Genomic DNA, 121,896 nt, shown 5'->3' on the forward strand with positions numbered 1-121,896 from the left:
TCTGTGACTTATGTGTGTTTCGTGGATTGCTCCTTTGGCATGAACACTGATCTATATTTATCTGCATTTTGATATTGATCATATTTTCCATTGGGACTGCTCTTTTATTGTTGGCTCCATGTTTCCATTACATAACTATCTTGATGATAGTTAATAGGATTTTGCCTTTCAGCTGCACCAAACATGACCTTCTCTTGTGATCTTATTATCATTGATGTATTCTAGGTTCCTTTTGAAAAATTCCTCATGCAATGAGGATTTCTATTAGCTCTTTAAGGGGCCTGGTTTATGCTTTGTAAAGATTCAATCCTTATTCCTTCTTTTGCATCTACATGAAACCCTTACTCGCTAACTTGTATAATTGCTCATGGTATTTTTGGAGGCTCCTTTGTGACTAGGGCTGACAAAATCTCTCTTTGTTGTTATGAATAATTGCTCTATATCAGTCCTGATAATTGTTTGAAAGGTTGTCTTTGCTCTTAAGGATCTGTGTATGGACTCTGGACTTTCTTATGACTTATGATGGAATGGCATATCTCTATCCTTATATGCCCTACACCAAGCTTTAAAACTTGATTTTTTGACAGAGCTCCTTGGCATTGTTATCTTTACTGTGGATCTTATCTTAATAATTGTAACTTACCCTTGTAGAGTGTATTATCAGTCTAGCAGTTGTCATGTCTATACACTTCATGACTATTCTTTGATTTTAACAATGATTTTCTGCACTTTGAAGTTCTCAACACTTAACTATTTGATATGGCTTTCAAACTCATTCATTGTGCCAACAATACCCTTAATATATTGTCGAGTCATTTCATTGCATGGATTGTGAGCCTTATGAATATCTTCACGAGGTTGTCTTCTAATTGTTTTGGCTCTATATTTTAGATCTTTTAGTGCTTTTACTATGGATTGGTTGTGATAGGACTGATATTGCTCTGAGATGCAAACATGATGGATAGATTTTCTCCATGATGTGTACTTTGACTATTATGGCAACAGGATCATGAATGTGTTTTTACAATAGGCTCTAGCCTTCAATGCATCACTCATTGTGTGCTACAAACTTCCCCTGGTTGCACTCCTTGTAGGATCATTGTCACGGTAACTTAGCATTGCACTTTAACACTCTTTATTTAGTGCTCCATAGATACTCCATTACTCTTCCAACACTTTGATTGTAGTTATTGGCATTATGTGTTGCTAATAAAAGATTGTATTTTTCCATTGAATCACTATTATCTGACTCATCTTGAAACCCTTATTCTTGATGCATGTCTCAACATTGTCTTTAGATTCTATATTAAGACTAAGATAAATATTGAATTCTTTGAGAATTTGACTGCATCCTTCAATTAATATGACTAGTCTTCTATATGTTGAAGTTCTGATGCTAGGGATCATTGATACTCTTTTGCTATCAAAACAAGGCTACTTGTTGTCTCTAAATATGCTTATGAAGGTCACTATAGGGCACCTTGACTCTGTGACAAATTATGCACTTTGAATGATTTGATTGATCCTTCTACATGACAAACATCAATACCCTATATGATCTTAGACTTAGATGCTTCCATGAATGGTCACTATTTCTTTTCTCATATCATTTTGATCTTGTATGTGCTTTGAACTTTATATCATTGTTTTCACAGTGAATAAATCATTGTGAAGTTGAGGGAAGCTATAAGAATTTGACTTTACTATTGATTCTCCTTTGATAATGGAGGATCATCTTTCTTTGAATTTCTTAAGCATTAGAGTCATTGTCTTCAATACTATGAATAAATTGTGTGATATCTTGGACTGCATTCTTGAAATACTTAATGATATGGCAGTATTGTTATAAGTTGCATTATGACCTTTGACAGTCCTATGATCTACTATTGATGACTGTGATTGTTTCTATTGTAGCTATTAATGATAGTAATAAAGGCTTTGATGCTTGACTGCAACTGCTCTTTATGTGTATAAGTTGGGTATACCTTTCCAGTGCTTTTGATTGTGGACAAAGACTGCTCTCACTGATTTCTCGAAGGCACTGCTTATTATGTTGGGTTTTGAGGATGATATAATGCTACTATAGGTTTGTTTTGTTGTCTTTTTGATTGATTGTCAATATAAACAATCATATAACTGTCTTTCACTGATATTTGACTGCTTTTGTGCATCATCATTGGTTTGTACTTCATGATTTGTATGACTATCATATTCTTTCTTGATCATGACTGAATTCTTGCATATGTAGACACATGATTGATAAGAGATGTCATATGTCCATTTGTTGATACTAAAAACTGTGAATTGTATGCTGCCATGAGGTCAAGATTGTCATCTCATTCTTGGTACTGTTATATGCTCAACCATTCTTTATCACTATCTTAACTCAGTTAGGTCATTGTATTTTTTGTCTTGATGTTGATTTCACTATGCTTGCTAAGTGTGATGAGTGTATAAGCTTTATTTTCCTGCAAAACTTTGTCACAACCATGACTGCATTGTGATCTCTTGAATGACTCTATGAAGATTATTTGACTATCCTAGATTATTGTACCATGCCTGGAGTTTTTCTATTTAAGTGTTGAGGTTTCTATTTTGCACAGGTACACGTAAGGTCTATTATGAAACATTTTTACATGAGCTGGGGTCAACCCCTGTGGGATCCACATTCAACACCACTCATGAAATTGATGAACAACAAACTATATTTTTCTTGCATCTGCACATGAAGCAAACAAATTAGACAAAACGTGCATTTGATGATGATCTGATCTGACACTTGTTTTCCTATATTTATATGGCATGTTGACTGCTAGTATGCATATGAGGGATGTATAATGTGTTTGTATATGCATGTGTATAAAATAGATGATGACTCTCATTACTCTAACACAATTTTCCCTCAAATGCAGGTACTCAGGAGCAGGGAAGGAGAAGATGTATGCAAGCTAGGCAGAGAACCAAGGATAACCCAATGGAACTCAACTAGGACTTGTCATTCAGGCAATGATGAGTCACCCTCTCTTATGTACAATTATATTTTATGCATTTATAAATGCATAATATTTTCTTTATATGCATACATATTAGTTAGTCTCGCAGCTTGTATGAGACAATGTACATTCATATCAATAAAGATCACTCTTTTTCAAAACAATGTGTACTCTCCTACTATTCTAAATTCGAAATCATGGAAATTTAATCTCCTTTTCTCTTTTCATGCACATGAATGCAATAATAGCATAATAGAAACTGAACCTTTTATAATTTTAAAACACTAAAGCTCTACCTGATTGAGCTTGTTAGCGAAAATAGGTAACACCTGTATCTGCACAAAACATCAATAGAATTGCTCTGAGTATGCACAAATTCCTATCCTAGTTTAGCCACATATGTGCGAGTGAAGGTTAGAATCTTATGAAATGAAGAGAGGAACTGAGTTCAGTTCATAGTCGACTTCCACAAAGGGATCAACATAGACACTTACAACTAAGGAAAACAAAGAAGAATACATTCATACAAAGAGGTAAAATATTACACAGGTTGTAAAAACCGAAGGAGGCAAAGTAAGCATAATCAATTAATGTAAAGGCCAAGGAAATTTTATAAATCATGAAAACAAGTATTCATTTGAAAATGAACAAGAAGAAGATCCATCTGAAAGATACAAAAATTGCCTTTATAGCTTAGGTAGAACTCGGAGTTGAACAATTGATGGAAACCCTAACCTCACCTAGGCTAGGTTACAAAAATTTGAAAGGGGAGAAGAAGATCAGATCGAGGATGATTTAATGGCGTGTTGAATCTGGCCTCTGAAGGCGTCCTCTACCTCTGAAGGTGTGCTCTATCTCTGGAAGAGCGAAAATCCCGCAAATAAAGGAAAACCTTGCATCTGAATACGTCTAGGGTACCTGTAGAGCCAACAAGTATCTGGATTGCATTGAAGAGGGCATGGGGGGCATCTGAAATCGGCCTGCAGGGTCCAATCTAGAGTAAAGGCAAGCAAATCTAATGGTTGGAGTGAGATCAGGTCCAAAATCGGGCGCCGACTAAGCAAAGAACATCCTCGACCATCAGGTCGACAACCACCCTCCTATAGAGCATTCAAAACTCAACGGAAAAGAGAAAATCAAATGTCCACCATTGATTTGAGAGATTCGCGCGAAGATGGACGATTGAGATCTCTCCACATAAGCATCCAACAGGCCCAATAAAAGATTAAAACATGGTCGTCAAATCGGGCCTTTATGAAGATCCAATGACTGCAATTGGTTGACGTGGCACCCCGGGTCCACACTCCACTCACTTTGTTTGACCACTGAGTTGCTCTGAGTTCTTATCCTGCATGGTTTCTATGGGTCCATTTTTACCCCGCAGGATAAGTTTTTGCTTGTTTTTCCTTTTGTTTTTTTATCTCGGGGGCCATGTAGTGTTCTCCTTCCTTGATACCGGATAAGGGTCCCTTTGATTCTTCTTATTGTCTACGCGGGATAAGCCTTCCTTGATCTTTCCTTGTTTACTTATCCTGCGCACTATGGGGACACTCTCATTATCCTCGCAGGATAAGCCTTTCCTTTATCGTCTTTGACTTTCTTTGTCCCGCGACCCTTGGAGATATTATTTTTATCCCCGCGGGATAAGCCTCCACTACATTTTTCTCTATCAGCCTTACCTTTTCCTATCTCGTGACCTACTCTTCAACCATACTTGACCTTGTAGGATAATCTTTCTTCATTCTTTGCTTTGTTGTTTTCTTATCCCGTGTTGCTTGTTTCTTTGCTCCCTTGATGTCGAAAGACCATGCAAGATAAGCCCTTTTGTCTTCCACCTTAATTGTTTTCTTATCCTGCATTCATTTCCTTATGCCCGTGGGGATGCATGGGATAAGGAAATCCACCTTTGTTCCCCTTCACTTTCTTACCCTGCAGCCTTCAGCTACACCTTGCTTGCTCTCACGAGATAAGCCTTTCGTTGGTATCCTTCGACCGTCCTTATCTAGCATCGTTCTTTCTTCTCCATTCTTGTTCCTTTTGTTAGGATTCCCAAAGATACTGAGAGGGGTATCTAACTGGTTTGTGAATATACTTGATTTAAAACATGTAAAGCATATCAATATTGTGTACCCGTAAAAATAATACAGTAAGCAAGAATAACAACAACCACATGAAAAGAACACCATAACACAGTAGTTTAACGAGGAAACCTGATGTGGGAAAAACCTTGGTGGGATTTGTGACCCACAACATTCACTTACTGGCCAATAAGGGAATATTATTGTTTTACAAGAGGGGCCTACACATGCAGGAAGGCCAAGTGCCTAGAGCTCATTGCTCAATTACAAAGGAAGTCACACTGACTTACAAAAATGGATTATAAAAATCCAATGTCTTGTACTGCTTCAAATTAGCATCTGTTATGCCAGAGCCAGTACCGGTTTTAGCTCTGCTTCATACACAAACCCTTAACCTATAATTCTCATATTAGGTCTGCATAATTCCACCTATTAAATTCTTCTTAGATGTTCTATAATGATCTCATACATATATGAGTCATATTACAACTCGCCATGTCGGCTTATAATGATTTTACAATTAATTACAAAATATATTATCAACAAAATTCATGTCGGCCAAAGTGCCGGTATCCATCCTTTCACTATCGGTGTTCTGTGTTTCGGTGTAGAGTTTGTTGTTGTCGGTGTCGATATATTTGTTTTGCCAGTAGCATATGATTGCAAGGTTGCCATCAATGACAAAACCTTCAATCACCTACAATTTCTCATTGGAGTGTGCATTTGCCAACACCTTTATGTGTTGAAAACCTTGGGTCCTCATCGCCATGCAGGATAAGCACCTTCTTCTTGTTACCTCCTTGTCTTCTTATCCCTTGACCTTTTCTTTATCCTTGTGGGAATGCGCGGGATAAGGAAAACCTTTTTCCTTTGTTGTGTTGCCTTGTGGGCCTTATCCCACGTGACCTTTTTTCATTGCCTTTTTGCTTCGTGGGATAAGGGAAACCTCCGCTTTGATGCCTTACATGCCTTATCCTGTGATCCTTGGTGATGCTTCTCTTTTGTAACGCGGGGCAACATTTCTTCTATAAATAGGCCTTAGCCTTATCCCGCACTGTCAGGAGAACTACATGATGATGCTCGCAGGATAACACCTCTCTCTGCATGATGCTTTCATCTTATCCCACGCAAGCAGGACCCACTGTAAATATACTAGTGGGGTAGCACTCGCTCACACATCCATATGATTTGCCTATCCCGCACAATTGGAATATTGGGGTTGACACTTAAGTGAAGAATTCAAGCACATGGGACTCATAATGGATAAAGTGATCATGTGATGGGGCCTTTATCTTCCTTATCTCACGACATCATTTTTGCCCTTGTTCTACTCCATGGGATAAGGGTTTTCTTCTTTGCTTTGAACAATTCCTTATCCTGGGCACCATCGTTGTTGCCTTTGTTCTACTCCGCAGGATAAGGGTTTTCTTCTTTGTTTTGGACAATTCCTTATCCCGCGTGTCGCTATTGTTGCCTTTTAAATTCTGCTAAGGTTAGCACAAAAATTTCTAACAAATGCCACGCATACCTCGACCCCTAGCATAATTCCCAGAATGGAGGGTTCATTCCTTGTCTGCTACGTGTTTGTTTCTTGCAGTGAGATATCTATACATCATGGTTCCTTATACCTTCATGTAGTAAGCTTCATTGTTACATAATAAGGCTCAATGATGATAATGTATTGCACTACGAATAAAGGCAAACAAGAGTACTCATTACTATCGTATCATATCGATTTTTCTATCAAGTTAACATAGTCGATTCTTCATTTTTAACCTATCTCTTCATCATCTTTTCCAAATCTATCTTCTTACTAACACATCTTCTAATTCAAGAGGCACAAACAACAATATTACTAGCATTACAAAAACATTCATATTAGTTGCATTCATTTTAAGTGCATTTGTTAATAGTTAGATTTTATTATCACTTAAAGACGTCTTACTTAGATTAACTTCTAATATTACTTAGCTTAAGTGCATCTTCATATAGATTTAATTGCATTAGATTCATATCATATCATGTAAAATTCATTATCACATTTATCTATGTCAAAAGCATTAGTTACACAATCATATAATCCCATTCCATTAAATATAATGCACATAGAATCATAAAATGCATCACACACATAACATATCATATAGAACCATACATCATAAAAATGACACAAGTTCATTCTCACTACCACGGTATCGAAATAATGGTCTCAATTTCACAACTTTTCAACCACTTTCTCTGAGGGGGCATATTTACTCTATAAAGCATCACCGGGGCATACTGGGGTAGAAATTTTTGTTTTCTTTGAAACAACATCGTCTTGACATTGTGTCAAGGAGGGGCAAATGTAGACACTAAAAAATGTCTTTTTCATCATCACTAATTATTCATATTAATTATTTAATTAAGCTAATTATTCTTCTAAACTGATTCAATCATCACCCTTCAACATTACTAATCAGTCTATTTCTATTCCTTAATTAATTAATCAGTTAACCCTTTCTCAAATATTAATTATTTAATTAATTATGATTATTTCCCTAATTAAATAATCTTTATTATTTAATTAAAATATATTTCTAATGTTTAAATAATTTCATTTAAATTATTTGAATTAATTAAATTATTCCTCCAAATCCCCAAATTTGGATTTCAAATAATTCCATCTAATTTCATTTCTCTCAAATTTACAATTCCCCAAATCTGAATTTCAGTTAATTTCATGTGCATTTCAACATTCGAAAATCAAAATTCAAATCCAAATTGAAAATGAAAATGAAATTCAACTTCAAAATCCTACAACACATGTTGAAAATCATAACTGATTGATCAAATCAATTAACTAATCAGTTAACTCCTCAATCTCCCCTTTTCACTTCAAATCACCTTTTCTAACTGACCAATCAATCCACTTATCTCTCCAATCCATTCAGTCATATAATCAATAAATTTAATCAAATGATCAATCTATTCAGTCCACTATTCAATCTATCTAGTTGACAAGTCAATTAATCTGAGTTAACAAATCAATCAACTCTTTTAACTGATCAATCTAAATCAGTTATCTCCCAATTAGGACTTGAGTTCAAAATCCTTCCCCATCTCTCATGAAAATATATATAAACAACATCATTTTCTCAAATCAATATAGATCACACTCTTCAAAATAATTGTCATCTTATGCAGGAATCCCAGTGCAATACCTGAGAGCCACCTACACCAGCAATTTGGAGAAGAACAATGGAAGCACAAATATAGAATAGGGAGTTTGAATTTGTTTAAAGCGTTCAATTCTAGCATTTATTCTATTGCTTTGTGTTTTAAATCATGCTAGATTAGTTAAGGATATGTGATTGTCCTTAATTCCTAATTAAGCATATTATATTGATGATTTAAAGCATGGAAACAAGACCCATGAGTTAAAAGGATAGTTGGGTTAGAGAGATAGTCTCTACCCAAGGGTCAAAAGGTAAGTTAACCATTAATGGTAATGTAAGAGCCTTACAAGTTTCGAAGACTTTGGAGGTTATCTTGTGGAAGAAATAAAGTCTTTAATGCTTTATGAAGACTTTGCATGTTTTATGAGAAGAGACCCCTTCTTAAGGAATGTGCAAATGTTTAGGAGGGAATTATGCTAATTAGAATAGATTAGAAGAATCTAGAAGTGGGTTTAGAAATGCAAGTGGATTTGGCAAGTGGGTGAGGATAAATAGGCTTTTTAATTAAATAATTTATTTAATTAAAATAGGGAATACAACTTGCATTTGTAGGAGATTGCAAGTGGATAGGGAGTTTTAAATAAATATTGTTTTATTTAAATAAGGATTTGATTTGTGATTTTTAAATAAATATTAATTTATTTAAATGAGAAGAAAGGGGGAATTAAATAAATTTATTAATTTATTTAATATTTTGGACTATAGTTAGCAATTAAATAAATTTATGAAATTTATTTAACTAGAATAGAAGAATAGGTTGATAGATTTATGTGTCTACACCTTATATCGGAAAAGTCTAAGTGGTACTCTTCTACAATGTCTCGATATTGAAGAGGCACAATTGTCTTTTAGGGAAGTACATGAGGGAATCTGTGGTGCCCCTCTTTGAGACGGTGCAGTTTATCGTGTCATTTCAAAGAAAAATCGATAGGCATAAGAAAAATGCCCGAGGGATGTTAATTTATGGGTTGGTATGTCCCCTCGAGAGATGGGGCCGGAAAATTCAAAAAATGGGGCAATATCTCAAAAAATAGAAAGAATTGGGGGGATGACAGAGTAGAAGAATCTGGATTAAATGGTGAAAGAACAGAGAAAAACGAGGTTAAAATGGAGAAACGACGAGCCTCAGATTTTCCCAAGGTCCACGACGGTGAGTGGGGTGAAGCAGGGGTAGGGTATATTAGGGTGAGAAGGGGTAAAATGGGCCTCATTTGCACACTCCTTCATAGTGATCTAGAGCTCTGATAGTGACCTTTGCAAGCAGCTAGGGGCATAAAAGATGGTGTTTTCGGTTGCAAATCATCAATTTGAGTGCATCTGGAGGTACCAGCAGCCAGCTGACTGTGGACCCTCGGTAAGTCCAGTTCTAACTTTTGTCATTTGAGCTCATTTAATGTGTTTTTTAGCTAGTCAAACTTTTGTCAAGACAAAGGCACTAAAATTGTGTTTTAGCGCTTTTGTCGCCCAATGTAGCACTATTGTGCTGAAACGACACTTTCGCTAGGTAGTTTTGGCACTATTGTTAATGTAGCGCTTATGCATACATGTTGTAGCACTTTTGATTTTTTGAGTTTTGGCACCTTTGATTTGTGCATGTGTTGGAAAATGTTGTAGCGCTTTCATTGCCCATGGTAGCAGTATTATGTTATTGCAGTGCTTTTGTATAGTTCTTTGAGCACTTTTGGCTTGGTATAGCACCTTTGTGTGGTAATATAGTGCTTTTGTGTTTTTTTCCTTTTGGTGTAGCATTGTTGATAGTTGATTTAGCGCTATTATCACTGTGTGAAATGCGGTTTGTTGTCGATTGACCTAGTTGGGTTTGAGATGACAACAGTTGATGTTAGTTTTCTATTTAGGCTTGGTTGTTGTGTTTTTTGAGACTCAGTGTACCTGTTAATACTAGGCAAGTAATGTAAATGTTTGTTGTAGTCGAGGTGTGTGTGAGTCGAGTTACTTGTTGAGACAAGATACTTGATAAAAAGTATCTGATGAAGTCTATGTGTTAGCTGATTATGTATAGAAAATAGGTTGACATTGTCATTGATTGTGTTGTAGGAGGACTTTCGTGTGTTGTAGATGCAAGAGACATCTTGCCACGCATCACTTGCATGACTAGCTGATTGACCTTGAGATCGATTGTGTTTGCTTGATAGAGTTGTTTGACATGATGCATCTATTTGTGATTCGAACGAATCATGGACTACTGGTTGTGTTGGCCGAGAGATGGCACAACGAGATTTGCTCCTTCCATCTGTCGATGGGAGAGATGATAGTGACTCTAGAGGACGTGTGGAGGATCCTACATATTCTGATTACCAACGAGTTGGTGACATATGATATAGCAGTTGGGGAGGCGACGTTGCGATGGATCTTCTCTTACCTTGAGCTAGAGGTTTATGACAGCTTAGTACCTTGGGAGGATATTGCAAATTTATATGAGCCACTGCTTGCGGTGCTATTTGGGATTGTTGGAGAGTTGTTATTCCCTGATCAGAGATCTCATCGATTGGTGGTCGGCTAGGGACATGTGATTGAGTAGATGGTTAGTGAGGGCACCCAATTTTCCTAGGGTCCATGTAACTTGGCACATTTGTACAACGACCTACACAGCGTTGTTTACCATGGTATTACTTCACTAGGGGTTGGTATCACTTTGTTGCATATCTTGGCATGGGATAACTTGCTCATTACTCGACCGGTATGTATGAGCTTCAGGGCCATTGATCAACCCTACGTATATATGTATGGCAGTATGGTGACACATCCCTACCTAGGGAAGCTGGAGTATTGGTGTTATGCAGTAGATGATTTGGATAGAGTGGTCTAGCACCCCTACTTAGATTGTGAGCCATGGGAGGACGATGTAGAGGTGATGCCATATGTATATTCTTCACGACTTTTGATTGGGCGTATGTCCTATATTATTGAGAGACATATGTCAGGCTGTGTCATGAAACAGTTTGGGCAATTCCAGGGTATGCTATGAGGATCGGGGGAATATGCTCGAGTGGTGCAAGAGAGGTATCATTGGGGTCCTATATTGCCATATGATCAGGGTTTGGCAGAGTTTTGGAGCTTACAACTAAGGCCATGAGCTTATAGAGAAGAGATTACAAATGTAGGGGTCATAGAGGAGTATGCATAGTACTTGGCAGTGCATCCCTTTCTGCACATTTTAGGTGCAGCGGATCTAGTACCACCTTTTGAGGATGACTAGGTGTTGAGATAGGGGAGGAGGAGAAGGAGGATATTAGATGGGGGTGGGGGAGGTGGGGGAGGAGGTGGAGATGGGGGTGGGGGTGGGGGAGGTGGTAGGGGCTTCATGAGGGGTATGGGTGGTCGCCCAGTTCGATGCTTACATGCTCCACTTGTACAAGCACTAGGAGCGGCAAGGGGAGAGTGGAGGTTGAGGGAGAAGTAGGTGTAGAGATGGGTGGGAATGCAGGAGAAACATGTGTAGAGATGGGTAGAGGAGGATAGGTAGACCTATGTGAGGTGATGATAGTGCATTTACAGGCTCAACTCACCATTGGAGAGGATCAGATTTGTGCCCTAGAGGCAGAGTTAGATGAGAGAGGTGCAAAGATAGTTGTGAGGGATGTTCAGTTGTTTTCTCAAGGAGCTGATTTGACTGCAGTTTTGAGGGAGGGGGTATGACGCCTAGCCCTATGATTCAAATTAGATTGTGAGGATTCTCTCTGAGAACAATATCTCCTACCTCAAATGTGTGAGGTATGACCCTATGATTGTAGCTTCTGCTCATGCACTGCTTATATGCTTTAAGGTGATTGTAGGTAGCTTGCCACTTCTCATCAAGCAATTCCAAGTCCTGAATATGGGAAACTCGATACTCTTCATCATTAATCAGATTGTGCAAGGAAACCCATAGGGATGGTAATTCAAATTCAATAGGCAAGATGGTCTCTGGTCCACATACAAGTGAGTATGGGGTTGCACCTGTATGGGTTTGAATTATTGCTCAATATGCCCTTAGTACAGGATTTAGATGAATGTGCCAATCACGACCAACATCATTGAATGTCTTCTTTAAGATTCTCAATGTGTTCTTGTTTGAGGCTTCTGCTTGACCATTTTCGTGTGGGTAATATGGGGTGGAGAAACAGTGTTGGATATAAAAATTCTCACAGATTTCATGGACATCCTAATTTTTGAAAGGAAGCATGTTATCTATGATGACAGACATAGGTACACCATATCGGCAGATGATGCAATTTAAGATGAATGAGGCAATCTGCTAGTCGATGACTTGGGTGAGTGGAACGGCTTCGATCCACTTTGTGAAGTATTTCATGAAGGTAATGATGAATTTGTGACCATTGGATGAAGATGGATGGATTTACCCATGAGGTCAAGTCCCCACTGACAAAAGGTCATGGTGTTGTGATGGGTTGCAGTTCTTGTGTTGGTGCATGTATCAAAACTCTATGTACTTGGCACTTGTTGCATTTTCTGACAAAGTAATAGGAGTATTTTTCCATGGAGGGTCAATAGTATCTCTCCCTCATGATCAACACAGTACTTGTCGAAATATGCACTACAAAATTCACCACCATTGTTTGTTCTTAAACATTTAATCTTTCTCCCAGTCTAATTTTCAACAAGGTTTTTAAACTCCTTAAACTGACTAAACACTTCTGATTTAGTTTTAAGAAAGTACACAAATGCCCTTCTTGAATAATATTCTACAAAAGATACATAGTATTTAGACTAAGATAGAGAAGGTACATCGACTGGACCAAACACATTTGACTCAACATAATCCAGAATATCAGAGGACTTATGAGAACTGGAATAAAACTGAACACGGTTATGTCTTCCATATATGCAGTGTTCGCAGAAATCGAACTCAAAAATACAATCATCCAGACCTTCAACCAGATTCTTATTCTTCAAGCCTTTTAAACCTTTTTCACCTATGTGGCCTAACCTATTATGCCAGAGCATTGTTTTCTCAGCATGAAGTTTAGCTTCCAATGAATTAACATTATGCATCATTACAGCTGTCCTAACAGACTTTTTAGAAGTTACATTACAACATATATGTTCAACATTTAACTTATACAGTGTACCAATGTGATCACCTTTTACCAATACAATGGAACCCCTAGTCATCTTGCAACCACCAGATACAAATGTAACTTGTACTCCAGCATCATTAAGTTTACTTACAGAGAGAAGGTTTCTTGCCAGACCTGGTATATGAAGAACTCCATTGATCTCCTTCACTCTACCATCTGGGAATTGAATTTTAATTTTGTCTCTCCCTACAATCTCCAACGTAGAATCACTAGCCAAATATACATTTCCACCAGCATACGGTTCATACTTTGAGAACCACTCCTTGTGGGAGATCATGTGAAAAGATGCGCCAGAATCTACTAACCAGGTGTCATATGAGGTAGGTACTGCTAGGGCTAATACAAATGCATCTACATCACTCTGAGAAGATTCAGTGTCAGAATAATTCTTCTTCTTCTCCTCTTCCTTTCAATCCTTTCGGATATGCCCTTTCTGCCCATAGTTCCAGCACTTCACCTTTGACTTCTTCCCTGGAGATTTAAATATCTCTTGAGACTTGGACTTCTTTCCTTTCTTCTTGTCTTTGTCCTTCGGTCTGCCTCGAACAGAGAGTGCATCTTTTGTCGTCTTAGAAGACTTCTTTCTCATTTCTTTTGACAAAAGAGTATTAACCACAGTATCCATCTTGAACTAGGTCGTAGTACTACCGATAGCCATCACTAAGTGATCCCAAGAGTCAGGCAATGAACACAACAGTAGCATGCAACGTTCTTCTTCCTGAATGGCCACACCAACATAAGTTAATTGTGCAAGAACCATGTTGAATGTAATCAAGTGGTCCACCAATGGTGTTCCTGCATCCATCTTCAAAGAGTATAGCTTCTTCCTCAAGAAAAGTTTATTCACCAAGGATTTGCCTTGATAAATATCTCCCAACTTATTCTAGAGAAGATGTGCAGTTTTCTCCTCATGGACGTTTAACAAAACAGAATTAGCAAGAAATAGCCTGATTAGACCCCTTGCCTTTCGGTCGGCTAAATCCCAATCTTCTTGCTTCATGCCTGTAGGTTTCTGCACAGACATCGCAATCCAAAGATCTTGGTCGACCAGCAAGTCTTCCATCTTGAGTTTCCACAGTTCAAAACTGGAACCATTAAATTTCTCCATGTTTATGCATCCTGAGGTGCTCGCTATCTTAACCTATAAAACCAACAAGTAGACACTCTGCAAAACTCCCACTGAAACAAAATTGACACAAAAAACCAAACCTACCCAACAAGGATAACAAAATGGGCCAAGCTCTCATACCACTTGTAAGGAAAGCAAGTGCGAAAATTTGCTTCCCTAATGTCAATTTGCAAGGGAAAACAAATAGTGCTTACAAAATTTTGCAACTTTTACAAAATACGGCACAAGCATGAGCATACACAAATAAACAACACAGAGTGAGAACACACAGAATTAACGTGGGAAAACCCTTTCGGGAGAAAAACCCACCACCAACAAATAATGACTTTATTAATAGTATGTCAAAAATAAAATAAAGTCTAGTCTGCAGACTTCCTTCACTCTGTCATACAATCGTTCCAGATTGAAACATACAACACTTGGGTCAAAACTACTTCACAGATCACTCAGTAGCTATTCTGGTTCGTAACTTTGAATTCGGTTCACATTCAGCTTCAAATACCAGACTGGTCGACCGTTACATCTACCCGAGACAATTGGGAAGTCGAACTGTTTTTGTCGGTCTACAATCATGGAAAACCAATTATCCCACATGCAACAAAAATTCAAGTCAGTTTGTATTCATATGCATCGACAGTCTCATCCTTAGTGTTCAAGTATTCACCTTTTTGGATCTCGGTTCGATCTCACATCTAGAGTCGGTCTTCGCTCCATCGGCCATCAGTATAGCTTTCAACTGGTAGAGTCGATTGCCCGATGATACCCGATCACTGAAGGCGACTTTATCAGGTCATTGGCAAAACGCATGAAATGTTACCTCGATCTCTGATAACCAAGAGCAGACTTCATCGGGACATCAGCTCCAACCTTGAGATGTTATCTTGATCTCTGATAGACAAGAGTAGACCTCATCGGGACATCGGCACCAACCCTGCGAAGTTACCCCGACATGCAATATTATCCCGATAACCTGAGGTGGTCTCGTCGGGTCATCGGAACACGCTCAGAACTGCTTTGCCAATATGCAAAGTTATCTAAGATAGAACAAAGCAGGCTCATCGAGACTTCAGCATAACTATCTTATCATCAACCCAATAGCCGATATCGACCTGATCGTTGAGAGCGACTTCATCGGGTATCGGCGTAGCTCCCAAATTGAACCTCTGATAACTGATGATGACCCAGACCGCTTAAGGTAGATCCATTAGGTATCAGCACAACTTCAAATAGGAACATCCGACAACCGATGACAACCCCGACTGCCTAAGGTAGCCTCATCGGGTCATCAACATAACTCTCATGCAGTCACCCCGAAAGTCAAAGTTATCCCGATAGAGAGGAAGACATCGGTGTAAGTCATACCGATTAGAAGGTGCTCTAATACCAAGAAGACAACACTTTGTTGTTCCATCGATGTAGGCTAGCCTGATCAACCCGAACATGTCAAGTGAATTAGAGACACATTTCCAACAATCTTGGCAATGAGTTGTATCTTGTGTGTCAGCATGTAGTACCTCAATCTGGTTGCTACTAAAATTACTGCAAGAAAAGCTCATTCAATAGGGGTATAATTAAGTTCATACCCTACTAGTGTTCTAGAGAAGTAGTATACGACACATTCTTTTCCTTCTTCATTATGTTGTGCTAGTAATACTCCTAAGGTCATAGTTGTAGCTAATATATATAATAATAAGGGCCTGTCTAGAGATGGTGGTGTTGTCAGGTAGTCCTTGAGTTGTTGGAATGCTTGTTGGCAATTCTCTTCCCATTTGAAATGGACATTATTATGGAGCAAATTTGTGAAGGGATGACATTTATCAGCCAATTGTGTAATGAAGCGACGGATTGACTATAGCCTCCCTTTTAATGTCCTCAACTAGCTGATGTTCTTAGGAGGTGGCATCTCTATTATAGCCTTTACCTTTGTAGGATCAACCTCAATGCCCTTATTCAAGACAGTGTATCCTAGGAGTTTCTCAGAGGTTACTCCAAAGACACACTTCTTTGGATTTAGGCATATATTATATATTTTTTGTTGGATAAGTACTACCAAAGAGGGGGGTAGTGCTCCATACATTATAGGTAGTCAGTCATTGACCCAGATGCAAAAAATGGCTACACCCGCTATTACAAGTTTCTATAGTAGATCCACTACAGCTCAGCACCTCGTCTAAGCCATCGGGATACAAGAACAACGATGTACAAACTATGAGGAAATCTTCAAATCCTATCTATTCAAACACCTAGCCTATTGCCACAGATAGTTGTATATTACATTCAAATTCCTGCCCAGCTTAGAGAGCTTTGCGCTTTTGGGGGCAATGAGCCAAAATTGCAAGTTCTTTAGGTTAACCCTATGCCCATATATTATTGGCTTCTCAACATTCTAGAAGCCTCCTCACATTTCCCATATGGTCATTACATAAACCAAAGAGTTTTTCCATACGCTACCGCTAGACAAGTTCAATCAAGAAAGGACTTTGTTGTTTCATTCCTGAGAAAAAGCTCGGGCAGCGATTATGTCAATGCGGGATAGTTGACTCCACAAAATTTAGCCTCCCTGGTGTCAGTACACTTTGAGATAGGCAATTCTATTTGGATTGCCCAATTTGTCATTTCTCGCAGCAACCGTACCTATCTTAGTCGATAATTTATTGGAGGCCCAAATAAGTAGAAGGTGATGCATTATCTATAATCTCCTAATCCTGATGGACGTCACAATTAGCAAGATAGTTCTCCACACAATTGCTCTCGTGATATGTGTGTTGAATGGAAAAGTCATTCAACTTTATAAGCAAATTCTTAATGTATTTTGTCCTTTTGTCCAAGCACCAGTTAAGTTTTCCATAATTTGATATAGCTCTTATGCACAATAGAGAATCACTTTCAATTTCCACTTGCTCGACCCCCAACTTAAGGCATAGTTTAATACCTAACATGAGGACCTCACATTATGTGATGTTGTTTGTGCAATCTAGCATTTTTTTTTATGCTCCCCAAATGAATTTTCCTTCAAAGTCTCTAATGACACAACCAACCCCACCCATTTTGTGGTTTCCTTTGGCTGCGCCATCGAATTTTAGCTTCCATATGAAGGCCTTTGGATTCCGCCATCTAACTTGGGATCAGTTAACTATACATTTCTCTAGGGCTAAGGAGGAGCACTTCAATTTCGGCCATCTCCATTGGATCTCTTCATTCCACCGTGTGAAGATTGAATTTCTTTTGATTTGTGTTATGTTGTTAGTTGTTTCTAAAATGGCATCCTTAATCCCTAAATGAGTTGTTCATTACTTCGAAATGTTCCTTTAATACGCTTGTTCCTCTCCTTCCATATGTGCCAAACTACCATCGATGGTGCCATAATCCATAAACTGGCCCAAAGGTTATTCTTCTTGAATGACCAACATGACAAAAAGTCCTCTATGCCTTCTTGCCTTGGGCTAATCCATTGAAGTTTGTTCTGAAGCTAGTCCCATCATTCCACAACCATGCGACATGTCAGAAAAAGGTGATCCACCGTTTCTTCCTCACATCCTCACATGCAACATCTGGAGGGGCCCTGGATGTTGATCTTTCTAAGTCTATCTGCGGTTAGGCATTTGTAATGTAGCACCACCCAAAGGAAGGCACATGCCTTAGGGAGAAAAAATTTATGCTAGCAAGGAGTGTTGAGCTAGTCTTTATTCTCTACATGTGCCACTTGCACAAAGTAATCAATCTGTGTCAAGTATTCATTGCTTTTGGTTGTCCACCAAATGATTGTATTGCTAAGATTGTTGATGTGACAAGGCTGCTTTGCAAGTTCATCCTTCAGTTCTATGGATAGGTCCTCAAGGAGATGGAGTGAAACGTCTATCCATTCCCATTCATTTCCTAATTCGATATGCTTTGGGATGACGTAGTTCCTTACTTTACTTCTATGTGACTCGATGATCTGTGGATGTAATTCTCAATTTTGAGGATGTCCACTAAAATTTTATGTCTGTTCCATGAGTCCCGCTAGAAGTTTGTAGTTTCCCCATTACCCACATTCCAAGACAAGTGATCACAAATGATTTGCTTACAACCATTCATAAATTTCCATGTGGTCAAGCCACTGTATTGTCTAGGACAAGTTAGAATTATTGTAGGTTCATCATAGTCCAAGTATTTTGTTTGGAGGATTTTGCACCATAACTTTTGAGGCTAGCAGTACATCTTCCATATTAGCTTAGCACCCATCGCAAGATTTTTTTGTTTGAGGCATCTAACACCTACACCTCTGACAACCATGTCCTTGCATATCTTATTCCAATTGATTAGGGGGATTTTCTTGATGCCATTGGAGGCTTCCCACAAGAATTTCCTCAACATTCCCTCCATTTCTTTCTCAACCTTGAAAGTGAGTTCTTGGCATGACATATAATACATGGGGATGGTCTATAGGACCGCTAAATAGTCATAGTTAATCTCCTAGATAAGTTAAGCCATTTTGTTAACCAGACCATTGCTTTAGACTTCAGCCTCTCGATGACCTTCGCCCTGGGTTTAGTTGTATTGGAGCCATTGAAGACTTGGACCTCGAGAAATTTGGCCAGAATCATATCGAACAAAAAATTGGAGTGTGGTAACAATTTTGTGTTGGTATGTTTTCTCTGTGTTAAAGAAAAATATGTGCAATTTTTCTTTATTCGTCACCTACCCCGATTGATTTTCGTATTCCGTTAGGGTGTTCCGAATGCACTTGGCGTCAAGGAGATTTGGATCCACAAACAAAGTCATGTCATCAGCAAATTGCGAATGAGTAACTAAGTCACAATTAGGCCTTACTCTAAACCCTTTCCAATTCAAGTTTTGCACCCGATTTTTAATGGCATAACCCAACTCTTCCGCCATGATGAGGAACAGAGAGGGAGAAATGGGGTCCCCTTAATGGATACCATTAGTCGTTGAAATAATCCATGTAGACTGCCATTAACCAACACTGAGAACCACACCGATGAAATGTAGAAGGAAATAAGGTCCCTCCAGTGGTCGCAGAATCTCACCCTTTGCATAACGTTGTCAAGTAACTGCCATGATACTTTATCATATGCTTTAGACACATCCAATTTTATGATCATGCCTGATTTATGTTCTGACTTCAAAGAATATACGATTTCACTGGTGAGTATGATGTCATCCATTATGTCTTGCCCGGGCAAAAATCCATTCTGCTCTTTTGAAATGATCTTCCCAAAAAAAAATCTTCAGTCTATTAGTGAGTACTTTTGCGATTATCTTATACAAGGTGTTGCAAAAGAATATCAACCTAAAGTCGTTAAAGGATCTACATTTTTGTTTTTTCGGGATTAATGCAATGATAGAATTATTGAGATCTTTTACAAACCTTTTAGACTTTCAAAAATCTTCAACTAACTGCCAAATTTTGTTTCCCAAAAAATGCCACCAAATTTAGAAGAACTGAGCTTTGAACCCGTTCGATCTAGGGGCTTTGTCTGGATGAATCTGGAAAAGTGTCATTTTAACTTCCTCTTGAGAAATTCTTAAGCACAACATCTGGTTGTCATCCTAACTAAATAGCTTCAGTATGAGGTTCAAAATTCCCCCTTGTTGAGGTGGATTTCAATCTCCGCCAAGCAAATTTTAAAAATATGTGATGACGTCTCTTCCCACATCATCATGTCCCGATACCGTGGAACCGTTGGAATCCTTAATCTTTTCGATCTTGTTTGCAGCTCACCTTGCTAGAATAGATGAATGAAAAAACTTAGTATTGGCATCACCATCCTTGAGCCACAATTCTCTAGCATTGTCATGCCATAAAATTTCTTCCCTTTTCAGGATCTCAGAAAGCTCATCTTTCAACTGTTTTTCCATTACGAATTCTTCATTCTGCATTCCATTTTGTATTACGAATTCATTTATTGATTTTAGATCCTCTTCAATGTAGGCCTTCTCCTGAAAAATATTCAAGAACTTGGTTTTGTTCCATTCCTTGATATTTTGCTTGATATATTGTAGCTTTTTTACCAGCTTATAGCTAATTGACCCGCCAAACCCAGTCTCCTTCCACCATTCTTCCAAAAGACCAATCAATTCGCCATCCCTCCACCACATGTTTTGAAATCTGAAGGGATCCTTGTGAAAGTTTGCAGTCATTGAAATTTCCAATTGAACTGAGAAATGATCAAAAATGTTGATCGGCAAGATGCGGGCCACCATGTTTTTTTGGTTGTTAAACCAATCGGGAGAAATTAGAAATCGGTCCAATCTTTTGGCAATCACCATAAAGTCCTTCTACCTATTGTTCCACATGAATGTGTCATTGCAAGTCAGGCAATCTATCAAACTGGTTGAAGCCACAATGTTCCTGAAATCACCAATGATTTGATTAACAGTCCTTAAACCTCCACTCTTTTCTGATAGGTCCAATATCGCATTGAAGTCACCCCACAATATGAGTCGTTCACTTCTGTATCTAATGAATTTTAGAATTGATGACCACACCACTTGTTTATCATCTATGATCATAGGACCATAGATGTTGATGATAGTGAAATCTTGATTACAAGAAGTGTCAAATACCTTCGTAGCGCACCAGTTATGAGTTGTGTGAATCGGGGTAACAGAGATCACACCATATTTCCACAACAAACCAATCCCCTTGGACGCACCTATGGAGTCTAGAAAGAAACACCATCAGGGCCAACAATATTTTCAAAAGTCATCCCTTCATTCGCAGAAAAATTTGTTTCCTAGAGAAGAATCAAATTTCATATTTATAGTTGCAATTGCCTCCACACAAGGAATCTCTTTTCAGGGGCCTTTAGACCCCTGACATTCCAAGTGTAAATATTCATTTCTTCCCAAGTGAGGGGATTCCTCCCTTGGTACTCAAAAATTTCCTGATGCTCACAAACCCTTTCGAAGCAGCCTCCTCTTCCCTAAGCTGTCGATCAATTTTTTGCCCCTGGATTTCTTATCCTTGTGAGATTTGCCCTGATCCAATAGAGGTAAAGATGATTGGGAGATGCTTCTCACATCGATCAAGTCCATTGCATCCCCACCATCCTCAAAATAATCTTCATCTGCATCTAAACCATCCATAGATTCGGTCGGGTCCCCATCATCATGCACGCCTTGGTTTATAATAGTTTGAGTGTCTAGAATGGGGACAATCATAGTATTAGAGATATTGTGATCGATTGTAGGACCGCCATCATTGAAGTCTTGTCTGACCTCTTTAGAAGAATCAGGGATCCTGGTGTCTTACTTTCATTTCCAAATCTGATTTGTCTTTATTTTGGCTGTGCATTTGTCCTCAAAGTGTGATCTTGATCAACATCTAAGGAAAAATCTTTTGTCTTCCTCGATTTCGACCTCTTGAAGCCATTCTGTGCCCTTAACAATTAGACAAATCAAGGAGGGGATAGGTTGGATCATGGTAATCTTTAATCTGGCATATTTGCCCAAGTCATTGTCAATTGCTTGTAAATCAAGATCGATGAGCGTACCCATGGTTCATCCTATCTTTTCAAGACATTCCTCCGCCCAATATTCCAGGGGTAAATTATACAAATGGATCCACAATGGAGCATCATAGGGTTGACACTTTTTTGGATCAAATTTTCATCTCCATGGCATCATAAATAATGGATATTGATCGAAGTACCAGATGTCTAATTTTAAGATTTGAAGTTTGGCTTCCTCATTCGTGAAGGCAACAATGAAAAACTGATTAGGCTTGAATTTAATAACTACTTCGGAATTCCAGTTTTCTGCAATATATTATTTAATGGCGTTGTGATTGGGTTTGATTTCAGTAAATCTGCAAATGAAGGCAAGCCGCTGAAGCATTTCAATATTATCTTTGACTTCATCAGAGACATCAATTTCCATCGGTGAATCCTCAGTTGCGCAAGGAACCCTAGCTTCATTAACTTGCAAACCTGACTCGAGGAATCGCTCCCTGCATTTTTTTGACTGTGCCATCCTCCTTCAACAATAAAGAATATTTTACTTAGGCGTACATTATATTGTTCCAATCTGGTGAAAATTGTGTTCAACACTGCAAGGTTACCCTCTCTTGTTAATGATTTAGCCAATTAATCATCCACATAGTCTTCCATTAGTGTATGCATCATGTCATGGAAAATGGTAGTCATTGCCCTTTGATATGTGGTGCCTACATTTTTGAGACTGAATGACATCACATTCCAACAGTATGTTCCCCATGGGCATGTGAAAGCATTTTTATGTTGATCTTCTAAAGAAATCTTTATCTGGTTGTATCCTGAGAATCCATCCATGAGAGAGAGCATTGCATGCCCTATTGTTAGGTCTACGATCATTTCAATGTTGGGTAATGGGAAGTCATCCTTAGGACATGCTTTGTTTAGCTCTGTGAAATATGTACAGCTATGAATACCCCCAGATGGTTTTTGTATGAGTACGATGTTGGATATCCATTTCACATAATCAATTGGCCTTATGAAACCCACATCTAACAACTTCTTGAGTTTTGCCTTTACTAATAGTGCAATCTGAGGATGCATTTTCCTGAGCTTTTGTTTTATTGGTTTTTCTCCTTTTTCTACTATCAAATGATGCATTACTAGCTCTGGATCTAGTCCTATCGTTTCTGCATAGGACCATGCAAAATTGATTTTCGTTTTTGAAAGAGTTATGCAAAATCAGGATCTTTGGCTGGAGTTAATGATTCTGTTAGTTGTATTATGTGTGGATTTTTTGGTGTTCCCAAATTGACTTCCTTTGTTTCCTCTATAATAATGCATGATCTCTCAACTAGTGTTGAAGGGGAGAATGTAAAACCTTCCATCTTTAGGTGCCTCGGAGAGGTTTTCACCCTTGGATGTGTCCTTTGTTTTTACTTTTTTGGGATCCAAAAGTGCCATAGTGTGGTTTTCACTTGAGGATTATGTTTTGATCATAATATTTTTATGGCTGAAAGGTTTGGCATTCTCTCCAAATTAAGTCATGTTGTTAAGTTCAATAGTGAATCCAAACTTGTGATCCTCGTAATTTGAGAAAGTGTATTATCACGACATCGTTTTGGAAGGTTTCAAGGTACGGTGAATTTCGTTGGTCCCAATCAATATTAAGGCCGAGTGGATTATTGGCATTACCTCATCAATAAGGTTGAGTTCATAAGATGTGTCGATTATGGTTAGGATGGAGGTATCAAGGTCATCGTCAGTACTATCCTCTTCGTAATCGGGCTCGGGAGGTGACCTATCTATCCTTGAAGTATCTTCAATATCTAAATCCCAAAAGGTTTTGATCCATGCCTCTCCTTCAATGCCTTTGTCTTCAAGAGTATCAAGAGAATCCTCTTTAGATTCATGTGAAGCCAAAGAACCCTATTTGTATTCATGTGAATCTGTCTCAAAATCACTTGGTAGAACTTTGTTACTATATATTATAGGGATGTCTGCATGTGTGAAAGGTTTTTCAACAACTGCTTCAGGGGTTATATCTGACGGGGTTGTTGATGTTGCTTGGGTGTCAGAAGTGGACAAAAGTTTTATCCTTGGAGTGACGGGTTTTCATTCAACATAACTCTTGTGCTTATTTGTTGTATATGTGAAATTTAATTAAGAAGTGCTTTTGTGACTTATATTTTCTGATCTTGTAGGTTGATCTGCAATAGATATTATCCTGCTTCTAGCAAGGATGAGTTTAGAAATTGTCCTCTTTTAGTTGCTTGTAATCTTGAGCTTAAAAGAGCCTCCTGAACCAGGGTTGAATCTGAGTCTTGTTTTATCCCATGGTTGTAACAAGGGTTGCAATGGCTCTTGTACACCTTGTTTGTGGGTTCCTAATGTATTGTGGCCATCATAGCACATATTTTGCATCATGGTAAATCCTTTACTATACCTCTTTGTAGGGATATTGATTTGTTGTTTACCTTTATCAGAAAGGTATGTGTAGGTCCATCCTGCCAAGTCTTCATCAATCATTTCATGTTCTTGTGATCCTCCTGTGATGAATCCATCAAGTATATCATTATTGGCTGCAACGGGTGGCTTGAGCAACATTTGTGGTTTGCCATGATTCCTAGGTGAGAGGGGTAGTTGGCCAACACAAAAAAGTTGACTAATATTATACTCTCTTGGGCCTTCATCCTTTACTCTCATTTTCATCTTCTCCTATGTTGGTGTAGGGATCGGTGTACTGGTGAGAGAAGTTGGGTGGATGTAGGATGATAATGTGGTGGCTTCTCTATTGTTGGGTATTGTGATATCTGGTTGATGCCTTATATTGTTGCAAAAGGCGAATGGGTTGGCATCACCAAGGATAGTAATCTCTACTCCATTATATGGAAACTTGATACACTGATGGTAGGTGGATGGTGTTTCTTGCATGGCATGAATCCATGGTCTACCCAATAGTAGATTATATGGAAGAGGGAGGTCTAGGACTTGACAAAGTGCATTCTTTACCATAGGTCCTACCCTTACTGGTAGAGTAACACACCCTTTAGAGGAGTGTTTTGCGGCATCAGAGGCCTTGATGGTGATCCACTTTCTGGCATCAACTGCTTCTTCTACATATCCCAATGTTGTGATTAACTGCAATGTCCAAATGTTAAGGCCAACTCCATTGTCAATCAAGACTCGCTTGATTTTGTGTTTATGTATGAGTTCCTCAATGCGGAGAGGGGTGTTATGTGGTTGTTGAAAGGATGCATCGTCACTCTCAGCAAAAGTGAGACATGGCGATGATTTGAGACTTCCAACCATGGCTTGAAATTGATATGTATTGGGGTTGGATGGAATTGACGCTTCTTGGAGAGCTTGGTCCAAGATGGTTTTATGTGAGGGTGATAGGCGCAAATCTCTAATATGGAAATGAGTGATGGTGTCTTATCCAATTGGTCCACAAGGCTATATTGTTTGGGCACATATACCACTCTTGTTGGTGCTGCTTGTATGATAATCTTGTTGTGGCGACTAAAAACGTTGCATGCGGGATCTTTGCCGTTGATTGTAATGGTTGCAACTTGTTCATTGGCATCATAAAGGTTATTGATGGTATAGGTATATGGTGTGTGTGTATAGTTTGTCATTTTATCTTGGTTCTTACCATGATGGGAGGTACCTCCTTGCTCATATGATGGGAGCAGATTTTTGAACATGGTATGATCTATATTGGAAGTTTTTGCATTATGGACATCGACCTCTATGTCACCTCAATCAACAAGGTCTTGAATGATCTTTTAACCGATGGCAGTTGTTTGTTTTGTGTCCTTTGCCTTTGTGAAATCCGCAATACTCGTTATCTCTCCACCAAGAAGGTTTAACCTATGACTCATTGTTTGATGTTTTAGGAAATGTGATGAGATTAGAAGATGTTGTTATAATATCTTTTCAAGAGGTTCTCCCAAGGGTGTGTATGTTTGATTGGGTTTGTAGGTAGGGTACCTATTTTTAGGTGCCTCTTGTTGCATGTCAGGAGCTTGATTTCCCTGATTGATTGAGGGATTACCTTGATTGATATTGTGGTTGTTATGATTATATGCTTGTCCTACAATTTTAACTATAGGTTGGGCGATTTTGATAGTTCTTGCATCTACAACACCATCATTAACGATGCTTATGTTCTTGGCCCAAAAGGCTGGTCATGGACCATCCTTGTTGTCTTTGTAGATTTTGACAAGCCCTTTTTTGATAAGGGCTTTCTCTATTTTGAGTCTTTGAGCTATTTTATCCTTGAAAGAATCTAAACATTTGACTTCTAAGTGAAATTCCATCTCTTCATTTAGGTTTGAAATGAAGATTTCCACTAACTGTTCCTCAAGAATGGGGAAAGAATGTCAGCTAGACAAGTGTCTCCATCTTTGTAATAATGTTGAGAATAAATCTCCATTCTTTTGTTTTGTATTGCATACATCAGCCATGGAGACATCACGTTCTATGTTGTGTGCATGATGTGTAATAAATTTTGTACTAGGTCGTCAAATGTTCTTATTCATCTAGAGGGAGTTTTGCTCCCTCTTGAGCAAGTCTTAGGAAATGGGCGTCTGCATTCCCCCTGAGAATGTCCTCAAAGAGTCTATTAAAATTGGGATTACTAGTGGCTTCTTCTATTTGTGATTGTGTAGGAGTGTTTGGGTCTTCTCTTCTTGCTAAGGGGTTAACGTCCTCTTCCTCTTCCCATATTTCATTTTGTGGTTGTCTCTGACTTTGAGACCTGGTCCTAGCCATGTTGAAGTGTGTGTTTTAAGAATGAGATGAATGAAAAATTGGATGGGTGATCCCCTCTTATAGTGCCAAGATTTTATAATGATGATGATGAGTTTGAAGGATTTTGTGGATGCTTGATCTCCTATACTAAAGGTTGGGTATCAACAAAGTTCTTTTTAGAATTGCTTGTTTGGTATTTCAACAATTGTGAGATGAGGTGTAACAATTTTTTGTGTTGTTGCAAAGCATAAGCTACCTAGCTATGAGATAATGCACTCATAAACTATTTTTAACCTATATAGATGCTTAGCAATGTCTTTTAAGATGATTTATCCTAGATGTAGAGACACACTAGAGAGTAATTTTGTTGGTATGATTAGCAATATCTTGAAAGAAATAAGGACAAGACCCTTGTGTGTTGAGAGTGGAATGGATTTTTTATGTTTGTTGGAATGAGGCTAAAACCTTAGAATGATTGTGTGAATTTAAAAGTAACTTAAGAAGATGAAATATGGAAGATGGAAGTTTTTAATAGGTGATTGTGAATTTGAGATGAGTGGTGGGGAAATGATTTTGAAGTGAATGACATTAGAATAGGCTTATGATGTTTTGATTTTTTGAGAGATTTGAAGTGAATGACTTAAGAATATGTTGAAGGTGAGATTTGAAAGAGTTTGTGAATTTCAGGAAATATTTAAGAAGATGAAGTGATGAAAGACTAGCCTATATGGAGAGTGACTCAATAAGTGATTTCTGGTTGAGGTAGATATGATCATGAGATTTTACCACTTTTATTGAGAGATTGGGACAAGGTGGATCTTTGTTGAAAGGCGCATGTTTTTAAAGATTCCTCATCAAACTCATGTACATGACCATGTAGATAATCATGAAAATGGTGAAGGAAGGTTCGATGTTTGAACAAGAGTTTACTATTTATGTAGAGAAATTTCCTCCTCTTTAAGATCTCTTTTTGGCTCAGTTTCTTCTTCTTAAGATGACAATGTATGATTTCTTGATATGCTTGAGGGATTTGAGGATATGACGCATTTATAAATCTTGTGATGGTTTGCTTGTTTAGATTGTTGTTGGGGAGTAACTTTTGTTCAAATGTTTGATCTCTTTGACAAGAAGACACGACAAACACACAAGTACATCTAAACACTTCTTTTCTTTTGATAATCGTTGATGAAATATATATGTTTAGGATCTTTTCAAATCCATTCAAAGATATTTTCAAATCCCCTTTTGTTTTCATAGGTTTTGAACAAATGAAAGACAAATCAATTAGACTCTACTATTGTCAAAAAGGTCATTTCTAATATCAATAGCCCACACTTGATAATCCATCAGCTCAAACAACCTTGTCACACCCTAGGGTGTGCCCATTTTTTTGCCTTTTGCCGAAATTTGAACCAAAGAGAATTACTCCTCAATTGGATTGTTTTCTTGGGAGATATATGGTGAGTGTCTTGGGGGAGGATTGTTCCCCACCCTTGCACTATGATATTACAAATGTTTGGATAATTGACTCAGTTTGGCTTCTATTTATTTAAATCTTTCTAGTATGTCTTTCGTCCGAGTGGTCATAATCAGCAACATTTTCCACTCCATTAAAGGAGGCCTCCCAGCTTGTAGAGGTTACTCTCTACAAGTTTTCACGCACCATATAGGCACTAAGGAAGACATAACATCATTATGACAACATGTAACACTCGTCGCTTGCAACTTTCATCACAAATGTATTTGTTTATAGTGGCTTGGATTTACTTGGCTTTAGTCATTGCCACTTACGTCATTCTTATTTGCAAGAAATGAAAGAAAACAAAGAGTGAGTCCGACTTTTTAATCACCCAATTAAGGGGAGAGCATATATCTATTACTTTCAAGCATGGTGTATAAGTTGTTTCTTTTATCCCATCACTGCAATGTTATCTATTTGGCTACTTGGAGATGTTGCTCCAACAAACATGGTGCTCTTTTTAACCAAGATAGCAAGATGTTTGATATTTGAAAAACTTTGAAAAGCAAACTTGGTTAACAAAATAAAATCGTGTAGCAAATGTCAATGTGGCTTGTTTTTACCCTTTGCAAAAAAATGAAGATGAGATTCCTTTTATTTGCACCAAAGGAAATGTTGAATTCTTTTTAACTTGCCCCAAAATAAAATGAGATTCTTTTTAGCCTTGCAAGAAAGAAAGATTGCAGTACTTCTTAAACCCTTTGTGACAAAAAGGAAAATGAGATTCTTTTTAAACACTAATGAAAGATGAAATTCATTTTAGATCTTTGCAAAATGAAAATGAGTTATTTTTAAGCCTTTTTGTAAAAAAAAAGAATTTTTTAACAAAAAGAAGTAAAATAAATTAAGCTAACTCCTTGAGAACTTGCGCAAAACGTTAGCACTTGCAAAACCTTCAATTTGTTAGTGCAAATGGTGGGCTCAAAAGCCTAAAACTTTCCTTGAGGTTACAATTTAGAGCTCTCTACCCAATACAAAAGCGTTAATTTGTTGGAAATGTAGTGTCCTAAAATTGCGACACTTGCAATTTCAACTGCATTTGGGTCTTCACGATGGCGGCGCAATGTTGAACCTGAATGGAGACCCCGAAACCTGTTTACAACACCAAAAAATTGCATTTTCTGCACCTTGGCCTGATCCCTCCTTGCACCCTGCTGTCCCGGGAGGTGGGACCATGGCGCCCAGCGCCCTGGTCCCTGGCCCTATTTTGGGCCCAGTCTCTTTTGGGCATCGGGTCTTTAAGTTTGCAATTCAGGAAATATTGTTTCCTGGTCGGCCTAAGGTCGAAAAAATCAGTCTATAAGCCCTAATTGACAAGTATATAAACTACATTTCCCCTCCCATTTGAGGAGGTAAGAAAGAAGAAGACATATGTGAACAAGACGCGGAAGCAACATTCAAACATTCAAGCATTCAAGCATTCCTTCAAGCAATTGAGCATTCTAAGTCTCCATTCAAGGCTAGGTGTTGCATTCAAGACAAGGATTCAACCATTGAAGAGGAGATCACTTACATACAACATACAACATACTACATACATTACACCTTCGCATGTAAGAATACAAACATTCTTACAACAAGGTATCAGTACTTGTTTACATTACAAACATTTACATTTACAGCATTCTCATTTCTTGGTTAATTCCAAAATTGGGGTTTGACCTAAAGGCAAACCCCTCATCCCTAACCCCCCAATCGTCCTCTCTTTTTTGTGTGTAGGTTGCAGGTATGCGGCTGTAATTGAAGATCTGGAATCCTTGTGCAGAGACGAACAGATCCCCCTTCGTTTCGCGGATTTTTCGGAGGACCGTGTGCACGCCGGGCGCCATCGTCCCGTCAAACTTTGCTCAAATTTGCAGAACAGCACCGTCTCGACATTTTACTACTAATTCCAGGTCCGCAACTTCATCCCATATCCCCATCTCTATTTATAAGCGAATCTTTCCTACTTTACATGCATTCCTAGTTCAATCTTTCTATCTACATTCTTTACAAAAGAGGGTATCCTTGATGTCTTAACCCTTGAAACTCATTTAGAATCCAATCTTGCATTGCATGGGATTGGATCTTGTGGGTTTCAACCCCTCTTTTGAATGTAAAGTCTCTCCTAAGTGAAAACCATCAACCCTAGTGACTCTCCCTTCTCTCTCCTTGGAGTTGGGGAGGGGAGAACGACTAGGGTTCGATTTTTTCACTTTACAGGAAATAAAAACGCTAACAGAGAATCAAAAGTGCTATACTGAAGCAAAAGCATTGGTTTAAGCCAAATGTGCTAGAACAAGCAACAAAAGCATTGTTTTAGAACATAAGCACTAGAATATACAACTAAAGTGCTAGAATGAGACAAAAGCGCTAGAAGAAAGTCCAAACAAGGGACAAAAACTAGAACAAAAGCGCTATATCAGGCATCAAAAGCGCTAAAGTGCTACCTATGTGTAAAAAAACAACAAGTTTCAAATTTTTTTAGAATATCTTAACTTGTTACAAGATGAATGGGATATAGCCCCATGGTGGGTGCCAAAATGATACAGTAAAAAGGGGACAAACCAAAGAACCAAAGAGTTAGTGTTGTTAGTCTCAACCAAAAACCAACTAAACACAACGAATTCTAAAAACCTTCCAATACATACCAAAGAGATTAAAAAACATACAAATGAAGCAATATCAAATGAAAAGAAGGGAGAAGAGACTCCCTAAGATGCTCCCATGATGCCCTTTTTGCTTCTCCCTTGATTTTCTCCTCTCCAAGATCCAAATGAGTGTAGCTCTCAATTCTTAGCACTAATCATGGATGCCAAATGGAGATTCAAAATGGTTGAGAAATTATACTTCCTATTGCTACACAAAATCTAGAGGTAGAATCACTATGAGAAATCTTAAGTGTTTATGCCAATACAAGTATAATAACAATGCTAAAATGTTTCTTCTTTTGCTTGAGGAATGAGCCTCTATTTATAGGCAAAATAATGGATTAGAGGGTCAAGATTGATCTGGTTTATGAAGGGCTAGGATTGCTTGATTCTCAATCCATGTGACACATTTAAACCAATATAGTCATGACAAGTGTCAACATGAGAGACCTTGAGAGGAGAGGGAAGAAGCATTAAATGCCTGAGAAGACATGGTGGTTACCCTAGGGGGTTTGGTTAGGGTTGAGTTAATGGATAAAAGTTTTTATCCAAAGGATAAACTCTTGTGCAAGGTTAAAAGGATAACCATGGTCAAAGCAATGAATGCTTGAAGAGACCCATGAGTTAAAAGGATGGTTGGGTTAGAGAGATAGTCTCTAACCAAGGGTCAAAAGGTGAGTTAACCATTAATGATTATGTAAGAGCCTTACAAGTTTGGAAGACTTTGGAGGTTATCTTGTTGAAGAAATAAAGACTTTAATGTTTTATGAAGACTCTGCATGTTTTATGAGAAGTGACCCCTTCTTAAGGAATGTGCAAATGTTTAGGAGGGAATTAGGCTAATTAGAATGGATTAGAAGAATCTAGAAGGGGGTTTAGACATGCAAGTGGATTTGACAAGTGGGTGAGGATAAATAGGCTTTTTAATTAAATGATTTATTTAATTAAAATGGGGAATGCAACTTGCATTTGTAGGAGACTACAAGCAGATGGGGAGTTTTAAATAAATATTGATTTATTTAAATAGGGATTTGATTTGTGATTTTTAAATAAATTTTAATTTATTTAAATGAGAAGAAAGTGGGAATTAAATTAATTTATTAATTTATTTAATATTTTGGACTATAGTTAGCAATTAAATAAATTTATGAAATTTATTTAACTAGAATAGAAGAATAGGATGAGATGAATTAATTAAATGTAAATTTAATTAATAGAGGAATTTTAGTACATTAAATAAATATTAAATATTAATTTAATTAGTGGAAAGATTTATGTGTCTACACCTTATATCGAAAAAGTCTAAGTGGTACTCTTCTACAATGTCTTGATATTGAAGAGGCACAATTGTCTTTGAGGGAAGTACATGAAGAAAATTGTGGTGCTCATTCTATCGGTACTACTTTGTCTAAGAAACTTTCATGGACTGGATATTACTAGCCAACCATGGAAAAGGATGCACATAAGTATGTTCAGAAATGTCAGCAATGTCAAATTCATGGTGATCTCGTTCATGCACCCACACAATATCTTTATCCCATAACATCACCATGGCCCTTTTCAAAATGGGGACTCAACCTCATAGGGAAGATCAACCCTACTTCCAATGGACATAAACTAATCTTGGCTACCACAAAATACTTTACTAAGTGGGTGGAAGCAATACCACTTGCGTACATAACGAGTAAACAAATAGCAAAATTCCTTCTTAATTATATCATTTGTCAGTATGCAATTCCAATTACCATAATCACAGACAACAACTACCTTTTTAAAAACCAGGAAGTACATGAGATCTATGATCAATTTCACATCCAACATCATGTTTTTTCTCCCTATTACCCACAAAGCAATGGTCAAGCAGAGACAACTAACAAAACAATCCTAAAAATCCTCAACAAAAGTGTCAATGAAGTTGGTCATGATTGGTATTTGTAGTTGAACCCTTCTCCTTGGGTTTACAAAACCTTTGTATGTACCCCTATAGGTTCCACTCCATACTCCTTAGTGTTTGGATTAGGAACTATTTTCCCTATCAAGGCCGAGCTACCATCCCTTCGGGTCTCCTTACAACATGTCATTTGAAAAGAATACTACAGAGTGGCAAGATTACAAGAATTAGAAATGCTTGAGGAGAAGAGACAAAATGCTCTAAATATTTTATAAGCATATCAAAAATGCCTAAGGATAAGTTACAACAAGAGGGTAAGGGTTCGATTCTTTGAAATTGGAGACCTAGTTCTAAGGGAAAATTAGAGAAATCTTACAAAAAGAGAAAGACCAGGCAAATTTGAACCAAACTGGTTGGGGCCTTATGCGGTCATAGGATTTCTCAAAAATGGTGCATATCACTTAGCAACAACCAAAGGCGATCCATTACCCAATCCAGTCAACAACATGCACTTAAAGAAGTACTACATTTAGAAGCTTTATAGTTTATTTTAGTTGCATTACCTTTAGTTTGCTTTAAGTTTTAGCAATAGTCATTTTGCATAATCATAGATGTCCTAAGTAGGATTCTCTATTTGAACAAAAGGAATTTGTGTCATTTGGTCACACACTTGCACATGTGTGGTCTCATGTTTAATCCATTTTCTAGATATCTATTCATAAAACACTTTGGAATCTAAGGTTGCTCCTCTTTAACATTATCTCATGGTTAGGATCTATACTCAACTTGGAACGGGATCTCTTGTTGTATCTTGATATCAACATCTTTCGATTACTAGATATCTTACACAACTTATTCATTTTCTCTAAGTCATTGTGATTCCTTAGTTAAAAACACGACTAGTGAAAAATCTAAAATCCCTCTTCAACGCCACTGTAATTCTCTAACTCATGTGAGCTTCATTTCTAATGAGCGAATGTGTGAAAAATAAAAGGCAATAAAATGCAACATCCAAAAATATCAAAAGAAAGGAACAAGCAAGAAAATAAATTTGAGAAAAGAAAAAGAAAAAGTGGATTGAAAAGGAACATCAAAAGACTTGGCTTTGGAACATGCAAGTAAATCCATCGGAACTATCGACGCTTGGTTGGTAATGGAACAATATTCATGAGATTGCAATAATAACCTCATCGAGGCTATACATGTCTACTGATAGCAAGACTCTATCCAGGTTGTTTTTGAAGCTAGGATAATTCACGTAGCTAATCACATTGGATTCTAAGGATCACAATGGTCATATGAGCTAGAATAAACCCACTTTCACGCATGTAGATAATCAAAGACTAAGTACCTTGATTCAATTTGGGGCCCTTCTTCCCTTTTGAGCATATACCTGAGTCACTAGATGTGTTCGGTTGAGTTTTCCAAATATCTTGAGCTTGGAATGAATCTATTTTTGAAATGTTCAAGAACACCTATTCAACTGAAGCAACACAATTTGGCATTTTCACGCATTACCCTTTGTGCAAATGAAAATTCCTACTTTGTATCCATAGCATCATTCCTTTATTTAATTGTATAGTTTAATAAAACATTCCTTTATCATTAGTTGTGAAATTGAGATGCCATGCAATATCTTGTCGTCAAGTGATGATCAAGTAAGATCACCCCGGGAGAGCGGGAACAAGGAGGGTTTCTTGCGAAGGAATTTTTGAGGATGGGGAAGATGGTGTTGTGTATGAGGATGATTTTCTCCCCCCCTCCTTTCTTCTTCCAAGCCGCGATCTCTGACAGATGGGGCTCTTCATGGTTTGGCCCCTGTGGCTTCTTTGCTGGAATGGTGGGTGGAAGAGTTTGGTAAGGAGGAAGGAGTGGAGGCTACGGTAGCGATGGAGGTGTTTTGGGTGAGTCTCCCTGTGGATTGGGTCCCATTTTTGGTGGTCCCTTCTCAGGCTTCCTACCTAGTATTGCAACGTAGGTTTTTTGTGGCCTCTATTTTTGGTCATCAGGGGTGTGTGGTGGCTCCTGTCTATAGCCTTTTTTCTATTCTCTCTAGTGGTGGGTGTTCTCCTTCTTATGTCTGGGAAGGTGTCTGGGAAGATTTGGGAACCTGGTGGATCTCTTGTGGAGAGGCTCTATTGCAGTATTGTGTTTTCTCCTTCCCTTTGTGCTGAGGATTTATTGCAGATCTAGACCATGGTGCTCTGGTTTTTCGAAGGAGTTTCTTTTTTCGGATCTTCTAGGTTGGGCTACTCTCCTATTGAGGTGGAGAGTCTTCTTTGGTGTGACCCTTTAAGAGGGGTTTCTTGGCTCTTGTTCTTTTCCCCTCCTTGTCTATTAGAGGTGACCCTATTTTCTATGGAGGTGGAAATTTGGTGGAGGGGAAAGGACTGGTTTCTGCTTGCTGCTAGAGAGATTTGGTTATTGTCTTTCTTCCTCATTCTTCATCCTGTAGGGGTGGAGATATTTCCTATTAAGGTGGAGAGATGGAATGTTGGGGATTTTTTACTTTTGGTGCTCCTCTTGTTGTTGGCTATGGCTGCCTATTTCTTCTCTCAAAGGTGTCTCATTGGGTGGGTCTGGAAGTTCATCTTCCCTGACTCCCAGCTAGTCTCTTGGCCTGGATCCTTTTTGTTGTATCATGGTTTGGCCTTCTTCCTTCTAGTTTTTGGGGTCTTTGATCCCCCTTTTTCTAGTTGTGTGTTCTTGGCTTATCCCACAAGCAGGTCGGTTGCTAATAGTTTTAAAGGGCCCATCATGTCTTTCTGTTGTCTTTGGTTAAGGGAAAGTCTTGGGTTTGGTGTTCTGAGCTCTTCATTTAAGGTTGAGGGTTTCTGGAAAAACCCCTGGTTTCTGGTTTTGGGTACCATTTTAAAACCCAGTTTGAAGGTTGAGGGAGCCTCACAAAACCCTTACTGGCCAGATTGAAATTGTATGAATATCTGTTGTTGTTAATGAAGGTTAGGGGTACCTTTCAAAACCCTGAAAGGTGGCTGAGGGTGCTTGTTATATCCTCGATAATTACTCTTCCATGCTATAGCTTGGTGTTGTAGCTTTGTTTGTTGTGGTGTGGCTATGTTGGTGTGTTGCTGGTGTTATTCATCTTTGTTGGGTTTTGGCTGCGGTTTTTCATTGTTTTTTTCTTTTAGCACCCTACTTTGTTGGGTTCTAGATCCCAGTAAAATCTATTGGGTTTAGAGTCCCTCCAAAACTTGTTGTATGGGGTTTCAGGTCCCCTCAAAACACATTTTCCCTTAATCAAAAACAAAAAATGCATGCCCTCTTTGCCTTGGAAGGCATTATCTTCAATCACGCATACTATCACAAGGACAATTATCATCCTCTCATTATCATACCAATCCCCTCCTAGACCTGACTAGGGGAAAATCCTTGATCATTTGAAAAAATACAATGTCCTGGAAAAAATCCAAAAAAATCAAATAAAGTCTTGAAAAAATCCAAAAAAATCAAATAATGTCCTGAAAAAATCCAAAAAAAATCAAATAATGTCTTGATTTAAAAAAATAAAATCATATAATGTCCTATAAAAATCCCAAAAATCATATAATGTCCTAAAAAAATCCAAAACAATCATATAATATCCTGAAAAAAATAATTAAAAATCATATAATGTCCTAAAAAAATCCAAAACAATCATATAATGTCTTGAAAAAATCTTTAGAAAATCATATAATGTACTAAAAAAATCTTAAGAAATCATATAATGTCTTAAAAAAATAAAATAAAATCCTTAAAAAAATCCAAAAATATCAAATAATGTCCCAGGAAAAAATTCAAAAAAATTGAAAAATGTCTTGAAAAAAGCCCTAAAAATTTATAAAACTCGAAAAAAAATTATGCAATAAACTATCTCGTGAAGATCAAACACTTAAGCAAATACCCAATCAAGACTTAACAATTCAATAACAGGTAGATTGCTATCAAAGTCTGCAATCATACCGATCAAATGTCTTGTTGTAGTGTCACAAATTATCATCGGACCAATTTACACCTCATGTTTGTGCCCCTACTTTAGCGTGTTTCTCCCTCATCTCCTATCTGGGTTCGTTTAGTGCCTTAACTCTAGTTTTTATGCCATATGCACCTACCAAATGACTCTTTGGAGAGGTGTCCTCCTCTCTGGGCCTTAATTTTGGTCCCTGATTGAGGAGGAGTGGAAGATGTGACCCATCTCTCCGACAAGAAATAAAATTGGCGGCTCTATATGACCGTTGGAAGTCGGCCTAATCAACCATAAATTGACCTAGGATCTCATTTATAGACATTTGATTAACCTAATTTTATACTAGCAATTTTATCCAAGCAATCAAGCATTCATCATCAAGCATTTCCAGATATCTTCAAGGTTGCATTTCCTTCATTCAACAAAATTACATCATTCATATGCAAGCATGTGTGTGTGATTAGGGTTTTGTCATGTTCATGTCATTTCATACAACATATGTGATTGCATTCAAGAAGCAAATAATCATTATCAATCATTGCAGATCTAAGCTATATCTTTCCATTGTTTATTTCAGTATTTGCAATATTTCATTTAAGATTAATTCCTGAAATAAGGTTTGACTTAGGCAAAAACCTATTCCATGTTAGAGTATTCGGGTATTTACTTGATTAATTAAACATTCTTTGTTTAATTATTTAAGTTCCCTTTATCTCTTTTACACTTAAGCTAACTTTAGTTGCATATAATTAATTATTTTAATTAATTATTATGTGCAAACCTAGGTTTTCCCTTTTTAGGGTTTCTTGACCTATTAAAGGTTGAGTTCTTTCTTTTCATTGTAAGAATCACATTACATATTTTTGTGAATATTGAGCTCTCTCTTTTTGAGCATATTCTATGTGTTTTGTATGTTCTTCAGATTTTGCTTCATTGCTTCTCCTTGTAACAAGTTATTCGGCTTGCAGAAGATCTTCAGGCTCCTGTGGTGTTGTATTTTCTCAACTCCTATTTGGTATCAGAGCATCAGATTTGCAGCTACCTGTTCTTGTTTTGAGATTTTTGGCTTTGGAAGCAGATCTGGGGTTTCAGGAATTTTTTATGTACCTAAGGTTTGAGCTTTTTTTCTGAGCACTTTGGGCCTAAACGGACCTCACCATCGTGCTCAGAAGGCCCAAAAACCCATATGGTCATATAAAATTCAACCTATTTTGGTTCTTGAGCCTCTGGGAGCAATTTTTTTCTCAAATCCAGGTCGTACAACCCTGCCACGCAGATCGAGAAAAAAAATTCAAAAAAATAAAAATTTGCCTTTTAACGACATGCAGGCCGAAATTTGTTTTTTAAAAAAAAAATTATTAAAAAAAAGGCGAAAAAAAAAAAGGAGGGGTTTGTTTCTTTTTAAGAAAAAAAAAAAATTTTGGCACATTTTTTTTGGGTACCGCAGGGTACCAGACTGACAGGCCTGCCAGACCTGTTAGTCCGGCCCCCGCCAGCGGCCCCTCCATCCTTCTTCGGCCGCCGCTGATGTTTCTCCGGCCGCCGTCGGCGCGGTCTCCGGCCCTCGCCGTCGGCCCCTCCATCCTTCTCCGGTCGCCGCTGCTGTTTCTCCGGCCGTCACTGGCCCGGTCTCCGGCCCTCGCCGACCATGCAGATCTTAGTCTCCACTCTCACCGGCCACTGCATGCTCCCCGACTGCTGCCCGCCTGCACCACCAGTTGCTCCGCCGGGGATCGCCCACCACCGTCCGACCGCCGCCACTCCCTACGCTTGCCGCAACCGGAAGCTTCCACCGTCGCCGCCAGCAGTCTGCTCCCCGGGCGTCTGCTTTTTTTTCTGGCCGGCCACTGCTCCACCACCCGGCCGCCACCCTGCCACCAGGCCGCCACCCACTGGCCACCGGACCACCAACAAGCAACCAGACCCCCTTTTTTGGCTTTTTCAGGGGGGGGTTTGGTTTTTTGGCCCTATCTTGGGCATACGGAGTCATTTTTTCAAAAATGAATAGGCGTCGGAAAGCTGGTTCTGAGGCCGACCTCATGGTGTTGGTATTTTTTTCCAATTTTTCTGTTTGACTATGTTTTTTTATAGTCAAAGTGAGGTCTCTTTTTTGCACTCCGGGAGACGTAGACTAAGCATCCGACCTCCATTTTTTGAAAACTTTATATTTTCGGAAAGCATGTTCTATGTACTTTCCAGAAATATGAGTTTTTTTTCTAGATTCTGCTCCATGCATATTTTATTCAATTTTTTGCTTTTCAGCACTCTAGTGGATATCGTGGTTGTTTCAGGTCCTGGGATCTCTTTTCTAAGTAGGGTGTCTCTGTTTTGATTCTCATTTCTATTTCTAGTCTTCTTATCATTGTAGCTTGTAATTATGTAAACGCACTGAGATAAAGTGTCATCATGCATTGTTTACTTGGAATCTTGCATATCGTGTGTCTTGTTGTACATGCACTGTTGATCAAGTGTCATGAGGGGGTTGATGTTTGCCTTTGTTTGCCATCTTCCTTTGTCAAGTGAGTGTTCCTTCCATGACATTCGCCTCATGATGATGTGTCTCAGCACCTCTGATGTTCTTGGTTCTTCGTCATGCAGTTGTTTTTGGCTGTCCTTTTCAGTGTTCCTGTACCTCTCCCACTTCCGCATTATGGGGAGGTTTATCCTGTTGGTTCTAATGCTTCTGTGGTTCGATTGATCAGCTCTTCAGGCTTTGGTTTCTCATGCCATCTGTATCTTCGATTTTAGTTGTTTTGCCTTGTTTGCCTCCTGATTCGAGTAGTGTCATTTGAGGGCACTCGTGCAGATTACAGTCTTCTCTACCTGGTCATATTCTAGTTCAGTGGATGTTCCTCAGATCAGCAGTTATTCTTCGACAGAGTTTGCATGTTCTTCATGCTTCAGTGGTGTTCTTTTATCTCTTTTTGGATAGGAGTTTTTTTTCCCACTGGGTTTTCTCCTTTGTCTCCGGTTCATAGAGATTTCATTGTATTTGGGTACCTGATTAGGCCTTTTTGTCGGGACCCATCTTTATTGCTTTCAGTAGCTGTTCTAGGTTTTAGCTTCTCCCTAAGTCTAGCTTAAGGGGGGGTGTTAGAGTATTCGGGTATTTACTTAATTAATTAAACATTCTTTGTTTAATTATTTAAGTTCCCTTTATCTCTTTTACACTTAAGCTAACTTTAGGTGCATATAATTAATTATTTTAATTAATTATTATGTGCAAACCTAGGTTTTCCCTTTTTAGGGTTTCTTGACCTATTAAAGGTTGAGTTATTTCTTTTCATTGTAAGAATCACATTACATATTTTTGTGAATATTGAGCTCTCTCTTTTTGAGCATATTCTCTGTGTTTTGTATGTTCTTCAGATTTTGCTTCATTGCTTCTCCTTGTAACAGGTTATTCGGCTTGTAGAAGATCTTCAAGCTCATGTGGTGTTGTATTTTCTCAACTCCTATTTTCCAAACCTATTTCCCTTCTCTAGTGTGTGTAGGAATAGGTACATAGTCGCTATCTTCAAAATTGGCTTTATTTACAGTGACAAATCAATCTCCCATTGGAGTGCAAAAAGTGTGGAGGACTAGAGTGACGACCATCCCAGTCCTGACAAATCAAAAGCTCCTAGGAACAGGTCTAAATACTCTTACATTCCTCGGATTTAGGTTTTTGGCTCGATCTGATGATTGTAGCTCACTGTTTGTGAATAATTGCTTCAATTTCAACCCATTTTCCCTAATTTAACATCTTCAACAATTCAATTCAACTCAAGGGAAAGAAGAGCCACATTCATGATCCTTGGAATTAGATCAGAATTTAGATCTATTAGGTTTACATCTATCTAGTTCCTATCTTTTCCTAATGTAATTGGTCCCCAAGTAAAAATTAGCATTTTTCATCCTTATTGTAGTGGAAATCCTAATTTTTCACCAACATTAAACTTGTCAATCAATTCATCCAAACCTATCAATCAAACATCAATTTGTCTTAACTTGGGAAGGGTACACTTGAAACCATATAGATCAATCTTACACAGGGTATTCAATCTCTAAACTCAAACATCAATCATCAGATCAAGCAATCGAAACAATGACACATATTAGCATGGCTATTAGATTTTGTCCTAGTTATCCTTATTTTTATCAATTGATGAAAGTGCATGTTCTTATTCAACTTGAGGATGTTCATAAGTGACTTGAGGAGCCAGGATGGTTCATGTTCCTTTTTCTTTGTTTGTTGTTTATGGTGTGAAACGATGAAGTTTTGGGGTAAAGGTACTTTGGGTATCTGTATTGGTGTGTTTATTCGGCAATTATCCTATGCAAAACAATGAAAGTCAAGGACAACTATGCTTGTGACTATCGCACATACCTCAACCCTTGGTCCTATACCCTAGAATGGATGGATCCGCTCATTGTTTGCTAATTGTTTGTTCTTGCAATGGGATATCATTTACACCTTGGTCTTGCATACCCTGGTTTATAAAACTCCATTGATACATAATAAGGCTCAATGATGAAAACGTTGTGCTATAATGAAGACACAAGAATTCATGATGGCGTATCATTTTATTTCTATCAATCACTTTTCAATCTTCTTCATTTCTTACTAATTCATCTTCATACTAACATTTCTTTTGTGATGCATTTGGTCATGGAAAAAAAAAATGACATACAAAAAGAATACATCCTACATTCATGTTACAATATAAGCATATCATTCTAAAAACATACCAAATATTTGCATCTCATGGTAAGCATAAGAAACACACCATCATGCACATAGTATCATGTTATTACACATTATATAAATAATATTCATAAAAGAATATTAGAAACCACATCACCATTATAGAATGCATACAATAATCATCACATAGATGCATACATAAACCATATACATAAAAAGGAAAAGTATAGATTGCATTTCACATAAGTATCAAAATTGCAAATCATAAAGCATCTAGAATATAGGACCATAGAATCATCATAATAACATGATCACATTACACAAATCCATAACACAATAGACAACATATAGGAAAGCCATATCTAGATCATCAACCATCATAAATCACATCATCATGCATAGATAAATCAAACACATCATATAGATCTCCATCAAAATTGCATCTCATATATATAAAAATGTGAGTATAACATAATAATACAAAAGGCTCTAAGGCACGATAATGTGTCAACCAACACTCCCCCTATCCTTAGCGTGACCCCCACGGGCTTGCCCACTAGAACCTGCATCTAGATGACCTAGCGGTAGTGAAGGTTGACCCATAACACCACCACTACTAGTACCTTGGCTATGTGATTTGGACCGGCTCTATGACTTGTAAGCTCGATAGCTTGGAACTCTTTGACCCTTGAGAACCACAACCTCATAATGTCAGTGCTTGTAAGTTGACTCATATCCAACCTCAAGCAAATGATCAACAACCTGACATGCCTTTGTCCCCACTGCAAAATGTCATTAATAGGAGCCTATGTAGTCCTAGGACCTCCTCATAGCATCATCCTTCTCTCATTGGAATAAATCTCTCTCTATAACAATGAGGTCCCACTCAATCCTAAGCCTATCCATCTCAGCAATAAGGTCATCCCTCTTTGCAATAAGTGTATCTCTCTCTTGTCCCCATGCCTCCTTGTTAGCTGTGAACTAGGCTCTATCCTCCACCCTATGATGTCATGTAGTGGATAATATTATCTATAAATCCTGAGCCTGTATCTGCTCTCTAATTTTCTAAGGATATAGAAACTATAGTACATCCTCACCGATAGGAACATCCTCCAACTTTGGCATCTAATCATCACACCTGCCTCCCTCAACCTGATCCCCGACTGCCTCACCCATGTCACAACCTGCATCCTCTGCCCTACCTACTCGTCCCTCTCTTATAGACGCCATCTTCTCATCATCATCATCTTCATCATCCTCCTCCTCATCTCCCTCAAAACTAAATGACCTAGAAGAGGAATCATCACTGTCCTCCTTTGACTCACTAATCTCCTCAATATCTACATCCATCCCCTCATCCTCATCTCCTCCAGTTATTTCCACAAGGGATCTCTTGTAATGTCACCACCCTCATCACCTCCCCTCCCTCCACCTCTCCCTCCAACTCTCCATACTCCTCTCCCTCCCCTTCTACCTCATCCAACTCTCCCTCCAATCCGAGCTCCTTTCCTCCCACCCCTATCACCTCTATCACAACCTCTTTTGTCACCACCCCCATCTCCTCCATCCCCATCTCCTCCATCTCCATCATCTCCCTGAGCATCCCGCTAATGTCTTATCCATCGTTGAATCCCCCCAACAATTTAAATTATGGGATCTGTCAAAGGAGTAGGTCTATGCACTTCCCACCATATATCATATTGAGGAGAAGTAACTAGGTCGACTACACTTGCACTCCATTCCCACTATATTGGTCAAAGATTGCCAAACTCTACGTAGGCCACCTATGCACTGATACAAGGTCACCAATCTAAGAACTCCCTAACTAACCTCACAAAATATGTTGCACTCTAAGGAACAATCTGCACCTCCCAAAACTATCACAAAACATAATCAGGTAGATGTACATTTACATATGATACGTTGAGAACTAACTATTTGCCCTACCAAATACCTCTGTCGTCTGCAAAATGGTAGGTGTTGCGCATTGTCTATCCAACTGAGACAACATAGATACAATCACCATGTAAAATGTTTTGGTACATCAATAGAATGTCGCTAATATAACATGTATCCCATACACCTCTTTCGAATGGCACATGTGTATCTATATGCTTATGGCTCCTCAACCTATAACTCCACATGTACCACTGGCTTGAAAATAGCTATGTGCTCCCATGCCCAGACCTGGAGGAGCGTAACACCACAATTGATTGATTGAGCACCCAAATAGGAAACTATATGCATCTAATAATACAACATCCCCAACACACATAGACCCCAAGCATATACCCAACTCTCCCCTATCACCCCAATCAACACCCTCCCCCATCCCACCAGGAATTTATGATTCAGTCAATTCAGAACCAAAGTGCCTACAATCAAACTCCATAAAACAACACTCACATCATCATGCTACCTCATCATGTGATCCCACCCAATCTCATACAATGCCTCGATCCCAAGCTCATCCATCTAACACTCATAAAACTTGCACAAGGCAGCTATATTACACAATTCAGATAACCGAAAGACAACTGAGAGGGGGGGGTGAATCAATTGTCAGAGATTATAGGAACCATTAGCAATTTAAACTTTAATACCAGAATAGCAGATAAACCAGTTAAACATAAATAATAATCACAAGATAAAAGCCATCCACATAGCACCAAGATTTGTTTGTGGAAAACCCGGTAAAGGGAAAAACCATGGTGGGAAGCCTACCCACAGTCAGATAATACTTTTGCAGTAAGTGTGTGAATTGCAATGAAGGGGCCTGCACTTGAAGGAAGGCCAACAACCTAGAGCGCACTGCTCATCACAAAAGGAGCCTCACTGACTACATATAAATATAGATTACAATCTGGAGAAGTGTTGAACTGCAAAAGATAGCATCTCTTATGCCTGAGTACAGTTTCGGTTAAGCTCAATACCAGAGGACTAAATCCTCTTACATAAACCCAATTCGATCTCCAACGATTGACCAACTCCTCTTCCTGAATGATATTACATTATTCGCACATTACATTCCTTGACCATGACCTCTTATATTAACCATCTGCAATTAGATTTCACATCTATATATACAAACCCTCGACCATAAACAATCAGGTCGACCACCAAATAATAAACCAATTACATAATTACAAACCATGTCGGCCTTAGACCAAACAAATAATATCAACACATAATACATCCTAGAAATACATCAATAGGTCCTATCCACACGTTACATTAAAGTCGGTCCATAACCTAGATCAATCGGGACCAAGTATAGGTCCATACGCTTCAGCAATGATCTCCAACTGCCAAGTCTTGAACATGATCACCAACAACATCCTGAAACTCCTTTAGAACCTGCACCAACACCACTTATGCAATTCATCAAAGATCTCTATCATAAGTTTTGTCAGTGAAACCCTCATCAGAACTAGAAACCAATCTTCTAAGCAAGCAAGATAACATCTGATCTCCAGACCAAAACCAACTGACCAAATATGAGTATAAGTATTATGAACAAGCCAATTCCATCATCAGACTATACCGAAGCCTACTAGATCATGTCGGATCCAAGTTAACCAAAAACCACTCAACCTACCGGGACCAGAAGGATGGCGGTAAAGCATCCAAATAGCTAGTATTGGCATCAATGACAAAACATCAATGCAACACATAATTATTTCCACCAAATGGCCAACAAGCTATCCCTGATCGATGTTCATATGTAACTCTCGACCCATGGATAGGAATGTGCATAATCCTCCACACGTCCTTGAGTGTAACTAATGCCTCACTGGTCTGTAGATGGAAAGAACCTGGGTCTTTGAATGTCATCTATCAACAAGAGTGGTGATCAAGCCCTCATTGGTCATAACCTCAGGCATGTAAATAATGTGATATAGACCAACCCACCATAAGAAGGCTCACTCCTCATCATCTAACTGATGATGCATTGCAAGGCCCTTAGGCCTATTCTTATGTGTACCAAGAACGAGGAGCATAGCCTATCAAAACATATCATTATAAGCTTAAATCTATGTAAAATCATCAAACGACTGATGTCCATGTTAAAATTTGGTCCTAAATTGAAATTTTTTGCAAAAATCACAAATACCAAATTTTAAAATTTGCTTATCAGTCAAATGTGAAAGAGTTACAACACATGCGAAACTCTTATGATTTTTCTGAAACACTTAATAAATTTGTGAAACAATAACAACATTTGTGAAACACTTTCAACATATGTGAAATCATTACACCGAATGCGAAAGACAATGACACACATGCAAAATGGAACAATCACGTGTGAAAAACATAATGCATGTGAAATGACAATAACAAATGCGAAACAAAATTAACATATGCAAAATTTTTGAACTACAAATGCAAAATAGTTAGGTTTTGGAAATCAAGCAAAAAAAATTGACACAACAATTAAGGGAAATTTTGACAAGTTGGATCAAGGTCTTACCATAGCACCTATTCCCTCTGGTCGACGGAATGATCGTACCCGCTCAGACAAGTGTTGTTGTGCTCTGATACCCACCATCGCTCCTAGAATGCTCACAAATTGCCCAAAAATCACTTTGAATGCTCCAAGCTCCTAGAATGCAAATGAGCAAAATGAACCCCACAATTCCTATTTATAGCCAATTTGGAGTCAAAATTAGGGTTTTCTATCCTTATGGCCACGGTCAAAATTAACTTTGAATGCCTTGTAGGTCAGTCAAACGAGATTGAAAATTCACCAAACCAAAAACACATAATCTTGATCACATTATTGTTAAATTGGTGTTTAGTTCAAAAAAAATCAACCAATTTCTCGAGGGGGCACAATTATACTCTACCACCGTCGGGGCATACTAAGGCAGAATTTTTCACTTTTTCTCTGACACAATGTTACTTCGAACATTGTCTCACAGAGGGGCAAAATGTAGACACTTAAAATTGTCTGATAACTAACATCGCTAATTATTCTTCTATATTAATTAAATAATTTTTTATTTTTTAATTAATCTAATTTCATTCTTCTAAGTCAATAATCTTTTTTTCCGTCATAAACTAATTATTCAATTTTGTTCTTAATTGTTTAATCATTTAACCATTCTTCTTCTAAAATGAATTAAGTAATTTTATTATTTAATTAATTACAATTTATGTACCTTAATTAAATTATTTTTTATTATTTACTTAAGTTTAATTTATATTTCCCCTAATTAAATTATTTAATTATCTAATTATGTCCTTCAAATTAAATAAATTTCATAAATTTATTTAATTTAAATTCCCTCTGTCTCAAATAATTCAAATCTCTCCAAATTCAAATTTCTTCCAAAATCAAACTAATTTCATTAGCATGTCATTTAACATTTTTAAAAATATAAATGCAAATTAAATTGCATTTCATGCTAATTTCCTACAACACGTGCCAAAAATCTAACTACCACTTACGTCCAGTTAACTCTCAATCAACCTTTCTGACTAATCAATTAACTATCAGTCACCTTTTTTTGACTAACCAATCAATCCAATTATCAATTCAATCAATTCAATCATCTAGCCAATCAATCCAGTTAAGTCTCTAATAAAATTTCCTAACTGGGCAATCAAACCTGTCTAACTCTCTATCAAATCAGCTATCTCTCCAATCAAGCTAGTTGATATATCAATCGGATTCAATTCAGCATGAGAGATTCTCTTCCACCAACTTGTCACATAAAATCTCAATTGTTGATTGAATTGGTTCTCAAATGAATCTCAACCATCCAATCCGACCCTCTAGAATCTATAAATTTAGCATTAATTTCCCTTTTTTGACAACCACTATCTTCAAATTCTTGTGTCTGTGTTCTACAGGTTTTTGAATGCGACTCTAAGAGCCAACATGTCGCAAGAATTAATGGAAGTGAGACACTTGAAAGCAATAAGGGGTTTTTTTTTAATGTTTTATTTAGTTTCTTATTGAATTAACAAGCATACTTTCATTGCATAACATTTTGAAATTGGTTAATTAAGAAGGTTTTTAGTGGTTAACCTGTTTGATCTAATTAACAATCAATGATGAAATTTTTTGCTTACATTTCCCTCTTATAAAATATGCTCAAATGTCAACTTTTATGAAGCAATTTTTTTTTTGTAATCATGTTGCTCAAAGTGGATGTTATTTTAATATAGTTTACTTGATGCATTTCTTCTCTAAAAATACAAATTAAAAAGGAAGAGATATTACCAAAATTTGTTGATTGAGCATAAATAAGTTTTCCATCAAGCTGTATATGTCTTCTAGTATGATGTGTAAAAATGATTAGTACTAGCCTGACTTGCTTGGATACCATGTTAGAATTTAGGATCTTATGATACTAATCATTATAATCACAACATAAAATAAATAAAATGAGAATCATGCATGCATAAATGTACACATTACACAATATATACATGGTGAAAACTCTTTTGGGTAAAAACCCCATAAAGCATCATTTTATTAAAATACTTGCAAAATATAGTTTATAACAAGATATACTTGAACCTTCGGTATACTCCTCCACCTACTTCGACATGGCCAATAACACCTCTTGTGCATAGTGATACAACTCACTATAAAGCACCAAATTCGCATACCCTCAAAAAATGTGAGAGAACCTCCTTAAATATAGGAGGAAAGGCGGCTTCACTACTAACACCTTTTCAATAACCCCCATTCACAAATAATTAATAATCTAATACTTACTAGATTATAATTATTTTAGATGGGATATTCTTAATAAAGAATATAATATATAAGGTTATAAAACCTTATATTATAACAATGTATAAATGTTATAAAGGTGTGACCACAAATAACATTATGTTCTAACAATCAACCTTATTTGGATGTCTTCTTGAATGTGCAGTTGCATTTTGTGAAGAAAGTTGTCTAATTTCTTCGCCAAATGTTTGTAAAATCCTCACAATGATATTGTAATGTATACTTTCAACATAATAAGTGTATATGTATGCTTGAGTATGACTAAGTAGATTCACTTAATATTTTGTAACTATCTATTGCTTTTTGCAATATATGTGTAGCACCCAACTTGCTTGTATATTTAGAACAACATAGTCTTTTTTGATACCTTGATTGAGGTATCACCTTTGATGTTAGTTATTGTATCTTTTGAATTAATTCAAAGGCTTAATTGCCCAACTAGATGAAGGAACCTATCTACCACTTGTTTTCTCTCCCGCAAGTCCTCAACGCACTCAAACCAATCAAATTAAACATCTCTCTAGTTTAATTAGTTTAGTATATTTTTCTTACATGTTTGAATTCATAGCATCACAAGGGGTTATCAAAAAATGCATTATTAGATACTCATATGACAAACTATTTGAAGAAGTTGATAAATACAACTTCAGAGATCCCAAGAACACCCGTCACAAGAGAAGAATGGAGGCAAAAAAGCAATAATGGCTTTGAAGAAAAAGATTATCATTCAAAGAGGGAATCAAAATAAAAAGTACAATACAATCCCTATAAAAAGAGATTAGCAACCCTAAAGGTGTGCAACCCTAAAGGGATAATGTGTATTTAATAATTAGAATAATTATTAAATACCTATAATATTATTAAAAGCCTAAGTTTAGCTTAAGTGTAGAGTATAATAAACTAATAATTAAATAAATATTTATTAGCCACAACATGATAACTCTAACACCCCCCCTTAAGATGAACTTAGGAAGTAGCTAAAAACAATCAAGGACTAAAAAATGCATGTAAACAAAATGCATGAAAGTAACAATGGGTCCCAACAACTAGGCCTAATGAGGTACCCAAGTACAAAAGATCTCTCACAACTGGAGAAAAGGATAAAACCTCATTGGAAAAACTCCTCTCCTATAGAGAGAAATACAAGTGAAGGACTGAAGAAGCCTCCAAACAAGAGAATGTCCTAGAAAAAAGGAACAAAGGATGAACATGAAGAACATCACCCAAGCATGAAGTTGCAAACACTGTCGAAGAATAACTGTCGATCTGAAGAACCTCCACTGAAATAGATGATTAGGTAGAGAAGAATGTAATCTGCATGAGTGCCCTCAAATAACACTACTCGAATCATATGGCAAGCAAAGGCAAACAACTGAACTTGAAGATACAAATGGCAAAAAACACCAAAGTCTGAAGATATAATCAATCGAAGATGGAAGGTTGCCTCTAAAAATAGGAATTAAAGAGTGTCCATGTGGTAAATGATCCATCTCACTGAAATGCATAGGTAACTAGCCACTACATCCACCTAGTACATAGGAACAAATACTCAATACATAGATCACTCCAATGAACCAAGGCATTAGAACCAACAACCAATAGGAGAAACCCCCCCCATAATGATGACAAGGGAGAGGTGACAGGTACACTAAAACTGAAAGCCAATAAAAATTGCATGGCGAAGAAATAGGAACATCAAGAGTGTAGCAAAAAGTAAAAACACATATAAAGGCTAGTGTCATGGAAGGAACACTCACTTGACACACATCATGAGGCTAATGTCATGGAAGGAACACTCACATGACAAAGGTAGATGGAAAACAAAGGCAAACATCAAACCCCCCTTGGCACTTTATAATGGAGTGTGCTCATACAATAAGGCACAAGATGTGCAAGATCCCAAGCATGCAAAGCATAGTGGCACTTTATCTTAGTGTATTTGCAAAAAAGAAAATGCTTACAAAATAATGTATACAATGTTCAAAAGAGAAAAAAGGCTGGAAATACATAAATAATAGCCAAAGATGAGTCATCCCACACAAAGAAAACGGTCCTAGGAGCTAAAACATCCAAGATATTCACCAGAGTGCATAAATGTAAAACACTGTATAAAATATACCTCGAGAAGAATATGGAAAGAAGACCTATACCACTGGAAAGTGCATAGAACCATCTTTCCAATGATATCTTGTGTGCCAAAAATGGAGCCTGGATGCTCAAGATATGCCTCCTAGAGTGCAAAAAAGAACTTTTAGCTTTGACCTAAAAAAAAGACATCAAAATAGCAAAAACAGAAGATCAAACCTCAAGATTTGAAGAGAGCTCAGAAAGAGATTTTCGATGCTTATTCGTTTTCCAAAATCCAACTCCGTTAGCCCATTATGGCAAAAAAATGACCCCTTGGTCAAATAGGCCTTGAAAAAAAATAACCCCTCCTTATTGGTGGTAGGTCGGTGGTGCCTGGGCGGAGTGGCGGTGGAGGTGGCGTGCAGGCCGGCGGAGGTGGTGGATCTTCTGAGTGGAGGCGGCAGAGGAGGGAGCCTAGGGCAGTGGTTAGGCTAACCGTTGGGCGGTAGCAGAAGCCGCTAGCAGCTACGCTGACCGTCGACGACAACGGATGAGGTCGCTGACCGCAGCGGCCAAGGGAACTGCTGCGGCAACGGTTGTAAACCGTCGATGAAGCAGTAACGACTTGTAAGCCATGTCGGCCTGCAAGTTGTTAAACTGCTTAAGAAAAATATATATATATTATTTTTTTGTAAAAATTGCCTCGATCCACGTGCATAAGGGGTTGTACGACCCCGAGCAAAAAAAATTTGCTCCAGAAGTCAACTTTGTCCAAATTGGACAAATTATATATGGAAATAGGGGTTTTGGGGCACTCTAAGAAAAATCGTGTGGCCCCTTCGAGCCCAAAATGCCTAGAAAAAAAGGATACCCCTAGATCCAAAAGAACAAACTCTTAAATTTGAAACCCTCAAAGCTCCACAAAATCTTATGAAAAAATTAGGAACAAGTAGCAACAAATGTAGGCTCTGATACCATAAAGAAGTTGAGAAATACAACTTCAGAGATCCCAAGAACACTTGCAAGCAAAATACCTATCACAAGAGAAGAATGGATGCAAAAAAACAATAATGGCTCTGAAGAAAAAGATTATCATTTAGAGAGGGAATCAAAATAAAAAGTACAATACAATCCTTATAAAAGGAGATTAGAAACCCTAAAGGTGTGCAACCCTAAAAAAACCCTAAAGGGATAATGTGTATTTAATAATTAGAATAATTATTAAATACCTACAATATTATTAAAAGCCTAAGTTTAGCTTAAGCGTAGAGTATAATAGACTAATAATTAAATAAATAATTATTAGCCACAACATGATAACTCTAACACTATCTATTTATAATGTGTTCATCCTTACATGTTTGAACTAGTACATAAGTATATTGTGACACCAATGTTGGGATAAATTGTGTACAGTCGTAGATTTCATTGAGGGAGTGTTCACTTTGTTAATCATCAACCTAACATCATAGGGAAACCCCCCTTGGTCTTGTAAAGCCATAAGTGAAGAAGGTATTCCACACCTTAAGCATTAATCCTTACATGTCTAATGCAAAGACAGGTCTTTGGTGATCTTATCGATTTTTCCACCTCTAATACTTGACAGATTACCAGGCCTTAGGGATTTGGAACCTATAACTTAGATCACCAACAAAATATCCTAGAAACTTATGCCTTTTATTACCTCGTGAAACTACAATCCTCTATTGGCATTCTATAGTCGTTAATCAAGGCCAACATCATGCAACCAAATTTTTGATAAGTTAACTTCTAAACATGTTTACATTTTGAATCTTGATAATATCAATTAATAGGAGTGAAAGTTGATTCTTGATTTTTTTTAAAATAATATTTTAATCACTAGTTTAAACTTGCCTTTTCTATTATAATTCCATTACAAAAAATAATAATGAAGACAATATTAAAACAAAGACATTTTGAATGTAGAAGAGACACAAGGAGGTTCACCCCAGTATTTGAATAAGTTGAAGAAACACTTTTTTCATCCTCCCTTTCTTAATAGATATTGCTCTCTCTAGTCTATCTCCCCACAATTTAATGTAGAAACAAATTACATTCATATTTTTATTAAAATAAATGTAAGTCAGCCGCAATCAAATTTAATTGCAAAAGTTGAAAATATTTTATGATGACTATCCAACTAGAACAACAATGTACTTTACTATTCTCATTAAATTTTATTTTGAATAAGAATTCCCATGGTATGATAGAATTAGATAAGTTTGTTATATCATGGTAGAAGAGAGACATGAATGTGGGGGAAGGGTGTTGTTCTTTTCTTATAATTGTTAAAATAGGGTACATTGAACGGTTGTGGAAGATCAATGAGAGAGAGAGTTGGAGAGAGAGAGAGAGAGGGATATCAAGAGAAGGCTATCAAGATAATGTTTTGGTGTGTTTGGCATTAGGGTTTCACCAATTAAGATAATAAAACCACTATTCTCACCAAACCAACCATAGCTTTACAAGGAGAGTAAATTCAATAGATCTAGATACAATTCAATTAAGAAAAGGGTCGGTTATAGATTAATTTTATCTTGTTTGTCGTCTCCCCTTTTAGAGTTGAAATTTGATTTGAATTGTAAAGTTATAGGATAAAACAATGGAGAATTGGAGCAAACCAATAATAACAAAGTATTCTAGATGTCAAACAAAAAGATATCTGAGAAGAGGAAGCGAGTCAGAACCTGAGATGAAAATATGGGCTGAATTGTCGAGACCGGGTTGGTAGATCACCCTGATCCTGCAACTTTTAGATGGGCAAGTGGGATGTATTTTAGATTAGGAAGATGCACAAGATTCACTGTCAATAGATCAAGAGAAAAATTCTCGAGACCAAGGTGGTAGGTCGCCCTGGTCCTCCACTGTTTGCTCCTGTAAAAGCTAAACGTGTTCATCATCATCTAATCTATCAAAATATTCAATCACAGCTCCTGAATCTATTTCTTGCACACAAAGAGAGAAAAAAATGGTTGTGGATAGGGTTTTTCCTTGGGTCAAACCCTAGTTTAGGAATTAACCTTGAAATTGAAAAAGAAATAGAATTGAATTGCAACAAGATGCTTTCCTTTGAGGGAAAGGCTAGATCTAAAATTGAATGCTTGTAATTGAAGTTGATGCGTTGATGAAGCTTGCTTGAATCCTCACACAAGGATTTATGATGTCATCTAGAATGTCTTCATGGAATTTTTATCATGAATGTCATCTTAAATGCTTGAACTTGACTTGACCTCTCCTTCAATACTTGATGAATGCTTGATTGCTTGCTCACTTGAATTGAATTCACTATAATTTAATTGAGAGAGAGATACATCATAGACTTCAAATAAGAGGGGTAGGCATCCTTTATACTTAACCATCTAAAACTTGTTTGAATTTTTTAAGTATGTTGACACGAGACCTAATTTCTTGCCCACTTGTTGTGACCATTGAGGGGACCAAATTGGGTACTAATAAGGAGGATCGAGGTGGTGGGGCACCCGGTCCTGAGCTAGGACCATGGCACCCTAACATCTTGGTACTATTAACAAGGACTCAAATTTGGAAAGGAGATAGAAGGGGGGTTAAAAAGGAACTAAAAGACATAACACCAAGGTGAGTTCTAGGTGAGGATGAAATTATATGCAGATACAATTTTTTAGGCTACACTTAGCCCCCACTTTAGTGGGAGTATGAGACTACACTCATACTCACAGTAAAGTACAAAGTCATGCATTGAAAAACTTTCAACAAGATACCAAAGAGACAAGACACACCAAGCCCCCCAGAACTTTATGATCTTACTACTCTAATATCAAGATAAAAGGGACAACACATGAAAGGGAAAGAGCGAATGACTATACTAGATTAGTAATATTTGTGCTTACTATGAGTCATCAAAAAAAATAAAATTAAATACCAAATTACAAAGCAAAAGGCTTAGTTTGCAAGGTAACTTGAATATTGAAAACACGTCATAGTGTGTGCATAAAGTGTAAAATTAAGCGAAGTGTATGCCACCATGTTAAAGTGATTGTGTACACCTTATTGGGAGAAATAGCTTTAAGGTAGCATGCATCCAAAAGACAAGCATTTTACCACAATGAGATGCCCCCAAGAAAGGAAAAATCAAAGGGTAATGGTCACAAAATATATAGGAAAAAGCACATAAGGGATCCACTAACTTTGGGGTCAGTAATGCACTTGTGATAAATAATGTATATAAAAAATAAATATATTGAATTCACTTCATCCCCCAAAGGTAGTGGAACTAAGAACACAATGGAAGAAGAGCACAAGAGATATAAAACACATCTCTTTTTTATTCAACATGGAAAATACCAAAAAGGAGATCTCAATGCTTTGCATCATCCCGAAGTAGACAACACAAGAGCAATTTACGAATAATAGCACATGTATGACATAACATAGATATGCCATATAGAAGAATTGAGATACAAATAGAGGAATGTCACAATGGATTTGGGATATTTATTACCTTGTACCAATGGAGTAACAAGGATCATCCAAAGTGATTCTAACATAACACAAAAACATATCAAGTCTAGCACATCATGAGGGAAGCACATTACAAGCAAGCAAACCCACAAAAGAGAATCCACAACATGAATGAAGCTAGTTAAGTAAATCATCTGCCTCCCAATCTTGCTTAACATTATTTAGGGATGGTGTACAAGATACAAGAGGAGCCACATAAATCATGGTAGATGGAGCTACTACAAGATCCAAACAAGGACCATGCTCTAATGATGAATCGTGTCACTAGGAGCTAGGGTTAATGCTTTTGAAAAATGTGAATATTTAACTCACAATTAATCTCAAAAAGCTCATACATATTATCAAAATTATTAGGATTGACAATGTTAACATGAACAACATTGTTATCATCATCTAAATTAATCATAATGGGATATTTAATATGAAAAGAAGTTGAACCATGATTTTTCTTGAGCATTCTTAACTTAGGTGATTTGAGTTGAACTCCCTCCCTAGGGTTAGGTCAAAGCCGAACAAATAAGACCAAGTCAAAATTTCTTGTCTCAGGGGAGGAAAGGGTTTGGGAAGCAATCTTGTGAGCCTTAACATGACATCTTCATCAACGTTCTCTCACACAACAATTCCTTTTAGTTTTAGTCAAGATTTGCAAAGGTTGAGGATCAATCAATATAGGCTTCTTTTCTTCCCTTATAGGGGGAGGAATGAACGAAACACCAATAGGTTGAGAGATACATGATGCCAAGCACTTTCCTTTATAGGACATAGGAGGTGGGGCTTTGGCATATATAAGAGGAAAAAAAGGAGTAGGAAGAAGACTAGTTCTGGGATGAGCAAGAGGTCCATGGGTGCAAGGCCTCTAGGTTTACTCAAGGCCATTATCATCTCATTTTTCATTTTTGATAAGATGAGAAAAGGATTTCATTTTGAGGCTTTAAAGGCTCAGATTGTTCAGGCCAAAGGTAATTGATAGTGAAATTTTCACATTCCATTGTGGGTTGGTAAAGGCTATGATTAATCATTGTAATAGTGCCATTACGACAAAATTTCAAACATTTATGAATTGTAGAAGGGATAGCTTTCATGGAAGAGAGCCAAGGATGTTCCAACTTCACACGAAATTGATCTAATGTAGGAATAATAGAAAAGGTAACATCTAAGCCCTTAGTACCAACCTCAATGAAAAGAGTAATAGAACCAATAGTAGGGCAAGAAAAACCATCATAAACCTTAACCATAACATCGGACTTATCATATGTTACTTGATGCATTTGTCAAGTAAAAATATTTTCTTCAGTAATCACATTCACCATACATACCAAAACAATAAGCACACCTCGTGAGAGCTTTTCCTTGATCTTCGCATTAATATATAGTGGGCCATCAAGTACAACAATAGTCTCACTGGTATTGAAGGTAACGCATAGGTATTTTGTAGATTTAGGTTTTTGAATGAGGTTCACAACATTATTAGATTCTATACCATTAGGAGAGAAATCAAGTGGCTCAGACTCAACAACATTAACAGAATGAGAAGGCAATGGATTGGTGAATATTTGGAGGTTTTGTTTAGGAGGAGCTAAACTCTTATTTTATTTGTCATTCGCACTAGCTACGAATATAGTATTGTTATCAATAAAGTCTTGAATCTTATTTCTCAACTGGTAACATTTCTCAGTGTCATAACCTGGTTGACAATGATATTTACAAAAAGCTTTAGGATTATGGGAAGTTGGAAATGGTTTAGAATAGTCAATTAGTTTAATAGGAGGAAATTGCAACACATTAGCATTCATCAATATCAACATTATACTATGCAAAGACTCAAAAAGAGGAGTTAATTATTTTAAAATTATTTGGATAAAGGACCTGGTGTCGTGGTTGCCACTTGAGTGTTTATGTAGTCATTTATTTTGATGAAACCTTTGTTGTGTTTGAACTCCATAAATGATTATTGAGGACTCTCATTCTTATCAATTGAAGCCATTGAAGAGGATGATTCAAATTGACTCACTTGAAGTTGATAATTATGAAACATTGCACACAATTGCATAAAAGAAGTAAACTTAGAAAATAGAAGCTTATCTCTAATATCCTTTTGTAAATTAGCAATAAAAATTCTTTGAAAATCATGATCAAGCACATGATAAGAAATTTGTGAATGCAAATGTTTATATCTACCAAATAAATCAGTCACTTTTTCTTTAACTCCTTACTTACAATTAATCAAATCAGTCAAAGTAATCTTAGAACCAATGTTATTTTAAAATTGTTGAATGAAACCATTAGCCAATTGTTGAAAAGAAGTAATAGAATAAGGAGACAAAGCACAATACCATTGCACAAGGTTTTAACTCTAAAGGTTTGAGTAAATAATTTTCCCATGAATCTTTGATCATGAGAGAAATCACTACACGAGGCTTGAAAAGTCTTCACATGAGTTAAGGGATCACCTTTTCTACTGTATAACTCCAATTGGGGAATTTCCACATGCTTAGGAGGAACTACATGGACACTCTCATCCAAAAGTGGGTTTGCTACATCAAATGTGGGAACATTGAATTTGGATGGACTTAAAGAAGTCAATTTATGGTTATTAATAGTTACTTTAGTGGATGAATTGGAATTGGACATATTGAATTGTGATGGAGGAGTAATGTTGTTGTAAGTGGAGGTTGAGTATAAGGAGGGCAAACATTATGGTATGTTAGTATGGGAGATGGTTGCGAAACAAATGGAAGAGTCACATAAGGAGGTATGTAATAATATTGATTAATAGGATTTCCCCAATGACTAACATGTGTATGATTAACATTTTGTGTGGAAGTACTCATGGTAGAAGATGTAAACATAGGCACACTAGAAAAAGGATGTAGGCATAGGAATGGAATGGTTAACTTGGCCAGTGGGTTGAGAGTAACCAAGGGCTTTGGCACAACTTTTTATTTGCATAATATTAGTATCAACAATATGAGCAAAACCACACAACACATCTACACCTACCTTATCTCTTTGAACCGTTCTTTTCAAACCTTCAATCAAGGGGATTGCCTCACTATCCAGGTATTGTCGACCCATTCATTGTTGAATATTTTAAAACTCATTATAAATCTTCTCCAATTGTTCAATAATAATGCTATTTAGTGATTCATCCTCATCATGAGAAGTATGAGGTGAATGGGGATATATGATATTAGGAATGTCATGTGTGGGATTGGAGGAAGTGTCGACATTCACATGGAATAGGTTAGTCAATTGTGACTCCATATCCTTAGTATTCAAATCTTGGGAAGCCCTAAGTCTATAACTTCTTCTCACAAGAATATTGGATGTAGGACTAAGGGTAACAAAACTCATACAATCCTGGTGAGAAAACCCCCCCTTCAAATCCTCCCACTGAGGGTTTGAAAGGGTTTGTGGACACCATCGATTGGTTAATTAATAGTTGCAAGAAAGTTGTGGAGGATAATAAGAAGTTGAGCCACAGGGTCCAAATTTTGGAGACAATCAGTATTGGTGAAGGTAAATCAATAGCAAAATATGTTGAGGATTTGAGTAAAACTATTGCCAGAGCCGAAGAGATCAGAGATTCCTTCAACCCCGGGTTTGAGAAAATTGAGAAGGCCCTGACAGAGATAAAAACCAATGACAATGCTACGGACCAGAGAATGGCGGAAACTGACAACAAATTCAACAAAATTGAAAAATGTCTCAAAAGCATTGTTGAACAAAGCTATAGCATTCTGAAGGCCTCAATCGACAATACCAAAATTCTCATTAGCAAACTAGAGAATGAGAAGGATTCCCCAGAGCTGGAACTTGACATTGAAGGTATGGGAGAAATGCAAGGACCTAGAATGAGGACCAGAGGCAAAAAGAAGGAGAAGAAGCCAAACAAGGATATGGAAGAACTCAAAGTTGCTTCGGTAAACTATGACCAACTGATCAATAAGACGGCTGATCTTATTAAGTCTTTATAGTTGTTGTTTGTCATTTTAGCCTTTTCTCTGGTTTTTCCGCTTTGTTGTTCCTTTCTTTAGCTATCCGTTCGATTTACTGGCCTTTTGGTCAGTCTTTTTATAAGTTGTTTCTATGTTGGTCTGGATCCTTTTTGATGAACTATCTTATGCTCCTATGTTAAAGGTTTCGGGTCCTTAAAACCCATTTTTCATTTTAATTAGAACAAAACTCATACACAAAGAGGGAAATATTGAATGCAAATATTGGAAATGTAAACTATGATTAAACAATTCAATTTATTTGTAAAATGATTGATTAACCAATGAATTAAACAATGGGAATTATGACATTGAACGCCAGATGCATCTAAATCTGAACATAACACATCATAACGATTAAATATGAGAATACAACTAAAAAAAATTATACAACCCACAAGTCAATTCTATAAGAATAAATTACATTTTTCATGAATTTAACCTCTAAATTTTTGTAATTCAATTGGATATATGATCTATGAGTGCAAATATGAATGTTTAAGTGCATAAAAATTAGATCTGAGATAACAAATTAAAAATAAGCATGAAGAATGTCAGGTTCACCAAAATACTTTGGTGTGTTTTAAAATTAGGATTTCACAAATTAAGACAATATAATCACTAATCTCACCAAACCAACCATACAGTTAAAAGGGGTGGGGGTGGGTAAATTCAATAGATCTAGCCACAATTCAATTAGAAATGGGCTGAGATATAGATTAAATTTGTCTTGTTTATCGTCTCCCCTTTTAGGGTTGAAATTTTATTTGAATTGTAAAGTTCTAAGGTAAGACAATAAAAAATTGGAGAAAAATAGTAATAACAGAGTGTTCTAGATGTGAGACGTAGCCACAAGATAGAGATCTAAGGAGAGGAAGTGATTCAAAACGTGTAGCTGAAAAATCAGGCCAAATTGTTGAGACCAAGGTGATAGGTCGCCCTGGTCTTGCAACTTTTGGATGGGCAAGTGGTATGTTTTCTGAATCAAGGAGATAGATAGGATCTACTATCAGAAGATCATGCAAAATTCTCAAGACCAAGGTGGTAGGTCACCCTGGTCCTCTGATTTTTGCTTCTATAAAAGCTAAACCTATTTGTCATCATCTAGTTTGTTGGAATCTTTGATCACAACTCCTAAATCAATCTCTTAAATGAGAGAGAGAGAGAGAGAGAGAGAGAGAGAGAGAGAGAGAGAGAGAGAGAGAGAGAGAGAGAGAGAGAGAGAGAGAGAGAGAGAGGGGTTTGCCTTGGGTCAAACCCCAAATTAGGAATTAACTTTGAAATTGAAATAATAATTGAAATGGAAATAGATTTGAATTGGAACAAGATACTTTCCTTTTGAGGGAACAACTAGATCTAAAATTGAATGCTTATAATTGAAGTCGATACCTTAATGAATCTTGCTTGAATCCTCACATAAGGGTTTAGGATCTATCATGTAGAATATCTTCATGGAAGTTTTATCATGGATGCCATCTTGAATGCTTGAACTTGACTTGACCTCTCCTTCAATGCTTGATGAATGCTTGATTGCTTGCTCACTTGAATTGAATTTTCTAAAATGTAATTGAGAGAGAGAGAGAGATATCATATAATTCAAATGAGAGGGGTATGCCTCCTTTTATACTAAATCATCCAAAAATTATTTGAATTTTCAAAGCAGACCAACACGAGACCTAAATTCTTGCCCACTTGATGTGACCATTGAGAGAACCAAACTAGGGTCCTGATTAAGAGGACCAGGGTAGTGGGGTTCCTTGATCCTAAGCTAGGACCATGATTCCCTAGTGCCCTGATCTTGTTAATTAGGACTCATATTTGGACAAGAGATAGAAGGGAAGTTGAAAATGCAAGTTTCATGAAGGTGTGAGCAAAATCAAAGTAGACATCAAGCACTAAAATACATAACACTAAGGTGAGGTCTAGGTGAGGACGAAATTGTATGTGGATATAATTTATGATGCTACAGATAAATGAAGAGAGGGAGAGGGAGGGAAAGAATGAGAGAGAGATATAGAAGAGAAAAGACAAAGATATGAAGTGATATAGAGAGAGGGAGATAGAGAGAGATATAGGGGTAGAGAGAGATGGAAAAAGAAATATGGAGAGAAAGAGATAGAGAGGAAAATAGATATAGGTATAAAGGTCTAAGAAGAGGGAGAGATAGATAGATAAAGGGAGGGAGACATGTCTAGATACAAAGGGATAGAGAGAAATATAGAGGGAGATAGTAAGAGGGAGAGAAATAGATAGAGAGATAGAGAGAGGATGAGGGAAAGATGAAAAAGAGAGATAAGGATATGGAGGGGGAAATAAAGATAGAGGGAGACAGATATTTAGAGAGACATAGATGGTGAGATAGAGTGATAGAGAGATATATATAAGGAGAAAGAGGGGGAGAGGGAGAGAGAGAAATAGACATAGATATCGGCATATAAATGGAGAGTAGAGAGTAGAGATAAACAAATAGAGATGGAGAGAAGGAGAGAGAAAGAGGGAGATATAGAGATGTATGGGAAGATAGAGAGAGGGGAGGATAGGGAGGGAGGGAGGTTGGGAGAGAAAGGGAGATAAACACAGACATAGAGGAGAGAGAGAGAGAGAGAGAGAGAGAGAGAGAGAGAGAGAGAGAGAGAGAGAGAGAGAGAGAGAGAGAGAGAGAGAGAGAGAGAGGTATATAGATAGGTAGAGGGGGAGAGAGAGCTATATCTCTATCTCTTTGTTTGTCATTTGTCTCTCTATCTCTTTTATATTAATAATTAAAATATTACATATGTTATATAATACAATAATAATACATAATAATAATAATGAGTACAATAGAAGTTAAATAAAAAGTATAAATAGTATTCAATAAATTGTCTTCCTTCCTCTCTTCATCTATCTTTCTATCTTTTTTTATATTAAAAATTGTGTAAACATTATACATTAATTATTAATTATATAATGTTTATATGCAATGATAATAGTATAATATAAATATTGTATATAATTAAATAACAAATATAAATATTAAAAATATAATAATAAATAAATAAATATTTTTTGAATTGAAGACCGATTACGAAAATTATGAGTCTGGATACATCTACTTGGTTACATAATTAGTGACCAAGGTGGTCACTTTATCAAAGCCTCAGCCAAGCTGAGCTAACATAAAACAACAAGATACATATCAAGTTCTATACATTGAAATGATAACATTTTATAAAGTCATTACAAAAGCTATTTAATATGCAGTCTAACAAGTATAAAATATTGTAGCGTCGTAAATTGTATACGTTTATTAGTGTGTCCAGTTTCACACTCTCCTAGCACCTATTTTAGTATTTCCCTTTCCTCTATGCATTATAGGACCTTTATTGTAATTAATTAATATTTAATTCAATATTATAGGTCTTATTCAACTTTATTACATTAGCACACTCTTATTCGGGCCCTTAATTCTAAGTGTGCCCTTCATCATTTTATCTCGATTTATCCTTAATCCTACCTTAATTTCAACTTTCAAAGCATATTTTGCATATCTAAACATCTTGGTTTGAGCCACTGGGCTAGGATTTGTATTAGAATCATGATAGTTCGTATCCCTAGAAATTCAAAAAAAAGTTGATAGGACCATGGCACCCACCACCATGGTTCCACACTTTTTTCCTCTAATTTTGGGAAGATAATTAGGCGGTCTAATCCTATTCAAATCTAGCTCCATGCAAAAATATATCAATTCTAAGTTGGCATAAAGGTGATTTCAATAATGAGATCCCTATACAAGGCGTCCTTCTCAACTCATTTTCACCTAGAAGCATTCTAAGTCTCCATCTACATTTGACCTAAAGCATTCTTGCATCCATGAAGCATTAATCAAGAATTTTCAAAGATCTTCAAGGCTGCATATTTATCCTTAACCATTGTGGATAAAAATTACATCAATCCTATGTAAGCATGCATGTTTGTTTATGGTTTTGTTTTTGTCATGTCATTTTCATACAACATATGTGACTACATCCAAAGAGAAAAGCATCATCATCAACAAGTGCAAATTTGAGGTATATCTATCTAGCATTCATTTCAATGTTTGCATTATTTAATTCAAAGTTAATTCCTAAACTGAGGTTTGACTTAGGTAAACCCCTATTCCAAAAAAAATTCCCCTTTCACTGTGCATAGGAATGTATGGAGCCGTGTTTTTTAGGATCGACACAATTCATTGAGACGAATAGATTCACCTTTTGATGGCGATAAATTCAGAGGACCATGGTGACCACCACCATAGTCTCGATAATTTAGGCCGAACTTTAGGGAACAAATCCGAACCATCATCTTCTTCTCATATCTAGGTTTGTGGCTTTGAATGTCAACTATAGCTCACCATTTATGCCTGATTTCTTCAATATTCACCTATTTATCCTAATTTTAGCATTTTGACAATTCAACTTAGAAATAGGGAATCAAACCCTAACCAAGTGAATCTAATTAGAAATATCAACCCTTTCCTTAGTTGGATTGAGGCTAGATCTATTGGATTCATCCCTCTTTCAATTTAAAGGTTAATTTGGTTCATCAGTGGTCTTATCCTATTTGGTGAAACCCTAGTTCCAAATTACACCTCTACAAATACATTTCAATTTCCATCATTATAACTATCAAATTGTTTGGTTGCCCTTGTTCATCTTCATTTGCCTTTTCCTTTCCTTTCTTATTATCCTTGAACCTTGATAATTTATAATGAATCAAATGGTGCTCCAATGGGGGGATAGATTCTCTCTCAATTGGAACAATCAAAGTTTTGATGTGTGATCTTTATTGTTGCATCTTTCCTCAATTGATACTAGTGTTATTTGCAATAAGCATTTTGGCAGTCAATATATTCCTCTTGATTTTCCTCAAATCTTGAGGCTGGAACAATTTGCATTTTGGATGTCCTCCTTGAACATTGGTGAAGAGTCATTCTCAATGACCGTCATAAATCTATCTACTGGTAGCTTAAAGGTGAGAGTAACCTGTTCAATAATAATTAGAATCGAGAGTCTACAATTATACCTAGTAAGGAATCTATCCTTACCTCGGTAAACCTATTCATTCCTTTTCTTCCATAAAAACCATAAAATCTTAGTAGACAAGGTAAACAAAAAAATGGACTTTTTTATTCAAACCTTTGACATACCTTGCAAGGACTTCATACCAAGAGATTTTGTCGGTAATGTTCCACCATACAATATTTCCCATAAACAATTACCAAACATCGATATCATACTTGCATTGGAAGAAAATATGAAAACAACCCTCCAAGCACCCACATAACAAAAAATTAACATGGTTCAAATTGATAACTGATTTCTAAATGATAAGTTGCCATTTAAAGAAGCACTTCTTGGGTTCTATCCTATTAGACCACACAACAAAGTTTTTAGCCCATTCTTTATATTCAAGGTTCAAGATCCATTTTTTATCCACGTGATCAAAAACATTATGAGCCTAAGAAAGGATCTTATACAAATAGTTGACTTTAAGATTAAGGAAAGGGGTTCCATTAGACCACTTAAAGTTCAAGAGACAGTCAAAATCATTTAGCATTTTAGCAAGATACTTTAGATTAATTATAACCTTCATTATGATAGAGAAAATTCTTTTACTTTTATTTGACAAATTGAACTCAAATTTTAGTTTCTCCCAATTCTTGAGAATGTTGTTTTCAAACAGATCTTTCAACTTAGACAAACCTTTTAAGTTCCATTTTTTGGCAGAACAACCTTGTAGGAGTGCTAAGGGCTTACCTTTATGTTCAATATTTCACCATGGGGATCTAAAACTATAGACCTCACCTTTTGTAAAATTCACTACCTCTACGAGATACACCTTCTCCTTGCACAACTCCCGGGCTCTCCAAATACCATGGAATATGATTTAGATCCTAAAGGGATAGCACTATAATTTCTAAAAAGAATATCATGCATATGTAGGTCCTTCCATTTCTTGCCTCTTTTAGGGGTGAGATCTTGGATGTTCTTCCTGATCAATATTTTCTATGGTTCATTGCCAACAAGTGCCTTGACAATCCATTTGGAAGACATTGCAATTTCATGCATTTTAAGTTCCTTAAGACCCAAGCCACCTAACTCCTTGTCAAATAAATGTTGCTCCCATCTTATGGTGTGCTTCTTTTTTCTTACCTCTCTCATCAAACCACAAGAATTGCCTGATTAGTTTATGCACCTTATTCACTTGATACCCAACAAAGAATGATACTAAAGCATAGTAGATATAGTATGAGGAAATGATCTTTTGGCAGACCTAAAGTATTCCAACAAGAGACAGATAATACATGCCAATTGTTGAGTTTCTTCTCAATTTTTGCAAACATCCAATACCACATAAGGTAAAGAGGGTGACACAGAGAAGGGTATTCCTAGATTCCTAACTATTTTACCCCCCCCCCCCACCCCCCACTGCTAACCAAAATCACTCACCCACTTAGGTGGGTTATCAGACCAGTCTAGAAGTATTGATTTGGTTTGGGATATTTTGGAAGCAAAAGCACTGCAAATAAACTCTAGTCTATTTAAAATATTAACCATATTTTCCTTGTCAAGTGCCAATAATATAGTGTCATCTACCAATTTTATATTGAGCAAGGGATATTTGTTTGGTAGATTGATACCCTACACCTTAGGGCCAAACAATTCATATTTAAGTGCATAGTACAAAGTTTATGAAGCAATGAAAAATAGAGTTGGTGTTAAGGGGCATCCTTGTCTAATGGGCATGCCAAGGGGGAAAGCATCAAATAACTCCCCATTGATGTCTACTTGGGCATTTGCATCCTTAAATGGTACTTGGACCATCTTACAAAAGGGCTCAGGGAAGCCAATTTGCATATAGAACAACTATAATAAAGGACCACTCTACATGGTCATAGGCTCTTTCAAAGTTAAGCAACACTATGCCTACTTCTTGTAAACTTCTCTTAGCCCAATCAAGGCCCTTCCAACTAGACAACAGGTTTTCCAAAATATAGCTTCTTTTTATAAATCCTATCTACATTTGGCTATAATAATTGGGAGAAAATCATTCAATCTTCTTGCAAGTATTTTAGCAAAAAAATAATAAGAAACATTAAGAAGGGTGTTTGGTCTCTAATTTTTTATATTGCTCCTGTAACCATATTTTGATAGAAATTTAATTATCCCCTTTTGGATCTCTTCCCCTAATGTTCCTTCCCTTGTAGCTTCAATGTAGACTTTATATAAGTAATATACAATCCACTTTGAGTTGGTTTTATAGAACTCAGTTGGTAATCCATCTTCCCTAGAAGACTTATCATTCTGAAAAGACATGATAACACTAGTAATATCCTATTTGACAATCTCTCTTCCTACTTCATTAGCTAGGTTAGGGCTAAATTTATTAGGGATGATCTTTTTACACATGGTCCGAGCTTGCAGATAGTTTACACTATTGCCTTCTGCAGTAAATGGGGATTTGTAAAAGTTAAGGAAAACACTTTTAATTTTAGAATTGTCATGGCACCCTTAGTCCTCCACAAGAATTGGTCCAATTGTTTCCACACATTTCCTTGCCCTTAGGATATTAAAAAAGCACCTAGCTCCTTTATCACCTCCAATAATCCAATTCAACTTGGCTCTTACTTTGGCTCCTTGCGCTCTTTTTGTTTGAAATTTTCTTAGTTTGTGTTGTACTAATTTGAGCCTACTAATAAGTTCAATGTTTCATGGATCAAGTTGTAGCTTGTTCTTAGCAGTAACCAATTTCTCTTGAAGGCTACATTCCATCTTTCTATTACCAATAGCATTCCTTTTACCTATTGTTCTCAAAAGTATTTTCATGCCACTTAATGAATTCAAGTACTTTCTAACTTGACCTTTTTTACTTAGAGATTTAGTAATTCTCCTGAGAGTATGTATTACATCAAGGCAGTCTTGTTACTTAAGAAGCTCTACATTCAATTTGTATGAGCCTCCTCTTTTGATGCCCCTAACCAGGTTATTGTCTTTGAATATAATTTTAGCCTTAATAGGGTGATGATCAAATAGGGCTCTAGGTTCCACTTGAATATTGTTACACCCCTTGCTTTTATCAAAGAAAAATGCATCTCTTTGTGCATAAAATCTATAAAGTCTATAATAGATTTTTTTTTGCATCCTGATTACTACACCATGTATACCAGATATTGTTGCTCTCTTTCTTTTTACCTTCTAAGGGATCAAATAATTTCAACAGTTTCGTCAGTCTTTCCCAAAAATAAATTTCATTCCCTTTCCATCCCCATGAGTTACTCTCAATTCCATCTTATATATTCTTAGATATATTAAAGTCCCCACCTAGGATCTATGGAATATTTGGGAGAGAGGCAACCATCCACTACCACGAAGGAATTCTTTCCTTATAATAATTCGATGCATATATAGAGCATATCCCAAATTTAAATTTGTTTCCATCAAGTTTAATCCATACGCATCTATTGCATGGAGAGGAGAGAAGCCAAAGTTTTTGATGCATTTGCTCCATGTCTTTCTCACTAGAATTGAAATCCCACCTTTCTCCCTTTCATGGAAAGTGTAAAATGTTAGAGCATCTTTCCAAACAAATCTCAAGTTAATAATCAAATAAGAACCTATAGCTTTAACCTCTTGTAGTAACAAAAAGTCCATGTTTTTAGTCTAATTGTAGAGGGTCCTAATGACAATTTTCCTATCTGAAGACTTTGTTCCCCTAATATTCATATTGATGTAGTCTAATTGTAGAGGGTACTAATGAAAATTTTCCTATCCGAAGACTTTGTTCCCCTAATATTCATATTGATGTAGTTGATCATTATTTAGTTTAAGATCATGTATCAACTTTACCACTCTTGCAAACTATGTCAAAACATTTAGAGGGACCAGTCTACTTTCCTTCTTACTTGTTTTTATGGTGCTATTAGTTCTACTAATAGTCTTCCTCTTTTTTTAATCTTATCAATATTGCCTCTCTTTCCCACACTAGTCTCATCCATTTTAGAGTTTTGGGGGAGAGAATTAGATAAATTCATGTCAATCATCATGTCATTGAATTCACTATCTAATATACCACCTTCCAATTCCACCAAGAAGGTTGTGTCAATTAGGTCAAAGGGTAATGTATTACCATTATGATTATCCTTGCTAATGATGGAAAGAGTTGTATCATGCTCATTCTCCACTTGAGGAGGTTCTTTTATTGTATCTTTTAGTGTCATCCCTTCACTTTTTTTTTGGTGAGTAAATAAATACTTATGGGCCAACACCCTATATATTATATTTAAAAACTTTACATTGTTGGATATTACAGAATGCATGACCAGTTTAACAAAAATTGTCCTTTGTTTGAATTTATTTAATTCTTTTAGTTTGTCAAGTACTAGTTCTTGAGCATTCTTCTTTTGTGGACCAGTAGTTCTAGACAATTTCTCTTTATTATCATCTTGTTTTCCCTTTGTTTCAAATTCCACTATTACCTTCAACTCTGTCTTTTCAACATAATCTTTGCACCGATCACCCTCAATATATGACCCCATGGTAACCATATCTATCCCATCTAAGGCCTTTGTTGGGAAAGAATGCACATTGGTGCCAAATATTTCCATAGCGTGAGGCTTAACAACAAATTGACCATGAACATCTTCTTCAGAGTATTTCTGAGTTTCCATCTTATTTAAAGCAACATTGGGAGGGTTAGCATTTAAGTTCTTCCTATTATTTAATTTTTTTGGGCAGTCTCTTTTGTGGTGACCATTCAGTTGTACATAAGAAGCAATAATTAAAACCCCATAGGGCTTCAATATCACATTGGTGGATTTGGTCGTTCATTGAGAGTTCTAGAACCTTTGGGATTCACACTCCCTCTTTGAAGGAAATCAATATTTTGACATTCAAATAGGGGTGAGGTAGACTATGTGCCCTCAAATTGGAGGGTTCTATCAATGAGTTTAAAAGAAAGTGGAGTAGGAATTTCCAAATATGACACATTTTTAACATTAATCCACCTTGGAGTGGAGCAAAACAAGATTTTATTTTGAGACACACTAAGAGACCATGCAATGACTTTGAATAGAGGTTTACCCACATTCTAGTACTTCTTCTCAAGGACTCTTTCTTGCATATTATGATTCTTTAAAAAGATAACAAAGAGGCCTTTTGTATCATTCTACAAAATAAAATATATATACCAATTTTTTAACCCACAATGTTTAGCCAATTATCAAAGAACCTTTTGGCTAGAAGGGTATTGTTATCAAGCCAGACAAAAAAATAGAAAAATTCTTAAGTTTATTGTCTTCTTTCTTTAAGGGCTACAATCATATCTTTGTTAAGATTAATCCTCAAAACCCTAGGCAGGAGAGGGTCCTTACCTCTTTCAGCTTGGACACTATCGTCTCCTTAACCTGTGAGGGCCCCTTGATAGTCTCCTTCAATTCCCATATCAAATGTGGCTTCTTCCGATGATTCTTCTGAATCTTCTACTTGCAAAGCTTCTTTAAAGGTCTTGTTGGCTTTAAGATATTCATCATGCCTAGTTTGCAAGTTAAATTTAGTGTCAACTTCCCCCTTACCCTCATCTGGAGGCCTAATATTCATACAACTTGCCCATATGGTGAACACATTTGTGCAAGCAATCAATCAATGAGGCAGACAAAGTGCATATGGTAATCTAACAACTCAAAAAATAGAAAGTAAAAACTAATAAACTGTAAATTTTTCTTTTTGAATAACGAAAAGGAAGCAACCCCTTACAACAATAATTCCCCCCTAAAAAACTAAATATATAAATATTAAATAATCCAATAATATATAAATTATAGGAGTTGAGGAAAAATCAACTCTACAGGTCCCAAGGATCACCTGCATGCAAACCTATCAGAGAAGGAGCGAAGCAAAAAAGCTATGGAGGCCAGAATTCAGAGATCCAGAAAAGAGGAGTCATATTGATTGTGCAACAAGAATGCAATTCAATAATTACAATTGTTATAAAATTACAAAGAGATAATCCTTATAAAAGGATACTCGAAACTCTAAAGAATTATAAGATTCCTAAGTTTAGCTTAAGCGTAGAGTATAAATAAGTATTAGCTAATACAAGATAACTCTAACACCCCTCCTTAAGATGAACTTAGGGAGTAGCTAAAAAACAACTAAGGACTAAAAAATCATGTAAACAAAAAATGCATGAAAGTAACAATGGGTCCCAACAACTAGGCCTGATGAGGTACCCAAGTACAAAAGGGTCTCTGTAAGGCGGAGAAATAGAGAAAACCACATGGAAAAAAAACTCTACTCCAAAAAGAGATGAAGACTAGTGAAGGTCTCAAGAAACCTCCAAATAAGAGAATGTCCTAGAAAACAGGAACAAAGGAGGATCATGAAGAACACCACTGAAGCATGAAGAAACTGCAAACACTGTTGAAGAGTAACTGCTGATCTGAAGAACCTCCACTGAAATAGAACATGACCAGGTAGAGAGGACTATAATATGCATGAGTGCCCTCAAATGACACTACTCGAATCTGATGGCAAACAAAGGCAAACAACTGAACTCGAAGATACAGATGGCATAAAACACCAAAGCCTGAAGAGCTGATCAATCGAACCAAGGAAGCATTAGAACAACAGGACAAACCTCCCCATAATGCTGACAAGGGAGAGGGACGGGTACACTGAAAAGGATGGCCAACAAGAACTGCATGGCGAAGAACCAAGAACATCGAAGGTGCAGAGAAAGTACATAATGTCGTGGAAGGAACACTCACTTAACACACATCATGAGGCTAATGTCGTGGAAGAAACACTCATGTGACAAAGGTAGATAGCAAACAAAGGCAAACATCAACCCCCCATGGCACTTTATAAGTAGTGCATGTACAACAAGGTACAAGATGTGCAAGATCCCAAGTATACAATGCATATGGGCACTTTATCTCAGTGCGTTTGCATAAATAAAATGCTTACAAAAAAATGTCTACAATAATTAGAAGAGACAAAAGACTGTAGATATAGAAAGAACAACCAAAGATGAGACATCCTACTCAAAGAAAGAGATCCCAGGACCTAAAGCATCCAAGATATTCACCATAGTGCTTAAAAGAAAAGAAAACTAAATATAATGTACCTAGAGCATAATCTGTAAATAAAACTCATATGACTAGAAAGTGCACAAAACAAGCTTTCCAACGATATAAAGTTTTTCAAAAATGGAGTTTGGATGCTCAAGTTATGTCTCCCGGAGTGCAAAAATGAACCTCTGGATTTGACAGAAAAAACACCATCAAAAAATCAAAATCAAAATTTCAAACCTCTAGATCTGGATAGAGCTCTGAAATAGCTTTCCGACAATATAAGGTTTTACAAAAAACGACTCTGTTTGCCCAAGTTATGGCAAAAAAACCAATAGCTTATCAAAAAAACCCTTCAAGTAAAAAAGGCCCCCCTACTAGTGGCAAGGAGGTGGTGTCTAGGTGGCGTCTAAGTAGAGTAGGCGGTGGGCGGTAGCCACTTGGTGGCGGAGCGGCTAGCCGGGGCCTCGCGGCCAGCGATTTAAAAACCGTTGGTCGGTGATCACCTGGGAGACCGATGGTAACAACCAACGCGGCCCTAGCGGTTAATTGATCGCCAGAGGTCCGCGTTAACCCTGCCGGCCTGCGCAAGACGTTAAACTACACAAAAAAAATATTTTTTTCTCGATCTGCGTGCCCTGAGGCCATATAGCCTGGGGCCTAAATTTTTTTTGCCTCCCGAACACCTGACACCAAAATATATCAAATTTATATCAAAATTCATGGAATTAGCCTCCTTAATCCAACCGTGAGGTCCTTTTTGCACAAAAATGTACCAAAAAAATCATCTACCCCCAGAAATGGGAAAAAAAACAACTGCACAAACCCCCAAATACACATATCTGAAGAACAAGGCCCAAAATATCTCATGGAGAGAATAGGGGCATGCAGATCTAAAGATCTGATACCATATAGGAGTTGAGTAAAAATCAACTCTACAGCTCCCAAGGATCACCTGCATGCAAACCTGTCACAAAAGGAGAGAAGCAAAAAAGCTATGGAGGCCAAAATTCAAAGATCCATAAAAGAGGAGTCATATTGATTGTGCAACAAGAAGGCAACTCAATAATTACAATTGTTATAAAATTACAAAGAGAGAATCCTTATAAAAGGATATTCGAAATCGTAAAGGTGAAAACCCTAAAGAATTATAAGATTCCTAAGTTTAGCTTAAGCGTAGAGTATAATAGACTAATAATTAAATAAATAATTATTAGCTAATACAAGATAACTCTAACATAAATATTATTTAATTTTAATATAATAATAATTAAAAAATAATTTTAATAATAATTTATAATTTACAATATAAATATTTTAATTTAAACATATAATTTATAGTTGAAATTCATACAAATCTAGTAAATGTTAATATCAAACAAAAATTTAATAATTTAATTTTACAATAATTAAAAAATATTCCTCATAAATTTCAACTTTCTCTTTAGAAAGAATCCAAAGATTATGGAAAGGAGATTTTCTATAAAAATGTGGGGAAAGATTATTTTAAATTAATGGGAGCATTAAATAGAAGCATCACTCATAAATGGTTAAACAAAGAAAACACCCACGCTAGAATAGTTTTTTTTGGTTTGCCCGACAACAATGAAAAACAACGGACTTCTACTTTGACATGACACTAGTAGAGAATAACTATGCCAATAAAGACCCCGAGAATACTTAGCAGATAAAAATCAGTGAAAGTATGGACGCATGAGATCATTCTGATCGTATTGCATCCATTTTCCTGCAGTGCACGCCGTTGATGATCAAAAATAGATTGTCTATTTCAGGTAAGGGAAAGGAAAAACAAATTTTAACATGTTCATTAACTTCATATAATTTTATGTGACTTATGAAACCTATAGGTATAACGCTCCATGGCCAATAAATTTAGAAGGATCAAAATTGTATGAAGATTTAGAAACTAGAGAGAAGAAATTTGAACCTGCAAGAAATGATGATAGAATGAACACACATATAATCGATATATACTACAACTTTGGAGGGCAAACATAGATTGACAACCCGTTATTTTAAAACATGTCCTCATAAAATATATTGCAAAGTATAAAGTAAAAGTAGAGAAAAGCTCAGAAAGCTACCAACAAATGCTATTACAACTCACAAATGTTGAAAATACAAATGATCCAGCTTCCAAAGCCTATAGGATGCTTTTAACTGAGACAGTACTAGAGAGAGATATTGGAGCACAAGAGACAAGCCATATGCTGTTAGAGTTACCATTGGTAGAAAGCAACATAATATTTATTAATGTAAATATATCAACTGAAGTTTTCAAACGTGTAATACAAAATGAAGAAAACAACAACGAAGAACACACAATATCTTTCACTGATGCATACAAATGTAGGCTGCTTGCTATGTAAACAATCTCATTAATTGATGCTGCTAAATCTTGGATGTATAATGCTCAAAGAAAAGGACCAAATAAGTGGAACCCAAGGAAAAAAGCAACTATTGTAAGGGTCTTTCCAAGATTTGCATCTATTCCTCCACAAAATTCAGATAAATGGGTAAACTTTTGTTTCTCAGAATTACTGTTGTACAAACCTTTTCGTGACATCGAAAGGGACATGGGTCATGATGATGATACAATAGTATTGAATTGGGAAAACTTCAATTATAATCCATGACATGTGCAAAGAAGACAAGATGATGCAAATGTTGAGAACAATGAAGATTTTGAACACGAAGAAAATGAGGTCGTGGAAGAAGCTACGATAGAAAATGAATAGGAAATTATATCAAGACTTCATCATGCTGAGATAATGCAAAATTCAGAAATAGATATTGCTTGGAAGAAGGGATATAGATAAAGAAACAAATTGGTCTTCTGAATTCCAAGATGAAGAATATGCAAATGAAGCTATAAATTTTATTACTAGCATGAGAAATGCTTGTTGTCTCATTCACGATTACATTTCACAATTCGTAAGCTATGGTAATCTTAGCAAAAAATAAGAGCAGACAGTCAATACTATAATTTCACACTACCACAACTCTACAAATGAATGTCTGTTATTTATGATAATACAAGGGACATCAGGAACAGGTAAATTTCATGTGATAGGCCCTATACATCAAGCACTTCAAAATGCTTCAAGACCAGCTCGATCTCCTCTACTTCTCCTTGCACCAACTGGAGTTGCAACATTCAATATCAGAGCCTCAACAATTCATGTCAAAATACGAATCCCAATAAGAGATTTCAAAGAACTTGATGGAACAAGATTAACAAGCTTCTAAGAATAAATGACACATGTTCGATACATATTGATTGATGAAATGAGCTTTATCGGGGAATACTTAAATGAAAACATAGATTCCAAATTACGTCAGGCTTTTCCAAAAAGTGCAAGTCAAACATTTGCAGGTATGTCATTCAATCAAGCAATTACTATTAAATTCTTATTAATTTTTTTTTCACTAAATATATGAATTACTACAAACAATATATACTAAGTGTAACACTTGATCATTTAAAACTGTTTTCAGGAATATCTATTATTTTGGTTGGGGATCTTGGACAATTGCCACCAGTGAATGATAAGGCACCATATCAAAGCAAAAGGAGAGCAAAGTTATTGTGGGAAGAATTTAAAACTATTATTACATTAGATCATGACTTTCGGCAATATGGACAAAATAGTGAGCAACAAAAATTCTGCCAACTTCTAACAAATATTAGGGATGCAAAACCTACCATAGATGACTGGATGTTGTTAATGACACATTCTAATACAACAATTGATGCAACAATCAACCAAGAATTTGACAACAATGTATATTTATTTGCAACAAATGATAACGTTCACAACCACAACAAGAGAAAACCACACTTTGCAAAATCCAGTAGCACGTAGCATTGTCAAAAGAACTAGAAGCATTAATGATGTTGAAGGAGGAATAGATGATGAAATTGATACTGAACTATTATTGTGTAATAATGCAAGGGTTATGCTAACATCAAATCTATGGATCTAGAATCAAGACTTGTAAATGGAGCTCTTGGAAACATTCATAAAATTGTATATCGACCTGGAAGTGTTCCACCACAACCACCAACATATGTATCGGTTGAATTTGACAATTACTCAAGCATACCATTCTATGATCACCATCCATTTGTAGTTCCAATTACAACAATTCAAAGGGGTGGTTCTTTACAGATACCATTGTGTTTGGCATGGGCGTTAACGATACACAAATCTCAAGGATTAACACTTGATAAAGTCATTGTTGATATAGGACCAACATAAAGAATTGGACTTACATTTGCAGCAATCTCTCGCATGAAGTCCTTACAAGGACTACAAATTATGCCACCATTCACATTTGACAGATATGCAAAAATGAGAAAGGGGAAACAAATTGAAAGCAGAAAGAGAAATTAAGAGAGATTGAAAGCAATGGAAAATAATTGATGTACACATTTTTTTCTTATCAATACATTGAATTTTATTGCTATACAAAAAATATTAAAAGTAATATTCAATACTCATAACAAAAATTATACAGAATTATGTGTCCAATTGACTACTTCATGTTGCATGGTCTATTTTAATCATTTTTATGAAAAACAACTTTTATAATCAAAGTTCAACAATTATGATAGATGTATTATATTTGTAAACATATTTTGTACACAACAACTAACCCTAACGGTCACTATATACTTATCATAAGTGTTTACATATCATCTTTTCAATTGAAAGTTTTCTAACCATTTTATATTGTACATTATTTTTAAACAAAATGTTACCGCAATAACATCAAATTTTCAAATCTTGTAGGTATCATGGACAAAACAACAAGAAAATGCATGTGGGATAATCTACCAGAACAATTGTTGTTGATGATTATGTCAAAATTATCTACAGGGCAATTATCAAGAATGAAATTGGTCTGTAAGAGATGGAAAAACTTACTTTCTTCACCTAATCGTATTCAAAACTTATTTCCAGATCATTCTCCTCCTAGATTTAATTTCCTACTGCACTTTTTTCCTTTTGGGTCCAAAGCGATACAATCATGGATTATTGAAGGTGATGTAGATGTCTATGTGTTACCTTCGACAAAGTTTCCAAGATATTGTAAGTGCATAGAGGTCATTTTCTGATGATATATATTGTTGTTTGAAATAGAGAAAAGACAACGAATGTAATTTCTACATATATAATAAATCTAATGCAAGTACTCCAACTTGGATAGAACTTTCAAGTATAAGACAAATCACAACCACTTTACGTATTGATTTCATGGAAATTGGTTTTGTTTCATCCAACAATCAAGTTGTAATCTTTCTCGGTCAGTACTACAGGAGCACAAATGATCGATGCTATATAGAGATTTATGAGTTCAAATTTGATGATTGGACTCAACTGTTTGTTCGAAATTGTTACTATCCTTTGGGAAGAGGTTTTTGTCATAAAGACATATTTTACTAGATGAGAAATCATACAAACAATGGTGAAGTCATTGAATTTGATTATGCTATGTTAACTTGGACGATATTACCATCACCAGTGGATCCTACAACAAAGTACCTCCCAATTACAAGTTTCAACTTTGAAGAAGTACAAAGGAAGGCTTATGAAAACTTTTACGATGTTATAATTCATTGGAAGAGCTTTACAACATCTTGGGAACTAGCTCGATGTGACAATTATGTGCTACTTATTGACAAAGAATATAATAGAATATGAAAGTTAGACAAAGATGATAGAAAATGTCAGCAATCAAGTATATGGACGCCTTTACACATTGATTTATCAAAAAAAAATCTACGAGTGGCAGTCCATAACTACAGAAGCATATTAATTGTGGGAGAAACAATATCATTATATAATATTGAAGGAAGTGTAATTCAAACCATCCAATTGTCAAACATTCACAAAACAATTCTTACCGAAACAAATAAGTATGGTAATTATATACCATTATTTACCATGCCAATAGATTATATGAATGTATGGTGGCCACAATAATTAATATTTTCATTTTCAATCTTCTTTTTTACATTCTCAATTTACAAATTTATTCCCATACAATTTCTATTACTTGCAAATATGTGAAAATCTTCTATTTTAAAATATACTAAACTTTCAACATATTCATTGTTATAAATTAACAAATTACTTATCCTTATATACATTCTATTAATAATTATTACTTCAATTTCATTTACATATATTTCTCTAAATTGACAAAAAAATTGAACATTTAAATATTTCTTACTATGATCATGTTGCATTTAACAACAATTAACATACACCACTGATTTCACACATATATAATTTTTAATAATGATTTATATTTTATTCAACTTAATTAAAAATAAAAAATAAAAAATATTAATATCACATCTTACACATTAACTGAATATATGATAAGAAAATATTGAAGATATATATACTTTACAAATTTACAAATTCAAAATATGAACTTATCAATTTTAAATAATGTAAATCATTCTTAAATTTACTATTAAAAATATATTCCACTTAATAAAAAGTGAAATATTATTTATAATCTAACATATAAGTCAAATATATATTGTTTCAAAACAAAAAATCTTCATCTTCAAATTTTAATTAAATAAAAATAATTATATATTTTATTACTATATTTTTCATTCAAAATACATAATGTAAAAATACAAATTTCAAAGAATAATATCAAACCCCAAAAAATGTAATAATAAATTAATACATACACCATATATCTAAATTAATGATGTAATATATAATTCACATATACATACATATTCATCTTATTCAAATTCTTTTCCTACCAATCTCTCATTCCTACTAGCATAAATATATCTTCTATAATCTATATAAAATACGTCTAAATATATATTGAGGTTTAATCTTTATATATACCTATAGAACTTCAGTAAAATCTTTCATTCAACGATGAAAAACAACGGACATCTGCTTTGACACGGCGGTAGCAGAGAATAACTCTGCCAGTAAAGACCCCGATAATACTTGGCGGCGGATAAAAACCAGTGAAAGTATGGACGCATGAGATCATTCTGATCGTTTTGCATCCATTTTCCTGCAGTGCACGCCGTTGATGATAAAAAATAGATTGTCTATTTCAGGTAAAGGAAAGGGAAAACGGAAAAAATTACTAAAATAGGGTAATTAAGGTTAGGGAACAAGCAGACAAAAGTTTGGAATCTAAGAAAACGCTGAGTGGAAGTAATTTCTATCTTACTAAACACCGAGTACACGGATATATAATGGCAAGGAAGATAGAGAGGTGGCCTGTGGTTCTATCTCAAGCTTGCGATTATCATCTCCAAGCCTGCTAGTGTTCTGTAAATCCATATTTCCCAAATTCCCACATACACAATCTAGCTGTTTTGAAATTGTATGGCAATGGCGGCAACAGGGCTGCACTCTGCGCTGACAGTAGGGAAAGCGCCGACTCATACTTCGTCTGCTTACATTCCAAATGCAATGGTAATTAGAGGAAGCAGAGGACGAAGACATTCAATTAGAATTGCGATCCGCGCAGAAGCCCCTGATGCGACCGTGGCGGATAGAAGTGGAAGCATCATCAGCGCCCCCTCAGAAACGAAAGGTAACGACCCAATTTATCAGTATCTTAATAGGGATTACAAGTGGGGGTTTGTGTCCGATATAGAATCCGAGTCCATACCCAAAGGGCTGTCCGAGGATACTGTGAGGATGATTTCTGCTAAAAAGAATGAGCCTCCATGGTTGTTGCAATTCAGGCTAAATGCTTACAGACAGTGGCTGAAAATGACCGAGCCTAAATGGTCTGATAATACTTATCCCCTTATTAACTTCCAAAACTATTGTTATTACTCTGCGCCCAAGCAGAAAGAGCAGAAGCAGAGCCTGGATGAGGTAGATCCTCAGCTCCTTGAGACTTTTCAGAAACTGGGGATCCCTCTGACTGAGCAGAAGCGACTGGCTAATGTTGCCGTGGATGCGGTTTTTGACAGTGTTTCCATCGCTACAACACACAGGAAAACCCTTGAGGCTGCAGGGGTTATTTTCTGTTCAATCTCTGAGGCAGTCCATCAGTACCCTGATCTCGTTAAGAAGTATTTGGGTAGAGTTGTACCCCCTGCCGATAACTTTTATGCTGCCCTCAATTCTGCAGTTTTTAGTGATGGGTCCTTTTGTTACATTCCTAAGGACACTGTGTCCCCCATGGAGATTTCTACTTATTTTAGGATCAATTCCATGGAGACCGGTCAGTTTGAGAGGACCCTTATCGTGGCCGATGAGAGGAGTTATGTGGGTTATCTAGAGGGATGCACTGCACCTTCCTACGATACCAACCAGCTTCATGCTGCAGTTGTGGAGCTATATTGTGCCGAGGGTGCTGAAATTAAATACTCCACTGTGCAGAATTGGTATGCCGGAGATGAAAATGGGAAGGGTGGGATTTACAATTTTGTAACTAAGAGGGGTTTATGTGATGGCAACAAGTCCAAGATATCCTGGACCCAAGTCGAGACGGGTTCTGCAATCACTTGGAAGTATCCCAGTGTGATTTTGAAAGGAGATGATAGCATTGGAGAATTCTATTCTGTGGCCCTCACAAATAACTATCAACAGGCAGATACTGGGTCAAAGATGATTCATGTAGGAAAGAATTCAAGGAGCAGGATCGTTTCGAAAGGTATCTCTGCTGGCAATTCAAGAAATTGCTACAGGGGACTGGTGCAAATACAGCCATCTGCTCACAACTCCAGAAACTTTTCACAGTGTGATTCTATGCTCATTGGTGATGAGGCAGCTGCAAATACCTACCCTTATATTCAGGTACGCCTCACATTTCTGCTGTTAGAAAATGTAAACATTACTGAATATTTAGTCATGGCACTCACTAGTTATGTTTAGCGCATGCCACTGGACACCCTTTCAAACTTGGTATGGGTTAATCTTTTAGACTTTTTATAAATCAGCTTTGGCTTTATGCAGGCTGGAAAGAAATCCACAAACAATCCATAGACAAACTCTAAAAATGCTTTGCGGACTTTTTAATTTATTTTTTGGCACAATTATGTCTCCCACGATCGATATGTCTTGGGTATGGGTGGGCTAGGCTAGAGCAATTCAATCATCATTATCATGATTAGGTGCTCTGATGCAGACACTTCTTAATGTCTGGTCTGCAATTTGTTAAGCTCCTTTAGATAAAAAATAAACACAGCAGATTAAAAAGAACAAGACAGAAAGAACATACCACACTCAATAACTATCCTTTGAAAAAAGAGAGCAATTACATGAGATCTGATTTATCTTATTACAGCATAGTTTTTATCTCCTAAATCTCCATTGTGCAAACATGCATTCCTGGAAATACAAAGTAGAAGAACCCCTCTAGGTTGCAGCCCTAAGGCAGTGAATATCTTCATTCTTAGGAAAAAAAGATATCTATTTGAAAGGTGCTGTCACCAGCCATCATAGTGAGTGGTGGGAAAAGGTATGCATGAAGTCACCGTCCTCCCATATAACCCTGTTTCCCTTATCTATTCTCAATATTTCATTTTGTTTGCTTTTTACTACATGCCTTCTATTTGCTTTTTGGAAAGATTCCCTATCCACTTGCTTAAAGATTCCTTATCCACTTGCTTTATGCTTCTAACTTTTGTTAATCTTGCACTTTTGTGCTTGTAGAATTCGGGTGATTTGGGAGAAATGGGCAAATCATAGACTAGATGGACGTATTCATTACCTTCTCTACAATGGAAGGGAATGCATTCATGGTCCAATGGTTTCACTCATTCAATGTCCTTTGATTGAATAGCAATGGTGTTTGGAAGGGGATGATCTAGGCATACACACACCCTTTCACAAGTGATGGTCCCTCTACCTCTTGTAGCTTTTGTTGCTAGAATGATTTTACTAATAAAATTCCCAATGCTTTCGAAAACATTCACAAATTGTACATTTGTGTAATGTCCCTTTCCTATATTACCTTGTAATTTGCCCTAAATTCACAAAATCCAAATGAAATAGGGAACATAACTTAGTTAGAGAGATAATCCTTACCTAAGAATAGAATGAGGTAAGTCTGTTTTGAAAACCTCTAACCAAGTTAGATAATAATGTAGACATAATACATATAATATAACCATCTCTAGCGTTAAAGGAGAAACACACTTATTGCACATAAATCCAAATGATCTCATAGGCTCAACCATAACGAGGATGGAGATAGGATGGTCATGATGAGGTGCCCTAAATATCTCCGGCCCTAGGCCCAAGAGCAGAAACCCTGTCCCTCTTGGCCTCATGTGGTCCTTAACCATGCTCACGAGGTGGCATACGTAGCGGAGCCTGTACACCGTTCCCCTCCATCATGCCATTCTTTTCTCCCCTTATGATTGAGGATCCGCTTTCTTTTCTACCTCAATAACTAACCCCTATAGGGTTTGGAGGGAAGATTGCAATAGGGTGCCCTTGACTCAATACTAGGCTATAATGTCCCCACTTTGAAATAGAATTTATTGGCAAATATTAATAATAAAAATAAAATTCACAAGAATAAAAATAAAATTAAAATTAAAATATAAAAGAATATATTAAATATAATTAAAATTTAATTAAGTTAATGAATGATCAAAAGACATGGACTGAAAGTTGTGACTCCCTCAACATGAAATATAAAAGGGAGAAGAGTACCTCATTTGAGAGGGGATAATTTGGGAATCAGAAGTGCAGATATGATTTAAATAAGAAGTGCAGATCTGATTGTGAAAGGTTGTGTCCCTTTCAAAGGGTAAAATTAATGATGAGTTACACTCTTTCAAAGGTTGCCAATGGTGAAAGGGCATGACTCTTGCCAAAGGGCATACATGATGAAGAGTTGTGACCTCTCCCTCACATTGAGAGATATAAAGAAAAGGAACCAAAAGCCTCCAGTGGTATCACCATCTATCAGAGATCAGATCAGAACTGTTATTAAGTTACAGGTAGTAACATCTTTGTTCTTGGTGGTGTGCACGGGGATGTGCTTAATATATGACACCTGAATGTTCTTATGCAGAATTTAATAGTAATAGTAATATAGACTGCAATATGTATGACAGTGTAGTAATGCCTTTCTATCACTAACTGTTCATAGTATGATTAAGTAAATTATATGATGGAGTCTGTAACACCTTTCAATCTCACCATTCAATTATGGAGGGAGAATACAAGGAAGCAAGAGCACTAGGCTCCAGCAGGTATGCCAACCCCAAGTGTGGGCCAAGAGGCCAAGTTGATGAGGCCCTTGATGCTCTTGGGCTTGTTGGAGAGGGATAGGCTTGAGGCACCTTGTATGATTCTCCTTAAGCTCCATATGAGGATAGGTGTAGGGAGAGAAAGGGTTATTGAATCCTTCATATACACTTTGCGATATATTAAGAATGACGAATATATGCTCTATCATGACATAATGGAAATGTTGTCTAATTTGTTGTGCAGGTTTTGGACCAAGCTTTAGTTGACATTAGTGTCCTATTGTTCTTTCTATGTACTAAAATTGTGATTCTAGGACAGAATATAAGAGGGTCCCATTAGGGGACATTACATAGGCCCAAGGTTAGGATTTTATCCTCCTTGTTCTCATGTGGTCCTTAACGGATGGTCCTTAACCATCATCATGAGGTGGCCTCATGCTCCTGTTGATGTGTGTTTTATGTACAATCGAACACAGAATAAAATACCAAGGTATCTTATCCTCTCTTGAACAAAATCTTCCCAAATGCTAAACTACTTGTTCAATTGGAAGACTCCAAGGTTATGAAATGTCAGGACTTGACTCGTGGATAAGCTCAATGGTTGATGTGATATTGTTGGAATTACAAGGGAACTTACATTGTACATGAATGCTGCTGGATCTTGGACATTGCTGGAATATGGGATTAATTCATCTAACAAAGAATGATCAAAAGGAAAGGGTTTAGGGAGTCTAATCTAATCCTAAAAATGTAGGATGTAGTGGATGACTTGGTCAGATTCTACTAGACTTTGCTTTAACATCAATGAACAACTACACAAAGCTAGTGCAATCTTTTAATACCATCAAGGCAATGCATACCAATGGACTTGTAATAATTGAAGTTAAGTTCACGTAAAATTCTAGTTGACCATGCAAGGCAAACTTACAATTAGCAAGAAGCTAGTGGTATGGATTAAATGAATTTCACCACTAATCATCCACAAAATCTTCCATTCATTTAATCAACATGAAAGCAAATGAGAATTGGAAACCATGCAACTTGTTGAACAACACATTTCACCATATCTTCAATGAAAAGAGTATATTCATTTACAAGCCTTAGCAACAATTTCTTCTTCTCCTACTCTACTCTACTCTAACTTCTAATCTACCTACTCTCCTAATCTCTAGCTCTTCATGTAATGTCCCTACTTTGAAATATAATTTAATAATAAATAATTAAAAAAAAATTAAAATACAAATGAATAAATATAAAAATTAAATTAAAATAAAAATAAAAATTAAATATAATTAAAATTTAATTAAAATTAATGAATGGTCAAAAGGCATGAAATGATAAGTTGTGACTCCCTCAAATGTGAGATATAAAAGGGAGAAGAGAACCTCATTTGAGGGGGGGAGAATTTGGAAAATGAGAAGTGCAGATTTGATTGTGGAAAGTTGTGTCCCTTTCAAAGCGCAGAAAGAATGAAGAGTTGCACTCTTTCAAAGGGTGCTAATGGTGAAAGGGCGTGTCTATTGCCAAAGGACATACATGATGAAGAGGTGTGACCTCTCCCTCACATTGAGAGATATAAAGGGAAGGAATCAAAAGCATCTAGTGACATCACCATGGATCAGATGAGATCAAAACTGTTATTAAGTTGTAGGTAGTAACATCCTTGTTCTTGGTGGTATGCATGGGGATGCGCTTAATAAGTATGCTTAATATATGAAGTCCACTAATGTTCTTATGTAGAATTAATAGTAATATTAATATAGACTGCAATATGTATGACAATCATACATACAAAATTAGTATACTTACAGTCTAAATCATGTTATTACTGTCAGTATTTGAGAAGATGGGAATGAGATGTTCCAAAGAGGGGCAATCTAAATCCAAGCAATAGGTTAAGTCCCAAGATAGGGTGGGGATCAACGATCCATAAACCTTGAGGGTATAGACCCAAGATAGGTGAGGGCTTGGATATGTAAACTTTGAGGGAACCTATTGTATTTGGTCTCTAAGCGCTTTGGTAACATACATAGACCCTTCTCCTTTAAAACTGAAGTAGTAGCAGGGTCTGATAGCTATGTCAAGAACTATGAATAGTGAAATTAATCACCTAATGAGGAAAATAAACAAGCACTTGTTAATAACTAATAAATTAAAGAATATCAATGACTAGCTTCATGATTAGTCTCTCAGTCAATTTTAGTATATCTAAATAGATTAATTATGTTAATCAGGTAGGAGACATTACACTTCAACTATTCTATTAACCTTTACAAATAAGAGCACTGAGCCATATATAGATAGCTCATTATAATGAATGGCTCAGATTGATTCAAGATCAATGGCCAAGATCGAAAGATAGAAACCCTAATTAAGGTTTGTTACAACCACCATTACATCGACCAATGAGAGATGAGGGTAGGTAAGATAAATAATATTTGATGTAGTGCCACGTGTCACTTACTCCCTTCTTGAATGAACGTTGACTTGGTACCTTTTGATTGAACAAATGGTGACTGGAATGCCACTTCAACTTGCCTTATAGATTTGATTAACTTGCCTTGAACATTCTTCTTCATAGTGTTTGGAATTCCTTATGATACTTTGCATTCCATCCTTATGTTAGGGAATTCCCCATGAACTATTTCCTCTTTAATGTTCTATGACTTGAAATTTCTTGATGTAGTTCCTGATTTCCTGATATGAAATCGTTTGTGCCTATGTCTTGAACTTGTTTTCCTTCATTTGTTCGCCATCAAGGTGAAGTCTTCTTCATGTTTGTTCTGGTCCACATCTTTGCCTTTGGAAATCCTTGCCTTGAAATCCTTTTCCAATCCTTGGAAGTGTGGAACTTCCTCATCCGCATTTATGATGTTGCCCTCGCAATATGCATCCTCTTCGAGCCTTGATCATCATGCTTCCCTTCCTTGTAATAGTCCTACAAAATAAACAAGTATCGAATCAAACACCTAAGGGAATAAACTTGATTTCAACCTTGGTGGAAAATCGATCATCATCGGTACAGGTCAGTTCTCAAAACATCCGTATCATCCTTGTCCATTCCTTCACTTGGTGGAAATTTGGTGCCCATCTGGACACTTCAATGTTCCTCACCTTGTCCTCACAAATAATTTTCCAGAATCAACTAAGGTTCTAATTTCAAATAGTTTTCAGACCTGTAAGCTCATGAAAATCAGAAATTCAACATTAGTTAACAGTTAACACAAATTCTGGAAAATACAAGAGATTTGATCAAAATCTGAAAATTTGTCCTCAGAAAACCTGATTTTCAAACCTAATTCAAGTCTGATTGCAATAAATAAGTCTGAAGATACACCGGTAAATTTAACAAAATGCATGATTTGGTGCCCAAAAATGAATGTCCAGGTCTAGAAATATCACTTAGAGGTCTGAAAACACTCAGAAAGTGACTGGTTTTTGATATCAAAGTTGTAATTAAAGTCTGATTTTCTGAGGACTGAGTCTGAATATGCCCTCCAAAGTCTGAAAATACTCAGAAAATGGTGTATTGAAGTCTGATTTTCTGATGTTAAAGTCTGAATACACTCTCTGAAAGTCTGAAAATGGCTCCAAAAAGTCTGAAGACACTCAGAAAATGATCAATATTAATGGCTGGAAGTATACTTCAAATATGGAAATGCTTGGAAAAGGGTATGAAAGGTCTGATTTTTCACTTTTCAATGTCTGAAGACACCCCTCCAAGGTCAACAATGGCTACCCGAAGTCTGAGACAACCTGCAACTTGTAAAAATCAGTCATTTGGGGAGGGTGCAGCCATGTGAAACACTCACATTCGATGAAATTTTACCTTCCCAAGGTGAAAATGGCCTAATCCGGGCAAAAACAAGTGGCTGGTAAAAATGAATAAGTTTGAAGACAAGTCCGAAAATGGAGTTTCAGACTCACATGTAATGTCCCCACTTTGGAATAGAATTTAATAATAAATAATAATAATAATATTAAAATAGAAAAGAATAAAAATAAAATTTAAATAAAAATATAAAATAATATAATTAAAATTTAATTAATTTAATGAATGGTCAAAAGACATAGAAGGAAAAGTTGTGACTCCCTCAAACATGGGATATAAAAGGGAGAAGAGAACCTCATTTTGAGAAGGGGATAATTTGGAAATCAGAAGTGCAGATCAAAGGGTGATAATGGTGAAAGGGTGTGTCTCTTGCCAAAGGGCAACCATAATGAAGAGGTGTGACCTCTCCCTCACATTGAGAGATATAAAGGAAAGGAGTCAAAAGCATCCAGGGACATTATCATTGATCAAATCAGATCAGAACTATAATTACGTTATAGGAATTGGCAGCCTCCTAGTAGGGGACATTACAGTGGTATTAGAGCAATGATCTTGCCATCTTGCAGGGTAAAGAATCTAAAGATGAATCAATGAATCATTCTAGTTAAGGAAAAAGAATCTAACAATGTGTATTCACATGTATGCTCCGCGTTTGCAGATATCCATGTTTATGCTTCGTGTTTTCAAGTGTATGCTCCGTGTTTAATTCATATCTGATGTGTTTGTTTGCTCCATGAGTGTCTATGACTACTATAGATATATTTATTTAGGAACATTGTATTTGAGGTCATAGATGTGTGTCATGCTTCTAATCATAAGTTCTTAACCATAGTTGAACTACTCGCGACTCGGCTCGACTCGCCAAGCCCCTGGGAAAAAAACTCGGCGAAAACTCGGAAAAACTCGGCAACTTAAAAACACGCTTAAACTTAGTAAAAAACGCATTTTTTTTGCAATTTTTAATGAGAAGATGCATCCAATGAGTCAATAAATGATAACACAAAAGAAACAAGCTGATTCTAGATATATTTAAATGCAAACTGTCTACAAAATCGCATCCTCATGAGGAATGCTGATGGCTGGAAGCCTGAAGCAAAATAGTAAATTACTAAATAGTTTTTGTAAAACCAAAAGTAAATACATCATCACAAATTACAATTACAACTTCCTCTTCCCAGCTCTAGCAAAAACATGGGGAGGGGTAGAACTAGAGGGTCTAGATTGTCTAGTCGTGTAAGTCTGCTGTGGGACTGGGCGTGACTGTGCCTCCTCGCTCGGTATGGTTGATTGAGACTCATCCTCCATCCTGGATGAAGCTATGTCTCCACCTGCCTCTGGCACTGGCAATGAATCCTCATCCTCATCCTCATCCTCATCCTCCTCAATGTCATCCAGCCTGAAACCAAATCCACCCCCTTCCTCCATAGCCTGCCTCTCCAAATCAGTGATGTCAGTGTCGGAAAACAATGGAGGCTGCTCCTGTGATGTCCAATCACTGTAAGGATCTATACCATCCAAGTCAATTGGACCACCTTCTAGTTCCTCTACCTTCTTTACGCGCAATCGAAGATTATATTGCACGTAGACAAGGTCATTGAGCCGTTTCTGCGCTAACTTGCTCCTCTTCTTCGTGTGGATTGCTTCAAACAAGCTCCAATTGCGCTCACAATTGGATGAACTGCAAGGCTGACATAAGACTCTGAGGGCAAATTTTTTGAGATGTGGGGTGTTTCCACCCCAATTTTGCCACCAAGCATCTGCAAAATAAATAAAATGGAAAAGTTAGAAAGCAAAGAGAAAAGAGAAAACATAATTTATCAATCATTTTAGTCTTTAGATCCCAAAATCCAAATGGCAAATGTTATACCTGGGGTTTGAGTGGTTCTTCCTCTCCTAGCCAGCTCTGAAGAGAATAGCTTACCCCTTCCTCCCTCATAATTTTGGAGCTCACTCACAATGAGGTCTCTCTCCTCAACATTAGGTACCATCCTCTCAATGCATGTACTGAGGCCCTCCATGACTTCTCCATTCGAATCTGAGTAAGAACCCCCGAACCTAAAACGAGGGTTGAGGAAGTACCCTGCTGCATGAATGGGTTGGTGGAGCTGATTGTTCCACCTCCTATCAACAATTTCCCAAATGGGATCAAATTTGAGCCTATCCCCCTTGTAGTAATTTTTGATATACTCTTTGGCCCTATCCATGGCCTCATAAAGATATCCCATTGGGGTTTTATCCCCATCCACCAAGCGAATAACTCGAACCAAGGGCTCTGACACCTACAATTGAAAAATACAAATTACAAAAAGATCAAAATTTAAATAATGAAGTTACAAATTAGTAATGAGAGACTTGAATCAATAATAACTAAAATTTAAAAATTAAAGTTTTGAAGTAACAACCTTCACAATCTCTGCAGCCCTTTGTGCAAATTGGTTGTCGAAGACTATGCATGCGACAGCCTCTCCTTCAGGCTTCTTTGAATAAGGTGAGTTAAGCCATTCTCCACTCACAAACATTTGTTTTAAAGAAGTCAATGCAGCAAGAATGCTTTGCAACGTCAAGAAAATCGTTGCAAACCTTGTGACACTAGCTCTCACCAAATCTTTCCCTTGCGTGTGTTGTCTCATCAAATTTAGGACCCAAGGGTGATTGTAGATATATTTGGTGATCCTCCTTGCATCTTCCACAACTGGAGTCACCCACTCAAGTTTTCCTATGTCCTCCAAAAGAAGGTCAAGGACATGTGCTGCACAAGTTGTCCAAAAAAGAGTGGGGTGCCTCTCTTGGAGGATTCTTCCTGCAAAAGAAGAATTTATTCTTAAGAAATATGCAACCAAGTAAAACAAAGCCCACAACAAATGAGAATATTGCTAATGCCTAAAGGTGATAATTCAAAAGGATTCTACCTGCTGACACATATGCTGCTGCATTATCTGTGATGATTTGCACCACGTTCTCTACCCCCACGTCCATGATGACACGCTCCAACATTCCAGCCAATGTTTCTGCATTTTTCACCTTGTTGGAGGCATCAACAGATTTCAAGAACACTACATTGTCTTTGCAAGCGACCAAAAAATTGATGATGGTGCGGTTCTTGCCATCTGTCCACCCATTAGAAAGAATGGTGCAGCCATAATTTGCCCAATCAATTTTTTGATGCTCCATCACTTCTCTTGCCCTAGCAACTGCATTTGTGAGCAACCTGTAAGTGCAAAGTGAAATTAGGTATTAGTACACAATTTTGATTTAATAAACAAGAAATCTAAAAAATAATTAAAAATGAAATCAAGTGGACTATGTAGTAATTTACTAACCTCCCACTCAAATCCCTGCGAGAAGGGGCCTTGTACCCCTTTCCTGAAACTGTCAATAGCAGTCACCAAATTCAGCCAATAAGCATTCTCTGCCACATTGAATGCAATGTTGTTGAAGTACCAAAAATCAGCAACTGCAATGTTAGTTTTCTCATGTACCTCCTTATTCCATCCACTAGCCTCTAATGATGGTTGTCCTCCAGGTGTGTTTCTGGGCACAAAATAATCACCTATCGACCCTGATCATTGTGATGGAAGTGGAACAGGGCCCCGGCCAGGTACTCTACTAGAGGAAGCAGAAGCAATGGGCGAGCTGATGGTCGGTTTGCGGATACGTGGGCCACGCTGAGAGCCCACTATGCCCTCAAGTGCTTCTTCTTCCTCTTCAAGGTCAATAGAAACACCTTGAGATTCAGCTATGGCTGATCTCATGGCTAGTTTTGCCCTCTCCCTTTGCAATTTCTTCTCTTCCCCAGCTGCAAGTAGGGCATTCATTTGTCTTTTTATTTCTTCATTGGTCCGAGGGCATGCTCTAGCATCATGCCTATCTATTCCTGCAAGGTGGTATTTGAGGCGGTTGATGCCTCCATGAAGTATTCTCTCACACTTTATGCATATAATTGACCCAGGATCGGGTCCCTCATAGGCATACCTCCATGCCCCATCTCTAGCACCTCTAGGACGGGTGCCTATAAATCCAGATGGGCATGGATCTAGTGGCCATTGCTCCCTTGCCATGATTAATGCTTACTTAACCTACACATACAAAGTGCAAAAAAAATTTAACATTTTAGTTAAACAATTTAGCACTAAGCAAACTATCTACATTAGTTTAAATAAATTTAGACATCATTCGAAGTTTTTTTAAAAAAAAAGTAGGGTTTGAATTTTTTTGAAAACTAGATTCTTCAAAAAAATTGTGAAAATTCAACAAGACTTGTGTTAAATCTTGTGTAAATAACTTAGAAATGATTTAGACTACCTAGGAATCATTTGTAATCAATCTAAATGCAACAAAAAATAAACAAATTGTTTTAAAAAAGCATACAAAAAAAAATTAAAAAACTTTCCTGGAATCTGATTTTCCCTTCAAATCCCCTTCAAATCCACTTGGAATCACTCAATAACCACCCCAAATCACCTTCCAAGCCTTCCAAATGAGTTTCCCCCTTCTCAACCCAAAACATAATTGGAAAACAAAAAATAAATGAATTTTTAAGCCGTTTTCGGCTGTAAAGGAAACACGGGTGAGTTTTTGGCAAAAACTCGCCAAAAACTCGGCGAGTTTTCCTGGCGAGTAGAAGTCATTACTACTCGCCAGGCCCAAAAACTCGGCGAGTTTTTGTCACTCGCCGAGTTTTTGGCGAGTATGTCATCTATGTTCTTAACATTAAGTGATATCTATGATATTGTGCAAACCATTTAGGAAGTGATGTGAGACAAGGATGAGAGAAAACTTGTCTTAAAATTACATAATTATGAAATGTATATGTAATTCATATTATCATTTGTATGAAGAATACCCTATGATGCATAAGTTGAGTGAACTGCCATGGTAGTAATATAAGGAAGTACAAAGAGGGAGAACGGTGATGAGGTCCTCCTCTAGGTAGCCCACCTCATGGTAGTTGACAAATGGTACCATGAGGCCAAGGGGGTGTAAGGTGGAGTCCACCGCTCTTGGACTTAGAGGGGAAGGACATTCAGGATACCTATTGTATCTTTCCAAACTCTATCTTAATTGATTATTAACAAGGGGATAAGGATGGAAGTGATGAAGGGGAACAATGATAGGATACCTCACTAGGTAGCCAGCCCACCTCATGGTAGTTTGACTAATGGTTCCCATGAGGCCAAGAGGGCTTTGGCTTTCACTCCGCTCTTGGGCCTAGGTAGAGGGTCTCTTGGACACCTCATCATTCCTCTTACTGCCACTTTCTTATGATTGAGCTCCTATAGTGAGTTGAACCAGACCCTGGCTAAGTTAATTTATGCTTCATTATCTTTCTTTAGAGATTTTTTAATATTAGTTCGAATGGTTTCCTAACCTATTGTAGGATCTCAATAAGGTACACGTCTTGTTCCATTTGTAGTTTTACATAAAATGGTGATTTAGGGCAAGAACTAGAGTTTTTACAAAAAAAGTAGCAGCATGCTTATTCTATGAGTGTTTGGAAAGCCTTTTCATATTGGGAATCATTTTGAACATTCCATGATCATTGCTTGAGGACAAGCAATCTTGAGTGGGGCGGACTGTAATGTCCCCACTTTGGAATAGAATTTAATAATAAATAATAATAGTAATATTAAAATAGAAAAGAATAAAAATAATCTTAAAATTAAAATATACAATAATATAATTAAAATTGAATTAATTTAATGAATGGTCAAAAGACATAGAAGGAAAAGTTGCGACTCCCTCAAACATGGGATATAAAAGGGAGAAGAGAACCTCATTTTTAGAAGGTGATAATTTGGAAATCAGAAGTGCAGATCTGATTATGAAAGGTTGTGTCCCTTTCAAAGGGCAGAAGTAATGAAGAGTTGCACACTTTCAGAAGGTGCTAATGGTGAAAGGGTGTGTCTCTTGCCAAAGGGCAACCATAATGAAGAGGTGTGACCTCTCCCTCACATTGAGAGATATAAAGGAAAGGAGTCGAAAGCATCCAGGGACATGATCATTGATCAGATCAGATCAGAACTATAATTAAGTTATAGGAATTGGCAGCCTCCTAGTAGGGGACATTGCATCACACCAGCAATGGAACCTTCGCCAAATGCCCCTTAAACTCATTAAAATTGATGCACAAGTGGAATCGCCCAAGTATGGGGATAGCTGGAAGTGATAATTAGTTTGAAGACAACCTGCAACAAGTGTTTCAGACCTACACCAGCAATGGTGTATCTCAGAAAATGCCTACAAATGACTCCCAAACAAAATCGCCTAGGTGTGGAATGGCTGGAAATGTAAAATCAGGTCTGAGAATGCACATTTCAGTCAATGACCAGCAACAATGGTGATTAGAATCACCCACAATAGCGCCCAGCCATGGAGTGCAACTCAGATTTGAGTGTGTTCGCAGCCTCAAGTCATCAATGGCGCTCAACAAAACTAATAAAATCACCTCACAAGATGGACTAATCAGCCACCAAACAAAATCGTGGCCTCCCTAATCATGGTGCCACCTCCCAAAATCGATAAATATGGCTTAATCAGCCAGTAAACTTGCTGAAGCTCCCTCTAATGGCAACGCTTGGGTCTGATTGGGCAAACAAACTCTTCAAATCTGCAACTTAGCTCACAAATGGTGTCAAAAATGACACTTAAACAAAATCACCTAGCTGGAAAACCTCTAACTTGCCTCCAATCTGCCACTTGACTGTCACAATCAGCACTTATAATATTATTTTAATGCTGGGTTGGGCTCTTTTTACCTTGTCAATTCACCACACAAGCAATGTGGGATGAAACTTTGCCTTCTAAACTTGCCTGGGAAAATCAATTTGCCTCAGGAAAATGTTTCAATCATTAAATGATCATTGCAAATCATTAAATAATTGTTGTTCATCCTTAAATAATTGCTTACAAGGTAAAAAGCATTAAATTTCAACCACATTCACATTAAATTCAATTCACTTTCATCAAAATTTGGCCAATTGGGGAAAATCGCCCCATGTTTGGATAAAAATCCACATAAAAATTCTCAATAACTCATCACAATTGCCATTTGCGGAAAATTGGCCCCCATTTGGATAAAAATCCATGCAGGAAAATCACTTCATTTTGCTCATTAAGTCCAAAATTCACCTTTTGGGGAAAATCGATCCCCATTTGGATATGCAATTTCATCCATATTAAAGTTCATATTTCATTCTAGGGGAAAAACGTGGGTCATCAAGATAATTTCCAACACTTAAACGAAATTTGGGCGCCCTAGTGAAAAAATGCGGTCCATCAAGACAAAAGTCTAGACAGTTGGGGAAAAACGCCCTCCATCAAGATTGTGAATGGGGGAAAATCAGGGTCCATTGGAAATATGCCCAAAAACTTGGGGAAAAACGCCCCTCATTAGGATTTCTGACCCTTTAGACTTCAACTTAATGGATTTCCATCGGGAATTTAATAATTTCCACTCTCAAAGACACCTAGACATGTCAAATTTCATCATTACGCATCGGGACTTAGCCAAATTTATCAAAATTTGAGCGAGAAAATAGGGATTCCATCGGGATAAAGTGCAATTTTGACTTGAATTACCTCCTAGGAGCAAGAAAATAACCCCTAAAGGACCTCTTGATGCTTAGGCACAAAATTATCACCGACTTGTACTCATTTAGACATATTTACGCTCAAATTTCAAGGCAAAATTGAAACTCAACACCTAGCAAGAAATAAATCAAAACTCTAACGTAACTTGACACTTCAACATTTTAACATCCTTTCAACATTCTGACCGACATCCTCTCATAAGCAAAGACTAACACCAGGAAACTAGGCAAAACATCTACCCTAAAAAGCGAAAAGTGGGGGTGCCCATTTGAAATGGGGCGATGTGTGAAAACATCACAACAGGTCCTTAACCATCTGTACGAGGCACCATACCTAGCGAGGAGTCTTTCACCATTTCCCCAAGATTAGGACCTTATCCTCCTTGTCCTCATGTGGTCTTTAACCGATGGTACTTAACCATCATCATGAGGTGGCCTCATGGTCCTTAACCATCTTTACAAGGTGCCATACCTAGTGAGAAATCTTTCACCATTCCCCCTATTGTGTCCCTTATCCCTCCACCACAATTGGAGACATCAATAACATACAAATTATGCATTACAATACACAAACATTATGCAGTATTATATTTATTATTGATATACATAGAGCATCTTTGCAAAGATATGAAGTGCATGGATATTAGATTATTCTTGAAAGTAGTTTCATGACCATTGTAAGTGCATAAATATTACAAGTGTATATTATTATATTGTTTTCATCTATTCATACTAAATCGCAAGGGTTAATGTCTTCCATGCTGGATGCCTGAGATCTGATGTTAAAGGGCTCTTGACTGCATTTCCTCCAATGATTTAAAACTCGAGTCCAATATGTCATGAATAAACCTACATTTCAAATTTGCTAACTGGGTGCATTTCCATAAAAACTCTCTTGATCTTAAGAAATTCGCTTTAAACCTTGTTCATAGAAATGATTAACAATGATGCTATGTTCCGCATTAAATATAACTATTTGTCAAGGCACTATACATAACAATTTTCACAGGGCACATCAAAATGCTAAAGCTGAAGATAAACTTGAAGCCATTCATCCAGCAAATACTACTTAGGCATCTACAATAATCTTTTTTTTTTCAGCCATAATTCCAAGCAATATCAACCAAATCATCAACTCAACAATTCACCTAAAAACAAAGTTGCTTCAGACATATAAGTAATCCCTAGACAAACTACTCGTACTCTTATGCAATCTATTACTATTGACGGAGCTAAGAGACAAATATTTTGCTGTTGTAGCTAAAATTAAAACGGTCACCTCAATCCATGCATAATCAAAAACCCACATGCAGGCCTCATGCAATATCTAAGTTTCTTACTATGGAAAATCTAAAGAAGATTTCTGAAGTTGAAACTATATTATCAAAGACATTACGACAAAACCCACACAAATTGAGTTTCCACTCTCATCAACAGAATTCAAACCTAATGAATGACCCTTATGTTGGTGTTGGAAATAAGCCACACCTGGACCAATGATGGATTGGTCCAAGAGGGGCCAGTAGCTCAGTGGTAGAGCACTCCAGCAGCATATGGAAGGTCCTAGGTTCGATTCCTAGCTGGTCCATGTCTCAACATGGTATCAGAGCCAGGTCCAGGCTAGGAGCCCCAAGCACACGAGAGGTGTGGCTTAAGGGGGGGTGTTGGTTTTGGAAATAAGCCACACTTGGACTGATGATGGACTGGTCCAAGAGGGGCCAGTAGCTCAGTGGTAGAGCACTCCAGCAGCGTATGGAAGGTCCTAGGTTCGATTCCTAGCTGGTCCATGTCTCAACACCTTAGTCTATAAAGCAGTCAAGGCATCCGAATTAAAATTATCAACCCAAAGATCGATTTGATGCAGATGAAACATTTGGACAGTGAAACTTTCTTGAAGAACTCAATGACTATGCTTAAACCCATTCTTCTGCAGAGTGAAAAGGTGCATGGAGGTGTGGGGATCACTCACCATGTTGGCTTGCAAAGATTTATTATTTAATGGTGTATTTTCAGAAGAGAGGAGGTCCAGAAGGATCATTGAAAAAGGGCATTTTCTGATTGTAGATCTGAATTTCACTTGTACTTTGGATACAGTAGAAAGTAAAAACTTGTTCAAAGGGGATTGTTTTTGTGGAGCTCTACCACCAAGATTCTATTGTATAGGAGAAGCAGGGCCTTCTAAAGTAACCCTTGTCCATGTGAAGTATAATTCAGATTTGATTTCATTTTATATTCCTTGCAAAAACTATTAGGAATGTTTGCATGGGTGTAGCCTGTTTGCTGGCATGAAAAGTGTGAAGGTGATTAGCTGGCAGAGGTTAGAGATTGGATCCTCACCCTGATTTGACTTGGATTTTGTTTTTCTGGCAGAGTTTAGGGTTCAAATCCCCAACATGGTCCACTTGGATTTTGTTTTGTTTGTAGTAGTTTATTTTTTGTTGATGGTGGTTCACACTTTTTTTGGTGGTTCACACTTTGCTTGCAGTTTGGCTGTTAGCAGTTGTTTACACTTGGCACTAGAAATGTAAATTTCAAGAAGTTGTGAAAAGTCCTAAATTTGGGTTTTGTTGGCCATGTAGAACTGTTGTCATCAGGCTAATGTTTTCACCTATTTATGCAATTTACCTAGTTAGTAAATTTAGCAAACTAGTGAAGTTCAAATGTTAATTTCACATTAGGAAAGTAGTCTTGTTAACCTATAGTTGGTGCACATTGGTGTTCTAGTGCCACATCAGCTAAGCAGTCCAGCCAGCATAGTTAATGCACATTGGTGTTCTTTCTTATATTGGTGGAATTTGTTATTGTTCAATCATAGAGTTTTGTCAAAATCCTACACCTAAAATAGGTTACAGCATATTCTGAAGCAAGCCCATAAATATCACATATAAATCTTGTAGGAATCACACCATCCTCTAATATCCCACTAAACACAACAATGATGTTACTAACCATGGCCAGTGAATAATGATTTTGCAGTCTATGGCTAATGAAGAATGATTTGCAGTCCATGGCCGATGGCAACCACTTGGACCTTTGTCTTTCTCACTTACTTTCAAATAAATCTTAGACATAGTTCAGACTGCTAAAGTAATTGATGTTTTACTATTTAACCAAGAAATCGATGCCAAAGGAAAGTGCTATTTATAGAAGTTGTATCGGTGTATTATTTTATATTTGCATTTAGTTAATTACTTTATTGCATATTATGCATCTAGGATTGGATAAGCTTGCTTAGATAGGTATTTACTTAGGAAGGTTGTATTTTCTTATGTGACTTATACTTTTCTGGTTTGGTGAGTGTTGTGCACACATGTGACAGCATCTCCTTTATCCCACATTGGTTGTACATTCACATCTCTTGGTGGTGTATCCTATATACACATGCTCATAGCTCTCATTTGAGCAATCTAATCTCATATCATTGTTTATAATTAGCAAAATCTTCATATCAAACTCCTAATTCATAATTACAATAAGTAACCAAGTAATAAATTATATTACAATAAGTAAACTAGTAATAAATTATATAATGATTGACATCAAATAAATAGGAGATCATCCAGTAATTTGTGATGTCCCCATCTAAACAATCAAAATATGATAATGCCCGCTCTAAAATAGAATCTAATAATAAATGATTTTATATATATATATATATCTTAATATCAAATAAATGAATAGAATGAACTAAATAAAATCTTAATAATAATAATAAACAAGATTTAATATAAAATTTATATTTATTAAATGTTTATATTAATTTCATATTTATCAAATAATAATATAAATTATTAAATATCAGTGGCTATCTGCATAAATAATTGGATAGCGATGTTAGGGAGAAATAAAGGCAAACACGCATCTACAGGGAGCAAGACGGAGTATCATAAACAAATTCTTCAGGTTATCACAAATACCGCTTATAAAGAAGGATGGTTATTATCACGTAAGGTGTGAACAGATACCAACCCGATGATTGAATCACTAACTGAACTAAGTACAAACACAAGATGATTAAGAACGCTAATCATGGCCATTAATCAGCATCATTATGAAGAGCTGTTAATTAATAAATAGCGCCTGTTAGTCAATCATAACAAAAGGAAATGGTGCGATTAAGGATAGACAAGAGAGACGATTATACAGAGACAAGAGGCGTGTCTCTCTAGACACTATTCCTCATCATATATTAAGATGATTCAAATTCCTTCTGAAGGGGGGGGGGGGAGGGGGTATTAGGGACAACGTTATTCATATTGCGTATTACGATATAAATTATAATTGGTGGAATTCATATAAGACGACAAATATATCAGAACAGATCGAATACAATATATTGGTTGCAGCAGAATACATCTCAGATTAGAGAAACCACCACTGTAGTGCGAGTATTTTAAGTAAATCAGGAACAGCATCATCTTCAATCACATGGTAATACACAGATCAGAAATAGTGTTTCAGATTATTGTTGCTGGCCCACCAAAGCATACAAGACAGCGCATATTACCAGCAGTTTCAAGAAAGACATCTCTGCATACTTATAGAGTCATAACTGGAACAGCAGATCATCAATCGGGTCAGTGATTGGAACATATACTATTAAGTCCATGTCATATTGAATATCAGAGACGGTCACTGTCCAGATCGCCTTAATCATATCAAGGAGGCTGCATCATTATTGTCATAAGATCAGTTTCATATACTTGAACGATACTCTTACCATTGTGCATTAAGCAGTGATATATTGAGCAGGTCATATTGCGTACATTTAATGGATTAAATCAGGAATAGCAGTGATATTCTCTCATATATTATATCCTTTACATACCATAAACTTTATTAGTGATGTCATAGAATAATATTCTATGCGTAATCTGTGGTTTTGAGGAAATAAATCTTTTGCAATTGATTGATTTAGTGAATGATTCCCTACATCATATAGAATAACAAAAAGGAGACATTACATAATGAAGACAAATACTGTTTTATTACTATTGCAAATCAGCATTTAATGACATCATCGCTTAAGATACATTTGGCAGATTTATACATAAATATGTCATCTCACAATCTCTTAATTAATGCATACATGTCATGATTAAAACTCTAAATTAACTCATATATTGATTTCATGGGTGCAATGGACCTCTTGTATCATCATGAAGATGTCTATCTGACAAACGATAAATTCATAATCATACTCTCATCGATACAAATATAGTTGATAGGTTATATTTATTTTGTAATGTGCTGTTATAAGAATTTATGATTAAAATTATATATTAGATTTACTCCACTTTCAACTTCCACAAACAAGGGTTAAGCACAGTTGAGACACAAAGTGCCCAGGCAAAACTCCTTCTAACTCCCTGTAGGCTGTCATGAAAATCAGTCTTATAGTAATATAAACTGCTTGAACGCACATCTTACCAGTCAGAATAGAGTAAAGCACACTAAAGTTCAAGTTAGGGTTAGGCATTTACATGCCTGAGGCCCACAATCTCATAAATAAAGTCAACCTCTTGTTTATGTTACAAGTGCGGTTGCTGTTGCACCAAAAGATCGACCTGTTAATGCCCCATACAACCACTAGACTTATAGAATCCACGGGAGGTGGTTAAGCCATGTCACAAACCCGAGCGTTGCGTTGCACAACACAAGGAGATCAAGGGCGCACACCTTGCAACAATCCCCCCCCGCCCCCCCCTAGCGAAAGCGAGGGGTTTGAACCTGTGATCAAGTTCTGATACCACTTGTTACAAGTGCGGTTGGCGTTACACCAAAAGATCGACCTGTTAATGCCTGATACAACGGCTAGACTTATAGAATCCACAGGAGGCAGTTAAGCCATGTCACAAACCCGAGCGCTGCGCTGCACAACACAAGGAGACCAAGGGCGCACACCTTGCAACAGTTTAAACTTTAAATAATAACTCTAAATTGCTTGTGCACTAATCCATGATTAGGGCTGAATACCCTCTTCACCTCATGAGGTTTAACTATGGAGGTGACATTGCTAATCCAAGCAAATTGTTTTTAAAAAGCCAAGTTAAATCAACCAAAAAAAGTTGCACCAGCTTTATAATAAATAGTACCATGTTTAAGACTTAAAAATACATCTATAACCTTTATATGCTTAAGGTTAATGCGGCCATCAATGCCTAGAGTCCTATAACCAAGCAATGCAATTAGTGAAAATATGACCTTGGCAACAGCAAGCAAGTTGGAATGTCTATCAAGAAAGCATGGAAGTCTATTACGCATTTGACACCCGAGTCTACAATGACACAACAATATTTAACATATCTAGTGGATGTCACTCATTCAAAATGCAATTATCCTTACAGCAAATGACAAGTCAATGATGCAGAGTGTGTTGGTTCACCTCCGAAAGTCATCATTTCTCGATTTTCTGTCTTTTCCCTGAGATGCTCACCCTTAGGTCACGAGCTTCATGAAGGGGAGTAATCTGCATATCACTTAAACAAGAAAAAAGAGTAGTAGTCATTATCAATCTACAAGCATAATGACAACAACATTAATTAGATACATCAAATAATCTAAACCATCAATCGCATCAAATAATATAAAAAATTATTAAAAAATATAAATCAATCATGTACATACAAAATTTTAAATCGCATAATAATAGCCACATCTCTTATTAATTGCTAATAAAATAACAACATCAGAGTTATTACAAGATGGGTTGAGACATTCTACAAACTTGGCAGATCATTTGATTTCCTGGTCCCCTTAGGTCATTGGGTTTTCTTTGCTTAGTGGCATTAATTTATTTGAATCAATGGTATTAATACTCAGTGGCATTATTTTTTTTGACACGGTGGCTTTAATTTCTTCAGATTTGACATTGGATTTAGATTGTTATGTTTCTTCTTGATGACTTCTTTCCTTTTTATTATTGTAAGAATAATTTTCATTATACTTCAAAGTCACTTTCAGTGGGAAGATCTTTCAAAATAATATAGTGATGAGGAATTTGGATAGATTGTCCAACAATTGATATGCTTATTCATCTACAACCAAGTTACCCCTGATTTGTTATACTTTTCTCTGATGCGCTCGGTATCAAGATTTACTACAAATCATCAAAACTTCTGTAAGTTCATTTTTCTCTTCATTTCTTAGTAACAATTTGCTCGTGTTGCTTGACCTCTGTTTGGGTAGATTTTCCAACAATTGATATACTTCTTATTTGCAACCAAGCTACCCCAGATAAAATCTGTATGAACCTGGTTTTTTCACACTCTTCTTTGATTAAGAATTACTACAAATCATCAAAATCTTGGGTGTGTTCATCTTCTCTTCATTTCTTAGTAATAATTGGCTCTTGTATTTGTTGACCTCTAAACTTCTGCTCGTTTATCCTATGCCCTTGTTAATAATTATTGTCAAATGACTTCAATTCCACTTCAATTTGACTCAACTGTGCACAAAGGCAAAGATGCTGGAAGCCTTTGATATAAATTTCTACAGTAGCAAATTACTAGTTGCGGTACAGTAGTATAATTGTAATTACAGATTATGAACGGTGAACAACATAAAAGAATGTCAAAACAATGTTTTTATTGCATATTTATTTTCAGTACAATGCTTTGCTAGTACAGGGAGGACTTGTTGCAAATTAGTGCCTTCCCTGACAATGAATATGCTATTTGTAGGACCAATGGTTTTTGGGTAAGACACAACTGCCCATAACTAGCATTTGTAGCCCACTACCTAAGCTGACAATCAATTAACAACCACCCAATTTGGCTACATAACATGCAATTGATTAATGAGAGCGTGAAAATCTGATTTTTTAATTTGTGGATTTAAACACTTTAAAAGAGTGAAGCTGGGCTGAGAAGAGGGAAGCATGCAAAGAAGTGATCACAGCTTGTAAGCTAGAGATTGTGAAATTTCCATGAGTCAAGTTATTTATGTTGTGTACATTGTAGGAGTTTGAGAATAGGGAGCATAATTTTGGTGTCAATGTATTTCTAATAAATAATTGATTTATCTCTTTCCAAGAAGCATTTAATGGAGAAATCATATTTATCATGTAATGCACATTGATTGACTGAGTAACAGAAGTTATTCATTGAATCCTCAACCATGTCATCCTGGTATCGGAGTGGAGTTTGAAACTTAGTTGAGTTGAAAGTGAGACAAGAAGTTGCAGAATGGATTAAAAGAGGAAGAATAGTTGGCAAAGGTCCAAGAGAAGGTAGAAGGCCACCATGAGCGGATGGTAGAGATATTTTAAATATGTTGAAGCTTGAGAGCCACGCAATAAAAGCCATTAAGTTTTGTCCAGTAAACAAGAATATAAGAAGAAGAGTGATGAAAGTGATGAGGAGAAATCGTATTCTTGAGAACGTTGAGTACAACCACAATCTTTACCTAAAGAGGTTAACATTTAAATAGACCTCATAGAATGGATTGATTGGGTTATGACAGAGAAGTATCTGGGTATGAATATGCTGAAGATCTGGAGAAGGTACAATTGACTGCGCCAAGTTGAAGGGCTATTTGTCATTATTTTGGCGTTGAATCTGAACTGTGCTTAGAGTACATGCTAGTGGTGCATGAAGAGGAAAAAGATAATTGTGTAATATTAGAAGTTCTGATATTGAGAACAAATGAAACCAAGGAAGTAAAAACATTTACTGTTGATAATTTGGAATTGGCATGCTTGAGGGAAGATAAGTTTCAAAACCAAAATTGTTAAATCAGGTTCACATTCGAATTGTCTAGGGGAGCCAAAAATAGAACAGAACTAGGCATCTAGGATGGGTGACCTTATTGGTAGAATACAATTCATCCATTGTAAGAAAGAGTGCATCTACCTTTTACCGTCCATTGAATCAACAAATTTCAACATCAAAAGAACACCCATTCTTCCTCACTCTGTTCCACAGTTGATAGTTCTATTACCTAGTTGAAGATTGCTCCTCCAAGCTGAAAGAAGATCAGAGAAAGGATGGCCATACTTCATATCTGATTAAAATTGGAAGGGCTGGAACTATACTGGACAGAATGGAGATGATCCTTGCTTTTTCCACGAGGAAATTTTGAAAACCATTCCTTATTTGATGATTTCAAAATGAGGTGTTTGAAGAAGGGACAACCATCCTTCCTTGTTATTCATTCTTCAAGTGTGTAAAGAAATTTTGGAGTGGTGGAGAAGGTATAACTGCCCTGCCTCCCTCTAGCATTTAAATCATTGCATGGTGAATAGGGGATGACCCTCCATTCTTTTCTAAACATTCAACAAGGTTGTGACTGCTGATTTCAAAAAATTTCCATTACAAAAAAGGGATGAACATTCATTATCTCCATGCAATGAAAGCTTGGTTTCTAGATTAGATTCAGAATGCTCAGCAGGCTGATTAAAAATTTTAGGAGATTTTTCTGTACACTTGGATGCGTGTTAGGCTTCACACTTGACATGTAGCTAAGTTAATCCATATATAGATACTATATAGTCATGTTTGCCGGATTTATCTCATTGTCCAACATCTAATTTGATGATAAATTTTTCATCTTCCCCACTTGTGTTTCTGTTCTCTACTAAAGAACAAGAGCCATGAATATAACTATTTAGTTAGATAAGAGATGGGATCGGTACCTTGGAAGAGTGAAGCTTCTAGAAGAAGGAAGTTTGCAAGAAAGTGGATAAGTGCAACGTGCAAGTGGGAGATAATTATATTATCTAGAACTCAAGTTACGTGTACTGTGTGATGTAAATGAGTTTGAAAATAGAGAGCAAATCATTGCATGCTAACATGCAAGCCTGTGTGCCAGCCTTATACATTTACATTGTAGTGCATAATCCCACATAAAGCTCCTTGCACCATGCATTAGGTGCCTAGTACTAGGAACTATTTTGCGCACCTGCACATAACTCCTAGCTTCTATGCCACTCACGTGGTGCTTGGAACCATGTCATGCATCTTCTAAGACATTATGATTATATAATTCATTCACAACCCTTTGATGTGTTAATCACCCAATGCCAAGGAGCATGTTGCATAGCTTCATAGGCAATTTTATGCCTACGTGTATTAGCACATACAGAGCACATAGCCTAGAATATGAAGCAGAATGTCACCCAACATCTTGGACTTTCATGCAACAATCCAAGGCACCTTTTGGAGCTGTCTAATGACACCACCTGTCAGCACAACATGTGGCCAAATTCTTACCTTTGGGAGATGAAGCATCACATGGATGCTCAATTGATTTAACTTCCATAATATCCTTTGTATTCATGATCGTGTTGTTTGTAAATGCTCATCTGTAACATAAACAAATGGGCCAACATTAGGCATGCAATTTTATAGGATAGATAGGAGTAAATAAACAACAATACATCTCCCTCAAGAGTATGTCGTGTACAAAACATACAGATTAATAAAATAGTTTGTTCTGGTTCTCCATTCTCGTGTTCTTCTCTATTTGAAGCTTTATCTCCGTATTGTTTTTGCACATTTACAGCACATCTAGATACTCTTCCAAAACATTGGCCTCTTGATCAGGAGAATTTCATTGTATTAGTGTATTTATGGCTAATAGCTGCAGATGTAATGAATGAAGAAAATCGCATTTTTGTTATCGTGTATATTTATTGTTTTCAGTACTTACCATGTCATACTGGACCACACTCTTGCTGAATGGTGACAGTTGTCTAATTGATTTTGAGCCATGCATGACTGTGCAGGTGTCCATTTCATATAATATATCTAAATAGTTGTGCTTGCTATGGATGTATTTATATTGTAGGCCTTGCCTCCTTTATTTCTTATTGGGAATATGTTGTGCCTACTTTGAATAATCATTAAATGTTGTAATATAACAAGGTTTGGATGGAAGTGAATTATACTGTCTATTGGAGCTTATTGCTTCATTCACAAGACATGTTTTGAGGTAATCTTAGATAAACACAAATTAAGGATGATTAAATGTATTGAAAACATTTTTGAACTTATATGGTAGAGCATCCTCTATACAAAATCAACATGGTCTAATCTTAAATAATTAGATCTTTGTTTACTATATGAAGCTCAATATGGTCTATTCAAGATAATTAGATCTTTGTTTAGGCATAGTTATTTGAAAGTGCCTTCTTTGAGCATCTTGATGAATATTTAGGGTAGTTTGAGGGTTATTTTCAATCATAGCTACAATACTCAAATTTGGTGCTAATTCAGCAAACTGATTTTTGACTTGGGCTTAGACTCGGTGCCCAAACTCTGATTTTTGACCTGTACTCGGACACAGCTCCCAATATTGGTGCAGGCTCAAATTGAGAAAACCATGAAATATAGAGATTTTTAAGGATTTAAAATTTGTATCATGCACCCTTCGATAAAGAAACTTAAAGACACAGTAAACTAATCAAATAGAAGCTACTTTGATCACGTACACAAGTGTACATCAATCACATGAATATAAAAGCAAATTTTAGTTGAAGGAAACAACATTTTAAGATATTTAAGTATTGCCAATTTTTCAAGATATACAAAACTCATGTATTATGATATCCATGGCATCAAAAACAAAAATCACAATATGTCCAAGGGGTTGAGCTTAATTGGTAAATCACAATATGTCCAAGGGGTTGAGCTTAATTGGTTAAAGCGTTGAGTTCTTATTGTGGAGATCCAAGTTCAAATTTCAAAGGGACATCTAATATGGAATTTTAAGTTGTGACTCTCGGTCTTCCATAGTTGGCTTCCATTGTGGAGGTGGTTTCTAAATAAGTGGATTTCCAAGTTGTGATGCTTGGTCTTCCATAGTTGGCTTCTATTGTGGAAGTGGTTTCTAAATGGGTAGTTTCTAAGTTGTGATTCTTGTTCTTACATAGGTGGTTGTTAGAAAGGAGCTGATATTAGTCTCATTGTTGTGCTCGCAAGAGCTTGTATTGGTTTTATGTTGATGCTCATATGAGCATAATATTTGTAAACGATAGCAATATAAAAAAATCACAGCCATGAGCTATGATAGAAAGGAGCTTGTATCTCTTAGCGCAACATTACTAGCTCCATGAGGAGTCATGTGCTTGTATCTCAACAAGTCTATAAATGCTGCTACATCCCTAGGATCATTACTCAGAATAGGGTTTTATCTAGCAAACTAGAAGTATAAATGTAATTTAATTACTAGGAATTTAATTGGGAAAAAGTTGAAAAAATAAAAAAATTGCTCCTCCATCCAACATGGCCCAAAAAAATATGTTTTTGTTTTTTAAAACTAAACCATGGATTTGGGAGTAGTTTCCCCAATTGGGTCAAGGGCAGTGCGCTTAGCAAGGTTGAGGGGCCGTCCCGACTACCAAGTCCAAATTAAAGTGTTTGAGACCACATAAATCATCATGGCACATGTCATTTTTCATATCTGTATTACTTTTAATCATACTCCAAAAGTTCTCCAAACCCTTCCAAAAACACTTGACTTTAATGCTTTTACATTTAAGCATTTTCAAATTTGTACGGCTTTTTTCTTTGTTTTCATAGACATGGCCGAGTCTACCCATCAGGGTTCACTAAGTCCAATGAATCTGACTAGTCTTGCTGAGTATCCTTGTCGCAAGTCGTCGGGCCTCATTGTAACCTACTCTCTTTGTGACTTGCTAAGTCTGGATGAGTCCTGAACACCATTTTCACATTAATAGCCTTGTTATGCAAACTTACATTTCAAGGATTTGATTGAAGGGCTTTTTATTGGGTATAAGGAAAATGCATACAATAATACATTGGGCCATTTGGTAATAAAATCTACTTGCTATTGACATTCTACTAGTTAGAGTTCGAGCACGTAGAAAGTTATATAAGATGTGTGCTTCTCATCGTGCACATTTTACAAAAAAAATGATAAAATACAACACACGACAAGCCCAAATTGTGCACATCCACAAGAATCCTACCAAATGGAGCAGAGATCATTCCAGGCTTTCCATGAAACTTTATTGTTTCTTAACACTTGCATAATGCAATATATTCTAAGAAGATTTTATTTTCCAAAATACGTTAAAGGACATTGTGGCGGACGTGGATAGCAGATTGAATTCATTTTTATTTGTCAAAATTGGAGTGAAATAAAACAAAGTATTAACCCGCTTTCCACTTTGTTTCAAAGAGGTATATAAGCTCTTATTAAGTTTTTGTGAAGGTTTTAATTCTGTTTTCCAGTTGATCTTCTTGCATGAACAGATCCATTGTCCAAGATTATATCCAAGCTGCAAACTCCAATCAATTCATCATTTTAGGTTCTTATCTATACTTGGATCATGTCTTCTATGCAAAACTATATACCTTATAAGCAAAATCAGCAATATCTAAAATAAATTATAGAACGTACTTGGATGCATCTCATGTCTAATGGGAGCACTGCACTTGGATCCCACAATAGAAATTTGTAACTGTAATTATGAGAGACAATTGCATGAATTGCATAATACATGCGCACATTAAGCTAGGTATTTTATATCTCGTCCCTTGAGAATAGCTGTGCCCTTGGTGTCATCACAAGATCACATGCACAAATACCGCCTTGAATCGGCTGCAATCAATTACATGTCTTCTCATTTGTACTACTTGTCTGGGAAGTCCCATGTGTGGTCAGCCTTTTTATAGACATTCGACTGAAACGTGGTGGGAGAATATAATTGCAATATAGTTCCAACACCTTGTGGTCATAGATGGAAGGAAATTAAATAACGCTAGAGATTCGAGGTGGGGTGGAAGGCCATCTCCATGTATAGTTGCAAATGAACATAGTTCCATGGAGTTTCCTAACGAGGGGACATGGGGACAGGTTTTGGGGATGGGGGGACGGTGGTGGGGAAATACATATAGTACTTGAAAATATAGTTTGATAAGATGTTTAAGAATTTTAAATGGAACTTTGAAAAACTAGTTTCAAACATTTGTATTTTGAAGGGAACATTAACTTGGTGTCACTACTCTTCTTGCTCCTCCTCAACCCTCTTGCCTTCACTCTCACTCTTTCACCTTACACTTGCAGCTCATTCATCACACTATCAGCTTCTTGTTGATTTGTGACTTAAAAAAAGGATAGGAGGCAGTTTTATAGAATTTGTCGGGTTTGGGTGGGGCCCATAGGCCTTTAGGGTTCAGCATTGGTCACAGAGTTCATTTTAATTTTTTTTGGTTGTCTGGCCGTGGGAGATACTTGGGCATCCTCGAGATGTCCTGGGGACATCCCAACATCCCCGACATCTCAGTGGTGGCAGGACATCCCCCCAAGTCTCCAAGTCTTAGAGACATCCCTGTCTCGGAAATGCAGGGGTTTTTTTTTGGGGGGGGGGGGTGTGGATGCGTGCCCACAGAACACTGGAAATGAATGAATTTTTTATTGTTGTTTTGCTTCTCATTTGTTTCACACATATTGCTACTTATGTTTGTGGATAGATTTACACAGTAATACATTCTCCATTTTTATTATATATTATGGATGTGAGTTTCTTTTTCATAACATTATTGGGACCATGTGTGGATCTAATAGGCTTGTTTATCTATTAAATATCATGGGGTTGGGAAAATGGTTTCATTTTTCTTCATGAAATGTTTCTACAAGCTTGAAATACCTAGAGGCTTTAGTTTTGTTGCTAATGTTTGAGGACTGTTTACAGGTCAAAGACCCTACAGCCCGTGTTGAACATGAAGCAAGTACATCAAAGATTGGGGAAGATCAGTTATTCTATTTCCAGCAGAGGGGAATTGACCCAGAGAAAGCAGTAGCAGCTATCATTGGTGGATTTTGTAGGGATGTATTCAATGAGCTCCCCCTTGAATTTGCAGCTGAAGTAAATCAACTTATGAGCTTAAAGCTTGAAGGCAGTGTTGGTTAGGTGTTTTCAATTTTGACTCTGTAACACTAGCCATTCACAGAGTCTTAATAAATGAGGACATTGTATGCTTAAGCCTTAAACACTAATGTATGTATAATACTAATATTGGCACTTCGCATGGATGTATTTATCAGTATCCTCTGCCTATAAAACAATTCTGTACATTTTTGTATTAAATCTGCGATTATGCTCTTGAAAATCAACCTACATGATGGGATAATTTATGTTTTTTTTTTCTGTACTCTTAACTAAGTGTGATGGGGTTTAGAATAAAGTTATGCCAGGGTTAAGGATTGGGATCAACAAATTCACTTTCTTCAATAGACAAGGATAAGCGATTATAGAGATCATGATAGATTAAAGCTTGTAAAATTCTGGTCATTGAACTGTTAATGAATGAATGCTTTGTTTGTAATATAAGAAAGAAACACAGAAAATAACGGAAAAGCATTTTGAAGGTTCGCTGAATGATACTGATCATACCATTACAAAGTGTTTTCAGTTTAATGATATTAAATTCTAAATTTTGTTTTGCCCCACATTTTTGTTATCTTATGCAAAACAGATATACGTTATTATGAGGAAAATAGAAGCAGTACTCTTCCCTATGATAATGATGCTACTTGAGAAACGAAAGAGATTAAAAAAAGTTTCTGATTTTTGCATTGAAGATAATGTTCATTGCAGAAGAAACTAAAGAATTTGAAGGAGCTTAACAGGCATGTATCTTCTCTATCATCTCTCAGAATTTACATAGGAACAAGGTATGCATGTCAGCATCCTATTTGTACATTTTGAAATAAGTACTCTTTGGTGCCATAAAATTGCATGTATGAAATCTGGTTTCAATAGCATGTGCAAGCTTGAGGAGTTGTGGTATGAATGAATAGATATATTCCCCTCTCTCTAGGTTTGCCTGTTCAGATCAAATGATCTCTTCTATGGGGAAATGTCCAATTGAGAAAATTGGCTTTGACTGCCAAGTGGGAGGACTGCAATAATTTTTATGCTTTGCAGAATAGATACACAAGGAAACAAGGAATCTATATTTTAGGCCCTAGATGTGAAGGATGTCGAGAGATGCCAAAGAGATAGATGATGTGAAGATAAATGCATTAGTGAGTTTAACAAAGGAAATGATGTTGAACCTAGGGCAGTATAGTGGGAGAAAAAAATTATTTAATGCTGCACAAAGCATTAGTTGTGTGATCATATTGTCCCAATGGGAACTTCCACCCCTAACGTAGACAATCTAGACATTGAAATTGCTGTCCAGTGTTTAGGTGATGACTGCAATTATCACCAATGCTTCATTCTCGATGGACAAGAGACTTTGGAATATTCTGCTACTCCTTGCCATTCCCAAGTGGTCGCATTTTGTTCCCATGCCAATTCATGATAAGCAGATATACCATGCTCCTTCCTTGCTATACCATGCTACAAGTGGAAAAAGTTGCATGTAAATGACAACATTGCCACAAAAGGATAGGCATGCATACAACACTAAAAATGCCTACACTGCTGACCATCTTATTGATTTTACTAGTTTTGTTTGAAGTCAACACTAATGCAATCGAATGCCCAAATTACCCACTCCTGCTATAAACGAGAGGATGTTAGTACCAATCATCGTGAAGGAAATGTGAAGGCTGAAATTGATCCATGACCTCACTTTTTTTTGGGTGCCTCGTTGGCCTCTAAGTAGACATGCTTTTCATGCTCACTCGGTGTGAGTGCTTAATCCTCCTTCCTTTCTCTGCAAGCAGGGTTAGCATTTTGAATATAGCTATATTCATAGTGTTGCTCTTATGCCCATGCAAATGAAAGAAACCCATCTTTTCTCCTTTACAAATCAACTAAGCCTCTACCTAAGAATTAAATGACAATCCCTTAACCATGCAATGCTAGTGAAAGATATCTCCTTAATCCCTGTGTTATGGTAAGCTGCCTCTACTCTTTTCCTGGTGGGTGCTCATTCTTTTCTTTTGCCATGTTCTGGGTGAAGTTTTGGTTGATATCTTCCAACACTTGCCATCCCAATGGTCTTCAATCTTGTAGTTGACCAATAATTATGAAATTTGAACATATTCAAATCAATCGAATTCTTACCTCCTGTGTACATCTTGACCTTCCTCTTTCTTATGCTTTAGAGAGGTTTCTTCTCCTTTCATCTTCGTTATGAAACATAGGCTCCTTGTGGTATTTGTCTTGCGCATTATCTCGCAATGGGTAATACTCTACAACTAGTATAAGGAACACGATACTTGCATTCTTGTGCATCATGTCCATCTTGCTATAGAAACAAAAGATGTGTTGTTCACCTTTGGCATGCTTTCCTTGATTTCCTATATGCTGGCTTGCCTCCTTCCTAGGCTTGATTGGTGGTGAACTAGGTCGAGTGGAATCTCGCCATTTTCTCATTGAATCTATTAGAAAGGGTAGAGACTCCTTTGAAGGCTTTACTTTGCCCCCTTGAGGAGTGCTAGGCTACTTGCCCTCTTGAGGTAGTGTTAGGCTACCTTCCCCTTTAGCACCCCACTCAACAATTCGAGGCTTCAAGCTTTAACAAAAAGAATGACACCGTTACCTTGTGTGGGTTGCTTTTTCCAAGTTGTGGCTTGGGCTTCTTCTCTCTGCATTTTTACCCATGCATTTTTGGAACATTCTCCAACTTCTTGTACAACATTAAAATATTCCACAATTACATATTGAGGTCTTTGCTCAACCTCTATGGAATTAACTGCACATTGGATGTTCCTTGCAAGCCCTCTCCCAGTATTGTCCATCCTATTGATGTAATTAAGTCAGCAAACTTTAAGGGCTATAATAGCCACAAAACATGAGTTTAGAAGCTTTATGGAGCAAACTACTTGAGCCCTACAAAACATAACAACCACCATAGGCAATCTTAGGACAAACCAAGGGAATGAAAGGGAAAGATCTCCAAGTCAATTAGAAAGTGATAATAGGACCACCCGGGAGTCTACACCTAGAACAAATGTACCACCTTTTCTATTTAGGGAAGAGACATCCAGAGGTAGTGAAGAAACCCATATCACTGGCATGAGGTAGTGAAGAAACCCATATCACTGGCATGAGGGAACTTGTTGCAAAATATGCAAGATTAGACCCTGAAATTAAAAGAAGTATTCCCTTCTTTGAATTTTGTGAAGCTGATTCAAGGAGAAACTATAAGAAAAGGACACAACCTAACATGGAGATACAAAACAAGGTGGGGAAAATGACCATTCCCAACTTTGATGGGTTTGGGAAAATCTCAGCTCATTTATGCATTCAAAAATTAGAGACTTACCTCACCCTTTGTCCTATGACAGAAAGGGATGCTATTGCATTTGCCATATTGCATCGAGAAGGAACATCACATGAATGGTGGTATCATGGCCTAGTTACACAAGCCCATATAAATGTTAAGACCTATGATGACTTCAATAAAAAACAAGATTTGACCACACCCATCCCCCAAAACATTTCAAGGAGCTTACAAGATAAGACAAAGGGGAACCCTTGAAGAATATATCTCAAAATTCCAAATGTTAGCTGTTATGGACCTAGAGATATCCAAAGAAAGACTCATCTACCCATTCATAGAGGGACTAACTAATGCAACCCGAGGTCTAGTAAGCACTTTTGGTCCCCCTTCTCTTCAAAAAGGAATCCTTAAAGCTACTCAACTTGAGGCTGCCCAAACCAAGGGACGAGATCACTCTAAGAAAACAACATCTAAGGATAAGCATCTCCATGATATAGAGGGCGCAAAAGGACATCCCTCTCCTATGATGACCACGAGGAACTAAGAAGTAAGGGCTTGTGCTTTGATTGTAAGAAGAAATGGGAATGTGGACACAAGTGTGGGCAAGAAGAAAGCCGAGGAGGGAAGTTATGATTTAAGTGCAAGGAAACATGGAAACTTGGACATCAATGCACATGAAGAAATAAAAAGAGTAACTTATGTTACAAGTGTGGAAAAAATTGGGAACCCAACCATGTATGCAAAAAAAGGAGCCAAACTCACCACATGGAAACTACATCAAATGAAGAAGAGGAAACACAATACTTCAAAGGATTTAAGGTAGCACTAGCTGATGGCTTTGCAGCTTCATGTACAAAGAAGGTTCCTCAACTCAATATCTCTATGGGAAAGTATGAAATCAAGGACAAATTCTCTATTGTGAAACTAGGGGACACTGATTTAATCTTGGGAATTCCTTGGCTGGATTCATTAGGGGATATCCATCTAAACTTTTCAAAGTTGGAGCTAAGTTTTGAAAACAATGGGGAAATAATTGTATTGCAAGGACTTTCTAATGGATTTTCTAGGGTAGTTTCAATAAAGAAGATGGGCAAAATTCTTAGTCATAACCAAGCAAAATGGGTAGCCCAATGTTTAATCTTAGATAAGAATACCCCCAAAGGGAAACTAATCCATGTGGGCATCCACCCATTACTAAAGAAACACAAAAGGGTTTTTGATGATATCCCTCCCAAATTGCCTCCTAAGAGAGGCTTTGAGCATTCCATTGAGTTAGAAGAAGGAACAAAGCTAGTAGTCATCACACCCTACTACCATCCACACAAATACAAGGAGGAAATCGAAAAAACAATAAAGGAGTCATTAAAAATGGGGCACATTTAGCCAAGTTGCAGCATGTTCGCCTCGTCCATGGTACTCTCCAAGAAAAAAGATGGCTGAATGAGGATGTGCATTGATTATCGGGCCTTGAATACAAAGACCATCGAGAATAGGTACCCCATTCCCCGAATTGATGAACTTATTGATGGGCTTCACGACGTAGTCTACTCTTCCAAGATAGATTTTGATGCAGAGCATCTATCACAAACCATAAAACCTTCATTCAAGGGTAAATTTTAAACTTGAATCAAGAGACATATAAAAAGATAAATCACTCTTCTCAACTCCAAACCAATTTCAAAGGTATATTACATCCCTAAAACCCTTCATTCAAGATTTCAGATCATAACATTCACCATAACATGAGAGAACAAATTCTTTATTGCCATGGAATACCCTAGTTCAGGGTTTCATCCCTTAAAAACTATTTTCACCAAAATGATCACAAAATATTCAATTCTTAACCAAATAAAGTAAGACAAAAATAAATGGAAATAAGATTCAGAGACCTTTCCAACACATATATCCTTTCTTCAATATTATCCCTCATTTGACCACACCAAATGCCACAACCGGGTTGTTGCTGCCTTCACCAATATGCTTTTCACCATGAGCTGTAACAAACAGTCATACATAACTTTTTAAATATTGATCCTAAATCAAATCTCTTCGGTCAGACTTTAGACTACTGAGTTACACAAGTTATCTCCAAATTTCAACCCGATCCAACGGTGAAATAAAAAGTTATGATAAATTTCCCAAAAACGGGTAACCCTTGGCAGGGTTTTGACAATTATTGAAAAACAAACATATTTTGCCAAATACTCCACAAAAATGCACAAGAAAGGATTCATCTGAAAGATATTTCATCAATATATCATTAAATAACATCTACATATAAAAATTACATCAAATGTGATCCTCCATGGATCTATGACAGTCACAGATTCCTTAAAACCTCATGACAGTTTGAGGGTTTGATGGATAATCTTTGTCAAATCCCCTCCAAACTGATCTACTCTCTTGATTTTGACCAAAGATGGTTTTATAAACCATTTACAACTCCTTTCTAACTACTCCAACGACCTCATAACCAATGGATTTCATTTTTACACTTTTGTTGCACTTTTTGACAATGTTGCAACTTTGCAATTTTTACAATTTTTGCATGTTTTGAAAAAAAACGACTTTCTTACATGGACACTTTTAAAACTTCAATATGGACCAAATATGATATCTTTGGACAAAATGGCTCATTTATCCTTACATATTATGATTCAATAGAATCAAATAACCTTAATACATTATGAATGAATCAAATACAATAAAATTGCTCATATTATGACTTTTGACCTCCCAGTATCCTTGTGTGCTTAGGTGCCTTTGCACCAGATTTAAGATCGAGTTATCATCAAATCAAGGTAAGGGAAGAGGATATACCAAAACCAAGTTTTAGATGCCATTATGGACATTTTGAATTCCTTGTCCTGCCATTCGGTTTAACTAATGCCCCTGCCACTTTTCAATCTTGTATGAACCACATTTTTAGAGATCAGCTAAGAAAGTTCTTATTGGTTTTCTTTGATGACATTTTGATCTACAACAAAACTTGGGAAGAACATCTAAAACGTGTTGATGAAGTATTAGGGATACTTGAGCAAAATTCCCTATATGTCAAACTGTATAAATGTGAATTCGGCATGGAGGAGATCCTATACTTAGGATACAAAATTAGTGCACAATGAGTAAGGGTGGATGAAGAAAGATAGAAGCAATTCAAAGTTGGCCAAAACCCAAAACCCTTACGCACCTTCGAGGATTTTTGGGGCTTTGTAGTTATTGCAGGAGCTTTGTAAAGGGTTTCTCAAAACTTTCACGCCACTTATTGATCTAACTAAGAAAGGAGCTTTCACATGGAGTGAAGAGGCCCAAGCAACCTTCGAAAACTCAAGGAAGTTATGAGTTCCTGCCCTGTACTAGCCATACTTCTCTTCACCCTTTGAGCTATATTGTGATGCTTCGGGTGAAGTAATTGGAGCAGTATTGATGCAGAATAAACATCCCATAGCTTTTGAAAGAAAGGAAACTCAAGGACATCAAAAGATCATACTCAATTTATGATAAAGAAATGTTGGCAATTATGCATGCCTCGGCAAAATTTGGGCAATATTTGATTTGTGGAAGGTTCATTGTGAAAACTGATAACAATAGCTTGAGGTTTTTCCCAAGTCAAAAGGACCTAAATGGTAGACAACAAAAGTGGATAAGTTGGTTGCAAGCATATGTTTTTGACATTGAATATATGAAGGGCAAAAATAACATCGTGACGAACGTTTTATCTTGAAGACCCTATCTTAATGCAATAACCACATTATCTACTGATTGGAAAACATCCATACTCACCGAATATGCTAAAGATACATTCTCAAGTGATTTAATTGAAAGGAAATACAAGACGAAAGGTATAAGGTTATGGATGACTTCATCTTCTATTAAGATTGAGTGTTCATCACTCCAAGGTCAAAGGTGAAAAAAGAAATCTTGAAAATTATCATGACAATCCCTCGATAGGCCATCGAGGATTTTGCATAAACAAATTAGAGAGAGATTCACATGGAAGGGTCTCAAAGGAGATGTATTGAAGCATGGAAAGGAATGCATGATATGTCAAAGGAACAAGGATGAGCATACATACCTAGCAGGGTTACTTCAATCTTTGCCTATACCTAATAAAAAATGGGAAAGCATATCCATGGACTTTATAACAGGATTGCACAAAGTACAAGAAAGATTGTATTTATGTAGCAGTTGATCGACTGACGAAATATGCCCACTTCATGGCCATATCCACAGAATTTAGAGGACCTCAAGTAGCTGAGGTTTTCTTCAAAGAAGTTTTCAGACTACACAGATTATCTCGAAACATTGTGAGTGATCAGGACAACCATTTCCTTAGTCTCTTTTGGCAAGAACTTTTCAGGCTAGCTGGGACAAAATTAACCCCGAGCATGAGTTACCATCTACAAACAGATGGGCAAATTGAAATTGTAAATAAATGGTTGGAAGGATATCTACAAAATTATGTCACCGGGCAACAAAATGCATGGATTAAGTGGCTTCACTTGGGAGAATACTGCTATAATACCACTCATCATGTCTATAGGAATGAGCCCTTTCAAAGCTTTGTATGGATACACAACAACATCATTTGGAGACTTGATTCATTCTGAAAGTTGAGTCCCAGGGGCCAGAGACTTTGTACAAGGAAGCATGGATATTATGAATGTACTTAGGGATAATCTTCTCCAAGCCCAAAATCAGCAAAAAGGTGTATGCCATCAGGAAAAGAATTGAACAAACATTTGAGGTTGGGGATATGCTTTTCTTAAGACTACAACCATACAAACAATCATCACTCAAGTTCAGTGGAGCAAAGAAGCTTAAACCCCCTTCTATGGACCATATAAAGTGTTAAGAAGGACCGAGGAGGTAGCTTATGAATTAGAATTGCCCTCAAATAGTAGAATCCATAATGTGTTTCATGTATCTCACCTTAAAAGGTATTAGGGCGGCATGTCATTCCATGCCTAGAATTGCCTCCACTTGATGATGAGGGCAAACCCATATTGGAACCAGAAACAATACTCAATGTATGAGAACAAGGTTGTGAAATAAAACCATTGAATAGTACCTTGTCAAATGGAAAGGTCTACCCATCGAGGATGCAACATGGGAAGGACCCAAGGTGTTTGATAATCCTAATTTAAAGTTGCTTGAGGACAAGCAAATTTAGGAGAGGAGGACTGTCATCCCCTTCCATGTTATAAGTGAAAATTTTGTCTTGATTTCAAGACTCCACAAATTTTTTAAATGTATCCTGAAAAATGGTATCTAGTCAATCAATAAATTAATATTAGACATTAATGATTTTCTTCAAAGATTATGACCATTGATATCTTTAATATTGATATTACTTGTCTATTCGTTTATTTTAGTAATCAACGTAGTAACTAATTAATGATCCAATATTTGAAAACCATCGATTGGTATTAAAACACACTTAATAAGCAACGGTCAACCAATTTAATAAGCAATGGTTAAGGATGACTAAAGGCAACAACTTATAAGGAGTTGCTGCCCTTGAATAAGGCGCCACCCTTCATAGGTTTAAAAAGAGAAAGAATATGGTCTTTAAGGGCATCAAAGGTTTGAAGAATCCATCTACCCAACAATAACAAAAAAAAGATAACACTTTCAGATCAGAATAAGGAGATAATATACTAAGCACTTCCAAAGTTCAGTAAATAAGAACAATAGGTATGCATCCCTGTATACATACACATAAAATCTTGTAACAATATTTATGATAAGTTTTTGCATACAGTGTATACATATTTTTGATCATCATGTCGACATTCTGCATATTTATGTACTGATTAATATTTTGAAAATATGTTGTTCAAATTAATTTAATGGACCTGAATCACACGTTCTAAGTGTTACTGGTATGATAGGATGGAGAGGAGTTACAGTTAGGAAAATGGTGTTGGGGTTATCTCATAGGCATGCCAACTCATGGTTTAAGACCGAGGAATCCCATGAGGCCAAGAGGTCCATAGAAGGATGCTGCCCTTGGGCCTATGAAGTATAGACTTCTTGAGCACCTTATTGTGACAACCCTCCTCCCCCTGTCATACTAAATAGGTATGTAAATGTGGAACATAGGATGGGTATGACAAGTGGAGGAAAACAGTGATAAGACACTTCACTAGGTAGGCCACCTCATTGATGGCATGGGCCATGTGGGGTCAAGGGGGCTTAGTTCACCCCTGAGCCTAGATGGGGAGTTTCTTGGGCACCACACTTGGTCATTCTAGCCTATGCTCATTACATGATTAAGTCTTTAGAACAAACCTGCATCTTTCTTAGATACATAAGAACAACTAGTAGAATCTGTTATAATTGTGTATGCAATACTATATATATTATTTCATCTTGTGTCACGAATTCCATCATTAGAATACTACCTACCACATGTTAGTTTCACAAAATACAAAGGAAATGCTACAGGAAACCGAAATTCAACCAATGAAACTACATGAAATGAATATTAAAATAAAAACATTATTTTTACCTTCATGATTTAAGTCTCATTGTGTCCTAACTCCACTGTTATTGGTTACAAATGATGTGCTCTCAGACAAGCATTGATAGCTTCCAAGATGGCATATGAAGAATGGACTGATAACTGATACTATGATATGCAATGCAAATGATTTAAAGCTAAATGATTATGCTAAATTGCTTCAAGGTAAAACTCATGGACGCATAAGTTTACTAAAATTGTTAACTTGAAAACTCACTTGAAGACTAACTCTTTCTCAACTCAAACTCCTACTTTTGTAGACTTTTGAGAAGATAAGATGATGTGTCCTGGATCAACAAATTTGGATGGTTGTGAGCAAAGGTGAAGGTTGAGAGAAAGGGAGAAGGCGAAGACAAGTGTCACTCATCTCACCTTGACTGGGTTGTTGACTGAGGGAATCTAGGGATGGTTGGAGAAGATTTAGGCATGAGAGGACAAGTGGATTCAAGTCCTTTCTAAGATATAGGGATGTTGGAGAGAATATAGAAGAAGGTTAAGAAATATGTGTACGTACACAATATTTCATTTATTTTGGAAGTTGAAGATAAGTGGCTAAGATAAGTGGCTAACAAATGTTTCATTTATTTTAATTTTGTTGGATTAATTTAGCTACATGATGGATGAGTTGGCAAAGGAAAGATGAAGTGGAGATGGAAGGATGAGTTGGAAATGAAATTAAATAATTTAGAAATCATTTAATATTTGAGACTATAGGAGAGTATAGGATAGAGGAATAACCATTAAATATTAGATATTTTATTGATATAAATTGATTGATAAGAAGAAAAGGATAAATGAATGAATTAATTAAATATTTCAATTAAATTAATTAATAGAAAGACATGAAATGAATAAAATAAAATAATCTTTTCAAATTAACTATTTAAATAGAAGAATAATTATTAAATAAATTTAAATATTTATTTAACTGCTCATAGCCATTTTTATGTGTATACATTTTGTCCCTCTTTGAAATGATGTCGAGACAACATTGTTTCAAAGATTAAATCAAGTCTTAATAATGCTCCCGATGAAGATAAAAATCCTGATTGTGTGCCCCCTCGGGAGATTAATCGTGAAATTATTGAAAAATTTGGATAAGCGATTGATCTCACGATAATTGATTGAAATTTCTACAACTTTGGTTGATGAAAATGTTTGCTCTTTGATTACTTTGATATTCTGCTTGATTTGATGATTGATAGAGTTTGATTGACCTCATGATTGATGAGGATCAATGATATAAACTCGAAGCTTTGATGATCTGATATGATAGAGTTTGATTGAATTCATGATTGATGAACGTCAATGATGTAAACTCAAGATTCGATAGACTAGATGCATAACCTCATGATGAATGAGCGTCACTAATATGTGGTCAAAGAAATATCAAGTGAGTGGATAGGATAGCTGATTGATTGATCAAAACGATTAATTGGATCAAGTACTGACATTTTGTTGATATCATGTTGGAAGAGGATCTAGATGTATTGATTCATCCAGGGGGAAACATCTGAAAAGAGTGGTGCTTTTCATCCTAGTTGACATATTGATATGAGACATTGATTTGTATCATGGGACATTGCATTTTATTGATTATTTCTTGGATATCATTGTATACTTGGATTGTTTATTATTTTATGATGATCTATATGCAAACATGAACTCTATATGGTGATCTTTTATTATGCATGTTACTTTATATTATGATGATCTATATGCATTGATTACGTGGATGATGTTATAATGATCTTTTCTTTTCTTTTCATGGTGATGATGTTCTATATGATGATGCAGAGAAAAATGCTTTTGATTTTTGATTTTGATCCCCCTGGATGCAAATGAGAATTATTACTAACTTTAAATGATGCAAATGCAATGATCTATATGGGAATGCAAATGAATGATGATTTTGAAATACAAATGAGCTACATGAAATGTTTTTTTATTTCAAGTTTGATGATTTTAAATGCAAATGATGATCATGAAGTGCAATTTATGGATGTTTATATGTAATGCTTATGATGATTATGAATCTAAGTGCAAAGATACAACTAAATGATCTTAATGGATAAAAAGAACGACAATGATAATGATCCTAATGCAAATAATAATGATGATATACTACATTTTTAATGAAATGCATCCTTAATGGAATGCAAACTAATGCAATGATTGAATACAACAAAATAAAATGAATGATGGTTGAAATGATTCTAAAGATGAATGCACCTACAATAATCAAATGCAAATTGTTTTTGTTTGTCCAAGTATACTCAATCTTTATTTATGACCGTTGATCTATGAATGAAATGAAATGCATTATAATGCTTATAATGAATGATTATAATGCAGATGAATAATGAGCTAGTCTAAAAATGATCTAACTAAAATGATACTTCCATTCTTTATATGCTATCTTGTAACAGTGTTTGATTTCATCATTGAGCTTTAAAATGTTGGAAGAAAATACAAGCAACTTGACATAAAGATTCAAGTTGACCCGAGTATTTCTTACATGGACTTAGATATAGCAAGTTTATACAAGCAACTTGATATAATGAACCAAACTGACCTGAGTATTTCTTACAGAATAGACAAGGATTATCTCCTTTCATGCATGACTCAGAACGTCCTCCTTGATCTTTTGTCGATCATATCCTTAGACAAGTACATACCTTAATAAGAGATAAACCACAAACAACAATCAAAAGAAAATAATCAAGCCCCATCATAGCTTCTCTAGTCATGGACATCCTTGAGTCGCATAGAGTACATGATTATAAATAAAATCAAGATATAAACACTGAATCTTGTATGTCATTCACATGTTCTTATGGTCATTCACTGATATAATCATCTTGATGAATGATCATTGATAATCCTTTATTACTTGCTAGTTGATTGTTCGTTTCCTGAGTTTCATGATTCAATTGTCATAAAATGCCTTGATCTTCGTTGCTTTGTTGCTCGTTATCTGTTTCAAAACCCTAGGTGTTTTTGGTTTTTCTAAATTTTCTGAATGTTTTGGATTTTCAAAGATTTAAAAGATCACCTTAGCAAAAGGATTTAGGATTTTGCCCCCAACGGAAACAAAACTTTATTATGGACGTATGAAAAAAATGATTAAGATCCAAACCATGGTGGGATACAAATGCAGATTGATTGATTCTGATAAAATCTAAGATAGTGGCTGCGACAAGTATGTCAAAGATTGATAATTGTTGGTAAGCTACATATTTCTTGCTAATGGTTCAGAGCAATGAATGTGAAAGATGAAATGGATGAGCTAGGATAGATGGAAGCGGTAGATGTGATTAGGATGGAGTGGATAGGTGCGCAAAGCGATCTCATAGATGGAAGAACTCACTTTTTAGATAGCGTCTGTTTACCAGGTTTTCACTGTCTAAATTTATTGCATTTTTTCCATATTTTGATTTTTTTCTTCTTTTATGTTTTCGTTGTTTTATGCTTTTTTAGGGATTTTCTGCTTTTCTGATTTTTTACTGATTTCTTCAGGACTTTATATGCTTTTTTATTGATTTTTTCTAGGACTTTACATCTCAAGCATATAATTTCTTGAGATGGATAGAATTGATAGGTTCATCAAACTAATCACCTTTAGGAGTAGATAACTTGTATGCTCTTGAGCCATGTTGCTACTATGACAAAAGGACCTAACCAATTTGGTTCAAATTTACCCTTCTTTTCTCAGTCTTGTTGATTTCTTGGATTCTCCCTTAGAA

The 121,896-nt window shown here is 36.5% G+C and overlaps 2 protein-coding genes across 2 annotated transcripts; both read left to right on the forward strand.

Annotated features, from left to right (window-relative positions):
• Window positions 1-74,088: 74,088 nt before the first annotated feature.
• On the forward strand, window positions 74,089-75,095 carry LOC131074524 (uncharacterized). The gene is made up of 3 exons (XM_058011173.2): window positions 74,089-74,209; window positions 74,332-74,618; window positions 74,790-75,095. Exons 1-3 carry the CDS (start codon window positions 74,089-74,091, stop codon window positions 75,093-75,095), a joined length of 714 nt encoding a protein of 237 aa, XP_057867156.2.
• Window positions 75,096-77,792: 2,697 nt separating this feature from the next.
• Window positions 77,793-108,583, forward strand: LOC131074496 (uncharacterized). Its single transcript, XM_058011126.2, has 2 exons — window positions 77,793-79,646; window positions 108,135-108,583. The coding sequence occupies exons 1-2, from the start codon at window positions 78,219-78,221 to the stop codon at window positions 108,351-108,353; spliced, it is 1,647 nt and encodes a 548-aa protein (XP_057867109.1). The 5' UTR covers window positions 77,793-78,218; the 3' UTR covers window positions 108,354-108,583.
• Window positions 108,584-121,896: the final 13,313 nt, after the last annotated feature.

This window comes from Cryptomeria japonica, chromosome 9 (genome assembly GCF_030272615.1).
Source record: "Cryptomeria japonica chromosome 9, Sugi_1.0, whole genome shotgun sequence".
Lineage (NCBI taxonomy): Eukaryota > Viridiplantae > Streptophyta > Pinopsida > Cupressales > Cupressaceae > Cryptomeria > Cryptomeria japonica.

Bases quoted from the DNA above. Each gene is read 5' to 3' on its own strand.
- LOC131074524 (XM_058011173.2), top strand. From the start codon at position 74,089: ATGACACATGTTCGATACATATTGATTGATGAAATGAGCTTTATCGGG. The intron at 74,210-74,331 runs GTATGTCATTCA...AACTGTTTTCAG, and splicing joins TGCAAGTCAAACATTTGCAG to GAATATCTATTATTTTGGTT. The intron at 74,619-74,789 runs GTATATTTATTT...TAATAATGCAAG, and splicing joins ACCAAGAATTTGACAACAAT to GGTTATGCTAACATCAAATC.
- LOC131074496 (XM_058011126.2), top strand. From the start codon at position 78,219: ATGGCAATGGCGGCAACAGGGCTGCACTCTGCGCTGACAGTAGGGAAA. The intron at 79,647-108,134 runs GTACGCCTCACA...GACTGTTTACAG, and splicing joins ATACCTACCCTTATATTCAG to GTCAAAGACCCTACAGCCCG.